General features: G+C 38.6%; 3 long non-coding RNA genes across 3 annotated transcripts; 1 reads left to right on the top strand and 2 right to left on the bottom strand.

Annotated features, from left to right (window-relative positions):
- Nucleotides 1-93,899: 93,899 nt before the first annotated feature.
- Nucleotides 93,900-98,394, bottom strand: LOC147755199 (uncharacterized). Its single transcript, XR_015328912.1, has 2 exons — nucleotides 98,254-98,394; nucleotides 93,900-95,688 (listed from the first exon to the last, which is right to left on the bottom strand). It is a non-coding gene; the product is annotated as an uncharacterized LOC147755199 (long non-coding RNA).
- Nucleotides 98,356-125,275, top strand: LOC147755198 (uncharacterized). The gene is made up of 3 exons (XR_015328913.1): nucleotides 98,356-98,582; nucleotides 121,699-121,818; nucleotides 123,023-125,275. It is a non-coding gene; the product is annotated as an uncharacterized LOC147755198 (long non-coding RNA).
- A 6,141-nt stretch (nucleotides 125,276-131,416) lies between these two features.
- Nucleotides 131,417-139,261, bottom strand: LOC147755197 (uncharacterized). The gene is made up of 4 exons (XR_015328805.1): nucleotides 139,208-139,261; nucleotides 133,106-133,614; nucleotides 132,696-132,789; nucleotides 131,417-131,579 (listed from the first exon to the last, which is right to left on the bottom strand). It is a non-coding gene; the product is annotated as an uncharacterized LOC147755197 (long non-coding RNA).
- Nucleotides 139,262-144,179: the final 4,918 nt, after the last annotated feature.

The raw sequence follows: 144,179 nt of genomic DNA, 5'->3' as shown, positions 1-144,179 counted from the left end.
GATAAAAGTCTGTTTGCAATGCATCTGTATTCTCATACTGGCTTAATTAAAACGATATTTAAAAAAAAATTGTCTTACATTTTAAATTGTTATAATATTATAATAAAAAAATAAGAATTATATTAAAAAACATTATATACAAATGACGTTCAAAATGCTAGCCTTCACTAACATTTTCTTGGACCATCTCTAATACCATATATAGTTAAAGCACTTCTATTTTGAGAATGTCTGATACGCATAACTGGACTTTTCTACTAGTCTGAACCTCGATAATCAGTTTTTGCCAGCTTTGTTACTTCCTCAAACACTAAGAGATCGGCTAATTTGCGTCCATTTATGCACAACGTTTAATGGGGCATTTAGAATGTACCCTAGGTGGCATCAAAGTCCTTTGTATTCGCCCTGATATTTTTCATGCCATTTAAAAATATGGAAACTCGCAAACTGGGGTTAAACATAAACGGTTTTGAAATTTTTAACTACAAAAAACTTCATGACAGCGGCAATGGTTCGAAAGTAAAATTGTGGTTTATTCCCATAGTAGCCGGGTGTTTTCAATGGGTGGTAGTAATAACTGTTCTAGTTACTTTATTTATTAATTAATTGTTATATTATAACTTAACTGTTAATTAATAATAATAAAAAATGTCTTGATCATTGGGTTAACAAAAGCGAATTAGAGTTTCTCAAAACTTCACGTATCTTTGAATGGGTGGATCCATAATCTACTGCGCAATTTACAGATTATTTAATTCAACTTCTGGGGCGATTGAAAAAGCAGCTACTTGTTCAAGAAAGATTTCAGTATTACTGTTCGATAACTTAACAACGTAAACTTCATTTGAATGAACAAGGAACCAGAGTTGTTAGGGAAAAGTAGAGTTGTGCCGCACTTTCGATTGAAAGGGAATGACGAACTAAGGGACTTATTTTGCTGTAGAAACAGAGCAATTGATTGCTGGTTTAAAATGTCTTTTGTGACTTCCTAACCCTTATTGTCGAGCCGTCTCGCCTACCGGTTCATAGCGAATACATGGTATAGTAGCTAGTTTGCCGTACGTTATTATTACGAATTTATCTTCATACTATCGAAGACAATATGAGGTCAATAAGCAGAATAAATTCCTTCCACACACGGCGGCTCAGTTTTCGATTCATATATAATTTTTTTGAAATTATCCGATTATCAGATCGCCTCTTGTCTTAGGGCTGCTTTTCTTCACAAATGACAAATGCGCGCAGCATCGAAGGAAGCAGGAAAGTAGTGTTGGCTACACGGCTGATCATATCGCCTCAGCGCTTATCTCTCACAACCACCCTTTCTTTAAGTTGCTCGACTTAAAATTGTTTCGATTGCAACGGATGGGATATGCGCCATTTGGAAAGATTTTGTATTGGAGAACCTCGAACAATTAAATCGCACCAAAGCCTCTTTCTTTAAAAGAACACTGGTATCACACATAGTGATTTAAAATCGCTTTGCATACCACTAAGTTGACTCGTTGCCGAACACTCGTGTCATTGTTGTGAACTTCCAGCAACGGAGACTTTCAGGATGAACTTTATGAACTCCAAGCAAAAACTCTCGAAGATTGATAGGGACTTCTTTGCTTCGGATGCGATGAAAAACAATGGAAAGGGACGAGGTGGCTGAACAAACACATCGTCACTTATTTTGTCATGCAGGGGTTCCACTAAAAACTTTGTAGGAAACCAGATTTTCACAGGCCTGACCATATGCGAGAGAAGTTGCGATCAATACCATGACGCCCATTGTTCCTTAGTACCATTCCTAAGATATATGGTGTCAGTTGTATAAACACAACAAGACTCGTATAGCCAATATAACGCAAACTTTTTTTTAAATGGTTCTGTATATCCTCTCTAATATTAGGATATTGTGATGTTAATATGCATTTATGAGACTTTTGACCGGTGCCAACAAAAATTAAGAAGTAAAATTTAATTGATTGTCGGTGAGAGATAATTCTTCTGCAAGCCACTAAGGAGAATCATCTCAATTTACCACGTAGAGGTGTTGATACAACGACGTATTAAATTCGTAGTTTTTATAGAGTAAGGGCACAGAAGGGTAGGTCTATGTTGAAAGTAGAAGTCAAGCTTATCGATTATTCACAAAAACTTCGTCTGACAACTGCAGCAAGCCTGAGTAACAGAAATTTCTCACTCACCAATCAATAGTTGGCATAATCTACAAAACGTTATCGATATATGTGTAGTAGGACGCCAATCGTGTTTCGATCGAGAGTATAGGGAGCATAAAGCACGGATTTTTCAACTTGTTCAGGATACAAATCATGTAAAAAACAGCATTTTTATATGCGACGAGTGTAATGTAATATAAAAGGGGTTGCACACGAAATCAAGTAACGGGTAAACAAATTCAAGTAAACGAACAAGTATGAGCACGATAACTACGTAGTTTTGTTTCCTTTTTCTATAAAGTTGCGATTAATACTTTGTTTATCAGTGTTGTGAATCGGGACGCTGCCTAACAAATCGAAATTATTGCCGAATGATAGTATTATTAACGCGTCTGGTAACTGTGACAGGAGTGCGCTGAAAGTCATCGTAAGTAAACGCGTAAAGAAATAGTATTCGGCCTATATAGTACTTGTGACTGCTTAAAGATCGTAGAAAAGCAAAATAGGCTTCGTTCTTCAGCCGCCGCAAATGCATATGGATTCTATTTCACTCATCTGTTTTAACGGGAGATTTTCTAGATTTAACTTTGTGTGCTGCACACAACACCTGCTGTCATCAGCACTGCGAGAAAGGTGCTGCTTAGGACGTATGGAAGAGTCTTTCGATCCCATTCATTGCAAATAATAAAAGCGTAAGACGAAGGCGTACAGAAAGGAATGGATAAAGCTGTACCCACCGGAAAGAAGGTACCGCTCTAATTTCCGGAGTGTGGGATTGCTTTGCCCCTTCAAGCATTTCCTGTTTCCGTGTTTCGTTCATGCGTTTCCAACCCACCTTATGCTGAACGCGACAGTTTAGTCGGTATGACGCTTTGTAAAGCTCGATGCTGGGTTCAATTCGCGCCAGTGGTCAGACTGCTTTTTCCATACGAAAATTCCTTTAATTTTTTTTTTTAACTAATTCGGTACGAGAATGGCAGCTATCGACACGTGCAAGAGCACCGATTCTCACGCGTGAAAATGTTGGCGTGGCCGTGAAAGGACCCGTAAATATAGTAACAAGACGCGGGTAGTGGCGGCGACTGTAAACATTGCAACAAATAATATGCCTTGCACATCCCTTTACCCATATTTTACTGATGCAACAAACCGGATAGCCAACAATCGATAGAAAACCACAAGGCATATAATACTCACATCAAGACTATTACTCAGCAATGTAAGCCTTCTCTTCAGTGGTTTTGGTGAGAGACTGAAGTAAGCTCAGGCCTGCTCTGGGCCTCTCCAGGATGAGCCCGTAGTAAGACCTTACGATTCCGATTCTGGGTGATTCGATGGACAACGAATAGGGGTTGAGAATAAACCGCATATTAAAAAAATCGTTAATCTAGCTCATAAAATCCATGGTGCTTATGAATGGATTTAGAACTTTTGCTCATGTGACATTGTTTTGAATTGTTTTGATGAAATATTTTAGATACAAATAATATTCTATTTTTAACGACAATTAACGTATTTTTTTTTAAAAACCGACATTATATTTTGCTTGTTTATTGTTGTTATGAAGGCGATATTTTAAGAGCTCTTACTGGTTTCAAGTATTTATGTGGCCACTGCATATCGCCCAATGGTATTGATTTATAAAAAATTCTTGAAGCAAGGATGTTTCCATTCTTGATTTGCTTTGTTATACTGACTTCGTGATCTAACTAGGTGGCCCTGATGTTAACGTAAGATTTGGAAACATTGTAAACCATGGTCATTTCAGTTGTATTCCTGCCCTTATGATAGAACATTAGCGACATCCCCTGTAAGCAAGACTATGATCTCAATGTAGACCTGTGTGTTCTTCATCAAGTAGTAAGATGTATCAGGAGAGAAGCGAGGCTAGTGGAAAATATCGTCGTTAGTGTATTTATAATTAAGAACATTGTTCTGCCGCTGTGGTCTGCTCCGTTTGGTGGTCGCGCGGTGATCGCCTATTCTTTACGTCTAACAGTGACGTAAAGTGATAGTGTCTTTCCGTTAGCAAATCTTGGAATAGTACAGCACCCCCTAGTGAACTATAAAGATTAGCGCAAAGCGTAAGGCAAGATAAATATATCGAGTTGATAAGTTATAAAAGGCTGAATGCCGGTATGCATATATCACGTTATTTTTTGTCGTACTATTATTGAAAAAATTAACACATGGTAGCAGATAGCCCTCTCACGAACAGTACATCAAGAACACTATGGCATGATAACGTAAAACCCCGTTGTGAGGTCACAACGATAAAAACACACCTGCTAGGAAACTGTAAAAGTCACAAAGGTTTCGAGATATTGTTGTCTGCAAATGCATACCTTATATGCAAACGTCAAGAAGTGAAGTAAAGAGCATACATAGAGTGCTTGAACAGGTCAAATAACTAGACACACCCATAGGTAAGCTGAAAGACATCTTTGAAGTCCTGGGTGGATTATCGTAGCCAGTAGAAATCAGTTTTAAAGACGGAGGAAGGCCGGGGCAGTAATTGCCTCACACCTCGTCGGTAGCATTTACGGAAGCTATAGTTAATAATGTCAAATATTTAAACGGCTATTTAAAGTCATTCAGAAAGTAGATCGTCCGGTTTCGAATCTTGTAGCTGTCTAATAACTCACACATAAACTATCAATTACTTTAGGCTTGCATTCACTTGACAAGGTCATTCCAAAACTTAGGCGCTTAATTCTTTCACTCAATTACATTTCGAACTATCTCAGTAAAGTGAAAATGTTCTCATTAACTGACGCCAAAGACAAATTCTATTAAATGGCAGTAGGTTCGAACAGTCGCAAAAATACAACCTTCTGGACATTCACAAGGCGATATCAATATCGTAGTAAAGAGTAGTATTAGTTCGAAGAAACATCAAGAATACCACGTTCAGGCTTATGATGGGCTCCAAAAAAACAGTGCTGATCGCCGACGATACGATCAGTACGGAGAAGGAGACATTATGGAGAAGGTCACTAAAAACCATTATCGACCTCTACAAGCCTTATCCTAAAGGGCACGCCAAATAGGGCCTCAATTCAATGAATCCAAATAGAGGTTTGTTGAACCATAGCGTCCGACCTAATGGATCCGGAGAGTCGTGACTACAGAACATTTTTGACTTCACAAATAGATATCAGTGCAGGGTGCCACAGCGAATAGTGTAAGCGTTCAGGTATCGGGACTTTCAATGCAAAGGCAATTTTTTATGTATGATCACTTACAGGTAACCACGGTGAGATCGATTATAGCGCCCATCATGATAAGCAAAAGTAAGATAACGATTAAATTGCAAGTTGGTTAAGAGATACCGTAATATTAACGAATACAAAAACGTCGTCCAAAATGTGTATTAACTGCCAGAGCCCGTCAGAGTCGACCGCATGAAAAAAGGTAAATCAATCTAACAACCACCATAAACTTATCGTCGACCAGTCAACAATCCGGAAAAGTTATCTAAAAGGGTTTAATGAGCGCCAAATCTCGTTGCCGTACCTGAACATAAAATGAAAATCGTTTTGGACCTATGTTCATTGAATAAGTCTACATAGTTCGGTTCAGCAAAATGTATTTGCTTTTGTGTGGATCACAGGCACGATTACATAGTAAAAACAAGTTTCCGTGTAAAGAGGAGCAATTCTGGAGAGTTCAAACGTCATATCTTTTCTGAGCTATAAAATATGCTAAGTTTTTTCGCGAATCACTGAGGAATATTAAGAAGGTTGGTATTTGCCGCACTTTTTCTAACATTTGATACTTTAATTGATTCATGAAAATTTAGAATGGCACGTGATTTATGGTGGAAGCCATACACCTTATATCCTGTCATAATATGACGGTTTAAGTAGTTCATTTCTATCTGTGCATGGTTTAGCATGGGTCCAGACTCATAAAACCTACATCTAATTCCACGAATTTGCCCTTGCATATCGTGAGTCACTTGTTAAAGGACAGAGTCGGCGGTACATCGACTGTCACTTTAAGCCCTCGATGAGAAAGCACATTTCAGGAGGTGGTAAACGACTCAATTTTAAGTCATGGTCCAAAAATAAACCTCGGGCGGACAGCTTTGAATCTATTTAGTTGCTCCAGACTTACAAAAAGCAAATCCTTGTACGTGATGTTTATGCCGTAGGCAGCAACCGGCTAGCTAGAGGGTAGTAGAGATTGATACAAGATAGAGAATCCTAATGGCCGACGTTGCTACCAATGCTTGTCTGCACCTCTTTATGGAACGTGAGAATTTTCTCATCGAATTAAACAGACAGCACGAGGTATAAAACACTTTTTACGTAACTAAGAAGCAACACTGCCACAGATAGTAGGATTTAGAAAGCACGGCTTCACCGCCACTGTTTTCATCAAATGCACAGTGACACTGAGCTTTGCCGAGGTCACTACTAGGCAGACTAGCCAACGCCTACCACACCTGGAAACAGCTGTTTCCGTAGATAAGCAGGTCATCGGCGTACAAAATTAGTTTGATAAATCTTTGAAGCGTCGAGTTACCGCTGGTAAATTTTTTAGCAGCACCGAAAACAGTAAGAACTTTTTATAAGTTATCCTTAGGGCTAAACATGTGATCTAAGGAAAGAAAAGATGCTTTGTCACCTTTGATTTTTAGTTGGTTTTCAGGAAAACTGAGAGCTTTCAAGCGAACCGCTTTTCCGCCAGAACAGCTCAGAGCGACGTCCATTTGAGACGGATATAAGGTTACCTTGAATTCATGAGAGAATGTGGGCAGTGCTAACTTGGCTAATGCATTGACGTCCATCAGCAGAACCTTACACACCGTCGTAGTCGGTCGATGGCATCAAGAGTCGTGTTGTTCACCAGACACAGCATTAGCAACTTCTACGAACTTTGAAACGCTTTTTTGGAGATATTCATTGAACAACTTTGGTTAGCAACGGCTAGCGTAAGGACATTCTTAAGGTGCTCGTGATTTATCCGAGCCGAACCTTGCAGGCGCCTGAGATCACGGGAGGACCTCTTGGTATCGAATCATTTGACCGAAGCATAAAGGCGAAGCAATCTACTAGGGTCTGTCAGCTGAACGAGTGCAAGGTTGAGGCCCGCTCGGAAAACTATCTGTATAGATGATGTTCACCTTTTTAGGTTTTTGTACAGGGTTTGACTAATATATTTAGATACCGACTGGAGACTATCAAGGCAAGAAATGTGAGCCCAATGTGACGTTCAAACTCAGCAGTTAGATTTTTTTCCAACTGTTATCCACTGTGTCTTAATTCCCGTCTTGAAGTTCATTCCGGTCTGGTACGGCTTCTCCATTTCGCACCAGTAAAAAGTTGGTATAATTCACCAGTTAGAAATATCGTCAGGAAGTATGTGGCTCGCTCACTTGGAATTTGATAGCATGAATCACTCACTTGATATCATGAATCGTACCTCCAACCTTACCGCCAGGATGGCTGCTAGGTATCTCTGCCCATTTCTCTAGTTAATCTTTCGTTGATTTCTTTCTACTGTATTCTGGAAGTTCCACGGAAGGAAAGTTTTCATTGTGGGTCGCCCTGTGAGAAGCACAGTCTAGATTTTTTGATTTTGGTTTGAGCCATCAATCCTGCTGCTGTCATCAAGAGTCTTTTCTTTTTCTTCCGGGTTCATGTATGTTCAGCGTAATGCTTTGGCTGCTGCATCCCTTCATGTAGTATGTCCCTGACAGACACTTTGACCGTTTCCTGGTCGAGTTGTATCCCGAGATACTGAGCCTTCTTCACCACTGTTGTCTTTTTCCTCATAAGTTAAAGCAATATCTGTTAGCTGTTCTTCTTTTCAGATCTGTCTAATGAGTTCTAGTTTTGATGGCACTAACTTTAGGCCACTTCCGCTTATCCAGTGCGACAGTTCCGATAACGTTTAGTTTGCTCTTCTCACTAGTTCTTCAGAGCACCTTGCGCGTACCAGTACCATTACATCGTCTATGTAAGCGATAAATTTCGTGTCTAGCGGTGTATCCTTAAGCCTCGAGGCACCATCAAAAGTGAGGTTACTTGCGGCTGCAACCGTCATAGAAAATATTGAGCTTAGATTAATTGCTACGCGGTTTATAGATAGTTTATATTTGGGGATCTCCGTAGGCACGGTAAACTAATGAACGTGACTTGATACCCAGTATAATAGCGAAGAATACATACCTGGGAAAAACTTCAGCTTTCTGTACCTTCTCGGTCCCCCGCAAAACCTTATTGATCGCAGCGAGGATCGAAAGATTCTGTATGAGTTATTCAACAACGTCCCGTTTTATTCTGTTAAAAGCTAAAATCTATCCCCGATCATTAGTTTTACGCTCTTTGCCAGAGACCTGAGCAAGCTGTGGAGCAATAGGACTCGTTTTCTTTTGGGATACGGACTACCCCTGCTTATTTTCATGCTTGGGTTTTGTGCCTTGTCTTAGTATACATGCTTTGGCGACCACGTCTAAAAACTCTTTGAAGGAAGTCTTTGTTATAGTCATGAAAGCCTCGCCTGCTTGCGATGCCTTTTTTCTTGGGGTGACCTTTGACACGTATACACGGTGTTTATATCGAGTCTTGTAATCCCCTAGGCCCTTCTGGAGTTTCCGTAATTGTATTCGACCGTTGAACTTACTTGAGTGCCGCATGCTCGATAACTACGTGTTAGTTACTTTGACTTCAATGGTTGAGTGATTCCTCATACTCTTCCTCTTCTAGTTGTCTAGTCGACGTGCATAGTGTCACAGATGATAAGATCAACAAAAGATTATGCTGGTAACCTTTAAAAGGTCAAGATAACCTTGTCGTCGCCTCCAAGTCGTGCGCTGCTATCCACTTCCTCAGGGTGTGGCCTCATTCATCCGTTCTCCATGACTCTTATGCTTTAATCCACTTTATTGGGTTCGTTTGTCTATATATTCTATACAGTTGTCCGAATTTCATACAGTTTCAGTCAAGCCCTTGGTAGATTCATTGAGCAAGATTGGATCCATCTAGAACTTCTCATCATCATTTAGAGTATCCAGAGCGATTTATTCAGTTGCTGTGTTTTAGCGTCAGCTTTCATTGGTTTAGTCTGTTTTAACTCCAGCTATTATATTATATTATAATTAGATTATAACCTAAATTTTTTGAGTTTTACGTCCGGTAGTGTTTTATATATAGTTCAATCCTACATCTGAGATACGACGTCCATTCTATTAATTCCTTGTCTTTATTTGACGGCCTCGGGCCTGCCGAGGGGCAGGCAAGCTTGGCCATTGCTATCTTCTTGTAGCTCCCTTGACGGACGGATTTCAAACGTATTTGCCCTCGTTGGAGAATAACGTATCGGGAGACACAACAGCCTTTATATTGTAGTGTCTTCTACCGGATTTTTATGATTATACGCTTTTTACCGTACATGTCCAGAAGAACTGCAAGTTGCTCTTATACTTCTAATGCGTTGATAAAGCTTTTACACACTCTGTCTTGCCTCTCCCTTAAGACAAGCCATACGTTCTGATCTTTTAGCATCTGGTGAAAACTGAAATTGTTAAATATATCCGAATACGTACCCTTTCCAAAGGTTCACTTCAATGTAATGGCATTATTGCTGCTGCTTCATGTTATTTTATTTTGTGTTTACGGTAGTTGTAGTGTGCATAATTTTTTTCGCGACAATTTCTTCACGCATCCCTGACCTTGATTGCTAGTAACACAACATTAAATAGGGTTCTCCGTCTAAATGGCATATCTTAAGAGTGTCTCAAATCGGTGGGGTTCCATGCACAATAGTGGTGTTTTAGAGCAGCTCAAGAGGTGCCTTTAAAATACATTTTGATCTTTCCCTAATTTCTGTGTTGTAGTTTTTTCAAATTACTATACCCGGTCTGATATTGCATCTCATCCATCGTGCTCCCTTGTTTGGCTATATTCAGAGAGTGCCTGGTACCTCGATCAAGAGTTACGACTATTTCGTGTAAGTATATGCCTTCAATAGCAAATGTAGAGAGAGAAGCTGCTTCCGTTTGTCGGGGTTATCACAGTATGTTATGTTAGTCTATGTCTCCTCCATTTTGATATCGTTGGAAATCGCCTGTATCCCGCTTTGCTTGTTTGCTAACGAGCAATGTCGGGGTCTTTCACATTCCTTATGAGAAATCGCCTGTTTGCCTGGTGTTTATATATTCGTGTGGTTTTCCTAATTCGGGACACATATTTCTTCACTTATGTATGCGTTCTTGCAAACGTATTTCCTAGTGTTTTAACCTTCGTCATTTGCGAAACTGCCAGGTTTCATGGCCATCTTAACAAGCTTGGTCAATGCGTTCAATAGGCCGTTACCTTTCGAACGTGCTTTAAGATGGTAAATTTTGTAGTCTGGTTCTGGAGTTGTTCCATGAGGTACACCAGTTACCGGCTCGAACCTATGGGTTAAAGTATAATCGCCGTTTTCTTCTTTATCCCAGAGGGATAGTGAGCGAAGCACGTCAGACATGTCGGTTTATAATTATTTAAGAACGTATGTAGCGCCTCACGCATGACGGGACCTCTCTATCCAAGGCTTGTTGTCATCACAGCACTCAAGTTATTTCCCGCAATCTATCTATGGAACCCAATTCACCTGCAGTCTCTATCTTCTACCCGTTCAAGCCCTCAGCATATTAGGCATATAAAAAGATCGTATTTGCACGGCCAACGCTCTCTGGTGACCGCAGTTGCACTAAGGCAGGTAACTAGTCATGAGTATGAAAATGGCTTACCGTCTGCCAGATGGGGATAGGCGGGTAATCCTCCTTCAAAAAGCGCTAAAGGCATCTCCTGGCGGTCAGATTTGGGACTACTGTCGTTTTTCCACAAGCACGCGGTCAAAACAGTTGTACATTAGCCCCTCTCCTATCGCCTGAACTGCCAGAAACATCAAAATTCGCTACGAAAAGCCCCAAAACTGCTTATCAAATCCTCCCGAGAAAAGGCACGTGCGTTCTTCTTGGTAATCTAAGTATTTTATGAATCCGATTTGCTTCTTGCTGCTCGAGAAAACTCCGTCTTTTGAAGGCATATATCTTGTGACATTCTATATTGAGGTTAGTCGCAAGAGTCCTTACTTGGTACTTAATCTTGCAAGGAAATTGCACTTTTTTGGGCTTCCTTGGCAGTGTAACACATATCACTAAACAAAGGGCGGTTGGGCTTCCCAAATTGAAAAATAATGTGAAACCTGTTGCATCAAATCGATAACTTGTTATGTCGATGTTAACTCGAGATCGACGGGATCAGACGTACGCGCTAATTTAATTAGTCGCTTAGTCAGCATTTCAGATGCTTCTTCTTCTTTTCAAAAGCGTGCAGGAAATATAACTTTAGGTCGATAGCGGTGGGGACACGAGCGCTAAAGTAAGCTTCCCCTTTGAGGGAATGAGTCTCTCCAAAAAGAACTTTGTCTACGCATACACTCATTGCGAAAACATCGATATCCGAGCTATCGGCATAATCTACGCAGGTCAGTTAGGAGTGTCGGTTGAAATAGCGCACCCCTGTATGATCTATCATTCTGATTAGGCTTTGAAGGCCAGAGGTAAAAAAGGGCAAAGCTTTTCCTATCTACACTTCATTGCTACAAGGCAAGTGATGTCGAGCTCCCTTGTGACGCTTCGGCTTTTTCTTTGTAGCGACAGACCTCAACTACCTTTCATTGTGTAATAGTGAGGGATTCCCCTTCTTAAGCCATGCTTGTTGGCTGCTTTACAATCAGCAAAAAGTAGTATTACAGAAAATACAAACAGTTCTCGTTTAGGTCGAAAGAATTTGTCCAATGTCTTGAGATAGTGAGACGATCTCCTATCGAACTCCATGCACTCATGGTATCGTGCTTGTAGAAAAGCCGGCGACACGATACTGTCTGCGTATCTATTTACAGTCGACCAATTAACAATACGAGTTTTCTCCTGCAGTAGCCTTCTGAACGCAAGTTGCAGTATTTCTGAACACTATATTACATCACTAATCACTAGTCTATAATATCTGTGCGGCATCACGCATTAGTTATCAATTAGAGAATTCAGTTGTAGAAATCAGGACTTCGCCGACTCGTCCAGGGCGAACGAAATGAGAGTACTCGTTTCAATTTAAACTTCGGAGCATTATCTTTCTGGAACAAGTACACATCTTGAATTTTAATGAATCGCTGTTTGATGATCAAATGATAAAATAGATAGTCGCGATACCATCATATGAAGAACGGCTTAAAATCGTTTGTATATTGGCAACCGCAACTGAGTAGATAATAAATGAGAGATTAATTTTGTCAAGCGGCATAATGGAAGCGAGCACTTTTTTGCTAAAAGCCATAGTGAGCCAACGTGATCATTGAAGGAACATTTCAGTCGCTAGTCATATACATAAACAAGCGACCATCGACTACTGCGGCGAGTGTCCAAGCTTTTGTTTGAAATTCATCAACAATAAACGAGATTTTGGCCAACCAGTTCGCCAGGAGGCGCAAGAACAATAAAAAGATTATTCGATTTTGTGCTATTCACGCGATACTGGGTTAAACTGGGTCAAGGAGTGTCTTTATGTTGCTGGCAGTGTTTTAAAACTAAATGGCGTTCCCGTAAAATAGAGATGTACAGCCAGAATGCGAAGTAATAAACCGCTATAGAGCAAAGTATGAATAAGGTGTAATGACCATATTGAAGGCATTAGATTGTAGTAATGCCAGTGAATGAGGTCACTTAGATCTTTGATGTTCCACTCTTTAAGTGAACATATGGAAACCCAGCTAAATTTAGTCCTGTTATTTTTAATGGTACTACTAGCGTGATTCGTTCTGGAGGCAATAGGGCTTGGACCTCGTCGGGAGTGATAAACCACATAACGATAAAAGATCGACTTAATCCGCGGCCGAGCCCGCGTAACCTAAAGGCGGCACCAAAGTACTGAAACGACAAAGTTCATACCGAACTATGCGTTGGTACTATAATGATGCAAAATGATAAGTATGACGCATACTAAACAAACTAGGTAAGTAAAGAAAGTTATTAATTAAAAAATGATGAATCTGGCTAGGCGTGACTCCAACGTGAGTACTAATGGGTTAGTCTCGTCCAAAGCTAGGATATACACCCTTTGTCAATCAAATTCTTGTCTTTAACAAGCCAGAATTATCGATAAAGGATGTGAAGGCAGCAAGTGTTGATTTCGTTGGGGAATCTTGAATGTTGCTACTGCTACTAAGCCGTTGGAAAGTTAGTTGTGCTGGTTCTATCCAATAACAATTAACATTCAATAAAATAATGCTGAAGCTAGCAGTCAGATGACACAGATGATGGTTCGGTCTTTTTCTCCCTGCAATGTTAACACATTTAGATACATTTCCATACCATAGACAAAGTTCGAAGTACACTCTCCAGATCATGCAGTCGGTAAGGGTCATTAATGATGGGTACACTAGTGACGGCAGCGACAGCGACACGAAGTTAACAAGTCAAGATCGGTTGTTCTTGATTCTCGGCGGAACTTACTTTTTTTGAAAAGCCTTTTTCCTGGGGTTTTCAGAGTCTAGACCGGATCACCGCTCTGTTCGCAGTAAACTTTGATGCGGATGTACCACGCGTTGCGATATCGGCTTTGTTCAATACCTAGGAAAATGGTACCATACTTCGGGCGCCAACAGTTGCTAAATATAAGGAGCATGATCACATAGGAACGCTTTCCAGCGTGAAAGTTGCTCCGGTGAACATTAGTATAATGTGGTGGACGAGTCGGTGTTGTGGAAGATTTTATTGACCTTCATCATAAGGCACCTATTACTTAATTTTGTTCATTCGTCATACAGTTTTATGATCAGAGTTAGTCGGGATTTGGCTATCAGAAATGCACAGTCGCTCACGTCCTGTAGGTAAATCATGCTGGCGAAGACGGTTTCGAATGCATCGCTAGGATATAGGAGATAGTACACCTCAGTCGACTTGTTCGTGACGCTATACTAAGAAAAGGTGCGCAGTTCAAACAAGTGGTTGAATTCTAAAGCCCATAATTCTTCAAGTGTCTGCCCGATAACTATTTCATTCCGTTGTAGCGACTGATATAATGAATTTTCCATTTGCCTCGAAGTGTATACGATAACAACCAGTTATGGGATGAAAAATTGATGCTACAAACCTTAAAGCTATACCGTGATGATACGCGAGAGTGGCGGCTTCCATTGTGAGCAAAGTAAGCAGCGCACGAAGATGATCAGTGAAATCTGGTCACCTTCAGGGATGCATTGTGATGATGTTTGTTGGCACAATTCCACGAAATCTGGACTGATGTTCCGGCCACTAAGAAAGTAAACGTTGAGTGCAATGATGTCCGACGCCGTGGATGAACAGTTAGATAACTCGGCACTTCTCCACCTTCGTAAGTACGTAGTGATGAGGCCTTTACTAACTACGGTGGCATATAATAGTTATATTGTGGTCGCTTGCTCGTGCCTGTTCATCAGCTTGTCAGTCGCGCATAAACATCGTGATCTCTTCATGATACCGCTAGAAGTTGGCTGCAGCACTCCGAAATGTACGTTAGATAGATGGAAAATGCTGCACGGGTGTATTTAAGTTGTTAGCCAATACAGAGATCGACTTTCATTTATGTATAGTAACCATATACGAATGACTGCTATATGCAATCTGTATTGAAGTGCACCACTGCATCAGCTTCCTAGGCTGATAGTGTGTCGGTGGATCCGTAATACCGACAGCTTCCAATGGCCATAAGCGTTTCAGATCGCGTGCGGGTTTCAAAACAGTAACTGGGCAACACACAAAACAAGCTGACGATATGACGATCGGTTTGGAGCTTGTTGAAGTTTTTCTCGCAATGAGCCAGCCTTAATCCGTATCCGTTGCTACTCGTCACTTAGTAATATCGCGTAATGGGTTCTTATTCACGCTACTGTAATAATGGTCTATGTCAATCAGAATGACTCGTGTTTCGAGATAAGGTATTGGCGAGCAGGAGAGTTTTTCAAAATTAGTTCGCCGAAAACGCCTGAAAATTCCATTTCCGGTAAAATGAACATGAGATCACTAAATTCAGCCTTATGTATCGACAGATTTAAACTGGGATTCCCTTGCCACCATGCACAATTTGAGGATAAAATCATCACTGATAAGCTCTGCACCTGAGTACATTCGTTTGTTCAATAGTGATGCTTGCTGCTGACTGAAAGAGCGCACAGTTATGTAAGGGTTATAACTTTGATATCTCTGGTATGCAACACTATATAACCGTGACACTCATTATGATCGGGATGATAATTTAGGGGCTTGAGACAAGGATGTTTGAATCCCAGAACACTATATATCGCTGTTGGTGATATAGAGCCAGAATAGGACGTGCCACCACGAAACGAACAGATTTGAAAAATACGTAAGCCTATGGTGGCGTTCATTGCGTCGCAGTAGGTAATCTTTCGGAGGTTGGTGCTGTCGATGATGCTGGAGATTCGCTAAGCAATTCTTTTTTGTCAACTTTATAAGATTGGTGCTCCTTACAATGAGTGTATCACCAACGATATGCCACCAAACCTGTGATCCGTTTTTCAGGAGCTATATCCGACATTTTATTTTCTTCAGCGTTGCCGTTAACATTGTCGTGTGCTACCCCGAAGCTATTAGCTGGTCGCGACGCTTCAAGTTAGCATGATTGAATAAGATATCTGGAACTATTGAGTACAAAGCTGTTTCATAAGTCTACAGTAGTAAATTATACCCTCTTTAAGCCCTGCATATGTAGTGTCGACTTATGTATGTCCAATAATTGTCCCTTAATTTCACTCGAAGACCTCATCACAAGCGTACACACTACACCTTCAACCGTCGAAATATCTTGAGCGCGGGGTCATAACTAGAATCGTTAATCAGTAGATTTTATATTTGGTCTCAGAGCGTGCCTTGAAGCAGCTTGAGTAAAGCTACCAACTTGTCGCCGCCTGCTACTGTTTTATCTCACTCAAGTAACTTGCCGAATGGTTCTCTCCGTGTTTGTGTTCCGTCAAAAGCTTTCAGCTAAGTATCTGGGCTTAATGGTGGTGAGCAAAATGTGTAGTAAACGTTGTTGGGCGGAGCAACCTACCGGCTGGTGTTGCGCCGGTGAAAGTGGCAATCACAGAACTAGGATTGATGTTTCCGGTGTTGCTGGTGAAAATGGCTGGAACCACGCGATTCGTTATGGTAGTCTTACATTGCGACGGTCTATCTCAACGCTGTGCTTAACACTTGTCATAATTTTTAAGGAAGTATTTTGGATTAATCCAGTATTTTGGCATTTTCTGAGGCATGTGAATAAATCTCACAAATGAGAGTATACACAGTGGGTCGCTGTTATCACAATTCTTTATGGTTTCAAACTACTTTTGTCGCAGATTTTGAAAACGTGTTTAGCCTGCTAGTTTTTTATTCCAACTATCTACCACTACCCCGAGGACTGTATGGGACTATGCTCTTCGAACTTCTTGCCATAACGTTATCAATAATGAGCCACAATTCGAAAGTTTTTAAACACTTTGCTTGATACAGAGTTTTTCTTGAAGAAATTTTGCTTTGAGGCAAGTCTTGGTTGAGTGCAGTTATACCAACTCACTGTCTGTTCACGCTCAGATTAGGTTTGCTTAATTAGTATGACATTCGAAATGTTTGTTCCGCACTGTAAATAACGTATCCTGACCGTTTACATTACTGATACGTATGGACGAAACTTGTAAGAGTTGTACCCAAGCCCACGGACTATCGTTAATTAAATTTGCCTTATATTTATTCTGAGATCAAGGCATTTTTCGCTCTTGACTTCGTAGGTATGATTAGTTTGCCATATACACGAACATCTGCATTTGATTACTGTTTTATAAACCAAGTTCCTACAATTATTATATTGCACAGTTTAAATCCAGGATGAACTATTTATGAACGGTTTACTTTATCCCCATTTTTTAAGTTTTTTTTTATTATATATATGTATATATATATATATTAAAAAATATTATTCTGTTCAATGGCTGTGAAGATCGGCTACCGTTTATTATGATAAAGCCTTAACATACCTTCGATTCAAATTAAGGAAGGACCAGAACGAAAGGCTAGAATTAATATAATCCGCCAATTCCCAATATAGACACTAGAAAAACGAAAACATGGATATTCAATAAGAACGAGATTACTAACTAACATGAAATCCTAAACACTCAAAAACCATTTCTAAGTAAGCAACAAAGAGAATTCTATATACTCTGAGAAGAATGTCCCATGGTTGGACAAAGACCGTTCATTGGACTTGTCACGATATATGCAGTATGATGAACCCTTTAAAGAAACCTTAAGAGTAAGTTCAAATAGTTTGTGTGCACTTCTAGCAGTAATCAAGCGAAGTAGTGACGTCGATAGTAAACAAGCCTGTATCAAAGAGTTGTACTTTTAAAAGCACTGTTTAACACAGTTAATATACGACCAAGCGAGGCCGACGCCTAATACTTCAAGCCTTTGTTTGCCATCAATTACAATATATTTCTATAACATTGTAATAAATTATGCTAGCAAAGAAATTACACTACTGAAAAAATTGAAAAACGGTTCCACAAAGTATCGATCTAATCTGCTCGCTGACATTATTCCAAAGTTCTAATTACAATAAATAAAAAATGCGTATTAGTTTATCCTAGTATAATTGCCAGGAATATTAAACGATTTTCTATAATTCTTAAGGAATGTCATTAATTTAGTGAAGTAATGAAAGTCACCGACATTACGTATTTTCTTAAACATTTATCTACAGTATTCAGATATCTGGACTGCCTTTATCCTACAACTAAAAAAGCTTTATCTATCATCATATGATAAACTCGAATTATCGCAAACTTTGCAAAGGCGGAAGAATGATGTCAACAAATCCGTTCATGGCCCTTCACAGCCATCTTATGGTAGCGAAAATTGCAGGCATTACATTCTCTTCTCCTCCCCTTCCCTCGTTATGCTTCTAGAAATCACTTTTTTAAATTACGATGAACTTTCACTTTGAGAACGTAAATTAAATAAATTGCGGCAACTTACAAGACACAAATAAGAATAAGAGCCCGTATTGGATTATGGTCAAATACACGTTACTCCCCGGCGCATGCAAAATTCTCAGAATATCAAAATCTTTTTTAACGAAACCAAGCATGTCATCATTCAATAGCGTTTTGCAGTAAAGTCTTTGCAAATAAACATAAGGACAGCGTATTCATAAATGTATATAGATGTAGCTACGTTAATTCACACATGTAGTGCCTCAAACCGTAAGGGCTGGGATTTTGAATGATATCTGGCGACGTTCGATGATCGTCAACAGCAAAAAATAATCTAATTTTATTAAAAAAGCCTCATAGAACGTATTGCAAAACAAAGCAAATGGTCATTTTTAGAGCTCCTAAAATAAAGATTTTAGTAAAACGACAAGGAAGATTTTTAAGTAAAACAGGAGTTCTCCGACTATGTGTCGCTTGCTTCGCTGACGCGGTAGATAATAACGATGGCTTGTGCGACATCAGGAAGCGCTACATTATTTGGTGAAGGAAGTTTTTCATGCATTACTGAATTACGCCACGCCGCCATAATGTTCTCACGCGCCTAAGACAACGCATCTGTCTTCTTTGTTATGATTTGCAACACGCAATCAAACTTTCGCTGAACTTCCTGAAAACCAACTGCCTGAGAACCATCCAGACATAACAGAGAGAGTTTTCCAGCTGAAGAAATTGTTTACTTGCCAGGATTTATGTCCGTTATTGCGTACGAAGAAATGCCACAAAAGAAAACTCCGGAGTGTTTACATTCTTTTTTGACTTGATGAGCGCATGAAACTCAGGCCGCATACGTAAGACTTTGGCTCAGACTGAAATACCCGATCCGGAAACAGACCTTCGTATTTAGAGATGGATGTTTTAACATAAAATACGGGTCATTCACGTAGCGAAATCGCCGTGCATGCAAAACAGTTCTGCAGGAAGCAAGACTTACATGAACCACACATTTTTAGACCGTGAATCCCTATGCAACTCACAAATGGCGTTCATCACAGATGAGCGTCTTTGTCAGTTAAAAAACGCAAAAACCACTATCAGCCTATTAAATACCGAGATGTGGATCTACACGAAAAGCAACAGGTGCTCTTCCACGATAGACCTGGTACGCAATGAGCTACTTTCCTCGCCTGATCAACAAAATCAACATCCTTTAAGATTTTTTGCCAGCACGACGAGGTTGTCAAATTATCGTCTTATGTAGACTTGGATAACTGAGGCGTAAGTTAAAAGGTCGCCGAGTTAAATTGTCGCACCTTGTCTACGTTTCTGATAAGTAAATGTTCTCGGCTGTCTCTATATAAAAAGCTTAGAGATCTACTATTTGCACCTTATACCCTATAATATTCACAAGCTGACATTGTTCGACACACTGACGGGACATGACAACATTATCCCCGCTATTTTCATAACATACCTTCGTACAAAAAAAAAGGATCCCCTTGTATTGCGGTTTTGTTGGCTACATAAAGGCGACAACGAACCGTAGCCAACCTTCAACCTGTATAACCTGAATATCTGGAAGAATGTGATTTCACCGAAAGATTCGAAATAATTATCAGCGATAACCGACTCTTAAGTGAATAACCCATATTAATTTACAAGAATGCTTGCGATTGTTTATGCACGGGTAGTATAGAGAAGGTTATCCCGACAAACTTAATCTTCGCGTTTGCGTATAGTTGTACAAAATATACGCAAACGCGAAGATGGCTCCTGCCGTTGCGTTATCTGGGGTGGGGAGAACAATAATTCTTCGCACTCGCATTGCCTATTTCTAATGCAAAATCCCGATTCATGTTTACTAATAGAAAAATGCTACATGGAAAAAAATTCGAAAATAGCTAACGTTTATTGGTACGAGTGTTTAGTTGGGAAGTCTTCGGGATAGTCAATCGTTTGCTCCGTAATATATATGTTTGATTGATATCCCTTTTGGCAGAATTTTAATTCTATGATCAAATGACTTCCATTAACTACAACCCGCTGCGCGGTGAGGTGAGAACAGGAAAAATACAAACGCACCTAGAAAGGCTGTTGGGGACAGGTATGCTAAAAGTGCCAACGACACAATTTCGTGACCCGAGAACATTGTAAACTGCATTGACCTTATTTTCTTTCAAACTCGTATAAATACGTTGGTCAACAGGTGTATATTAATATTCTTAAATACAATGGTTAGTGACGTTAGCGCGGCATGTATTGCGAGTTCCCTAGGCATTTACCAAACATTTTTTTCAATCATAGCACGGACGATACCAATAGAACCCATTTTACAACCGACTTCCTCAACAGTCTCGAGCCGTTGAGTTTGAAGAAGAGTTCGGTTATCGTACACAACCTGCCCCCTTCTTAAAGATTATTATTATCTCTGGTTATTCTCGATTTAGCCTCTGACCTCAATGCCTTGAAAATTGCAACCGGTATATTCCAAGACCAAGTCGTGCTTAGGATATTAAGGAATGCGGACATCCTCCTAAACTGAGGGCAATTTTTTGTACAATTATGCTTCACTATAACGATTCAGGAAGTTTGAAGTGAAACGCTTGGCAGCGTTTTAATCTATTTTGAGGAACTCGTCTTTAAGCACGATCAACTGTATATTGCCTCGAATGGCGTCCTAACCTCCGGCTATGCCAAAGTGTTGCTAACTGATAACCGCGAGACTGAAAATGTTGCCAAATATAGTGATGTGTCCCACGCACCTCTAGAGCTCACACTAATCGACCCATTGGCAAACAAGCCCAGTTTTGCTTAACATCGCATCCATGTGACATGGAAAAGATTTGATCGTTTTTCATTTGTCAGCACCGATTTCGTTTCTATACTGATCAAGGTACGCAGTGTCCTCAGCTAGGCTCAGATACATCCGACCTATTGCATACATAAACACACCAAAGTCCCGTTTAAGGTAGATCACAGTCATATAGGGTGCTATAAACCAACTATAAATTTGTGCTCAACCTTGAGTTTTCGTCCATCTAAATAAAAGACATACATTAATTCATTCATTCAACGACAACACCAGCGCAGCGTGAAATTCGGGCCATTCTAGTCCATAGTACTAAAAGCCTGTATTAGTAGGAACCAAAATGGCCCCTTAAAGTAATTGCATTGGGTCACTAAACTTCTATTTTGGAGAAAGCTTTGCGGAAGATGTAATAGAAGTAGAATACGGAATATGTAACAGAAATACGCACTTTAGCTTTTAAAGGGCCAAGCTTGCGTAGTGTTAGAGCGTTATGTCTGGTTGGTCTTAAATCGATGGCAGTAATTTAATTTCTATTTTCCACATTTGAAGACAACCCCGTACGACCGTCTACAATCACGACAATGGTTTGTGTTGCGTGGGCTCAGTTTGTAGTGTGAGAATCAGTATAAGTATGGTCAACGTGTGGTGCATAAAAGACTTCGTTTAAACTATATTGTGAGAAAAACTAGATTATAGCCCAATAGCTATGCAGCATTATAAATATAATTAGTCGTTTATCGCTACCCAGATAGAACAAATTCTGTCTCGTAGTAAACAGGTACCAAATTACGCCTATAGCTGTAAACTATGCGGTTGTAAATTGGAAGTGCTAGTTAGTTTCACGTTTTTTTTTTTTGTAAAACAGATGCAGCTTTCTATGACCGAGAGCAACGGAGTGACTGCGCAGGCTATATGGCTACCTATCTATGCCCAAAAGGAAATGGAATAGCTGAGTCTTTTTCAGAGCAGAATGGGCATTTTCGTCAGCCGTTGACACAACAACTGTTCCCGTTTATTTTCTGAGTATTGTCGTCATTTATGGCTTTGATTCGCATATATATATATATATATATATATATATACATCTTCGCAACGTAAAGCTACCAGTTTATCGAAATTAACTGCAAGCAGCTAAAACTAGCGACAATGATGATTTATATTTAAACATATATTTGGTCGGAGATCAGAAAAAATGAAAAAAGCATGAACAAGAGTAGTACTAAACAAAGATAAATCAATATTAAGCGCTAAAATTTTAAAAATAGTGAACTAAACGACACATCAGAAGATACCACCACGGTGATGTTCAATTTTTCCTACACACTTCCTCTCGTTACGGTAACATCTTCGCGCTAAAAAAAAAGTATCCCCAGAACAGGCTAGTATTAGTTGGTCAAAGTAGAAGAAGTGAGCTGCGAACAGCTGGCGTTGAGTGCGCCCCAATTACCCCGTTCCCCTTCTACTCACTCTGCTTCGAGCTCTCGTCACATCTTCCCCACAGCGGTCGTTTACTGTCACCGTGCCCACCATAACACTGATCGTCCAACACTTGCTCTGTGGAGGGTTTCAGTGCTAGAATCACCCATCCATTACAGGCCACTGTTACTGTGTAAACGGCAGCTAACAGGGCTCTTTTTGCATGCGAAAGTCCTTGAACTGCGCCCACACTATGAAGCGTGTGTGCATCCATTGTCTGACTGGCTGTGCGTAACCAAGTATGTGGCATGGAACTTGCATATAATTGATGCAGGTTAATCAGAAACGATGGAAGGGCTGTTTAAAGAAAACGGGTTAAGAAAACGAGAATGTCGTAGGAAATTCCTCCAGACTGCCAGAACGAATGATACTGTCGAGGAAAGACGATGAAAATGAGTAAATTGAATGGGTGAGAGTCGAAAGAGGAGGAAGACGTCATGAGGTCGAAATTGACATGAATTGCTCTTAATCTGAAGTGACAATAGCGATAACAACAGGCGTTGTAGGCGACCTACAAAGTATCAATAGAAAATAAACAAGCTACACTCACTTTATCTAAAGCGTTGTTCCTTTGAAAATTCTCGAAGCAAAATTCTGAGTACGACAGTAAGAACGCTTTTGGAACCGTATCAGTGATTACCATTTCAGGTTGAAGGTTCATCAAGAAAGAAGTCATTGACTGTCACAGAACTAGTATATGTCGATCAAATAGTAGTTTAAATCTGTGACTAAATGCACGCCTACGGCTATAGTAGTACGAAGCAAGTGGCTGTCAAGGCCTCGTTTCTGCCATCCAATATTAAGCCATTTTGGTAGCAGCGGTAGAATGACTAGCGGGGAAAGCCACAGAAGACTGCCTCGAACAACTGGATGCGCGGGGGTGTTTCACAAAGTGCAAGCTATGAGTTGAGAAGTACGAGAAGCTCGCGAAAAAACTAAATGATTACCGGACCAGTTTATGAGGCCAGCGGAGGCATTTACAGAGGGTGGCACGGACTTGACTCGATTGCGAGATCCGTGGAGAGGGGGTGTGGGAAAGGGGAAGCTCTAAGGTGAAGCTGTAGCAAAGTTGATGACCTATCTACTTATATCTGTTTGGTTCAACATTATATTTGGGAGGAGCCTTAATGGGAGTTAATGTAAATAGCCAGAGCATACTGCTGTTCTTACATTCTGTAAGCACCATCAGGTTCGACGACGGGGGTGCGACTCTGAACCGCCAGCCCAGAACTTAGGTGACCTTAAACCTCTACAATAAGACCGATATCGTGGCGTGAACTGGTGAGCCATCGGTGGGAAATACTATGAGAAGGTTGGAAAGTGTACGGAGCTCTTTACTGACTGGCATTTTCGAAATGTATAGGAAACTGTTAGACATCTAATCGTAGAGTAAGTTGAGCTACTGTACGTGTTCTTTTTGAGGTAACATGAATTTACGCGCTTCTACCTCCCCTTCGACATTTACAAACAGTTTGGAAACCAATGTTGTATGATTCGTTGGTAATTAAACCATAAAAAAACTTTGGTCTACTCGGTAGAAAACACGAGGGTACCGTGTACACTCATGTGGAAATTCCATACTCGTTGTCACGGAATTTTACAGGCAACTAATTTCGTGCAAATTCCATTTGTCATAATTAAAGCTGAGTAAATCGGTGCTTACCATGATACTAGTTTATGGGTGGGTATCAGTAATTTATAGTGTCCATTCTGATATCAGCCTGGGACCTTACTTTGAAGATATCTAGGAAACTGGAAAATGATCACTAACAAAATAAGTACAGGAAACCCTGCCGCAATGGGTGTGTCAAGGCGCAAATCAGTCACTGCTGTAGAAGGTTCAACAGTATTTGAATATCCCAGTTATGTTTCCACGGAAACCTTGTTACGTAGATGACACCATTATTGCAAATCCGTCACCGTGAAGCAGTCTCAACTCTATTTGAAACGCCCTTGTTTATCCGCCCACGGAATCCTTGTTTAAAATCACTTCTCTCGTTAGCGTAAATGAAACTATTGTCCCAATTAGGCATATTCCCCGAGCGCTTGATTGGGTTTCACTAATGAATACGCCTTCTTTACGCAGTGCCGGTTCCAATCTTCAAGAACCCACTTCATACTAGATTAACAAAACAAATAATATAGTCTTCCTGTCGCTGATATGGTTGCACTTATGAATAGTCGTTTACGTACTGCCGGTTCGAACTGTTTTAGACGGTGAGACAGGTGCTGATCTTAAACAGCTGGCAGGCTATTATTATTGCTGCAACCATTAGGGAACGCTCGAGGCAAAAATAGTGCTATCGAGCACCAATGGGTGGTAGCTTTGTCATAGTATTAAGCTATGTAATCTCTTATTTCAATAGAATTTGAAACACAGAGCCTCTAAACTTTAAGTATAAACCAACTCTTATTGTAACCAAGCTATTGCAATTGTGATTTTAAGGTTCAAAACGCTCGACAGGACCTGGTACAACAAGCGTGACGTGTCACTCTGCGACTATTACCTCTTGCCCTAACCGTTATCCAGTTGGATATAAGCCTGAGAAGAGTTATTAAGTTTAAGATATATGGAAAGCATCAGCCTATAGTCAACAGTATTTCGTGATTTATTTGCTGATTCTGCATTTGCTACCATTCTAGCGTTGCTTCATTAAAGTTGACGTACACCATGGCAGAAATCAGTAGTAGCGCACCATAAGTGGTAAAAATTCGACATTTCGTGCTAACTATTTGGTGTGACACAGGTGATTTGTGCATGGTCATGGATGGTGAAACAGCAAAGAGCTCCGCGAACAACGCCACTGTCAAAACAAGCAGTCTGCACAAGGCGTGAGAAGTTGAACCACCGGACCTATGGTGATTCCAAGAAATAATACACCGTCAGTGGGTGCAAATCAGGTGAAAAACACTAGGTTAGTAAACTAAAAATTTACTGAAAACCCCGGATAATTCGCGCACGAAACTTCTCCCAAGCTACTTATTTTCCGGAAATGTTTTGATGTGTTTATTACAGAAATGAACAAGTGGGAAAAGTATCCCAACACCTACGATATAGGACTTAAATTGTGTTATTCTGATCGTAGTCGATAAAAACATATGGATGATTTAGATATACTAGCGTCATGGCATTATTACATTGGATCACAGAACTGTAGAAGTGATATTAGACTGCCCTTGCCATAGACGCGTTGCATATTTGTGAAAAGTGTTTGCCAATGCTGAAAAAAACACTAGTAATACAAAATGTACAGTACGGGACCACAAATTCTTTGAATGAAATACTGCGTTTGAGTAACAGCACCATGACGATATTGTGGCTTCATGCGATTTTAGGCAGAAACTTCCTTTTTTTTTTAATTTAATTATTATTTTCTTATTATTTGGATTATATGTATATATATATATATATATATATATATATATATAATCCAAATAATAAGAAAATAATTAATTTCAAATCCACTCGTCTTTAAGAACTAGGTTACCCTGAACCGTTCTGACCGTTACTCACTGTATCTTCCGTATTTCGTACGTAAGTTTTTACCAATGAAATGTACTCGATGACGATTTAACCAACTTACAGTCCAAGACGATACACGAAAAACGCAAGAGCAGGTAAAGATTGTTTTTTTTTTGGTATTATTGTTGGTTTTATTTTATTGGTATTAATCCCACTGTAATTCATCAGAAAATGTAGACACACAAAATCGTGCACACAAAAACATATGGGGTACATGTAGATAGTATTTCTTATCAATTTAATGTAAACGGTTTTTTTCCTCGTGTTTCCTCCTAATGTGTCCTCGTGGTTGAACAACAGGGCGTCCAAGAACAGGCGCACTATGTTAAGCACTCGACGTTGCGCTGAAGGGTCTTATTATTTGCGCAAGAGGTTAGCCTGCCACCACTCCCTGCACTTTGCTATTCACCTTCGTAAGGGTGTTACACGAAGTTCACTTTTTCTATAAATAATTAGAACCAACGACTCTAGATACTTTCAAAGATATATTTTACCAAGCGCAAGTTTTATACGGTCAGTTCGATTTTAATTTCGTAGAAACCGATCGCGGTTAAGCTAGACTTTCTGAAGCTCGTAGAAGTTTAGCTGTTAGTGCATTCATTCTAGCATGAGTACCTAAACTCCTTACAAGGAAGATAGCAACTTAGTGATTCGCTTGAGACATGAAGTGCGAATCTTGGTTATTTGGGGGTACTTTCCACCATTTTAATAATTTTTAATGTGGTGCTTACTTAACTTAATTCAGGTGCTAACCCTATAGATTGCCATTTTAGGTCGTTCACATGCTCTGCAGTTTAAACGATGACTATTGAGAGACGTATCAGTATCCGTCAACGTTACCTTTTACAAACGCTCACTAATCAGGAATTTTGTGTAGGAATGCCCTTGCGGAAGCGGTCTCTAAAGCCGTCATGGGCACGAGTTAATTGTTTGGTTGTCAATGAACCAATGAGAGGCGTCACTCATCGCTGGTCAGCTATGCCCCATTTTACAAATTCTCCAGCGGCAAACAAAATTTGTAAGGATGGGCCGTATACCAGGTGACCGAATGGATTACGGTGCCGTGTTGTTTACGATATGACATGATGCACAAATCTTTTGAGAGCTCTAGCTAGGCTGTCATAACGAACAGATACCAACGGTGTGAATTATCAGGACGTGTTTTAAAGGACTTAGCAGGAATGAACCCTCTTTCTATAACTACTTCCTATAAAAACAGACCATTCCGCAAATTCTACAAACTTCTTGCAATGCAGAGAAAAAATTGCGCAGAAAACTCGCGAATGCACATAATTAGTGTAAATCACTTGCTAGTATGGCCCGAAACCGACGAGCAATACAAGTGAATTGACAGCAGTGGGGCAGGCTGCGAAATGCGAAAACTTCAAGGCAACAATGAAGGTTAAAGACAAAGGAAGACAGTGGAAGCGACACAATAAGTTCCCTCCCCAACGAAAATAGCAGGAGTAAAAGGTCCTCAAGCAAGTGAGCAATAATCGGAGCCCTTTAGCTAACCTTTAACAGGCACAAAACGTTTCACAATTTGCTCGAGGAGCTGGCTCGGGAAAGAAAGTTACATACTAATTGTTAGCGCGCCTAACAGTGGTCTACGGAATAATCGACAAACGACATGAATCTCGATGGCACGAGAGTTGCTGCAGTAGATGATCACGCAAAGCTCGAAAACGTTAAACATAGGCAGCTTGCTTTCAGGGCCACGCGGCTACATATCTCATAATATGCAAAATAGATGAGATGGCCCTGCTTGATAACTGGAAAATTTAGAGCAAGAAGTTATAATAACTTAGTTGATCTAATCCTGTGAAGTGATCTATTTCTATCGTTTTGCAGGGTGAACTGTCATCTTCCTGGACATAAATATCAATCATTTTTGACATGTACACAATACACAGTTTTTTTAAAATAAATCTTTACAATAACGAGTAATGAATACTGAATCAATATTATGCAATTCGATAATTGTTGGAACACGGTTTATAAAAAAATAATTAAATGCAGACGTTCAGTGATATGACAAATTGATCCATCTGAGACGTCGAGCAAAACAGAACAAAAAATTGTATTTATTTTTGTTGATAACGGTTAATATATTACATGATCATGCTGGTGTAGTCCCGGTTCAGCCCAAATGTTTTCTGGTTTAAGCCAAGGTACAACTTTTTTGGTGCTTCATCCTTCGTCCATGCCTGTCAGTAGGTTTTATCTTGCCTCGAGATTTAATAGGTTTTGACTTCTCTCGTCATGAGCATGGTGACAATAAAATCACAAGTCACGTGAGGCGTTTAAATTTGCTCAGCAACCTCTGTAGCCTTTTCTGATCGATCATCATCGAGGAGAAGACTTTTGAGTGGTAAGCTTTTCTAAATATTGCAAGAAGGTCGCTATAAGGCGTTTTCAATGGGTTGACCAACGTTGATTCATGATCATATGAAATAATCATCTTAAATAGATTTTCTCCAAAATAAATTAACTGTGATAGAGCACATACGAAAATAGCTTCTTCAAGGTTCTTCTTATATTGTTCGATTTCATCTACCTTAGAGATAGCTTAATCACTTGATTTAAATGTACAGTTCATAAAAATCCGTAATTCATTTCATCATATTTTACTGTCGAGGTGGAAACCCAAAGCTTTTAGAAATCAGCATCACATGGGTAAGCTTACTGTAATGTCATCTCATGATGCTGGTGCTTTTTGCCCTGTCTGCAACCTGCATATCGGAAGAACATGTGAGGTATGACCTCTCATAGCGTATTTTTGGCGTAGGGCTCGGGCCTCTTGCAGCACTAATTGTTATAGGGCGAATTATGATACGGGTATTAAATCGTGTTTTTAAATACTAATCTGTGAAGTTCCGAATCTAAATACGAATCCGGAATTTTACAGATTTTACAGAATTTTACAGGCAAAACGTGTAATGTTATTATTTTGTGAAAAGGTTTTTAATTGAAATACTCCTTCGATTAACTCTCATCGATGTTCCGGTTATTTGCCTTCAGACAGGTAATTTAAAATTTCTGGCCATTGAGCGTTGCGTTAACGTTAAAAACAATGACGTATTTCCTTTTGGTCGAATATACAATACAACATCCTTTCAAAGATTTGTTGCGCATCTTGGCTCTTTGAATGAAGACAAGAAGAGGGAAGGTTTACCAATCTGCGAATTCATGCTCGTTGGTATCCAGTCATACAATAAGTGTCATTAAGTTCCCGATTTGTTAGATGGAAAAGAAAGATCAGACTCAGTCTTTAAAGTTGTATCGACCACGTATTGTTGTATTATTGTTGACTCAGTGTATGAATAAATTGACCTGAACAACTGATATATTTAATATCGCAATGTCGTTAATTTTTATTTTGCGTTAGGCGTAATATACGATGCCAATCGTCTTAAGAAAACAGTTGCACGTACTGAAAATTGGCATAGGATCAACGCGATTCAGAGGTAATTTTTAAATTATTCGTCTGCTGATTTTGTTTTTCTATTCAGGGGGGAGGGGGGGGGGTGTAGTGATTTCATACACGACCCCGTCGCAGCTTGAACAACCATTCCTACTTCCTTTGCTGCTTGATCGTTATACGTTCTTTCATACTCAACTGGCGGTTGTCTATCGGAATCATTAATAATGCGAGCCTCTTGTATATTTTTAATCGTTTGTCTAGTTATTGTTAGCTACTAAATATAACGACGGTTCCGTTAGAATGTCCTTTCGAAGTCTTCAACGATGGAGGAAATTCTGGACGATATAGAATTTGTATGCATGAATCCACAAAACAGCATTAAATGCTGTTTGTGGATTCATGCAGTAAATTAGAAGACGTCTGGATTGCTGGTCGTGTATTAGCATCACATAATGGGACTCAGCTCATTCTAGATTTGTCTCGCCTGTTGAATGTTACCTTTCGATACACTTCTACGTGCAATTACGGGTTTTAGGGTTAACTGACTGACTATGTCTCCAAGGTACACATGAATAGGGTCGACCGTTAGATGACCTTCTGAGAAACGCACGTAAATTGAGATGACGTGTGATTGAGTTTTAATGCGGACACTGTGATTGACTATATTTTCGATCAGCTAACCTATATATTCTGCTTCTAGGGATTCATCAAAAAAATATATGTGGGTTGATGTGTTGGTTCTCTTCACAGAACATCAAGAAGGTTTAACAGTTTTTCTTTTTTACACAGAGTAGTTTCACATATTTAACTAAATAAAGCTATAATAATGATGATTTGATATGTTTTAACCGGTGTACTCCTGGATGTTGCCAGAGCTCAAGATTTTTTATCCTTCTTTATTTTCTTTCGATAATCCATATTATATGCAATTCTTGACCTTTCGGCATTTCTTTTTTAAAGATGAACACAAATATCAACCCCATATTTACCGCTATGACTTTTCTATTAACGTTTAATAAGAGAATCATTCAAAAAATCATTTAAAAGCAGTTCAAAACGCTTTTCAGCTTACTTTTGCATCAGTAAACCGATACAAACCAGTGAGTCACTTAAAGATACCCACTATGTATAAGGACAAGTATAATATTATAGTCAGGCCCATCAGGAATGATAGATTGACAGCAAAATATTGCCTTTAGATAAACAGTTATGTAAATATTTGGCCGCCAACTGTCAGAGGAATTTATTCCTATTCAAATAAAGCTAATATCAGCTGCTACAACTTTTCTATAGACTTGTATAACAAATTTTCGATAAGAATAAATCGAAAAGAGACTATTTCAAAGACGGACCCTATAATTAGACGTACGCTACCAGCGAATAAAACATGTGACTCACGCTACACTAAGCAAAGTATAAACTATAGTTTGATTGTTGCCCTACATCTTTCAGTTATCCCGTTGCAACTTATTTGAGGTTCTGCAACACCAGTTCTGTTATCTGATTGCTAATATCCTATTACAATAACCCTATTTTCCTGACTCAGTCAATTTATTAGCGACATTCATTCCATTGTAGTTTTCCTGCCTCAAATTTCTTGTTTACCCATTGGAGTGCTTTAACAGTTTTGTTGTTACGCTGCGCTTGTCAGCTTGTCCTAATATTTGACTCCCATTGCACTTAGCTCTTAATACAAGCTGTTGTTTTAGCCAAGTTTACAGGTTATAGGTCGCGAACTTTTTTTTTTTCGCGCAGTTCTCTATTACTTCATTCCAAAGGTGATCGATTAGTCTGCTGGAATAATTCCGCTTTCCTGTTTGAATGCCGTAAAAACTTTTTTACTTCATTGAAATTATTCCGTCAATGCAAAAGAAACAACTCAGCTCGACTTCAAAATTGCCAATACAAAACTTTGACGTGTAGAATTAACCTGCAGCCATGCACGCGGCGCTGGCCTGAGACAAACCAAACCAAGCCCCGAACCCTTCTACAGTTATTTCCGCTCTTCAATCGACTCAGTGTTATAGATTAAATATTGAATTCGTTATTCTTCCTTATTTCAATGAATCACCATACAAAAAAAATGTTCACTCTACTTGAAAATTATAAATCATGTATGTCGAATGGTTCAAATTTCATCAACCACCGCATAGGTTTAGTTTATAATTCATTAACATGGCATCAAAGCTCCCTTGAGAGGGAAGAAACTTTCTCTGACAAAAAACCACATATTTGAAAAAATGAACTGAGATGCTCTAATGATAAATCATTATGGCAAAAATCACGATTCTAATAAATTAAAAAAATTGCCACTTTGTTAAGTTTGTAAAAACAATTTTCCAAGCTTTCGCAATAAGCCCGATCCTTTAAAAATTCTCATTACAACCATTTCACCATTAAATCGCTAAAAAATAGAAGAACAAACATTTTCCGGGAGAAGGTATTCATTCATTTGGCGCTATCTTAGCCGCACCTCTTTCTCAGATGAGTGCCGCACAACACATCAAGAATCAGCGCAGTCTTTTGAAAATAGGTCGAACAAACAAAACCATAAAGCTTAAAAAAGTATATACATATGTATATGGAGATTTTACATGATTAATGCATAAAAAACCCTGTACAAGCTCTCACTTAAATGTTATGAAGTTAACTTATCCTGCTCTAAACTGTTTAATAAACCCGAAACTCCAATTAGGCAAAGAAATATATAAAGGCTACCCACACTTTAGGACTTGACAAAAAATAGCTTGAATAAACAGGCCTCATTGTGCTCTATCTGAGCTAGCTTAGTACAATATAATTGTTTTGATTGAGATTGATGGGGCATAGAAAGACAGGCAGCTAGCCATCTAAGACCACAATACTGTAAAATTAATATAGTTTCGCGAAATATCGCCACGATTAAGGTAAACTGTAAAATAAGATACGTGTTTTTTTATTGTAGTATATATAGTACCAAGCGAAAGGCAGCAAACATTGTTATCGCAGGGAAACATGGTTATTTTAATGCTAAAGGGATACACTAATTAGACCATAAACCAGATACTAAAACCGGTGCTTTTTTTGCCTGTTTAATTTTAAACTTCAGTAAAATACGCGAGGAGACGTATAAGCACTATATGTATATTATGCACTGTGGATTTAATACGGGTAAACTGAAATTTAAGCGAACTGTGTACTGCGGACATTCAAATTTTGACACAAGTTTTGTACATTGTAGATTGTAACATATATAGATGCATCAATTTTTTGGTTGAGGTCTCAGTCGTTTCACATTCATTCTATAACCTATTGTGACTTGTTACACAGCACTGCAAAATTAATGGAGAATAACAAATGAAGCCCAACGGAATGCGACAAAGCCGCACGGAATGGAAAATGCCGCGGGGTCTCCTGAATTGGAGAATGTCGGGAATTGTGGAGCGAATCGATCATCCTAGCCACAATTTGATGTATAAAAGGCACCACAATGTGCCAAGCAATCCACAATAAACAAAAACAGGGTGACGGATATACGTGGACTACGCTGCTTTACAAGGTAAAGTTAGCTTACTGTGATATGGCACAAAACGTAATCGCGTGCTAGTTGGGTAAAGCAATGCTAATTACCCTAATGCTAAATGCTCTGCCAAATTTGGTAATTAAATACTTCGATTTTCGTTTTTTTAGTTGAGGACGCTGTGACGGTGAAAAACGGAAAATACACTGGTTGGCAAGGTTAAGGTGTACAATTAGGTTTTGTGTAAGTTTTAAAGTTTCTGACATCTGTGCACTATTTTCCTTCTGTAAGGCAGAAATTCCCAAGTGTTTCTTCAAACTTAATATTTTTCGACTGGTTAGGCTTCTTTGGTATTTTTTCCTATATTAAACTAGAATGGCTTCGAAATATATTCATGGCCAAATTTTTATCGTATCTGCCTTCGATAGCATTTCGCATGTTTTACTCAAAAGCAGAATCAATTTATGCTATAGCGGCTTCCATATAGAACAAAAGCATTCGATAACAGTCAAGCGTATGCAAAGTACAAACAAAAGTCAAAACGATAATGACTTTGCGATTTTGTTTTGGGAAAAAAAAAACGAAATGTTCGATAGCAGAACCGTCATAGCTTTTGTTCTTTCTATTCTGGTGATAGTTCCAAAGCAGTTATCAACATTTGATTGAGGCGATCAGCAATCTTGTAAATCTTTGTGAATACACAGTCATTTCAGGAATTTAGCTTCTGAATCTATGATTAATAAAAAAGTGAATATTTTGTACTTCAGGTTTACTGCTGCGCGGCCTCCGAAAATACTCCAGACCTCTTGCATTCCTTAATCGCGCTTCAAGCTGAGCCTCTAAATCTCGTTATTTTCAGTATCAATTTTCGCTTATTTGACAGCTTCATATGTTTGCAATATTTGAATTCGGATGTCATAGTCAGTCCTAAGTTACGAACAGTCAGTGTTTTTTGCTGAAATAGTACGCCAGGACCACTGAATCGTAGCTGACAAATTCCTGGTGTACAAGCGGCGGGTTCTTTTATTTTTATACGACATTTTTTTATACAGGCGTTCTCATAAGTGAACTTCCATAATAACTATAGGAAAACATATTAGTAGATATTTGAATCCTGTCTCTGCCTTGTTATGCTGCTTGCGGAGTGCAACGGATAAAAAGAAAATTGAATGACCGGAATTTTAACAAAGTCAGTACTGGGCGGCTTCCGAGAACGATATTGGTTGAAACTGCTGTGATTACGATAAGTTATATTTCCCGGACACCTTCATAAGAGTAATTAAATTGTTATTGGACGACCATTGAGTTGTTAGCTTGGCATATCTTTACTTACCAATAATATACAGTTTTTGGTATTTTGTTGTACCGGAGCCAGCAGGATTTTTTAGCTACTGTCTATCGTCTAATGATTTATATCGGCTATTCTTTTTATGTGTAAATTCTGTTTCCGGGCACCGGGCCTAACTTTTAGCCCTTTGTCACGATTGTGTGGAGCTTTAACCAGTGTTTTTAACTGAATACCCACTAAACAGGCACCTTTCTTTATATGCGATTCTGTGTCTCTATTTGTTTTAATGTTATCTCGACATTAAGGGGATTTTCTTTCTCACCCAAGGGGCTCTCGAAGGCTTTGCTTTCTCTGCGTTACTTCCTCACCCATGTTCTTCTTTTAAATTTTTAGCTTTTCTTACATACTTAGAGATGATGTCCCTTTCATCTTACAACATCTATTTTTTTTATTGGCGTCGTAATAGACGCCGTAGCTAACTTTCATTTTTTAACTTTTTCCTCTTTAAAAAGTATGCAGTTTTTCAGTACGTAAGTCGCATCGTCGTACTTTTTATCTGTATCATTTGTAACGCACAAGTCGGCATTTTATACGGATATTCTCGGAAACATTCATGAACAGTAAAGACCAGTGTCAAGTGGCAAATTATCCCTAACAAATCTCTCCCGTATCACTCTTTGATTATTTATATATGTCTCCTAGTATAGACGTCGACTTCTGTTATCTAGCCTTCTCCATATTTAGCTCCCAGTACGGAGTCACTAGTCGAGCCTTACTCCCAAATACAAATCCACCTTCTTTGGCTGAAATGTACTACCCGATTAATTTTGGAACTTTGGTCTTTCTTCTTACCAATCAACGCTTTTCTTTTATTTTTATGCCAGCTCAAATTGATGTCTGCTCATCTAATCTGTTAGACTTCCAAAAGGTATTTTTGCTTTGTTCTCAAGTTCCGTCTTAGCCTTGAAAGTGATTGCCTATACTAGGTTCACTGCGTATGCTATAGTGTTTACGTTTGTTAGCATAATTAGTCCGAGCCGTCTGTCGTAAGCGGGGTTTCCCAAGATTGGTCCCAAGATGCAGCTTTGCGGCGCTCTTACTGTTATGTACTCGTTGGTAGAATTTTTCATTTACTTAGATAGGTAGCAATAATACGTTGAAGATATACTTTTTGTCCCCACAGTTAACAGAATCACCTTATAGTGCATCGAGATGGAAGTATTTTTATGCCTAAAGGAATAGCAAAACAAAGACTACTGACCTTCGAAGCCAGTCGGCTGACCCTTTTTAAGTCTCACTTGGTGTTTTGGAAGCGCTTTTTTATTCGCTACTTCACTAGTCAGCCTTTTCATCATAAGGGCTTCAAATGCCTTATTCATTGTACTAAGAAGGCAATATGGCCTGTATGAACTAGCTTGATCAATGAACTTATCAGTGTTTGGGCTAACCTTTTTCCACTTCTTTGGATAAGGAGTTTGACGGCCACTTACTGGAAGATTTGTGAGTTGTTGGTTAGCAGGTGCTGCACAGCATTCGGTAGTATCCCATACAGCCCCGCCGCTTGTCCCAGTCGTCACAATGCTTGTTCTTTGGGTGAACTCAACATTCTTGCACCTAAAGTTTTTTTTTCGCACCTAAATTCATTTTCTATGTTCTGGCTTTTAATGCTTTGGAGACAATTTTTGACTGTTCTGCGATTTCTGTGTGCTTGAGGATTTGGTCTGCGCTCTACCTACTTTCATTTAAACAAATCTGTCATATTTTTTTGCATCGATCGTCTTTTACTCTTTTAAGTAAAACATTGTTCTTTTACTATGCACCGCTTCGATTTGAACTCCTTGAGATTCAACATTTTGCTACATTGTGTGCCCGCAATGAATCAGTGGTAACGTGTTTGATTACTAACCAGTCCCCATGATAGCTTAGTAGATCATGTATTTGCTTACTAAAATTAAGGTTACGTAGTGGTCTAAATTCGTATCCGACCGTAGACATACTTCGTTTCCAAGTAAACGGGTTTAACTTTGAGATGGTCCAAGTTTGAATTTGAATGTAAACCTACATTGATACCCCAGTGCAAACTCCAACAATAGAAAAGACAGTTGAATAGATAGAGTGATCTTTCTTCCTGCTCCGTCAATTTAGATTGCTGGTATGTAGCCTACTATTTTATACCACATCCTTAAAGCGATGCTAAAACACATTGAAAAATCAACAACTGAACGTCAACCATCGAAAACATTTTTCCGGCTGTTTTAGTCAAACCCATGACTTCCTGGCCCTTTTGTAGGCTTCCCCGGCTGCCGCAGGTTTATTGTCTGCCAGTACTTAAGTTTTTGCTAACTCATAATGAAATATATTGGAATCGGCCTGAAAGCGGCCGCCAGGATGTTCAACATGTTCCCGCCTAATTTTTCTCATCTAACGTGCAGCAACCCTTGTTTACCTCGTTTTTGAGCGCCTCCTTGTTTGACATAGTATTGTTGCCATTAGGCCTATTTTGGCTTTATGCTTAAAATATTTAAGCTTCGTTTTGATTCACTGGCTCTTCTACTTTAACTTTATACATTAGGTTGTTGTGATTGCAAAGACAGCTTTCCCATGAGATGCCATCGTTTAAATCTTTCTATCACTGGGTCCGTACGTACCATTAGATCTATGTAGGCCTACTGTCCCTTTCTGTAGAAGAAGAGTTAAAAAATGATGTAACGGATAAATATTAGGGACGAAGCAAAATTAAACTGAAGAGAACAACAACAAATCCCTAAGCGAAATGGAACGTTAGGAAGAAAGGACACACAAGATGTACAGAAAAAGAACGGCACGGATAATAACCGATTTGTTCAAATGGATAGGTTTTATGTAAGACTCCCCATGTGGCAATGAAGTGGTCTAGACGAAAAGCCGGATAGTTTATTTAAATTACAGAGATGTAAAGAAACAGCTCTTCTGAGTTTTTGAAACCTATCAATGATAAGCGAGGTAGCGACTAATAATCAGTTTCTATATAATATGCAACTTTTTCCCTTTGGCGTGTTGAGTGAAAGAGATGAACTGAAGCTTGGGTTAAATTACAATATATTCGTAAATTATTTCTAATTATTCGCCAAATTTATAATTTGCGTGATAACAATTGACCTGGGATTCGGCTACGCGGAAACTTTTTCCAAAGTAATTTCAATATATTTTCATTATTAGAAATTAAATATCTAAGAAGGAATTAAGAGGCCAGAAAGCCAAGGGTCTATTTGCTTGCTTAACATGAGTACAATTGCCTATGTATAAAGTATAAGGTCGGGATGTTTTACTTCTTATAAGTATATCAGATTTACGAAAAATCGTGGTGCTGAATCGCCATTGATAATGACGATGTCTTTTTGATCCACTGATATTCCTGTGCAGCTGCTTCTGTGCCAAAGTGTCGTTCGTCAAAAGGGTAGCTATTTTTCCAATACTTCAAAAAACCTTTAGAAGTTTTTTCTTAATGCTTCTATAATTTAAATGAACCATCAGTTTTTTCGCCAAAATCACTTGGTTGCCACCTTTACAGAGAGCTTTACAAAAATAACCATCATTTGCATGTCTAGTTAACGGCCTCTGGCTAACAACTGCAAGTAATTTATACAGGATCGTCGAGAAATTAACAAGTTAGTTTTTAAACTACTAATAGGTTTCTTGGGACAGCGATTAACTAAACCAACCAAGTATTCAGGTATACTCCCTTACCAAAGAGAACGAGGCAAATTAAGATAGAAAGGACCACTCCTTTCCGAAAGAGATTTTTCGTTAATGGAGGTCTTTCATAACGCAGGCAGCCATCAATTAGCCGTTATGAATTTTGAAGGGTTATCCGAAATTATACGTTATATATATTTATCGTAATCAAGCGACAAATCGTGATAAGTATGATACTTCTGATAAACTCTTGGCGACCCTGAAATGAAGGGCTCAGTCAGTCTTGAAGATTGCTACCCAGATAACTGCTAATAGTTCTTTTTGAAGTCATCAGTGCATACTACAGACGGCCTTACGGTAATCCAGTTCCGTCTTGTAAACTAGCAAAAGTGTTTCAGCCATGTCAACAAACTTCCTGTTATTTCACCAGCATTTATTGCATTGGAAAATGGTGAACTTTACTAATTAACATATATCGACAACCTAAGATTTATTCTTCAGACCGCTGATCGCTGCTTAAATTTCATACGCATGGTCCCTCCGCATCCAACCATAACTAATATCCCCTGAGTAAGTCACTTGCTAGCAAGCCAGGGCAGCAAATCTCGAATGTTTCGACCGCGACTCGAAGGCGGTCTTCCACTTTAACCAAGCCGTCTTAAATTAATGGCTCAAAAGCGTCCATTGCCATATCCATAAAGGTCTACTACCTAAAAAACTCTTAGATGTTCCCTACAAACAGTGAGTCTAAGTTGACTGAAGGAAGCTTCTGACATGTTACTAGTTTGCCTGGAAAATCTGATCCGATATATTATTGTTTTATTAAACACTTTTATCATACGCGAACACTCTAACCAACTTAACAAGTTACGAAAAGTAGCCTGGGTTAACGAATCGATCGCTTTTTGTCGCTAGCTGTACTCATCTATTCAGAACCTGACAAACAGAGGTTCGAAGGTAGAGTATTCGCCTAGCAGAATGAGAGAACTCGTCGCGCCTATTCTGAGCTATGATTTGACCAATTTAGACATCTAATTTCCTCTGGATGGCAGATCTGCTGGATTGACAATTCTTGCCTTGAAGAATGCCTCCATAAAGACGATATATGCTTCAGGATTTCTTGAAGATAAATTTACATAAACGTACTATATTTTTCGGGGCAATCGATATGAATCCAATGCAGTATTTTCTGCGCATCGAAGCACAAGAACTGTTCAGCATTTTACAACCAGTGTTATTCCTTCATCCTCAGTATCAGCTTGATTGCTAAGAAGGAGTTTCTAAGAAGGAGTCATAAGTTTCTTCCGGTGGATCGTGAGATTATCGAGTTGTTTCAATGGCGTAAATCCTACCGTTGACGCCGCGAGATGAACTATGGGTCCAGCATGAATAAGATGAACTCTGAAGTACACCACTGTTTACATCGGCAAATATGTGTAATCTCTTCTTAAACGTAACGCCGATGCCTCTCTGTTTTGAGTTTCACATTCAATATCGCCGTCAGACGATTGGAATTCTAATTTAAGTCAGCGTAGCACCTTGAATTAATAAATAATCTTCAACTCACCAACCACTGTAGCCACTGCTTTTGCAGATCTGTTGGGACACTAATGTCCAACATTAGCTTTTTTAGATGTGCTTCTGGGAGAATTCATTTCTAATTTACTACTCTGAAGATCATCAAAGTTTACGTAACTTGTAGCTCCTTATTGACAAATTCGAGCGTCGCCTCTGGATTGTCATGTCCTTTTTCTCACGTTAAGACATGGAATCGGTACTTTCAAAAACCTCGCGTTAGCCACTACGTCTTAAATCTGCGTTGGTTAACATACAATTCGTACATAGATTCTGGATAAAATTTTCACAAATCTTTGGATGAGATGACGCTCGGCATACTCTGAAGTGACCGTAATAATATTAGATTGACTATCTTTAATCCTGGAAAAAAAAGCAGTCGTTCTGTTCATTCGAAGCAGTGAAGTACTAAATTCCCAAGCATCCGGATGAATTTAAATATTACATAATTACATATGGCTTTAAAATATTTGTCCATATTATTTTGTAGCGTCTAAAATTGGTTAGAACCTGTAATAGACAATGATTTAGAGTATTATGAATGCACTTAACGACAAATTTTTAGGTATAGCCGTACCATTAAACAATGGCCACATGATACGATTTTTTTAGGCTGAATTACTGGAAAATGAGGCATTAGATAATAAGGTTGCAGCCCATGTGGGATAATTCCCTCAGATCTTTCGTCGAAAAGATGTTAAATTACTTTAAATTCTTGTTCTTAGATAGCCTTTCAGTTAATGAACACGATTGATTTTGAACTAATACATCGTTGTTACTCTATTTTTTTCATTGTTTAAATTCATATGAACCTGATAATTGCTATTAACAAGACGATCCATACTTTTACAAGTTCTCTTCCAGTATGATGCGGGTAGTTTAACTTTAAAGACTAATTACCCAATCTAATCACCCCTAAATTCCAAAATCGTTCAAGATTTGATACTGCTAAGTTATGAAAACAACTGCTAAAGTACTGAAACCGAAGCAAGTATCAATTTTTAAGGTATTTCCTTTTATCTTAGTAAGTCTTCTGCGAATAACTCTTGCTGGGTCAAATGAACTTAATAATTGTCCCAGATTAGCTACACAATTAACTTTTTTTAGCTGGTGTTGTTTCCTCTTTGCTGACGTAGTCGCCTTAGTGGCTTCGGTATAAAATCATTGATTATTTTATCACCAACATAACAGCCAGCTCAACTGAATTATAATCTCTGGAACACAAACGCACATTTACAACAGGTAGTTTTTGGGCATGATAAGCCTAAAAAGCATTGATACGCACATATTCATTTTTCTTACGCGTAATGAAACCTCTTTGAAAGCCTTCATCTAATAGAAAGATGGTCTTTTGTAAATGCTACTTGACATAGCCGTACTCTTTTGGTAGTAAATCTGCCCCGCTGACGGTCAGAATCAATGTAATTGCTTCTAATTGATGTGTAAGGCCGTTAAATTTGTTAAACTGATATTTTAATTTCTTCGTAGACTTGTCACCTTAGTAGCGATTTAAGGGACACTTCCTACACACCTTAACTTTTGCTATTTATTTAAATCACCAGTAAGTTTGCAATTCACAGTCAAAATTTTTATATGTGTAGTTAACTGAATCGTGATGACCTTTACAGAACATACATTTTATCTTGCTCTTCATATTTTTTTGCTTATTAGTTGGATGATAAATTTCCGTAATTCTCTTTTGAGCCATTTTGCGCATATGAGGTCTTTTTTTTTTTACTAAAGATCTCTTTTTCTGGCTGTTAACTCGTTTTCCTCAAATCCTCGCAGCTTCTGAAATTAAGTCAAGCAACTTGAAAAGATTCTGGTCCACTAACACATTTAGGCGAGTTTATCATTTAGCTTCTGCCCTTGTTCGGCAAAAAAAATGCACTACTAAAGTACTCCGAATTGCTTTCAATAGACATAATTCAAGCATAGAATGATTTATCCAGATTTAATATTTTGAATATAATACGATTACAACAAGTGTTATATGATAACCATTGATTCTATACGACACCCCACGCAATTGTTTTCCTTCGTGAAGTTCTGCTATTCTAAACGATTTAATTATTCTTTAAATTTTTTCGAATATAAAAGATCGCACACACCCGTATTTTTTGATGACGCATAACAGCGTGTTATAAATGGTTGCTTCTGTCATCAGTATTTCGATGAGCACTCCTGTAGCTCGGCCTTGCAATAAGCCTCGCAGAACTTTATGTTTATATAGATTGTTCATTGAGGTTTACTCATGAAAGAACTTCTTAAACTGATCTAAAGCGAAACGACATTATTTTAGCGTCCGATAGATTGACGCCCGTGTTATCCTCTTGAGCATAAGCGGCCCGACGCTCTGGCATCTTGCATTCATGAGTACCAGCAACGCTTTAGGAAGTCTGTTCTAATGTACTGACTTCTACATTTTCAAGTTCTAGCAGCCTCCTTAACACTTACATAGGTGAATCGCTATCTTTTTCAAGCTTAAATTTGATTTACTCAAACATTTTTTTGGTTTTGATAAATCCTCACTTATCTGTTCAGCTGTTACACTATTATCCCACCTCTGTCTACGCCCTTCATAACAGGTTGCTAATTATATTCTTAAACGCTCGCATTAATATTAAAATTTAGTTAGCATTGTAGCTTGCTCGGGGGATATTACTTTAGCTTCATCGATCGAAGGACCAATGCTACTGATGAATCGAATGACCTCAGCGTCAAAAACTGTCCTCGTTTTCCTAAGATCTGCCATATTGACCACGCAAAATATCAAATACACGTTGACTGTGTATTAATGTGAGTGTGGCTCTATGCCTGATGTTGGTTGTCAAAATCTCAATAAGGCCTAACTAGAATTAAGTTGCCGAAAATGGCTAAAGAAAACCCTTAAGCAAAACTGCGTATTAATTGAAAAAAAAACACAGAATGTAGAAAAAAGCGAGTTAAAACTCCACAGCCTAAAAATTTATTTATATAAATTAATTAACTCGATATTAAATAAATAAACAGAAAGTACTAACCTGTGCGAGAGGCAGAGCTTTGAGATTCTATTCACTGTAAAACACTGAAGTTCAACGCTCAGTCAGACCTCTAGTCTGGACGAGTAACGACCCCCCTCTGGACGAGTAAGCAACTACATTGGAATTATTCAGGAATTATTAGTCATTGAACACGAGCGAAAATAAGCATGTTAGCGACTAGTAACCATAGAGAACCTCTTTTTGTCCGATCACGCCAAGTAACTCCCAGTAACTGACGCTGCACTTCACCAGAATGGCGAATTGCTCGGCAGAGCACCAGATTCTTTTCTTTGGCGTGCCAAAACACAAACCGAAGATCAGCTATTTTGTAATATATAAAAGAGAGCATATGCCCGTCAATAATTAACCATAGAACTCTTCTACTTGATGACCCAAGGAATAACGCTCCCTTGGATCAGATCATCAGGATTTCTGGATGTATAGCAGCTATACATTCGTGTAGTCGCCACCGCAACCTAAACTAAAGCGTTATTCTCCTCAAATTTTCTAACCTCTTTGCAGTTGCAACAAACAGCCAAATCGTTGTTGTTATCGGTCAACGATCTGGTCCTTGTTTGGCCCAAAAAGCAGGTCTCTATCGACCTTTTTTTAGGCCGTATTTTTCTCTAACTATTAAATACACATTATTGCTCGTCAAGGTTAAACATCAAGCGTTTCAACCATTATTTTCAGTAGTTGCAATTGGTTTTTATTTTCATACAATTCTTTGGCTTCAACATGCTGCCAATGTATTGAACAGATCATTGTGCTGGCGATGTGGTCCTCAGCTTTGCATGTGAAGCACTCGTTTTTTTCTATACAGTTTCATGCCTCAGATATCAGATTTTTGTCAATCCTACTATACACTATTAATGAGCGTCTACAGCATCGTTTGCTAGCTTTGCCCAGATAGTTGCAATGTCCAGTGGTCCAACGCTGTGTCTTAGTCACTTTACTCCACAAGTGGTCCAAGCGATTCTAGTCGTCTTTTGTATTGAGATTTTGTCGCTAGAGCTTAGGCATTTGATTCATTTTCCAATTTTGTCCCTCTGTCCTCCAGGAATATCGCTTGCACGACAGGCATTTCACTACCTGTGGTGGTGCTTTTCGAGTCCTTGGCTTGTGTTAAGGTCTTGGTTTGGGCACCCGGGTCAGCTTCAGCACCGCTTTTTTTGAGTCAGTTATTTTCTGAGACGGTGACTCGTATAGTATTATTTCTTTCTTGCCGCTTTTGCCACTTCCTGTGCATATTACATCTTTACAGTGTTCTCCAAAAAAACCTTTCACCACCTTTGAGTCTTTGCTATGCTTTAGGTCTACAGGCAATGGATACCTGAGGCCGTTTTTTGAACCGTCGTACCCGTTTTCGAAGTCGGTATCAATGATGCCAATTCAAGCTTCCATGTTTGGGGATTTAGTAATAACTTTAGTAATAACCTTAGTAATGGTGGCAAGCCAGAAGACACTCTGATTGACGTTGTACTAAATACCGTTCATTTAGGTATCCTTCCTAGCCACGATAGCCACGACTTTATATCTTCAGTAGGAAGTAATTTCTAAACAAAATTAGCTTTACAAATCTCTGATCATTGACATAAATAAACCAAGTCGATACCCATAGCATCAACCTTCGAAGCTAAAAAATGAATTACATCGTGTGACGAAACTGATAACTGGACTTTTATCTTATAAGATACGATAAATTACTATATGTATCTTAATCGAAAACGGTTGCTAATTTTATTTGTTTCATTTTTATATAAAAGTATCAAATGCCATATTAAACCCTATGCATTCATAAGACCAATATCATTGATAAGCAATAATTTTTACACATATAATTGTTTAAGCCCGGCAGCTTCTTTTCGCAAAGCTCTACGGGCTTGTCGTCTTTATCATTTCATCGGTGGCCAAGACTATTTTAAATGCGTCTTTCCGAAAGATTTTCCTCGGTGCTACCTTTGTGCTATGTTTATTTATACATCACATGGCCATTTCTCCTTCACCAATGATGCAATGCTGTCGTTAAAAATTGCTTTCTCTTTTCGTCTTATCAGATCCTACATTTGCTTCTGTAGAGTTTCTGCCGCATTGAACCTTGCGATCTTTCTCTATTGCTGTTCTAATCTATATTTTGTTTTCATCTTTTCCTATCAGAATAGCCGTCGTCCTCTTGATTTCGTTTGCCTTCTGCTTTGTGGGTGTTTGGGAGCTCGTGGCGGGTTGTGATTTTTCAGAATCAGCTTGTAAAGATTTTTTCAAGTTATAAGGAGCTTACCGTTCTTTTTTTGCGCTATATTTCACTCTATTTTTGCAATCCCCTTTGCTTTTTTCAGGTGTCACTAGTTAACAGCCGGAGTTTCTCTTGACATTTGTAGTCGATTTTTCTCCTCTTCCTTGTCCCTTTCCCAGTATGCACTTTCTGGTCTATTCCTGGCGAAAACGACGTCTCCGTGTTCAAGAACTATCCTCTAATGCGGAATTCACTCGAAGGTGTTTGTCGTTGCGACTCCAGAGACACCAGCTGTTTACCGCCCGTACAAGAAAAAGTTCCAAATCACATTACTGGTAAATACTGTCGTAGCATAGACAAGGCAGAGAGCCAGTAGTATACATATCGAAAGTTAAGAGGATGCACGGATGTCCTGAGTACATTATGCTTTGTTTATTGTACATTGGTTGGATAAGTGATCACATGCATAGATTAGGCAACAAAAGTTTTTTTTGTATTGTAGGGCAATAATGGTCAGAAATGTAGGAAATGGTGTCAATTGTAGGAAATATAGGAGTGCAGTGGGTTTTCTGCTGTGCTGAAGCAATATGTTTGTTCGTATCATCTTTACCGGAAGGACACAGCTAAAGCTAAATTAGCATGTATGTATATTAGATACCAAAAGTGTAACCACACCTGCGATGAACGTCCTGAGCGTCTTCCACTGACATCCGTCGGACACGACTATATGGGATGGCTTTAAAGAACAAGTATACCACTGTTTCCCTTTGCGATCCTTTTGCCCTTACAAAAGGTGAGATTTTCAAACAATTTGTGTGCGTTAAAGCGCTGCTAAATGAGCAGAAGGTCAAACCTAAATTAAACGTGTTTCTACACCACATCCAAAAAAACCGCGAAATCGGCTACGCTCTCTAACTTTATCGCAATAGCAAGAATCAATTTTTTCATCGAGTTAATTCAGCCATCATGCATCGAAAAAGTCTGACAGTTGGTTTAGGAGGGGCACCCATCAGGTGAAGAATAATGATTGCTAGTTCGAAAGAAGTCGAATCAACGTACAGCACCCGCAGGCAGGAGTTACGTTGTCAAAAAAAGGCGAACTAGCGTGGCAGATTTCAACTTTATTGATACCATGAAGCTCAAAGATGATGCCGCGGCATTTCTCGGGGATCCGCCAATGCTCTTACACGCCATCAAAAATATGAACTTCAATTGGTCGGTTTCGGCGTATCAAGTAGACAGTCAATTGGCACCGTTAATAAATGTATTCCGTGAAAAATCGAAAATCAGTAGAACCCCCAGTGATAGCTCAATGAGTAACGTATTAGCCTGCTAATCTTAGAGACATATTGTGCGTTCGAACTCGGGCATGGGCACGTTTCATTTGGTGCTGAGAACCAGCGGTGTGATGGAATTCCTAACGAAGATACCGGACGTAAAACTCGAAACGTAGAGGTCTAGCCCCAACAATTGCATACTATATCGGCTCAGCCCGAGTATTTCCGATCTGATAAACAATGCAAACGCGGACAAAATCATGCGCTGATTGATAACATGCTATTTCCCGGACAGGGGTATATGAAATGAAGCATATGCGAACGTACGCTGCTGCGACTTGTGCAAATATGAAGGCGTAAACCAAGGAAGCATATTTCTGCTCCATCGATAACTTATTTGCATATCGGCTGCTAAGAAAATGTAAGCATCAAATCTATCAGGTACCGCACGCAGCTGTTATCGCTACTAGTAATATTATGCAACAGGCTATTCGGAAGGATGACATGAGTAGTGTGGGCCTCTTGAAGCGGACTCATATATGGGGATCCTAATTGCGTCAAAACTCGGAAGTTTTACGGTTCGTTAACAAGTTCTAGGGGCAGTGTAATCCCAGTTACGGCACGCGACGATTAGGCCGATGTCTAGACAGTGCAACGTGAATTTAGACAGCTAAAAGGTGCATGCAAGAAGAAAATGAGGACATCACGTCGGGTGCGCTCAGTAGGATTGTAACGAGGCAATTGTTATAATATAAATAAATACACGTTTTCAACTATATCAGCCCAGAGTTTATGCTGGCCAACGACAAGGTTAAATTAATTCGCTTCCATATACAGAGTATCCCAAAAAGTTGTATACTTTGAAGCCTAATTGCACCACTTTTTTGGACCATGTAAATATTAATATCAACTTCTTGAAAAATATGTTTTACTGCGCATTCTAGAGAATTTTGGTGAAGGCAGCGAATTTTATTCGCAACAAAACGAAGAACTTGAATATCGTTATTGTAACATCAGAGCCTAACTTGACCAGGATCTTTCAAAACAGACGGGCAGATGTTCCGTAGGGCATCTTTGTATTAAGATGCCCTATAGAACATCTGTCCGTTTCCCAAATCTGACGCCAATAAGCTTTTCCTTGTGGAAATATAGTAAAGATAAGCCTGCGCAAAAAAATGGACGACACTGGAAAATTTAAAAGCCTTAATTGAGTTTGCGAATTAATGGTTGACCATTGTCAGCGGTAACCAGGACGGTAATAATTTTGAATATCCGTGATTTTTATATATCTCGATTATTTTGAAAATCAAGTATTAATTACATGTAAATGAAAAGTGAAGTTAGAATCATTCAAACTGTGTAAATCTTCTTAAGACATCCTGTGTATATTCGCTTTTATTCACTTCCTTCGTCCCTGTAAATTGAATATTGGACTACAAACTTCTTTCAATTATTATTTTTCGATATTCGCAAATAATTTTTTAACTCTGTTCGTGAATAACACAATATTGGTACTTGTTGACTTGCTGGAATATCACTGAATCAGGCCAGGCCTAAAAAAACGGCGAATAGCAACACTGGATTGATTAATCTCGGCAATTCAAAGGGCACAAAAAGACTCAGAGGTTTAAAACGGCTAACGGTTAGAACTTATCTGAATCGTTTAATCGGTTCTAAACGCTCAGCAGTTAATTTCCGCGTCCGACACTCCCGAACCTCCAGAATAACATTTTGTGCCATTTTTCTGCATTTTTACTTCCCATTGTGGGCCTTGTGCCTTGAATAATGGAAATTTTCGTCGTACCCTTCTAATGTTAAAAATAAACATCTGTCTCCTATAACACATATTTCACTTAAATGTGTTTCAACGCATGGCGAATACCGCTACAGTTTATTTAATTTGGCAACCTAGACCCGTTATTTGTTCACAATGGGAAAGTAACTACGTACTCTTTTTAATGCGAGCTTTCTGCTAGTCAGCTCGATTTGTATGTAAATTTTCGCCGAAGTCGATTCACACAATATTAGTTAAATAAACGGGCTCTATGATGTTATTTTAATTTTGAGATTATACGAATCTATACATAGCCTGCTTTTGTTCTTACGAACAATAGAGCTTCCACTAATGCGTCCTTAGGTTTTGCCATCTCTAAGTGCGCTAGTACTAAACGTCGCGTTCTACTATGTTAAGTTTGCTTTGCATAAAAGCCTATATTAATTACACTCTTGGGTCCAAAAACAACAAAAGTACGCCCACTCCTGAATTAGACGAATCCTAAATGAATTAATCCTAACTCTATAAGGTGTGCTTAAGCTGTAATAACAGAGAGCTAGCGGCAGAATAATGTAATAAAAAAAACCGTGTCCAGACTGAATATATATTTTTAAAACTCTTAGTTTTTCTAATTGAGAAGAGAAAAAATATCATCATATTTAGTCAGCGATTAGGAAGTGAAGTTAACTGCGGTAAAAAGTATAGTGTTTTCGTAAAATGGATAATATACAAGCCTTAAAATAAATTATCTGAGCACTGCGTTTTGCAGATTCTGAAGCTCCTTTTGATATCTTTTTTCTGTGCAGAGAAACGGTATCAGGTCAGAGAACGAATTTGTCAAACTATCAATTCTTGATTTAAATCCTAAGAAATAAACATTCGAAAGGGTTGTTTGAAGACAGTGAATTCCGTTATTTCTCAGATGAGCACATTTAACGTTCTGTTGGAAAAATTCAACATAATAGCAAGAAACTTCGCTTATGTTTGAGCTTTTTGAGGCTTTTTTGCTGTTGTCATATAGAAACATTCACCCAACTAAGCTGAATCGCCCATTTATATGAACAATGACAGTCAGGGGCAGATACACGTCCTCAAAGCAAAAACCCATTTTTACTCTCTTCTACGCTGGCCATTTGACACATGGATATCAAATCATCTATATAAAAGGAACTGACTATTTCACCAATGAATGTGTGATGTTATCTCACATTCATCGCGTTCATTTCACACTGGTTTTTAAATAGTCTTTAATATCTGCTAAGTATAGCTCTGGCGAATCTACAAGGCCAAAATCTAGCTTCATCACTTAGAGTTACTTAACATAAATACTGAGGTTTTGCTTATGCTAAGGGAACAATCAAAACACAAAGATGTTTCCTGTCACACTCAAAAATCCTAACCTGTAAAAAGACTTTATCTATATAGGTCATGACTTCTAGCTTTCCTTTTCTTACTTACCAGTGAAGGAAATTCCGTATAACAGGCAACGAAGACGATGGAAATTTTTGACGGCTATCGCAGCATCGATTGACTTCTAAGTAAATAATCACAGACTGCCTAAGCACTGAATTAGTCAAACACGCAAACCGCTTAGGGCGGTCTTGAAGTTCACTTACACTCAACTTCACCGCGTGGATGGCAGAATGATGAACAGTTACAAAGGATAACAATTACATGCGGACTTATACACCCACATGGCCTAAACGGTACTTTTCTTCCAAATAAATAATAGTAGCCTACAACAGCAATCGTTTACACGAAGCAGAGGGTCATCGAGTTTTACCAAAAAGTAAGCATTTACGAAGTCGGAGCTACTGGAGTTTCGATGACGACGAACAAACTGAGTCGACATATAAAAGAAAGAGCGAATAGCTATGATTAGGTTATTACCTTGTAATACAATTTTTCGAAGGTAGTAAATAGTAATTTGAAATTTGAGTACCTCCAAATATTCGAACGTGAAGCGGCGAGGGAAGACTTAAAAGTTATATATATAGTGGTCCTTGGGTATTGGGTTGCATGAAGATGAATATAACTTGAGGCTCACATATAAACTTTGAGGACGTTCGTGCTCGATATATCTAACATTCACTTACAGAAGAGCAAGAAAAAGGACACATTCATTAATGCTAAAAGATGCTAACTAAATTAAAAAATATTAGAGCCTCGTAATCGTAGTATAACACGACCTAATAGTAGCTTTCGCTGGTGAACCGATAGAAGGTTATCTACATTATTGAGCTTGTAGTTTTTTATATTCTAAAAAATCTGTTCCGTAGCTTACAGCCGAAGATGTCTGTTCCGTCCTTGAATCTTCGGTAGGCTCTTCTAGAATCATTCAACTGCGCATTTATTTTTGCTGAAAGTTTTGCGCCTTTATCCATGCCTTTTACACGACTGATATCAGCTACTCAGTCAAAAACGTATTATACCTATGTAAATTTTAGGCTCAGGACAATCAATTGCAAATGCAAACTGAATTAACATTTCTAATATATATGGCAGATGATCCAGGCATGTTAGTGAAAATACTGAAAAGCAGTGGATAATATACGAGGAAGTTGCGTGTCAAGCGATGCAGGCCGAGTGTTTCACTTAGAAAGCTTTCCGTGAGGTTGTATTGTTCTGGATTTTGTATTAGGATTTACTGCTAATTTTGCAACGTTTACATTAAATATTTAGTATGTAATGTGCACTAAGAGACGTGTAGGACTCTTAGATGTCCCTGGCGCTACTCAGAGTTTCCTGTATCGGTGAGATGTCTGCGGTGATACAGCAGCCCATGAATCAGCTGCAAGTTTAATAACTGAGTTATTAAGTATAACACCGCTTGGAGACGCAATCCATTCTTGTCTGTGTGTGCCGTATTTGGTCTCAGGACACTGATCCAAATGCTCTCTTCAGATCGACGATAGCTAGGTTCCAGATGAAAATCCGCACGAAGTTCTGTGTACTTGTCCAAAGTCGGTCATGAGGATTCTGTAAGCCATTTCGGTAAAGCACTCTCTATGAAACTCATCTTGTTCCTAAAAACAATTTTATCTTCCTCACAGTGAAAGTCCAGCCTCTTGTTGAGAAGACGTGACAGTAAATTGTAATAGACGCTCTATTCAGCGATTTCGCTCAGTAACGGCAGTGAGTTAGGTTCGCCTTTGTCCTCCGCGAAATAAGTGAGCGCTCGCTTAGAAGCTTATTTATTGGTCGGGATGGCAGCATTTTAATTTTTAGGTATTTTTTGAATAAAGCTGTCTAATACTGGACTTGTACAACGGCTCTTTAGGTGTTCATTGCTTATACCGTCCGGCCGACCGCCTTCTTGACCAGTAACCCTTTGTAGACCACAACATATTGTATTGAGGTTTTGCTCAATGAGGCAGCGCCCCATAATATCCAATAAATCAATCAAATTTTTACTCATTTTTGCTAGCACTTCTTATGCACAGGCTCACAGGAGTAGATTAATCATAAGATAATTTAAATACTTTGTTTGATTATATAATTCCGGATGAGTTTTACAGTTAAGGCAAATTACTCAAATTTTTATAAATTTGAGTGATTTGCCAAACGTCGAAAAGGTGCATGATATCTATTCCAATTTTCCTTATAAACCTACACTTATTATCAGGTTCGTGGAAACCTTGTGCCTTACAGAGTTTATAAAGGAACCTACACACGGCAAAGCAAGTCGCGTCACGTCAGTTCTGCCGGTTCGCCCGTTTTCGCCCACTGCTTCTTATTGCACCCGAAATGAAATCCTCCATAATGATCATTTGAAAACGCGTTCCATGGTATTGTCAACTCAAATACCATAACAATCGACAGCGCCGGCTTAGGTATCGCGTCGTATTAAGCAAACATTTCAGCGAAATTACTGCTTAAAGACGTTGAGCTCATTGCTTCAAGCCATTGAAATGTAAACGCTGACGTTCGGCTTCATAGGTGAAACAGATTTTCCATGCATCAAGATATACTTTGTGCCACTGGTCGTACGTTCTTTTACATATAGTCTTGAGCGCAATGGCCAGTGGGCATCCCAACAAATGAACCACTGGCAACAACCTAGATATATTTCATCGTAGTCACCTCAATAACGTTCCGGTGTAGGTTTCTGTGTCAGTAACATGTGATGGGCTAGCAAAAAAGAGGATTTTTTTTCAGTGGTGGTAGTATTGAAACAGGTTGGCGCAATTGTCTAGTCATTATGATGTTGACCCTTTTACAGACGACACCGCGATGACCGCCGGATTCTACGCGAATTTGACTTGTTGTTAGAACCTTTAGAAGGTTTTCTTGAATGCTAGTGCTTAAATCCATAGCTCAGACTTTACGGCGTAGAGGTTGACGCTGCTGTGCGATTTTTTCACTATCTCGCAGGAATGGAAGAATAGGAACAACGACAGCTTGGGTCATTTTATTGACTGGAATGCTGTTTATCCTTTATAGTTCTAGTTGAAGAGAGTAACGGATAAAGCGTGTATTTCGGATATGGACTTTTAGTTAATTAGCTTCATGTAATGGTTATGTTTTCTAAACATATGTATCCATCTTCCTCTAACATCACACCTTCATGATGCATCCTCCCCCTTGCAAAAACACGGAAATTGGGGTGCTAGTGCTCTTGAATCGCCTTTGTCGTTGCTTCCTAACACTAGCACTTTGCGCAAAAAAGGGTACACAGTTCATTTCCTCGTTTTCGAGTGTGCAAGTTTCAATACACCTCATACAGCATCCCAAGAAAATGTTCTAATTATGTTTGGAGATGCTGACGCACTGATTAGGCCATGAAGATGAAGAAAAAATGAAAAATCCTTGACGCAAAATCCGCGGAGTATGGAAAATGCAACAAAAAAATCTTATTTGAAGTCCAAAGGTAAAGCTTTGACTATGTCTGCCATGCATCCTTGCGTTGTCATAACCTGACCTCGTTTGTCGGGCACTTTTTTTAAAACTGATTGACACAATAAAAATGTATCAAGTAAAGGTGTCGGTCGACTGTCTGGTTTGCAAGAAGCAATACCCAGTAAATCAGGCCCTCGCCGTTCCACCAAACCAAAGCATAATCTTCTTTAGATTAAGATTTGGGTCTATGGATAAGACCTTGAGTCTCTTTTGAAGCCATCCATTTCAATCTCTGATCTGTGTTGGCATTGGTTTAGATCATCGACGACAATTTTGTGGGAAGATGGGTAATTGTAGCTGCGTGATATTCGATACCAAATAAGATGCTGAAATGCGAGCCGTAATTTCTTGTAGGATTTAGAGAGCAATAAAATACCCAAGTATCATGTTTCTGTACCAAGTACCATAAAACTTGTAGTACTTAACGATGATCGTGTGGTCGTAGCCCGTCTTAGTTATTGGTCGGCTCTCTTCCTCCGAAATCACCTTTGAGTAATCACCATCAAACTCAGACAATAGGCAAGAGTGCAGGTCTTCTAGGTCCTGAATACCGTTTTCAAAACTGGCTAGCCACTCTAAAGCAGTCCTTTTTAGCAATAGCATTACTACCGTGAACAAAACAAATGTTTCGGGCTGTTTTGATCTTGGAGAATGCATAGTACAGAGGGTGTCGAAAATGCACTTTTATTTGAAGCATTCATGTTTAGGTCCTTTTGAGTTGAAATTATACTTACAACAGAACAGCGCAACAGAACGCTGATAAAAGAGAAAAACCGTCTTTGAATGTATACCAGGAATAAACCACAAGTATGCACAAGTAAAAATGAGAAGTTTTTTTAAACTTTCTATCCAGTTTAATAAATGAATAATTGTGTAAACTTCTTTCTCCTTTACTCAAGTAAAGGCTGTTACTGCTCCAATCAACTTTACCATAAGCTTGGAGACCCAAATAGAGTCAATTATTAGGGAACATCTTCATTATCAGGCAATATCCAGGACTGGCCAATTAATTCCGTAACTACTACGACACAGAAATTAACAGATAACAAATAATTTAGATTCGTATCCATTATTTTTTGCCAGGGCTTGTTAGCACACGCTATTATTTTAAGATCGATGTGATCCAAAACCCCGGAGTTACCGGTACTGAGGCATTATCACAATATATGTGAGCCCTTGCTGATAACAGGTCACCATTTGGCGAAGCCATCATTATTACTTTGGAACTTATGAATTGGCAATGAGTCTTTTCTGATTGAAAATTTGCTAATAAGCGGTGTCATACGTTTTGGCTATTATCACTTACTTAATCAACTGCATTTCTACTTTGACTAGTTTGGGCAATTTTTTTTTTTACTCATGTTACTAACTGAGTCGAAACAAGTGACGGATTGAATTCGTACTAGCTTCAGTGAAATTATCTTCAATTAATATCTGAATGTCGAAGATAGAGTTTAGTATCTTCGTCGTTGGCGATAGTGTCGATAAAGCTGTTGGAGGTGGTGGATCAGCTGTGGGCCTTGGACATTGTACGCTCCGTAAAGTTCGCTTAAATAGTTTACTTGTACATAGCTGTTTGCTCAAGAAGGGTATAGGATCGTCGTGTGTGATGTGTAAAAGGTGCAGGAACAGTGTAAATCAACTTTTAGTCGGATTTAATACAGTTCAGGTGACCAATTCAATCTCAGACCACTTTGTTACACAAAAATTTACTTTCGAAGATACCGCAGATTGGAGTAGTGCTTACTGAATTCAGATGTCAGTAGATAAAGCAGCACCTACATAGTCAACTGACTTTGCGGTCCAGAGCATTTCGACCTTAAAGACCAGCCCATCCCGGCCCCGGCGTTTGCTGGCCTAATAGGTGTCAAAGTTCCGGAATACAAGTTCTGATCGTCGTTCTGATTTAGTCGTCTTCGTAAACAATAAACCTTGCAATACAATAAAAATGGACAGCCCGGATGCGGTACATATGCGTAGTGTCAAGAGGCATTAGGAGAACTCCATCTAAGGTTTGGCGCTTGCAAGGTGCAATACCGGGCAAAGTGCAAGGTCGGCAATGAAATCAAACAGTCAGATCTACCTGAGGTGCCGTGCTATGTGCACGACTATGTGCTCCACTATTAACGGACAAGACTGAGCTATTAATAATGGTTACTTACTTTGTGTGAGAAGCCTTAAACGAAAATATGCTAAATAAAGTTGGATAATGTTACGATCGACACTTTGACGCCCATTAAGCCTGTCACATCATTAACAAATACAACAAAAAAAAAACAATATACGAAAAAAAGATGTGAACCGTGGTGTAAAAACACAGTGTATAGAGCAGTTTATAAGAAACTTCAGCAACTGAGAGGTAAGATCTACGCATAATTGCTGAAGAAAAGTTGCTGTCATTGCATTCCATTCCTATAATTCTACATATAGACTATAACGAACGTATGTCGTTCGGAAGAGAACGGTTACTATCGAACATAACAACATTCGCAGACCACTCACTGTGAGCAGTCTTAATGTTCGAATATCATAAAGAATATATAGATGCCAATGATATGTTGACCATTCGGAGACAAAATCTGAATGTCGATTTGGTTAAAATGGTATACGTATATCGTTTTCTAGCAAGTAAAGGCACTAACTTCTATGTGAATGCTTAGATATCTATGCAACAAGTATTCTACAAAGAGTACCCATTTTTTAGACGCCAAAAATCGCAATCCTTCTTATCTTCTTTGTTGGTTTGCTTCATAGGTGTAGAAAGAGTAGTCAAATCCAGCAAGACCAATTCCTGTTAGATTTCTTATGGAAGACTGCTTTGATGCTATGGCTGAAAATAAGTTATTCTGAGAACTTGTTTACATAAAGATATGAAAGTGTTATATAAAATGAAAAACTCTGCTTATGACTAGAATGGTTGGATGCAATGCGAATCAGAAGCCACAGAGCGAATAGAATGTTTTTTCTGGAAACAACACTCTCATTTTGGATTAAAAGAGACCAAGAGACGTTATACAAGGTTTCTATAAACCATGAGTATGAAAACATCCGAGGAAGAATAGAGGCAGCAGTGACAATCGCATTATCAGAATCTGAGGCAATATCGAGAAGAAAACAAGAAAGGAAGAACACCTACCACCACCTCTAAGTTCGTATCTCAGCAATTTTGCCTAGCTGCGCTACGAGAGCTGAACAGCGAAAGAAGCACAAGGAAATGTTGGTTACAAAATTACAAGGCAGTCGGTTTAAACATCGCGCGATGAAATTGAAAAAAGCAGCTCTTCGTTTATAAATTTGCTACCCAGGATTGTTTTTGAGTCAACTCAATTATTAATTCCAACAGAATTTATGTGGGATTTTCTGTCCTGCCACAAAAACCACTGCAACAGGCCATATACGTAGCGCAGTCGCCTTTTTTTATGACGTGCCAGGGTGTTATGAGGCCACCGCTAACAGACAGTATTATTATCGAGGAAGAGCAGGTTCCTGTCATCACATATGCAACTCGCAGGGGCGGAGAAGCCGAATAAATTAATCAGCAAGCTTGGACCCTGTTACCATTTTTTAGATGGAAGCAAGATAATAGTCGTGGGTAATTTTAAAACTAGAATAGATAGACTGAAAGAGATATCAAGGATTGGATTCCGTGAGCCTGTACTTTTACAAATTTTGAAACGCTGACATTTAGACGACCGATTTACTCGTCTGCGATAGATTTGTTTGCTTGAGGTCAAGTTCGATCGAGACGTTTTAATAATTTCTTTTGCGCAAACAGATTGCTGACCTGGCACTAATGCGTTGCAGACGATATAAGACTACATATACGAAAAAAAGTCATAGTCCACGTATTTTTATAGAATTTTTATAGAAACAAATCGACCTTAGTAAACTCAAAAATGCCAGTGATACCATTTTGTCATGCGGCTCAAACCTTGACGTCAATCTATTCAACTTCTTTCTAAGTACAGTTCTTAGGCATCGCATCGTCTTAAGGAGGCCACTGCCTGACGGACCGTGATAGAACTATGAATGTTTTTAAAGGTTATCTCAATACTTGTAAATGAACTGCATGAACTTTAAAATGGCCATTCGTTGATGAAATTAAGAAACTTTACAAAAAACTGTCTCAAACAGGCCAAAATCAACTTTGACGCAAAAGGGAAAAGCGCGCTGCATACGTGTTCGACATTTTCGGCCAGCAAGACTAAGCTGCTCAGCAGATTCGAAGGCTTTACAGGCCCATTTCTAAACCTCCGTCGGTGTCGTGAACACTTTACTATACGCCGGTCGGGTTTACCTAAGACCTCAAAAAAGAAGGTTGTTGTTCATTGTTCCCAAAGTCGAATCAAACAGGTCCAAACTACCTAGACATAAAATGTGTAGCCCCGACGAGATTTACAACAGACACATAATAGAAGCATACTCGCTTACACACCCAATTTTGTCCAATGCATGTCTGAGACAAGGAAAAACTTGTGAGACGTCGAAGGAGTACTTAATAGTAGTCATCTTGAAACAAAAAGAGATGTAATAAACCCAAAATGTGGAAGGACATTATAAAAAAAAAACTCCTATCTGGGTTGCTAGTACCGCGACTCTTTGTCTAGAATATCATAAGACGTTATTAAAGAAGTAGCATAGATCCGCTCAGGCAGATTAACACTAACGACATGTTAGGTGTTGTTGTAGGACAAAGCTGTTTTTTGTTCGATACTCGTTGATTTCACAGCCGCAGTCGACTTTAAATTGAGGGTTACCGCCTCGGCGAATAAATTATACGGTTGGCATTATTGGAACTCAACAAAGACACAGCAAAAGAACACAATAATGATCGACTACGGTGTAACGGAGAAATAGCGTTCAGTAGCCCGTGAGATCTATATATGGAGATAATCGTGGTCCTCTTCTATACTCACTCTTAATCTGCGATCTCATGTCACACATTGAACAGCCGGCACTAGCAACATTGATCCCACGTAAATAAAGAAGACTAAATGCAGGCAATGAAGTTACGAGGCCGCTTATTGGAAACGATGCCTTCTAACTAAACGATGAACCTCTCAAATTCGCTAGCTTCTTCACTTACCTTGGACCATGTTAACGGAGAACGGATTATCATTTAAAGAGCGTCTTATAGAAAAACTCGTCGAACGATAATTACAGCTGTTAAAATCGAAAAGTCCAAAAAACTGTTAGTGACAATGGCGACGGGACTTTTCGAACTCAAAGTTACTGTCATTTAAACGAAATTTAGCATTCGAAACCTTATAACATTACCCAAAATTTGCTTAAACAAGCATTAAGACTACTCGCGATGACGGGCAGTCGACTAGTATATAGAAAAACACCACTATTTGAATTACAAAACACCGAGGCGAAGTTCATTCATCTAGAACTACATAGACATAAAAAGATCAGGAGGATAGCAAACCAAACAAATCTACGTATGATAACAAGATACGCTGTACATGGGATCTACCATTTAGTTTGCGATAGTTACTTTGACGATAATTGTCAAAGGTATCATGCAGGTGTCTGTAGCAAGTAAGATTCCTTTATTATTCAATAGCCCCATCTTCAACCAGCAACACGTACTAAGTCGCTGCATATTATGATGTGTTTGAATCCTACCAGCAAATGTAGATAAATTATTTTGGTTGCTACCACTCCGGCTTAATTTTACTCAGACGGTTGGGTGATAAGTTGGTGAAAGACTCGTTTGTTTATATTCCGTTCTGGCGGCAACAGTTACTTAGCACTTCTGGTATGACGAGAGCAATCAGATCAAACTGAGTTAAGTATTAGACCACGCTGATCCTGTCGAGGTTACACGCAGTATGGTTTATATACTTTTCCACTTACACAAAATCTTTTCACATGTAAATATTTACTTGCTTTTATAATATATATATATATATATACAGTATATAGCATGATTACAAAAAAGCGCATCCAATGACTATACATAGTTAATCAAGAAAATTGCTACGATGCATTTTGATTTGGGCATGTGGACTCGTGAAACCAAAGCCGGGGGGAATACGTATTCGTTCTTTTCGTATCCTACGGGAACGATTTAAGAAGAATCTATCTGACGAAACGACGATAGGAAACGCTTACGTAAGGAAAATTTTCACCACTGATTGCAATTTATTATGTACGGTTTCCACAATAAGCTGTGTAGTCTAAGACAGTACTTTTAGATTATATAAGAGTTTGTTCATCACAGCGTTTCATTTGTTGATATTTAAGCATTACCCTGCTTTGAAAATCATCTTTCCTCTTCAGTCACTGTCTTGCGCTGCGAAGATTTTGCGTTTGAATTGGACCCTATAAGTGGTCATGTTGTATTGTAGTGTTGGAATATCTATGTAAGTATTCCAGTGTGTTATTAAAGGTGCACTGGTTGTCAGGCCAAAAGTATCTCCTGTTTAGATAAACGTTATAATGGCGATAAAGCCGCAACATAATTGATTCTTAACCCTTTTCAAAAAATGTGCATGCTGTCTTAGATTAGGTCACCTAAGAGACAAACAAGCCGTATTAAAACAACAAGCCTCACTAGACAAAATGGTAACATATTACGATCTGTGTTTAAAAATTATAAGACCACAGCGAATGTTGTCGTCAGCAACATCTCTGCCTCCTCCTACTAACCCGAAAAAGAGATCAACATTTTATAATACCAACGTTTCAAAGTTATATTCAACAATGAGGCGACATGTTTCGACTCAGCACGGTCAGTAGCTTTCACATTCGACGCCATGGCCTTTCAAGTATTGACTGGTTAACATGACCCTTAAAAATTTACATTCTGCTATAAAGTTTCTTAACAACGCTTCGGAACGCATAGGAAAGCATGTATCGGGGTCCAATGTCAACCTTAAAGGCTTTACCGCATCTTAGAAAACCTGTCGTGTGTAGATGATTCCACAATTCGAACAGCCCAGTGAAAAGCCCAAAAAAGCGCTTTTTGAAGCCCGCTTTCTTGAATCAACACGAAGTACCCGTGCAGGACGAATAAAAACGTGCTGATTTAACTAAAGCAGGCACTGTAAATGGAGCTGGTGGTGGAAACGATTTTATACAAACTTGAAGATAAATAACAAAGACGTAACATTACGTATTAAAGTAGGATAGGGCTTGACCATTACAAGTAAACATGTCTTGGCTCCCCAAACCTAAGCTACACTTATCTTAATTTACCTGAAAGAAGGACGAAGTAAAACATGTCCAAGATGCTTGAGCTGTAAGTTTTTAATTAAAAACAGTGCCGCAAAGAGACAAACTTTAAATAGTTAAGGAAATTGTAAGCCTTTTAGGGGTAATCTTGATATCAAAAGCGTTAATATTTGACCTTTAGTGAATCAAATTAATAAAGGTTCTACAAATACAAGGGAAGTCGCTAAAGTTGTTATGAAAAAAGAAAGGCATAATCTCCAAATGATTTTTTAACATTCTTCGAGCACTTCGGGCCGATTTAAAGCGAAACGTCAAAAAATTCAAAAGCGCCTATATATTTAGAAACGCAGTACAAGTTGCATTGGGTATGCTAAATAAGTTATTCTTGAAATTAGATCGACTATTTCAATCAAGGAGTTCTAAGTTCGCATAGATTAGGCAAGCCTTCGTTTGCAGTTTTCGTTAAGACTATTGGAAATAAAAACAGACAGATGCGGAAAATATGCGCTGATTTTTCAACCGGACTAAACGATGTCCTGTGTGACTGTTGCTATCCGCTACCATTTATAGAAGAGATTTTCACGCAGTTCCAGTAAGAAAAATATTTCACTTTTATTGAAGTGTTTATCAGTCTTTTAAAAGCATATTTACTCAGATAAGCACCTGGTTACTATGAATAATCTGAAAAAATTATTTCGTATAATAATTTACTCTGCAGCATAAAATGCGCTCCGGCGATTTTTGAACAGACTATGGCCATCATGTTAACAGGTGTAGAAAAAATAGTCGCATACTTGGATTATTTTATAGTTTAATATTTGACCGTGTAAGATGATCAAAGAATAATGATAGTTTGATCAAGGTCTTTTATCGTGCTGTATATTTCAGATTCAGAATAAAATGTCGTAAATGTTTATTTTCGATAAACGAATTTTATACCTAGCTTTTGTTATCGATCAAGTAGGACAAAGACCTGATCGTGATAAAATATCTGTAATTATTGAAATGCAGCGTCCAAAAAATGTCAACCAAATTAAATCGTTTCCCGCCATAATTTCCCAAAACTCAATCAGCGTGCAAGTAATTTCATGAAAAAAAGACACGATAGATCTACGACCTACCCGCTACAACATAACTTTACCGATTAGTAGCTACAAATGCAAGTAACTATCGTCTTAGCGCCGTCATCTTACATCGTTTCTTAGACGGATTTAAGTGAGTTGTTGTTCAGGCAAGCAAACTACCTCAGCAAATATTCGGAGATTAAAAGAGAAGCGTTAGGAATTATCTTTGCGGTCGCATCGCTATCTATTCGACCGAAAATCTTTACTTCCTACAGACCTTGACACCACTTTTATCAGCTTTTGGCCTCTGGTATACCTCGTCTGATGGTGGGTTTATACTGGTAGTCGTTTACAAAGAAGGGCCTCTACTCTGCTAGCATACAACTTCAAAATGAAGTATCACAATAAAAATGGGTTTTAATCAAGCTACAACATCGAAACAAACAACACGCTTCAACATCGAAAAGATAGCGACAGCTGATGAAAGTGGTGAAACTAATCGATCATATGTCAGTTCTTCCCGTAGTATTGGAAAAACGCGTGACTCAACTAAAGATCATAAGTTAATACCAAAAATTGTACACTATAAAGACTAATCGCTGACCAGACAAGATATTTAAAATTGACATTTTCTAGCGATACTGGAGTAAGCGCTGAGAACTTAGTGTAGTTAAGGGATGTTTTTTTCTTTGATAGGACTGTCATGCCAAGTACTCGCTTCGACAGTCTTTGAGCAGTTCATACAGGACACCCAGGTGTTGAGATGTAAATAAGCTCGCTTCTATTTGTACTGTCCCATAGGAAGTCCTTAGTGTCTTATTGAAAAATAGTGTTTGTCATGCGTTAAAGAACGTTTTATTAGACGTTAAAAAGTATCTTTTATTTATTTATTTAAGAAGGATATTGTAGCCGACGTTTACTGCTATGATCTTCCAATAAGTGTCAATTGAACAATCATGCCACTAAAATCACCTTAAGAGATCGTAATATAATAGCCATATATATAATATACCATTAATATTAACAGCACTAAATCGCTATCCTTTACTAAGAATTTTATGTCAATGTCAAGTAACTAGATAATTGATCAATCATCTTGGTAGTTAAAGTTCTTATATTGAAGAACAAATGCGCGTACATGTCTTAAACGGTATGTGCTGAAATATCTATATAAACACACAAGCGTATACTAGTTGTAATAACACGAAGTATCTTCTGTTTATATAAATATAGACAGCAGTAGTTGTATAACGTTTAAAGACACAGCAAGTTAGAAACAGTATTTTTCATACTTGTTATTCGTTTTTATCAAGAGCAAGTATTATTGTTTATATATTGTCTATATTAAGACACAAATCGGTGCGGCGTACACGCCAAGACCCTACAGCTGAGATGCTACCCAAAAGTGATCTGTTGGGTTCAAAAAGAGGGTTTTCGATCTGTACAATACACTTCCCATGATTTTTCGATTTCATAAGTATCGCCTTGAGATAGTTTTGTAGATGAGTATTTTCTAAAAAAAAAGCTTATTTTTTTCAGCTATAGAATTCTCAACAAACGCAGAACAAATATCTTAGGTTATATCATCATTTTTTGACAGTGAAAAATGTGAAATAAAGCAAGTACCAAAAATAATGTCTTATAATTTACATATTCCCCTTTGGGGCGTCCAAGTAAAAGATACCTGGAGATCATGGGGACAAAAAAAACAATGCGAAAAGCCTGAAAAGGGAAGAAAGACAAGAAGCTGTATATTAACTTCTAATTATTAACGGATGAAGAATTAGAAAAAGGTTGAACGTAAATACAACTATTACTTTTTACACAATCTAATTACTGAATAGACGCGCTATCACGTGAAAGGCATAGAAGTCTTCGCTGACAATATCAGGTAATGTACGAGATTCTCTACATTGTATACTCACATCGCATTCTTAATATGGAAAACTAGTTTTATCAACTGTGTTACTTTCACCTTTCTCAAATTTACAAGGCATATCTATTTTCTTCAGGGCCTTGTCAGCGCATGACAGCGGTAACGACTGTATCCTACCATTATTGCATGGAAGACTGAAATTATTCTATTCAAATTCAGTATCATGATGTCTGTAAGAAGCTGTTAAGTGAAGTTTAGCGCGTTTATGCAAATCTACAGAGTAGTGCAGTGTAGATATCCTGATGATGGTGATGGTCCCTACTCTGGCTATGGAGTTCATGGAGATCGCAGACCCACTATCTGAACAAGATCAACCAAACTGCCAAAATCTCTCGCTAATGGACCTTTTTAAGTTTAACGAAGTAATTCATCTACATTTTTATTACGCTTCCCTGTTCGGAGAAAGTAAGTGTTGTCGATTTGCCTGTTCATAATAGACTAGATGGCTTTCTGCAACCGGCTATCAACTTTCATCAAAAAAGGATTTAGAGGCAGTTTTACCTCTTTGGAGTGACAGAATTCCTAATTTTTGTCCCTCAAATCTGTGGCCAATTCTGCGGAAATCGTTTAAACATTTTGCTCGGGAAGGCCACCTAAAAACGAAAATGTACGACCCAGGATTTCCTGCGATGACCAGGTTGTTCTTCACTATAAAACTAAAATCGATGTAAATATCCTCGATCTTCTCTTCGCGAGGTTATTAGTATCTTCCTTTCAGCCGACTACTAAAAGCTAACAAACAGAACATACCTACATAGGCAGGGCAAGTTTTCTGTATTTTTGTCGCCACTAAAAATTTTGTTAATGTGCAATATAGAAAGGACTGCCTGATGCCACCAAAACCTCACTGTAGAATTTAAAGACAAATATGCTATATATGTTCATATAGAATTCGGAGTGGCATTAACCATCTGCACCCTAAAAGTATAATGGAAAATGAAACCCACCATACATATGTAATCCTCTAACTGTCGGCCAAAAACTAAACAGTTTTTTTTTCAACTTTTTTTCATCGAGTTAACTTTATGTCATCACGATAATATACCAATATTAAAAAATGTAAGAAGTGTAAGTCTGTTGGCCAATCATACGTTTTTGAGGCAGCGTAGTCTAGGCAATGAATGCTCATCTCTATTTGCACAGCTATAGTAATTTGTAGAAACAAATCCTTCCCAGCAATTTTTGAAGTAATATCGAAAACAGATTCCGAATATTCGTCTAGAATGGAGGATTTTTTTAAGTAATCGTACATAATTTAAGATATATACTTCACTTCAATGTTGCTGTAAAGAAGTGTGGTTTACAGATGTAGTTATATAATCAGTGTTGTATTGTTTGTCCTAGGAATGTATCAAGTGCAAGAAAACCCGGTCCTGTGAACTTCATTGGAGCACCGGAAGCTTGATTAGTAGGCACGGAGTTATTCCCAACTAAGATGAACATCCAAATGATGTTGTTCACTTGTCTTAGTTTTTAAGAAGCTGCGGAATAATCGACATAAACAGGTCCACTTAGCATTGAGGTGGATTACGACGAGTTTTGAATTTGCGATCGGTTGACATGACCATAAATACATACAAGAAAATAAGCAGAGAAAACGAATGATAGAACGTAAGCCGAAACTTCAAATTATTGTTGAATGCTACTATAACCTTTGGGTACCCGACTTTAGATGCCATTACAAATAAGGCTGGCCAGTATGAGCCGATACTTCGGTGAGGAAACAGCGCTGTTTAGGTATACTTGCGCGAACAGCTGGCCGGTATCACACACAAAGGTTGATATTAATGATCGGAAATCAATGCACTCCTCATTATTTTCATGCTACAAGATGCCTGTGTAAACTTAATGGTCTGTCATCTACTTCAGCTTCTCAGGCAACAGAGTGTGTCGTAACAGTGTTACAATCGAAGCTGATTCGAATTAGGACTTGGTGTAACACGTTTTTGCTGCGGCGTCAAATTATGGCTTTAATGCAGACACTTATCTCACACTGCATTCACAGCAGCTTGACAAAATAGCAGTTTGTTGAACATACATATTGCAAACTGTAAGCACAAATAGACCCCACAACAACAAAACAGAGATCAGTAACCGGCCAAATATAAATACGTACAAGCGGTAGACCGTGTGGCCATCAAGCCGTGTACTTTTGTTATAAGCTATATCAAAATTTTTTACAAAATTAATTTCGTCGATAAAAAATATTATTCCGTAATGCAATCTAGATTGCATAAATTAAAAAGAATATCAAATATTTAGTAATGCTAGGTCGTTGTTGTAACCACCTCAATCTCATGACACAATTCACAGCTTCCGACGTGTGCTCTACATCGGCCCTTGATCCTTTGCGCATTTCCTTGTTCCCGCCTGCTGCGCAGTTTTTCCTATCCATTGCTCGTATCCATAGCTCTTGCTTATGACTATCTATAAAAATTTTCCCGTCGGATATTGTTTTAGGATCATAATGCAAATATTTTTCTATTCTTTAGAAATTTGTGTAATCAATTACATTCCACAATTTTGGATAAGCCACGGTGTTCTTCTGAGGACATGTATTTAAAAAAATCATATAGAATGATATCAAACGTACGAGCAGTCTTCGAATTACGATGATATTTATCACCATATATGTATTGGAGTTCGACAAAAGGATATACAAGACAAAACAAAAAATGACAATGCTGAAACTTGACATGTTTTGCATCATACATATCGTAGGACTGACGCAGTCTCAGCAGGTATAGTTTCAAGGGTGGTTCTTCAAATGTTGGTAACAGGATACAGATCGAAAATTTCCCAGATCTAGAAATTGTTATTCCGCAATGTTTCGCTAAAATTGGCAATAAAGGAATTCGCGTTAAAAGATCGCCGAAGCGAAAAGACTTCTCGCAATCCAAAATCGAAACAAAGATTTTTTCAATCGTCACTTTAAAAGCAGATGTTGGCGCATATCAGCTTTATTTTTCAAGGGCTCGAGTAATCTGTGGTAGGTATGTTAACCAATCGATTGTGTATAGCGGCCCTGTCGAGACGATTTCGAGTAGTATACTTCAGTTGTTTTTCCTGTCAGGCGTTTTCACTGTCCTCTAAGAGCGATTTTTGGGCTACCACGATTGCATGCCACGGCACACAGTTTTTTCTGGTTATAGAATTTTGTCCGTTGATAAAAGTTTTCCGTGAAATGTAAAGATTTCCAGTCACAATTCAATAACCTACATACCGATTCACACTAGCCAGCTTCTTCAACACACATACCTACAACGATATGTTCTTTCGCTGTCTAATGTCATCTCAGTACCGGCCAGTCGCTGTACTCAATTCTTTTTTACGGATTTTTATGCACTTTGACGCCGCCTGGTCTACCACAAGCGAGGTAAATAATATCGAACACGACGTCGCGGCGATTTACCTACTCAACTATCATGGCTGTTTTAGAGTCTTTTTTTTAGCACCCGATGCGTGGATCAGTATCGGTGCTCAAACTCGACCATTTTTAAAACGACCAGGCTGCCTGATTGACATGCCTGGAGCTTTCCGAGTCTATAACTGACTGAACACAATTAAGAGTTTTACCTCTAGGTATATTCTTTGTTGAGTTTTATCTCTAGTAGGTAATCTTTTGTTTCCGCGACGGTGCAATAGCACCGTTTTCTTATCAACCGAAGAGATACATAGGTAGTCTTGGTTAAAATCTGATTGTCAACACGCTTTGATCCTTTAGCGAAAATCCAAGCAACAGCAAAGGCGATAAACATACCAGTCTCTTCCTTTGATTGGCCCCTCGATACCGCTCATATTGAATTCGTACGTTGGTAAGTGCTTGCAGCAATGCTAAACAGCGGCACCGTACCGGTCTCGGAAAAACAACTGATAGTTAGCTAGGGAAAAAGCTTTTCGGAGGTTGAAGGGTTCCGTCGATCCAAATTCGTCTCGACGTCACAGTGACAGAATGATGAGCTCTTTAGAGCAAGATGTACGGCTCTACTCATTTCTTTCCGGAGCTCCTAAAAAGCAATAGTTTTTCAATAGTTTACAGCCTAGGGCTACGAGCGAAGCTGGGTATATTTGTCCTAGATTTGTATGTTTTGTAAAAAGGATAGACAATCGCGTATCGGAAGAGGCCAAGAATATATCGAACTTGTACGTGAAATGTAGACATATGGGGACATATAGAAAAAATTTCGCGATATTGTAGATCTTTCTCTACCGCAGTCTATTGATGCAGAGGTGGAATAGTGAAAGTTGGAAAATTCGTAGAACGTGTTTGTTATATCATGTTAGGCGCAGGAGCCCAATAAAATTAAAGGTCGAAAGCGTTATTGCTTTCGTCAAATTCCTGCATGGGGAGACGCGTGGACATCCTTTTTGCACTCTAATGAAAGCATATAAAGCTGAAGAAACACCAAAATAAAGAGCGAACTCTTCTGGATCTTAAATCTCCAGTAGTGAGGAAATTTATTTAAGTAATACACGGTTCATATGAATAAGGCTAGCAGGATATGCGATTTTACGATAATATAAATACTTGTTATAGATATAAATGTGTTACAAGTACAAATGTATTACAAGAAATTTTAATATTTAAAAAAAGGTAAATGATAATCAAATGTGTATTTACGTAAATACATACTTGTATGCACTAGTATTTTCCTTTGAAATTATCGGCTAGGGCCGCTCAGTTTGGAAGCTATCCGTACTGTAGGTAAGAGCCTTCTGGTGATAGTAGCAGTAGCAGATTATCTCAGCGCACCACAATACAAAATATGTATTTTTATAATATATTCATTTAGTAGAATTTTTCATGGTATATTCAAGCAAGTTACTTTGTCAACGCAACGATGCCACAGTTAAACTACTCGTTACAAGTACAATTCTACCGCCCTTAAAAATATAAAAATATGGACACATGCACAAATCCCCATAAAAAACGTTGCTTCCCTATGCTAAGTTTTTCTCAATAAGAATTTCGTACAAAGCTTCATCATTCCCGCCATATTTTCTTCGTTCTTTCATTTTTAGTCTCGCTTATGCGAAAGCAATCATTTAGATTTACATATGTATGTACATATGTAAATATCCTCAACCCGCTTCTAACGATGTCCCGATCCAGCCCGCCATCGCTATCCAAATGTAGCTCTGCATGATACATGTTCTTACATTTGCTTTTCGTCCGCCCAACCACGGCCTCATCACGCTTCCATCGATAAGGAATAATTTAACAGCCGCACGTTTTTTCGTCTGTCTTTCTATATTTCCATGTAAATTATCTATTGAAGCGGGTAATCATCGTAATATCGTAGTGATCTATGCTTATTTGCGCATACTCATAGCCTGGTATGTTTGGCACTGTCGAGCAGTGGCCGTTATATAAGCAGCTGTGTACATATCCACCAATTTCCAACGAGCAACACAGCTTCTGCCGTCTATCATCTAGAGAGTCTCCACTTAGACGTTTTCCGCTACCGACATGTTTGCCTGTCTATCTAATTCTACGCTTATTTCTTGTGGATCCACGTGATCTGACAGTTCTTCTGCTTACCGATATAACTATCTAACACTGTTGCCTATATAGGCAATAAACAGCAGATTTAACTTTGCAGCACACACGTAACAGGAGCACTTTAATACGGCTTCATGAAGTCGCTAGAATAATATACTATATATGTACATGACAGGGTATAATATGACAGTGCACATTACCAACGTTTAACCACGCGACATGTACATTTGTTCACCTCTGTAGCCGAACATTTGCTACTTTCCAATTTGAGAATAAGGGTTTTAAGGACCAAATACAATCGTGCACTCACTTGTGCACAAGTGCAACTTGTTGTCGCATATATCATACACTGTGCTGCACTGCGTGATTCTTATTTACACGAAACTCGAGGTCCTAGTTATTCTGGAGGAGAAATGCACCAAAATAAGTCATGCCTTCAAACTACTGTATCAAACATTTGAAACCTCAGAAGAACTGTACGGTGTCGCTTTGCGACTATTACTTGGAGTCTACGCCTTTTATTCTAACTATGTGTTGTGTTGGATATGACCACCAAGGAAAAACAGTCTATGTAAGCTTAAAAACAAGGCTAACGTAGAGCCAACGTATAATTGACGGTCTTTCGCACCCTATTTTCTGATCCTGCAGTGAAAGCCAGCACCTGCGACCGTTCTGGCATTACCTGTCCAGAGCTGACATGATAAATTCTCGCGTAATATCGTAGAAATCAGTTGTAGTGTACTGTAAATAATACAAGCCAGACATTTCGTGCCGATGATCTGATTTGAGGCGAAGGTCACGGAAGTGGATCATCGAAAAATAGTACAAGACAAAAAAACACTAATCAGAGCGCGCAAGGTGGTTCTATGGCAATAGAAGCACGCAAACAAATTTCTTTAAAGGCGCACTACTATCGAGATAAGTTTAGATTCATCAAATTCATTTAAAAAAGTGGCAGACCGACGACGGCTACTTGCGAATGAAGTTAGGTATTAGTCAGTTAAGAATGTATTAGAAACCCCGATGTAACGTCTCTCAAGAGCAAGATATTTCTCGCGGCGTGAGGAATAAATATTGTGCTAATTGTAGTCAAAATTATCACTTAGACGAGCACAGCTATTGCGCTTTGGACATGGGAATCTGCATTAAAGAGAGACCGGACTGAGATCAATGGATCGTCAAATCCCGAATTTATATGCTGGTGCTTCTAGCAACTTCAGCAATAAAAACTAACTGGAGAACAAATTAGTTCAGAGCGAAATAAAACACGTTTTAGCTTCGAAAATTAATGCCTAGTGCTCAAGTTTCCCTTCTTAGAAGGTTATAGCTCTGCAAAAGTTCATCGAAAATTAGAGAAGCCATGCGCAAGGAGGCCCTACGTAAGTGGCACAAATGTTTCAAGGATGGAAATCGGAGTATTGAAGACACAGTTTAGAGTATAAGGGTTTTGCCGAGCGAAACTGTAAAATATAGACAAAATGTAATTTATTACAGAACTATAACCCAAATGCCGAAAAGGAATAATGAGTCGCCTATAAATTGGCTCCAGACCAATTGAAAATACGTGTGGTGTATCCCATGTACGAACTGCGGAGCTTTAATTAACAAAAAAATAAAACAAGGAAACCAGGAGCATACGGTGGTGATAGACAATCCCTACGATTGGCCGAATAGGGACCACGGAATGGCGTTGCCTTGGAAAAAAGGTCAAGTTCAGCCGCAGTGTTGAGCGAATTCAATCGGAAGGTAATGGTAGTACTTGCAACGGATATCAGGGACGTCTGTTACTACGAGATACTTACGGAACATGAAACAAATACAGCTCTCCATTTTAAGTTCCTTAATGGACTCATGGACCGTTGGCACAGCAATCGAACGCACACAGTCTTCTTCGTGACCACACCGTGTGCTTTCAATTGCAATGCCTGAATTACTTCGTAAATTTAGCAAGTGAGTACCCAATGTTGGTCTCAACCCGTTTATTTTCCCGATTGAAGTTTGTGTGACCATAAGCCTTTCCATGCCCTATAGCAGCAATTCGTAGGCAAGCATATCTTACTATTGATTTACTTCAAAAACCACAGACGAAGAGATTATGTCTGAGGAAGTGAGTAGTATGTAGCTATTCAGAAGTTTGCAGAGCGTTGGAGCAAGAGCGCAAAAGAATCGTCATTCTACCCCAACTAATTTAAAATTATTCAATTTCAAATTCGCCTGTAACAGCCACTATTTGTTCTATTTTGTTCCACTCATCACCGATTTTTTCACAATATTTGAATATGGTAATTGATCGCATCGCCATCCGTCTATGTATAAAGTTAGGTTTTATAAGTATTGCAAAACATCAAGTGTTCCATGATAACGATCTAAACTGGTAAACGAAGATTGTTTTTGGAACTTAATTGGGAAGTAGATGCTTCGTGTTTTAATACACGTCTTTAAATTGAAAAACTTTCATAAAAACATTTGAAAGAAAGCACAATTAAATAATTAAAATTGAATAAATAAAAATTGAATAATACAAGTTCGAAATACTCTGGTTGAAAATATATGAAGACTTTTTTTTAATTTTAAATATCCCCTACATATATTTTTGTAGAAAAAAAATGCGCTCATATATTTGATAAAGATAACTTTTACTGCATAAAGTCTGTTTTGAGAGGTACCTAACAGTACCAGTACAGTATTCCTATCTGCAGCTTTTTTCAGGGTCGTAAAATTTAGTTGTATCGACCGTGTTTTCTTCGAAATTCATTCGCGCAATTTTTTGTTGCATACCAGAATTTTACTGCATAAAGGGTGGAAACATGTGCAACTGATCCTAACGTCAAATATATACTACAAAAAATGTACTATTAGTTGGTGTTTAGTATTGATTCGGCAAACAAGGAATTCCTATTTCCTGAGAGGTCGATACTAATTTGTGTGTCTGGGCAGGTTTTGTTTCAAAAAAAGCAAAAACATAGCCGTGCCACTGGCTGATTCCTTTATTTTTACTCAATAATGGCATAATAATGCATGCCGCAAAACGGGACCCTCAAGCATTGTAATTAATATCCCCGTTTAACTCCCCATTTTCTAGTTACCACATCTGCCTGCGTGCTTGGATCATTGAGCCTCCTTGCAATCTTGCTTGTGAGTGTTTTCCGATGAGTAGTCACTGTAGAATACCATATTTAAAGCAACTGCAGGCTGAAAAGTCGCTCGATCCTGCCATCGTCATTTAAAGTCGATGGTTCGTATGCGAATTGGTCTATCAGTACTTCGAACATTGTTTAGGGTAAACAAGATCTGCCACAGTACATAAAATATTTTGACAAATCCTCCAGAAATTCTATCAAGTACAAAGCAGTAAGACAAGTAGGCCCTGGGAGATGAAAGAAGTGATTTAGTGTTTAAATAAGGCAGCAAAGTACAACTCACAGTGAGTCATATTTTAAAACAAAGTTATCAAACGGTGGCAGTATGCACAGATTTATTAAATCTCGAACTTTTTTTCATAGAATGCTGCTACGGAACTATGAGCTTTGAGTACCACCATAGATGAAAGATCGCTGGCTAAATGCTAATGATATGAACTACTTCATAATTGACTTGCTGTTGAGCGAAGCCAGTAAGATTTTGGTACAGATAGACGCAGTATCTGATTCAAGACAAGAACCTGGATGATCTTACGCTAGGTGACTACCGATCGTATGGGCCTTCAGTACTTACCAGTTTTGAAGATAACGGCAATTATACGAAGTAGCTAATCATAAATGAGCAAACTTCTCAAAAAAATAATATTGAAAACCGAAAGTTGGAAAAGCTACTAGTCAGAATCGCTTATCCGCGTTAGATGAATTAGAACTTCGGGTGTTCAATTCTCGTGGAGTTGGGCAAATACAGCCCATCAAAAGGGTCTGCTCAATATCATCTGACCGTGAACATTGAATACGTTATGAATAAGAATACACTCGCTGACGCATCATTGCACAGAGTATCAATGTCCTATGTGTGTTTGATGCTTCAAAGATACTCTAGGATTTTCAGGACATGGAGGAATAATTCGCGATATGGTATGATCATGAAAAGATTACACCGAATATAGATTTTGACCTGATACGTCCCTAAGCACTCACCATTTATTTAGCTGAAAAATAAATTGGAGCTGAGATACCAATATGAATGATGGCAGATCCTTTGGTATTTGTATCAACTTATTTAAACAGAAAAATAATAATGCATTTTCCTACAAAATGCAGTATACACAAAAATACCTTTGGTACTAATAAGGTTCGATGTAAGACTAAATCTACATTCGCATTTTAACTTTTTTGTACACCGGCCATCGGTATTTTATAAACAGAAGAATTTAAGTTATAGATGTCGAGTAAAATGTCGTCTGTAAATGGACGTAGGAGACTCAAAAACGTGAACGCATTTTTCCACTACGATTAAACCATTAGGTGACCACATGTTGTAATAATTAGGTGTAACGCAGTATTTACAAAAGCCGATATTTCGCACAAATACGCCAAAATCAAATTAATAATATTACTGATGCAAGTAAGAAACCGATAATACAGTCAGAAGGCTGTACGACAACGTGTTCAGAAGGATGGCTTTTTCAGGAAACAATCACAAATGCCCTTTAAGGTAGACTTATCAAAAGATTACTACCTATGCACCTAATGCTAAATATAATATTCAATAAGTATATGAGCAGGTCAATAATATAGGTAGGTGTTTTTGTTGGTAGACCTAGAGTTAGCAGCTAACTGACTCGAGAGAGTCATACTCCAAACTACCGTATTTACTATTTCGCTTGGATTGTTGCAGCCTATATGAACTAATTTATCTATCATTTACACTAAGTAGACATAGAGCCTGTAGTTGCCTGTCAAAAAGCAAAGAGGTTTTCACGAACTGCTCAGGCTGCGGCGAGGTGACAGTGCTGATGCGTGAAGTGGTAACATAGAAACTGACCACTGCGAGAAATCACTGCGATCTTGCGGAATTCAAAGCGCAGTAAAGAGTAAAACCTATTGCACCTTTAAGGTGCAGTGGGTGCGCGCGAGAAAAAACCTTGGAGGTGAAAGCTACCTCTGATGATCACTGGTGCGATGCGCAGACTCAGCTCCATAAGCTTAGCCAGCTGGAACTCAGGTATTAATTGGAGAGCTACGAATGGAATATATCGGCCATTTGTATCAAACGCACTCGGTGAAGACGGCACATCGCACAGAAGTCTGTGCAGGTGACGTTGAAGTGACTAAGGCACAGGCGCTCGTTGTCCTGGGTAACGGCTTCATAAAACAGAGTAGCTCGGCACGGCCACCTATTGTCGTCAAGGTTATCACGAAACAACATTAGCCGATTGAAATAATCGATGCTGCTAGACGCCAACGCCTGTGAGACAATATATTATTGCTAAGCGACCCGAGGGGTTGCCGAACAGCTGTCTGAGAGCACGGGAACAGCTTAGGTTTTCTCAAGGAGAGACATCTAAGGAAACAAAGTTAAATTTCCTAAATACTAGAAAGACCTGTTCAAAACAAACCAAATCTGTTCCAGATAAGCGCAATAATGAATATTTTAACAAAGTCCTGGGACTGGCTTATAAAACAAGTCGCCAGCCCTAACATTTGCTATCCTTGTCTACCTTTAATAGAGGTTCCCGAGATTTTAAATATCCAAGTGTTTCGATATAGCACAAAAAAGCAAGAATGTGACACATATCTGGCATATTTTCAGCATGGAAAAACGACAGAGATAACACGCAGTAGTTTAAATTATCTTTATTTGGGCCTAAACTTTCTAGGGTACAAAGTGCAGCAGGATCTAACGTTAAAGGATTCTTTTTCTCCACAACAGTTTGTCCCTGAATGCTTAAATTATGTGATTGAATGAGTCGCCCTCGTTCATCTCGTACGAACTCATATTAAGTGCATAAGATAAGGACTTATATGAACTTACCGCGAGCTTAGTTTGAAATCTTGCTAAAACTTGGCTGATAAACAAGCTCTCCACAAAATGAGTTGTATCATCTACTCACACCAGATCAAAAGCTATATGCGGCAAAAATATCAATTTTGGGTTTACATATTTTCAAATCAATATATAAAGCAAAGATAACAACCTTAAAGAGTTACTGGAAAGAGTTCGCTGAACTAATTTAGGTTGATGTCGAAAAATTCATACAAGTTTTTTAGCTTCGGCTATCATAAAAGCGGCTGGTATTTTAGTCACTTTCAAATTATAGTTAATACTGCGCTATTATAGTAGACGCGTAGGTGCAAAACCAAAGTTAGTTGTCGTGATTCCGCACTTCACTGATATTGAGGCTGAGCATGCTAAGTGCTTCAGAAGGTGTTATCGTTTTAAGATCTGGATAGGCATTCCCACCTGTTGGGCTTCTTTTAGTATCTAAAATCGTGTAGTTCGGGACACTTCTTCCAGGCATGCCTATATTGGAGATTTCCCTTATTACTGAAAGATGGTAGGCACAGAGGCTTTCACTAGCAAAACTGTTTTGGGTTGACGAAACCTTTGATAGTCTGAGATCAGGGTTCTAGGATGCCGTACCACAAAGTTGAAAAAACCTTTGGTGGCCATATGCTTCTGCCGCCTTCCAGAAGCCTGGAAAGCTTAGCTGGACTTAGCCCAGCAATGTGTTGTTCTGCTTCTTTGCCCCCTCAAGTAGCAAACTCTTTCATCTGAAAGAATGCCGCAAGGCAGCACAGTTAGGCCTTTTAGTACGGCACTCTTCATAAACCACGTGTGAATAACAGCAAAGATAGACATAAACACAAACCCGAGCCGATGTGAGACGATACATCGCACTAACAATACCATATGGCGCAGTTTACAACGCATTTATACGTGCAGTTATAAAACGCCAGTAGGTAACCTGTTTTTACAACCCAGTCAGTGAAGTCATGATTATACTAATGCTAATTTGATTATACGATTTATAAAACTTTCTCCATAAACGAACGTTTATATAACAAGTAATGTGCATTTTCTGCAACTTTCTTGAATTTAACAACGAATATGTGTGTAATGTACAAAAACAGATACGTATAGTAAAATTAACATACTATGCGTCTTTTAGTGACTACTTGATAAGCTATGGGCCTAAAAAGTTTAGTGCTAAAACCTTCATTTTCTAAATAGTAGATGGATTTTGATATATCAGGATGCCTCACTTTCTTTAGTCTGGTGAACCTCAATAAATCTGCTTCCAAAATCACTTTTATATATTCGACTCCGTAAGTTAAGGCAGTCGTGGAAAATGTATATGAGCTTTGCAAAGCCTTTACGGTGCCTATAGGATATTAACCTCTTCTTTCACTAAAGCTGAACCACTGAGTGATGATTGATGCACATATTTAAACTGGCAAAGAAATTGGTTTGAAGTATAGATCAAATGATATGCTCTTCTACTCAGCATTACCTATGCTCTATAATCAGGAGTTCGAAATTCCCAGAAGTGTCCTTCAAAAAATGAAAAATCAAGGATTAATTACTTAACTGTGTTCGAGCTAGAAATAAAGAATTTCCTAAAAGCGATGTCTTCGACAAAACAACCTGCAGAAGAGCCCAAATACATTTTATTATCACCTTTGCTAGGCCGATCGATAGTTACTGATAGTTATTTATAATTGCTCTAAGATTTCCTTTAACGTTTTTCCTAATTTGTTATTTCGTTGGCTGGAAAAACTTGCAAAAACCTTTTTTCTTCGTACTTCACGTAAATCACACATAAGATTTCTGATAAATACTTTTCTCTATGAGTGAAGCTACTCTTTGTATGTCCCGCCCTCACTTTGTGCTTGTACAGAGTATTCTAGGACCCCCTCCAAATGTGTTTATAACTGAAAACAGTGGGACATAGCTGATTCTGATTTTAATTTCATGTTAAGCTCTTTTAGGGTGTATGTTAAGTGTAATAATTCTTGTTATTTATCACATGAAGGTTTCGTTTGTCATAAAACACCTTTGTGACTGTGTAAGTCTTCGTACGTAAACAGTAACGCACCGCATTGTACGAACAAGTATAATCTTCGTACGCTCAAATGTTAACTTTAAGTTAAGTAGGACAATTTCTATGTTGGCCTGAATGTCGAATATTGAAAAATGTGCTATTTTTTTTTTACATATCTATTTGATGAACACATAAATCTTCATTTGGCGCAGTGGTACTGAACGAAAATGCGACTGAGTTTTTGAAGAAGTACACGGATGTCGGTCAGTCCCATAATGAAGTAATTATGTTATGTTTTGAACCGATATTATTCCAATTTTTACATTTGCCGCTCAAAAACGTCCTCCAAGAGATCTTCGCCACCAGATAGAGAAACTTCTTTATCATTTAATTGCAACACTGTACAGTAGTTATTTTCCAAAGTACGCCTCCTTTACAGATAAGCTAAATAAAGGTTAATTATTCTTATCTTTAAAATCATAGTTCGACAGCTTTGGATAAATACTAACTAGAATACGCCTTTCCACCGAGGAGTTACCAGTGATAACGCCAATAACTTTAAAAATATTAGCTTGGCTGATCTACGTACTTTCTTGCTCTTGATCAAGCTGGCTTACTCGAACTGCTTTACACGAATTTTTTGTAAACATTGTTAAAGCTGTTATGGCAAAACTGTAAGAGTTCATGTCTTAAGTATTTGAAGCTACTTATTCACAGAAATCGACACGTAACACGATCGTGCTAGGTTTAAAAACTGCCTTAAAAGGGTCCTAGTTGAAAACACAAAATAGATAATATACTCCTGTACAATATTACACTGACTCACCTGTAAATTTCATGACTTAGTTTAGCCCAAAAGTGTATGTTCCTATTTAAAATTGACAAAAAAATTTAATGATACATTTTGAACCATTTTAGAAAATATTTTAACATAAAAAAATATCCTGAAAAATGAATTCTCATTGTCTAAAAAGCATACCATAGTAGAAAAGTGTAGATCTCGAAACATACGCTTTTCTGGAAGTTTTTAATTAGCACCTCTACGAAAACGGAGTTCCGCTGTTTGCTGCGAAGCCTTTTAATTTAGGTCACCACTGAAATCTGTTAGGTTTACGCCACAACGTAGGGGCAGCGTCTCAAACCCACTGAAATTTTTTATCGCGGTACTAATTAGAACATTTCTAAGTGGTAGCCTTTTGTGCCGCCTAGTTAAAAAAGCCTCAGTGTGCAATAGATTAATTAGACATGTGTCTAAGCAAAGTAACGTTCTACATCACCGCGTCGATATTTCTCATGTTTTTATCCCAGAAGCATCTTGAACACCATGTGATCTCAGCATTTCGGTTTCACTAAAGGTTCGTTGGCATTAGACACGTTAATAGACTATTTTCATCGCGCCAATGAAACTTTTGTTTAAAGGGATTGTTTATCCTTTGTAAATAATAAAAAGCACGTTAATACAATGATTACATTATCTAACTTTAACAGATAACAAAGTTTGATGATTAGTTCGCCAGTGTTTCCTACAAGCTGTTTCCCGGCATCTTTTGATTTTATTGAAAAATGGCCAAATATTTTGAAGTTATATGCTAACTTTAGTATATGCCATTAGTTATAATCGAACATTTGTTTAAATACAGAGCAGGCACACTAAACATGTACAATCAATGCAAAAAAGGTCTAACTGCCACACCTCGCTCGCAGAGTAGTTTTTTGCTGATGAAACTTTAAAGATTTGCTATTTGTCTTATAAAACCGCCCACGACCATTAGAACAATAGAAACGTTCTGTTTTCCTATATAAATCTGGTTTGCATCAACCAAATTTATAGTTCATGACCTATTTTCAAGCGATGTCCATGGTCGCAAAACGTTTTTTAGTACTACTATATACTGAAAGACTGACTTCTGTGTTACAGATAGTTCAAATTAAACTATACGTATTTTTATCGAACTTATCTATATAGAATTAAAATACATAATTAGAATTTACTGATTCATAAGATCATATTTCTGAAATGTTGTAACGGATTATTAAATTTGAGCTGTTAAGGAATGCTTCGTAAAGATGGTGGTATATTGAAAAAGATAATGAAGCGAGAGTAGTTGAACTGGAGCATGGGGTTTGCAAGATAGGTCAAGTTTTACAGTCTCACTCGGGCCCGGAGAACTTCAGCGGCGTTTAGGTTCGGCGATTACTTATACATACGATATTCCTATTTAAAAACTATTTCTGAATAGTCCCATGTTGATAAAACGCGCTTTTTCATCTTTTTCCTTAAAATACAAGGCGATCATCGTGACCTTTCTGTTTACTACACAGCTATGGTCTCGAGCGGATCTGTCAGCCTTAAATGCGCCCCGAGGGCTAGGCTGCTCCAGGACTTCTCGAACAAATATCCGGAACTGATGCTCGCATAGCTAATGGTCTGCTCATTGTTTTTATCGACAAAATTGAGGCTATGTTCGTAAATCAACTAATACTAGTTAATTTTGCGTAAGCTTTCTACTGTATATTTTTGTGCATTGATTAATGTCGCAATTCGGTGACCGATAAACTAAATTATGCATGTCTGTTAAAATCGTTATTGGTTATTAAAAATTAGTTATCTAAAAACAGAAAAACTTTCCCTAGCTTAAATTCTGCATACATACTTGAACTAACCCTGATCGTTCATTGTATCGTGGAATCTTGTGCGCATCGGGCCTTTTATCCCTACTAAGTGAGAAATGTTCGAATTCGTAGAAAGCGGTTGTTTCTAACAAAAGCACCGATTACAAACTGTTCTACAAACATGACTGGCCAAACGGACGTAAACCGATCATCGGATTGGCAGACGTCCCAGCTGAACAAATGATTTCACCCAGGGAAAAAAATAATCGGCAAGGTTGCATGCACTTTGAAACATGCTGCAGAGGAATGGATAAATGTTCTACGCTACACTGCTTGCTTGTCGTCTTACGTCTCCTTCATCATCCCGTACCCATAGTTCTCTACCCATTTCTGCTCTCTGTTTCTCTCTCCTTCCCCCTTTTGGGTTCTACAGGTCACCGAATCGATATTCTTAAGCGTGCATCCTTCGTCTCTATATCACTGGACTCGCTGACTTCTTTCGTCGTCTTTGGACGACGAAAGAAGTCAGCGCGTGACAAGTGGTGCTCAGAACACGGGCTTCTAAAGCGGATGTATGTGAGTTCTGTGTTCTCTGCTTTGTTGGTCTCTGTGGCGCTTTACGGAAGAACCAAAGATATGGGACTATCAATCAAGCATGTTAGACGGTAACAGAGTAAGGCCTAATGCTCCGGACGCAGAATCACTTTAGGTGAATCAAACATGCAACCCTGAAGGACTAAACTCGTCAGAAGCGGTACTCGTTAAACAAAGAATTCTCAAAATTTTGTCACTGTCCCTTGTCGGTCGCCTTCTCTAGTTATTTTTTTCATTCCTAATCTGGGTTAATTAAGGAAATTACGTAGGAAGCCTCTAAAGAGGCACTAACAACGTGCAAAGCTACCAAAAAAAAAGGTGAACGTAGAAGTTTAAAACGATAAATATTGCTTGAGTCAAGTGACGGCATCGCCTGTGATGCACGTTTACTATGTGTATGGTGCAATCAGCTTTCAGTAAGGTTAAAAAATCCAGCATTGAATTAAAAGTTATGCACCTCTGCTTATATAGGTAGTGAATTGTTGTGCTATGATCGCTTAATCTTTCACTTGTACAGATATACTACGAAGGATGTTGCATTGGCCGTAACTGTTGAGCTTCGTTAAGTGAGTAGTTAGCGTTCACATAGGCTAAATGTATAATAGTTTGAGAAAGTAATATTCATTAGTATTGTTATTATAATTATTATATATTAAGAACTTTTACGGCAACCAAGAAACATTCTGAGTTTTGATTAAGCTTGATTTTTTAAACGTATATACTAGAAGAAGTAACGGGAGTAGTCCTGCTCTATGAAAAAAAAGCACCAGGCATTTTAGTAAGGCTATAACCGATCTATAAGGACCTTATTCTGCTATTTGTGAGTCTTGTGGAGCGGCCTTTTTCAGTTAATAGACTACTGCGGGGTAACCTGTTGGTAATTCAAGCTTGCTTGTCACACTACAGAGATTTCTCAGTGTGTGATACGTAAGTGATGCAAGCTTGGGAGGGTCGATAAACTGTTGTCCACGTGCTACAATTTGAAGATGCAGGTAGTCTTGCTTTCAATTCTATTATATATAATGGCAAAACAATTAATGAAAACCCGTCAGAGAGATGTATATGGTATTTAACGCTACTATATACTTAGAGAGATCAGTCAAACCCTCCAACCGAAGTGGCCCTAAAATAAAGCAACAAGAGATATTCTTGGCGATGTATTTGACCTAATTTCGCACCATTGAAAAATCAAACTTTGGAGCGAGAAAATGGCAGAAGTAGTCCTTATTTGATCTACCAGGTATCTTTTTGAACTTATTTAACTTGTTGAATCTTCAGTTTATAAAGAAATTCATTTTTGCTTCAGTCGGACAAAAGATAAAGCTGTGAAGTAGGGGCCTCGGAGAGACCATGATTTTTCGAGACGAATGCTGAACAACACATTCCTCTGTATCATAATCAAATGTAAGGTCGTAATAAAAATCATCCTTTTTGGATCCGCGTTAGAAATAAAAGCACACGGTTTTTTCAGCGGTCGTTAGTTTGGATCTAGCTAAGCACAAGTTGGAACCTTAGATTGAATTGCCGACACGGATGGAAACACAAAAGTAAGGTAATTTAAACGTTAAATTGTTACATTAAATTGCTTGGCCAAGCTGGAGCGCAAAGAAGTAATATAAGCTTTAGTACCTTTTTTACGAAATTTACAAGTAGTTTAAGGCGGGAAATAAGCGTAAAAGCGAATACTTATTAAGCGAAAACGAAGAATGCAAGCTCTATTTCGATATAACGACACGTTGAGATGGCACAGTTGTTGCGTCCTGGAACAAGAAATAATATAATTTTTGCTAAACACAACTTCTCTCATCTGTTCTCTTAATTTCTTGTCTCAGAATCACAAAATTTAATATATTAATTGCTGTTATTAGAAGTTCTGACTTTACCATGATTGCTGTCGACCGTCAGCATTATTTCGGCAACGTCACGCGCAAGTCCCAATGAGGCGTTTTGCCTAAGTAAAGGGATCGAAAGAATTTCGGCCGTAACTCTGAACAGCTTGCCTCCGAGGTTTTTAAGCTTGAGAGTAGCTTTCGCCTAAATTCAAGCATGAATTTTTAATGAACACTTAAGCGTAAGTGTACGAACATATTATATATCTCAATTTGAGGTGTCCGTTTGTGCATTTCCATTGACCTTCTATATTACTGATTCTTTTTTTAACGGTGTTCTAGAGTACGTGTCCGACACAGTTACATGCAACATGTCTATCTGAGCGTAACCTACTGCTTCTTTGTAAACTACAGGACTCAAGCATGATTAGGAAGCCTGTCTGTTTGAAGCTTTGGCTCAAGAAGAGCTCGTTAAGCGCGTCACGTCGGCTTTAAACCGAACTAAGAGGCTTGGCGTAGCACAGCTGACGCTGTCTGAACTCGTCTACGGTAACACGACACAGACAGCCTTTCATTGAAAACAAACGTAATTTAAGCCTGAGACTAGAAACTGCCCGGAAATTGTCATCAGACAGCCGAGCGCTTATCAGATTGGAAGGTAGAGCACTCGCCTTCGTTTTGACACACCAAGAACAAATGGCTTCACCCACTAGAGTTCGACAGAGAAATCTTGGTGGCGATTTTGTTCCGTACCTTTTGTTTCATGAGCAGTTCATTAGATAGATGAATCATCTGGTTCTTTTTGTATAACTGAGTTCACTACTTTATGTTGAAAGCATTATTTGAGTGATGTTAGAGTACTAATGCACTTAGAGAACCGCGTGAAAGTGATCATCAGACAGTCAAGTACCTACGAGGTCCTGCACCAACACGCTTTTGAAAACTTGTAAAGTCAGCATTCCCAAAATTGGCTAAAAAGAAAGCAAACACAAAACAGGATATGACCTTCTATGCACAAGTGTGTTTTTAGTTTTATACTTCTGAATTCTTTCAAAACTCTTGACGATTGGCAACATACTCCAGAAAATTTTCAATTTAAACGCTCTAAGATTTGGCTACCAGCTACCAGACACCAGCACACGTAGAAAAATTTCGGCTTTCTGTGCGGAAGAGCCTGCAACAAGTTTAATGCATGGCGCTGTCGTAGAAATTGTAAAGGCTGGATTCGAGAAACAACGTAGCTGCGCCTAGCTTATTTATTTTACCGGACATTTTTTACATATATCTGCGTTACCTTTACTTAATAATCGTAAGATTAGTAATATTCGCTGCTCGCATATTTATATTCGGCCACACTACCGAGATATGCTCGCTAACATACGGTCATGTATTTCGCATCTACAGTCAGTGTTTTTTAGAGGAGTAGAGAAATTCAAATATGTATGACCAAACAACACAGAACAGGATATTTTTGTTTGTTGTGGGACTAAACAGTGGACTGAACTTCTTTCTATAGAGATCACTGTTCATTAATTCTTAAATCCTCTCTCAGGCTTCATTCTCTGGTAACCTATATCTACCGTCAACAGTACCACATACTGCCAGGAAATGTGGCAGGTACATAACCAGAACAGTTGCCAGCAGTTACCCGTTAGGTCCTCCAATAAATACATCAGATAAGCCTTGTCCCGTGCCAAGTTAGCGTACCTTTAGTATAAACTTGAATGATCCATTGTAGCGTTGTTACGCAAATCTAGATAAATTTCTGGCTGATCCGGGTTGTTTTTTATTATTCATAATGGCTAAGGGCTTGACATTCATTTCACAGGGTTCCCTATGGATAACTTTGTTGTACCAATTGTACACCAATTGTACCTGGAACCAAATTATTATCTCTGTCATTTTGATCAAACAATGTATTAGTCTGACTTTTCCTTTAAGATGTTATTCGCTAGCAGTAGAGCTTACGCAGCCGCTAATCTGCTCCTCTCTTGAAAGAAAACTGAAATAGCTCTTGCCCCGGGGATGCTCTTTACGTTTTTATTTCTCTAGAATTCTCCTTCCTGCCTGCCGCTGTTATAGCTTTACTCAGAGTTAGACAAACCAGAACTGTGTGGAAACATTGTTTTCGTTACCTCCGTCGCAACGGACGTAGCCATCATATGTTACCTCTCCGCATTTTCTATCTGTCCCATAATAACCTGCACAAGAAAATAGGTCCATTGGTTGATGCTAGATATGAGATCATGTTCGTAGAATTCTTGATCACTATCTAAATCCTATTTCAGTTCACTTGCTATATCTTTATCGTAACCCTCCTTTCCAGCTCCTTGCGCCGATCGATTCTCACAATTTTCTCCTTGTTTCTACTTACACGTCGCAAGAAAGGGTATATGTCAGAACAAGAACCCCCTGTTCTCTGATCTTTTTAGAACTAATCAAACGAGCGCACCACATAGCGCTATCGGTTTCGTGGCTGAGGGGACAAGCCGCTAGCGGGGTGCCTTTTTAGCGCCGTGTACGTTTAGGAAGACTTCAGCAATGGCATGTGCTGCTCTTGGTACCCCCGGTGTAGCTTTACATGCATAACCCATTCCAAAAACTCTCTGTTTAGGTAAATGCCCAAATACCTTGCCAATACATTGATCTTCCTCTCATTAAAAAAGAAGTCTATTGGTTTTATTTTTTTTTGCACGTTGAAGGGATTTCCTCGCTTTTGGCAGATGTAATTGCGAGGCTGGCCTTTGCCGTCCACTTTGAGTTGGCTTGCAGAGTATTGTTTGCTAACAGCTCTATATCAGTGGGCGACCTCGGTTTTTACTGTTACTGCTGTCTCCCGCATATGCTAAAAGTTTCATTCCTCATGGAGGTCCTTCATGTAGGAGTGTCTAATAGAAGTGAATCTGGTATAGAATTCTGACACACGCCTGCCATATATTTAGGAGGTTTGTTCTCTATTGTCCTAGGGTTTTTAAGCACCTCCTCGTAGCCCTTATCGGGTGGTATAAGCCATAGTGGAATAGGGGTTGCTCACATCTATACCAAAATCTATACAAAACTAAGTTCTTGTGTACGAAAACGGTTTATTATCGACAGGTCATTAGATGCCAGTTAGTGGGACAAAAACAAGTGTGTGTGATTGGACCTTAAAAAGTCACATACCTCAGAAACAGTGCTTGAGTAACCAACTAAAGTCATTTCCCCAAAACAGTTTTACCAAGAGAAATGTGTATTTTAAGAACTCTGTAAATTTATCTATTGTACAGTCTGAAGTGATGTAGCGCGAGAAAATCCTATCAACTTTCACTGCCTTAATGCAGGCATAATTATATGATTCAGCTCCTTGATTAGTTCTACGTAGAAAGTTGTATGTTTTTTATGAAAGTACTGCTTTCTGGGTTTACAACTTAGGTCGAGCTTTCTATTAATTAATCCATGTCAGGCGGACTGTTGAAAGTGAGCATCGTGCCACAGTTGTGTGTTACCGTAACGTACAAAAGATGACTGTGATTGCATTTAACCCGTATCATTTTAGGATTTATCTAAGTTTAAAGTGGGATTGCTATATTCATCGGGAATTCAATTAAAAACATGTGTGATCGATCGGTAAAAGCTTGTAACTTTCCTTCTGACGCATTCATGTTGATTCACTTTTCTTAGTTTTAACATAACTTCATTCGTCACCTAAAAATACTTCTTTACAATTTTTGCCTGAAACATTTGTTGAAAGCCGAGAAAATCCTTAATCAAAGCAGTGGGGGAGAGATCTCTTACAGTCTCTTAGCATGCGGTTGAGCGAGCCACGTTAAATGTCGCCCTTCAACGTTGTTGCTTTTACATTCTTTGTCAGGACGCCCTTACTCCTGACAGTTGTAACATGCAGATAAGAAAATCCATCCTTCGCTCTACAACAAGTGTTTCCTAGTGCGATACATTTTGGTTCTACAAGTTTCCCGCCGTAATTCAAGAAAGGGCAACAAAGCATTGCCAACACCGGTTTTGCTTATCCGAAAATCATTTGCACATACCTGTGAACTCTCTCAGGGCTTTAAATTAGTGCGAAGGGCTGATCTACTTTTGGCAGCGTTCAACAGAGGATTCATATCCCGCTAAAAACTGACGTGGCAAGGGCTGTAGTCTTTTTTTATGTCGACATCGGCTTCAATCTTGTTCCGTATAATATCAGCAATAACTTAGATTTCTTCCACCCCAAAAAGTAAATATTCTTTTTTGATTTGAAAAACTATCAGCTATGAACTCGGACTTTAGCCTGGCTTAACAAAAACGAAAGGGTTTCTTCTACAGAGGTTGGTTTTAGTAGGATTCTTTAGGTCTTCGAAGCAGTCACGAACGAGGAGCTAAATGCTCATAGCAGTTTTAACTCTTTATTCTCTACAAGTTCAATATTGAGATGGAAGCATACTTCAATAGATTCCCTAATAGAAAGACCTTTTCATTTTTTCCGCGACGTCTAAGTGACAGGCAGCTCCCGGCATTTGTAAAAAGAACCCATGCATCGGTCAGACGATTCTTTTACTTACAACCTAAATTCAGCTTGGGATGGTCAAAAAGGGCCAAAAAGCAATGTCAGCACCGTTTCTAGATAATTTAGGAAGATTCGAAGTAAGATCGCTATCGCCGCGACACCGTACAATAAATCAGCATTATGAGAGCAGCCACGAGCACTGTATTACACGCTTCCTTCTAGGCTCTGCTTATTCTTTTGATCGAATGGTTATGCTTTTCTTTCACACGGAGATTTACGTAGAAGGGCTGTTCTTGGCACAAGTCAAAACGAATCGAACTGCTATACATGCTCCTACACGCATCTTCTCCGTTATTTAGGATAATGGCATTTAGAAACACAACAATACCGCTTCCATGCGGATGAACTGCCACAAACATTGCCGTACGCTCCAGTGAAATCATGGGATTTCTTTCTTTAATCAGTGGACAGTTAATTATTGTTCTAGCAATTTTTACAGCAATCAAATGATGCCTTAGCCACGCTAACATAAGTTATTTAAAATAAGTATTTGATATTTGGTAGTAGAATTATAATTATTATTGTTACTGCAGGACAGGTGACGCACACTAGTAGACGCATTGACAAGCTCCACATTGTAAGACTCGAGGCGGGCTAGCTTTTTGGGGAATTTTCTTGCATCCTTTTCACTAACTAAATGGTATCTTTTTTAACTTGCAATTCTGCGTATTTGAAGGAATCATTGAGGCTACTTATCGAAAGCAACATTTTAGCAACAAAATGATAACAAGTTGAACAGAATTTACTGTATATTTATTTACGCTTATCGTTATTCTTTTATCATTTTATTATCATATCATTTTAAAAAAACATCCTTCTTTTATGTGCACCAACGTACTACTTTCGCAAATTCGTATGAATTTATGAAAACAGCTTTTCTAGTGCCGAATGATTCATCTGGATAAATGTTAGTGTTTAAAATGGTGTTTTGATAGTTCTCTTAAACGTTCGACGACGAAATATCGTTATTATCTGATCGGAATATCATCGATATTCCGGATCGGAAGGCGTGTCGTTTGTTGAGCAGCGTAGCTTAAGTCCCTTATTGCCTTTATCTTACCCATGCATATCTAAGTAATTGGAGCGAAACCGGTTCTGACCGCCGCATAAAACCGTACGCACTCCAACAAACAAAATTACGGTTTTTTGGTTGAAATGATAGAGCCTGCGTTATTTTTTCAAATTTGTGTGCCTTTTTGCACAGTACTGAGCCATGTTAACTGTCCAACATTGTGACCGCTCGTCTCACAGGTTGAACAGTGAGTGTTTCTCAAGTTCCTGCAATCTCCACCAGACGGTGCTGCTCGTGTTGGGCCTAAAGAAAACATTTCTTACCCGGTGTGTACCCCTCCTTGTATCTCCAATAAGTCTCCTTTACCACGAGCTGAGAGCTGAGTCCCTATATGTAGATTCTAGCGTGTTGTCTTCTAGAAGGAATAGCTGCCACTAAAAAGCTTAAGTAGTGAAAAAAAAATAGAACTTTAGAGCAAAATAAAAAGTATGGAGGCAGATGGACTTTTGACTCGTTATCATACTTTATATATTTGTATTCAGAAAATATTCCGCAAAGGTTTATCGAAAGGCCTGGATAAAGGTAAGATGAGTATCACCGGATCCGCAGAGAAAAGTCCCACTTCGCATGGAGTCGGCGGCATTAAACACAAGGTAAACATGGACGATTCCAAGAACGTCCGAAGTAGGTACGTGCAAAAATATTCCTATATGATCTTATTGGAAAAATAGGAAAAGCTAGACAACCACTACTCGCAAAACAGAAAAACTTGCTCTGCTGGCTGGGGAATTAAACTACTTCGCCATTAGCTAAGACCCGAAGGGCAAATCGTTCTGCCATAACGGGCATGTATCTATAAGAAAACTAGTTATGTCTGTTAGAGATGCCGTAATAAACTGAAAAATGTTTAAAAGGGGAAACTTAATTCCACAAAATAGAATAACTTTAGTTATAAAAAGTCAGCTTGTCAAGAAAAAGCATCCAAGAATATAGGTATTTAAACGTCGCCGGATTAAATTAAAAAAAAAAGATATAGACAGACAAATTGTATAATATAACACGCCAGGAAAATCCACAGACCTCTTGAACAAAAACTAACCAGACAAACCGCTCAAGGTTACGCCTGACATAAGGAAGAGGATTCTTAAAAAGAACTTACCTAGAATCTTGATTACAGGAAAGGACGATCTGGCAAATGAGGTCATTTGGCTAACATGGCATATCCGTTTCATGGGCTCAACGGAAATGTCGCCAGGATTGTGAGGAAAATGATGACAAAATCTATTTGAGAAGCAAGAAATAATAATCAAAAAGTATTTGAGGTAGCTAACAGATCTGAAAAACGAAAATTCGTCAGAAATCAGCTTCATCCAAAAGGTCAAAAGGATAACTAGGTGTCAGAGAAACCAATTCCTTGCATTATCATTAGTAGAGAAAACAGTGGTATGTTAAGAAATATAATAAAAATTGGAACAAGGAAACTGGGAATTCCTGCGGCGATAACAACGAGAAAAGGTAGATTATACGAAGAAACAAGAACATCAATCATCTTAAAAAAGGAATGTCTGAGACTACTTTTATTGAGGCTCTCAAAAAATTACCGCAGGATATAGACCCATGACAACAAAGTGTCATAACTATAATCCATAAGACAATGGAAAATAGGGAAGCAAAGGTCTTGCCGCAAGCAAAGTGGAATGAATCAAGGATAACAGAGTAGATACGTGTACTATTGATTTCACCGGCCTAGCTACGAAGACAAAGTCTGGGACCAGCTTTCATGGCTCGATCGTGTGGAGATTAGAAGGATCCACTCGTGTTGCATTAAGCCGAAAAGAACAATACAAAAAAAGAGCCAGTAAACGACCTAATGGATTCAGCTAAAAATAATAAAGGTACCGATCCACTTTACAGACAGAAAGGAAAAAACTTTCCTGCAACGAATTTTCGACCATTGTCTCACCATAGTAAATGAAAGACCTACACCTGCCTTTTATGGAAAGGCTAAAGTCTCACACGTGGACTTTACTATATGCAAGATATTTTGTTATTTAAATACAAGGATGGTTCTTGAAGATGATGAAAATCTTAGTAACCGTTACTGCGTTGGATATGGACTAAGTACTTCAGCCACAAAAAAATACAAGGCCATCATGCCCTAGGTCTCAAGGCGCTTAGATCATAGCATGAGCAGTTAAATCTATACTTGGCAAAAAATAGTGGCAAATACGAGCAATAGCAGAATATAGCGAAAGTGATTTAAAAAGGGAAAAAATAAAAAAAAGAAACAAAAAAAAGATGCTGGAAAACTTTTTATCAGAATTCCAAGAAGATCACTGGGAGCACCCATGTAAACTTCTAAGAGGGAAAGTAAGACTCAGAAGAAAAGAGGTACTAAGAAAAGACAAGGTGAAAATCGTTCGACAGCTGTGTATGGCATGTTCTAATTTGTACACAGTGCTCTTGGAGTAAGAAAAATAGGAAGGCATTCCTGAGGTAACGATAATCAGAGCTTAATTGCAAGAGAACCAATAAAATCTGGAAAAATACCTCAGACGGGCGGAATACGAGTAAATAGGAATTTCCTGGAAATAGGAAGAAGTTACGGACAAATCTCTTATGAGACGGCTGATTCTTCAAAATACGGAAATAGGCAGAAACCGTCCTCATTCCAAAAGGAAAGCTTCTGCCGTCCTACCAACCGCCTGCTAGAGATTTTAACCGATGAAACAGGACAATGCCTAATATTCGACGAAAAGGAGATTGCTGATACCTGTAGCAGAATTCAAAATGTTCTTTGGTGAACCAGCATGGACTATTCCAGAAACGACAGCATAAGAAGTTAAAACGCTATTGCAAAAAACAGCGTGTCTGGGCGCTGCGGGTGGATATGGTCTACAAAACAATAAATACCTAAGCTACCTTAATTGTGACTAGCGCTGCTTCATAGGAACTAAACTCAAAACACTCTAGCGGTTTGCATGGATTTTACCACATTCAGAAATACGATCACTGCTTTAAAGGTCAGAAAGGCGCTCGACGGGAGCTTTTGAGGGTTTGTTCTGTACATATGTGAATCAGAGGGACGATGTAATATGGAAAAAATACTGAGAGAAAATATTAACTGTAAAGAAAAGGGCAACGAACGTGTGGCTTGCGAGATTATTGAGGAATAAGTACGTTGAAGACAATGCTGCAGAACAGGGTTCCGAGGAAATGGGGAGAAAAAGCAACTCTCGCGAGGAACCAAGCTTATCTAAAGAAATACGGAACCTGACCAGAAACATCCTGGTTAATTGATCCCGTTGCCCCCATGACTTCTCCTACTAACCTGTCATGCTATTAAATGATGATTTGGAGTGGGTTGAAGAAAAGTATTTGAAAGGAATTGAGAACTAGTAATTGGCAATCATTAGAAATAAGTTTAAGTGCCACTTTTGAGTCTTGCACTTGGTTCAGACAAAATAAGTTTTGCCCTAGTAATGATCATACGGAAAAGCATTCCAAAAAGGCTGTAGAAAATAAAGACCTCGTGTATTCCCTGCAAAATACTTTAGTCTGCGACTAAGTTATTATGCATTCTGCAATTTGTTATTGTATGGATCCTGGGTGTAATAAGGTCATTATTTAATTCGCCTCAAAGCCCGGTTAATCCGTGAATCATAGTTATTTGATTATGTAATAATTCGTAGGTTATTCTTTGACAGCGGCCCATTGACAGTTGACTAAATCGCACATAATCAACTGCCAATACTGTTTGCTCTTCTGTCAACTCCAGGGCCCGGGACCCCCAGAAAAAGACTTGTGCTGGAAAATCTGAATGGGTATTAAAATTTGGGTCGCCGCACCACTATCAGCAATTTATCAGTTCGCATGATCAGCTTGTATAGACACAATTTGGGATATTTTCCTACTGTTTATATATCATGGAACACTAGGCGTCTCTTTTGCATCTTAATTAGCTTGAGGCATTTTGGCTTTATGTGGCTTTTTTTATATCATTTACAAAATTTTTCGGACATACTTTGTTGGATTCCTTGTATTTGTTCTTTTTAGGTACTGTGGTTTGTAAAATTGATCGTTCTGGGTCGTATTGCTACAACACAAACCTCCATGTCGTGTCTTTTTGTAGGATACATTTTCCATTACATGTCTGAATCATGAGCCTCCACACCTCTGGTTCAGCGGTTTTATCGGTATTATCGATAGAATGGACACACTAATGTTTTTGAGTGGGTCCATGTGAATAGCATGGTTTTAGAGGCTTTATTGCTTATGACATAATCAACCTGCAGTTTTGGGTTTAAGCACTATGTTTAAGTGAACTCAACACCATTTCCTACGCATACAATTCTAACTATAAGCCTACCTAATGAGTTAATTACGCCTTGTGCTTAAGTTACCTTTGGTAAATTTTCTGCGAGACGAATTCTTTATATCGCAAAACTTTCACCTCCAGCCATTTCAATGGCAAAAGGCAAAAAAAAGGAATTTGCTACTAAGTCCTCGTTTGTATAGTTTGAAAATCGCGAGCAGATTCTTAATGCACCATGATAAAAATAAGTAGGATGAATAAGTGAAGGATTAGATCAGGTTAATCGGTCTAGAGCTCTTAGGCGCTTATAACGCATTAAATTAATACCTTGGACCTCATCATTAAGTGTACTATAGATAAGCGCTGAAAATTAGCGAGTGGTGTAAGAAGGTAGGCTCGACTAGGCAGCTCTCTATGGGGTAGGTAGTAATAGGGTAAAGTTGGTACGAGATCTACTCCCGTAGCGACAAGTGAGCGCTCATTATATTCTGTATCTCAGAACAACCGGTGCCTCCGCCAGAACGACTTTCTGTAGGATATTGAAATGAGTGTGTACAGATACCTTTATCCGTATTCTGAGCCTATTCTTTCTGCTCTGAAAACTTGTGTTTTTCAAACGAGTTCAGATGCCAGTCAAATAATCTTCATGTGTACTGTGCTAGTTTTATTGGTACCAATTTGATCTGTGAAATCGGTATGTTCCAATTCTACATAATTTGGCAAGGCCTTATACTTCCGTGGATCTTCAGAGGCATGTATAAACTGAAATGCTTGTCTAATCTGCTGTGTCGTGCGTGTACTTAAAACAATATGGCCATTTCATCTCTATACAATCTGAAATGACGATTCTTTTGACATCTCATTTGCGGACCGGGTTTGGCAGTGTTTCTCAACAGTATATCATATGTTGCTTCCTATTCTCAATTGTTTATTTTTTTTTTATTAAAAGCCCTGCGATCCTTATACCGAGAGCGTATTGGACAACTCATCCACGATTCCCCTCACACCCCGCCAACACATACATAGAAATACATATGTATCCATATACATGTGTGTGTGTACAAATACCTTAGACGGTTATAGTTTCACTTTTTAGTTACATACAATAAATGTTTCTTGCAAAAAAATATGCAAAAAATATATAACTTTTCCTCTTACCGCAGATGTTTAGAATTGTAACAGTTCTTGTCGGTGCACTAGCAAAAGTGATAAGTCAAACTCAAATAAAGGTTTTCATTTGATGTTGTGACACATTTTCGCTAAATTACGGTTTTTGAAGCTAGCAATATCCTTGGGTTTCTTGCCTGGATCTGATAAGGCAGGCCAACAGGAGAAGGGTAAGGTATTTGTCTGCTGATCTTGTCTGGGAAACGTTGTTGTCTAGGTTCGAACCCTAGCATAGACAGACTTCGTTTCATGGTGAGAGCCAGCCGTCTGATAGAATGCCTAACGGCAACGTAAAACTTGACACATAGAGGTCCACAAGAACAGGTCTTTTATGGGACCTCTTTATGCAACCCAAAAAAAATATGCTTTACAATGGCGGTGCGTAGGTGCGGCGTTCTGTCATCTGTAAGAAGTCAGAAGTGTCTACTTAAAGGTAAACGCTGCAAAAGCGCGTTTTTATCTCTTATTATTAAGATCATGGATTTACCAACAAAGGATCGAACGATTTCAGTTTACATATAATTATAAAATAAAAGCGTAATATGAAACAAAAGTTTCTAGCGATTCAGCACCTCAAAAATTTAAGAAGGTCTACAAAAAAGAATAATTAATTATTGATAAACAAGGAAGACAGTTTAGTTGACTTGTTGAATATCATTTCATTTTTTCATTTCAGTCGCCATTTTTATTAAAATCATCTCAAACGTGTATTAAATTCAAAGCACTGGCACAAGTGATTATATTATCAAAAAAATGTAAACAATATACACATTCTTTCGGGACACCAGGTACATATATATAAATTGATCAAATACTTTAATTTAAATGTATGAATAAATACATACAGGGCTATTTAAGCGCCGAGTGAGTGAAGTGCTCATTCCCGTCAGTCAATGACAAAGCTAACCCTGTCATATATATACGTAAAATTGTCGAAAAAGAAACTGTTATCGCAGCTGGATGGCTTTAAAGTCAGGTATCTGAGGTAATTTGAGTCACGTCAGATTGGCGTTGGTGTCATTTGAAAACTGAGCTTTGTAAATGTGCTAAGATTCTTTATTCAGACTTACAATATAACGCCTTGAAAAGTAAAATTTCTGCAAAAATTCGTGATGTTTTACAATTCTATTACGACTAAGGCACAAAGGCTATTCAGGCCTAAAAAATGTATGCTTTTTATAGGATAAGTGGCCCAAATACTTTTCTTTCGCTTCCTCGTTGTGGCTAACCAATAATGAAAAAGTTGATAAAATCGCTCTTTGTTTGGCAACCACGCGAACTGACGTGAGCGAGTTCACTCGATCCTTTGTCTATCCGCGAAACTCGAATAAACGCAGTGAAATCGAGTCATCGTCGGAACTGTTGATAATGGGTAATGAAAAGTAAATGACATACGATAGTAATGTGCGAAAAAAATGCTCCAGAATCTGTAGCAAGGCTTGGCTTGACGCTAAAGGGGTGATGCTATGTGTTTGGTAGAATTAGAAAGGAGTCGAGCGTTGAGATACTACCACCTGACAAAACGATTGATTCGGTTCTTTACTTTCAACAATGAACATGAATACGCCGGGCTATTGAACAAATCGACCTGGACTAGTGAGCAATAGAAACTTCGCCTTCTTTCACGACAATGCCAGACCACATATATTTTTACCTGCTCGGCATATATAAAGAGAACTTGAATGGGAAATTTTAGCGTATCCGCCACATAGCTCGGATCTTGCATCATCAAATTATCATCTTTTTCGGTGTTTTCAGGGTCCCCTGATATAAACTTAACTTCAACATAAGGATGCAAGGACACTTATTACAATTTTTTCACTTAAAACTACAGAAGTTTTACAGTGAAGATATTACGATGTTACTAGGAAAATGGCAGAAATGTATTAATCAAAATGGCACATACTTAGTTTAATAATATTACTTTAAAATATAAAAAAATATTTGCCCCAATTTTTGGATTAAATACTGTCAAAACTATATATATATATATATATATATGTGTTCTGGATCTTGTCCAGCTAAGGCTGCTTGAAAAAAAGTAGTTTTTGGCTTACCGTAAGGCTGCTCCCATCCAGTTAGCTCAAAAAGTCTGTCCCTATGAGGATCTAAACAAGATATACTTAGTATCCAACTCAAAAAGGCGATGAAGTACAGCTTCATAAAAATGGGTAAGATACAAAGAATCTTTTAACACAGATCTTGCATTTCCAGTGTAAATTATAAAATCTGGAGAGTGACAAAAATAGCAAAAAAGTTTTTAGGGCCTCCCGGAACAGATTTTACTATAGCCAGCTAATTATATTACATGAGCTCGAAAAATGATGTAATTGCGGTCTCTATTACAGAGAGTCAACGGTAATTAATATGTTATAACATGTAACGTTTTTCAACTTTGAGGAAGATCTGTTAGATCAAAAAGTGGATTACTGCAACAGTACTGCTTGCGGAGTCAGAGCACAGACCCTTCATAACGTGTGTCTTTACATCATGGTATTAGTAAGCATTTAAAGGCAGTTTAAATAAGGGAGTAAGCAAAATCACGAATTGCCGAGACCAGCTTAAGATTAGCATCTTAGGCAAGATCTATCTTCTGAGATCAACATTCCACGTTTGGTTTAGGGGAGAGCTGGCAAAATCATATATGCTTCTGACTACGTTTTGCATTTTGTTATTTATCATAGTTGTTTCACAGACGTGAGATGATTTATGAGTGCGGAACACTAAGTTGTTCTGTCTTCTGGTAAATAGAAACACAAAAAAGCTTGAAAGTAAATTTCTGCGTGTTTCCCTTTTTTTTAAAAGAATCTGATGACCCGCGAGAACTTCTTATCTAGCTCGTAATATAACAGACCTTGACACAGAGCTGCTTTGGCGGTGGTCTATCGTCCTCATTTCCCTTCTTGTTCTTCCTGTTGCCGTTTAGTTTTAATTCGTGGTCTACTGAAGTAACAATAGGTGCGAGCACGTACATCTATTGGCTTCATTCGTAGGTCGGTCACATGAGCGGATGTATGTGTTATCTCTAGTGTTCCCGCTGGAAACCGTCGAAAAGACAATCGTCTTTTAGCCTTAACCGATTTATAAAACGATTATTTCTTTTCTAAATCGTCTTCTTTTCACCTGCGTTTTTCTTCCGAGTTCTTCTCCTGTCCTTGGGTCAAAAGGGATCTGTAGGAAATCCACCTCGTAAAAAAGCCTTCCCGTCATTTTTCTGTTGCTTTCGTTGCTGTTGTCAACCTTCAAGTACTTCAAGTTGCGCTGTTGATATATATCGCTGGTTAGAAGATTACTGTAACATAATTTACCCGAATAACAACAAAATTTCGTTTTATTTGTGAAGTCTCAGTATAACGCTGATATGCTGGTTCTTTAAATCGGATCCTGCATACTGGATGCACATTTTTAAATTACTTTTTCACGCTGATGTTACTCGTTATAGAATAGACGTAAGCTAAACATTAAACCTAAAGAAGCGTAATAATATTTAGTTTTTTTTTTTAACATTACATACAACTTAATCCAGTCCACCTAAAACTAAGCTTTATTATTGATACTCAACTTCATGTCATCACGCAGACCCCTCCGTTTAGGTTTTTACATTTTGCTGGCTTTCAATTTTAACAAAAAACTCTAGTGTGAATTGAAAACAAAGTGAATTCGTTTTAGCCTAAGAATTCTTTAGATTATGTATACAGTAGAATATGGGAGGGCTATACGGGCTGATATTTGCTTAAGTCGATCGTTGAGATCAACTGTTGTTGCGGGAGAGATACACACCAATGGACCATCTGATGGTCAAAAATCGGTTTACAGCAATCGACCATTTTTGCAGGAAAACACCAGTCACAGTCGCCCATGTTGCTCCAGCTGCTTATTCTGTGTGGAGAAATTAATCATTCAGCAGAGTCGCAATATTCTTTTCTACCGAGAAGGCGCTGTGACTTAAGCTATAGGATATCGCGCTCCACAACCATATAATTTGTTCAAACTGTAATTTGCCCACCATACGTTCTCATGATGTTATTCTAGGTAGTAAGAAGGATCTAAATATAAAGAGGAGAGGATGTGGTTATAGGGGCTAACTTTATGGTATTATTTAAAACGACCGATGGCACGAATAAGAAAAACGAAGATTCTTATGTCAAGTAGCTTAAGTAGGCTCATCATTATGAATTTAATTTTCAGAAGATATCAACTGATGACTCCAATATGTCTGTATATATGTACTCGCAAGGTAGTGTGCTAGAAATGAAAATATGGGAGCTATTAATGATTTCGTATAAAGAGATCGGTCATTAAACAAAACTAAAAATAAGCTGCCTGTTCCGGTTTAGGATAAAGAGGCCGGTGCTTTATAATCATTTACTGCCTATTCAAGCAGGTTGCACATTATAGTTCATATACCATAAGTACAGGCAAAATTCTACTGTACAGTGTAAAGCCCACTTTTGAATGGTTTCTATACTAGTATATCCACGAGTTGTATTTTACTCGTCGAAGAAGGAACAGTAGCTGTTTGCACTGTCTATCTATAGATATAGATTAGATATATATATTATAAGGTTGGAATTAAACCCACATAAGCATCGTGGTTATGCATGATTCAGGTATAAATAATTATCCATGGTAAATTCTAATCTACGATCACGATTTTCCGAAACATGGTGTATATATCAATGATCTCGTTTTGTTTAAACAACACGTTATGCCAATAAAGCTGTCAGCACTTCTTTAAAAAATAACAGCATGTGGCACATCGTTAACAACAACGACGTGTCACATTTTTTGAACTTTTTCAAACTTAGTTAAAAAGCGCGAATTACACTAAATAAAGAATTTGTATGTATTTCGAACTTTAGTAGCATCAAAAGTAAAGATTAACGTTTCAAAAAACGGAGTGATGTTATGGCCTTGTCCCATATAGCCTCATCTTTTCCTATATCCAAATATTGTTCAAAAAGCCGAACTGTAGCAGTATGCAGACTGAAATCTGTGTAACGACCTTGATTATAATTCTAATACATTATCCGCAAGCGTGATTTTCGGAACATATTTGTTGGTGACATTTTCGAATCGCAACTGTGCTATAGTTTCATTTAAATGCAACCTTGGGAATATAACACAGAGATAACGAATTAATTTAGCATATGGCATAGGATACATGTACAATAGTATATATAGAATATATACAATAGTATATGTGCGAACTAGATTTAGTTGTACCCTAAGGTGTGCTGAAATACATTAACCCATAAAACCTCGCTCCGTTCTGACTCACGTAACCTCGATTAAGCTATATATAATTTAATACATTTTTTCTCTATTTGCGTTTCGTCTGTTTTGAGAAATGTAGCTCTGACACTTAGGACAGTCTAGTACGAAAGAGCACCTTTATTAAATGATCTACATAGTAGATGTTGCATCGAAGCTCACTTAACCTTGTATTTTTTGAGACGCCAATGATATTTACAATACGATAAAATATTTTCAAGTGCATACCCCACATAGGTTCAAAGAAAATATATTGTTAACCCTTTCTGAACTTATCACTTTGATAAAAAAAAATAGGCTGTAGCAGCAAATTTCTCTTCGTATCAAAAAATTTTAAGATTTTATTGGGGTTAGAAATTTTAATGGAGCAAGCGCATTCATGCGGGTCCACAATAGCAGGTAGTTTAAGTCCGAACAGCTTCACAATACTCTGGCTCATTATTTTTTCGCCTATACAATTTTGGCAGATGCATAATTTGTTCTAAGGCTGAAAGTGGTTACGTATAGACCGTTAAAGAAAGTGATTTTATGAACTTTCATTGTGATTTCGGAGAACTATAGATAAAAACAGCGAATCCACTACCTGTCTGTTGACGGAATTGATACTTTTCACATCGTCCGGACTGATGGCTAGGGTGCAAATGACTGTGTATAATTCGATGTTCTTCGGCCAGCAGACATCGTGTGGCAACAGCGATGCAACAGCGATCGGGACGCCACGAGGGCAGCTGCGGACAAGGTCAGTCTAATCACCAGAACGTCAACTGACAATGCGGCTCTGCGTAAACACCGCCAGGGGGCGCTGCAACAGCTAAGTGAAGGAAGATAGGTCTCTCTGCAACCTCTTCTCCGTTTCCGTCATTTTGACGTTCTGCTAAATCTTTACGCCAATTTTCCGCGTAGCTCATAGCTGTAAGTAGGAGTTTCACGAGCATGTTTACATATAGCTCATTCTTTCACCATGTATGAAACATATTTTTTAAGAGTCGGGATTCGACCGAAAATTGAAAAACGGTTTAAAGTGTTGCTATAACTATCCAGCTTGAATGTGTAACATACATCCACCTGTGCCTTCGGGGGCTTAGTAAGCATGCTAGGAAACTCTTCTTCTAGTAGTTGGAAAGAAGAGACGGCCTTTATTATAAGCTTGAGAGATAACGGTAAAGACCAAGAGTCTCAGATTTTAGCGGTAGATTCAGGGCACCGAACTCCTTTGACTGAGCGCCTGTTTGTGGGCTTAAATATTGAAAAAGTTTGCTAAGACACAAGATAAAAATCCGTTTAAAAAAATGCGAGGGGCCTCAAGATCCGCTGTGCTCCCAAGACACCCTGTCTCAGGAGCAACACCAAATGTCAAAAAGGAAGAGCAAGGCGCAGCATTTCTTGTAGAGGAAGCTAAAGCAATCATAGATGAGGGACCCAAGAACGATGCAATCATTTTGGAGCTGGACAACGATTCACCTTTCACAAATGGTGGCACTAAAGAGGATATTTACTCGATTACCGAACAAAGGAAGATGGCTCATCCAAGGGATAGCGTCTGCCCCGTAACTAGTAAAAATGACGGCGATAACAAAAAAGTAAAGTAGATACCGTAACAGATTTTACCACTGATCCACCGGCTAATTCTGATGAGGCTTTCAAGCAAGTTAAGGACTCAGTTAAATCCCTTAACTTTTGAAAGCAACATAGGGCTACGCAAAGCTCTGTAAAAATGTCCACAAAAAAGCATAGGAATGGTAACTTTTCGAAGAAAATAAAGAAAAAAGTATCGTGAGGTTACGCTAAATAATCTATAAAAAAAAAAAAAGCAAATTAGAAAGTAAGCACCGCGACGATATGCTTACAGTCCAGGCCGAGGCACTCATGTAATAGTCTGAATTAATAAATAAGCGCAACGAAAAAATAAATAAGCGCAAAAGCAGCTACAGCTGCTCCAAGAGCAGTAAGTTAAGACAAACCCCGGAGCAACAGAACAGAGTATACTTTGCGTGAAATGCAACAAGCACCTAGAGCAATTAAAGCGCCTAAAGCTGCCATTGAAATTGAAAACGAGGGTCGGAGAGTGCAGATACTCGATGACCTGGTTCACTTGCTCTACAAAGAATGACCTAAGGTAGTATATAAAGAATTCAGCTTTAGGCGAAGAAGCAATTTGGGTGCACGTGTAATAATTGTTACCCAAGGTTTGGTTAAGGATGATTTTCTGATGGAAAAACTGATAACAAAATTTTCCATTATCCTACCATCGAAGAACTCCTAGGTTCGGAGGCAGCGATAGAATGAAGGTAGCGAATATCGAAAACTTAGCGGAAAACATTCCTGGAAATCCACGGATGTTCACTAGGACGCTATACCGTGGGGGAGGGAGGGGGGACGTAGGTTTCTTATAAACCCAAGATCATTGAAAAAAGTCGGTCATTCGTAGATAGGGACCCTCTATGTCTTCAAACCTCCGAGGAACGAAAAGGACCCTCCATTAAACGACCCATCGAGGTTTGCTGCAAAAAAATGCAAATGCAAAGTGGAGTTGATCACAGGGTAAGGCCTGAGGACTTTTCGTGAACCCTGCATATCTCACCTATACGATAAGGAGAGCGATATAGATAGAACCGGCCAGATTTGGTTAAGGTCAAGGAGATTTTCACCTTCAAAGACATCTTCAGCAATATCAGAGCCTACGTAACGCCGAAGGAAGCAATGGTAAGAACTGGTACTGTCAGAAATGCCAGGGGAACATATCTTGTCGTAAGAACAACTAAAACTATGATGGGTAGAGACTAAACCCCTATAGACATTATACAGCACGGTGTAGATGCGGTGGTTGACGTGCGAGAGGTCTCGAAAGCTTTTTCTTCCAAGATATTATGAAACCTGTATCGCTTCTTAGCTGCCAACCAGATCGAAAAATAAGTAAAATTTGAACTGCCTGTATCTGAGAGCATTAAAGCACGCCCACCGGCCCCCCGCTATGGAAAAATGGGGGTGGCAATGCCCGGCTATACTTTTTGGTTTGTCGCAATTAAGCTGTTCCTCACTGAAGTAAATGACTTTAGGGAATCGGAGTTATAAGATCGACAGGTGTGTTTCATTTGTCAAAGGGAAGGGCCACTTTGCCAACAAATGCAAAAATGAGAAGCTCGAAAATGGCAACCTTAAAAGTCTGGCCCAAGTGGTGCACTTTCAGAGTATGTTTGAAGAATGTCCGGCACTATTATGAGTGTAGGACATTGTCTAAACAAGCAAGGAAAACGATCCGCAACTCTACAGCGAAAACAGATGACACTGGAGAAAACAGCTTAAGCCAAGGCAAAAGTAGAAAAAGAAGAGAAAGCGGCCTGCAATAGAAGCATCTGCGACAGGGCAAAAAGATACGCAATGGACGCAGAAAGTTGGACTAGCTTAAAGAGCAGGCCATTCTTTGGAGGCTCGAATCACGAAAGTATTAACCAGCGCTTTGGTTCCAGTTAGAGTAGTAGAGGGCAACTACAGTCGCCCTGCCCATGTTATAGTGGACGAGATATTAAACAGAAGGGGAATTTCGCTTACCCTGATAAGCGAATCGAACATAGTAAGTGCCAGATCGGACTGGATTGCAAACACGTGCAGAAGTGACTGTTTTAAAACAGAGGTATCCCTTCTAAGAAATGAGCATGGAATGGGCCACGGATTTCCGTGGGCAGAATTGGAATAGGGGTAGAGTATAATCGTGCTGCTTTAAGCCGAACTGCAGGCTAGAGGAGTACAGATCCCATACAGATAGCCTAACGGCTTGAATCCGCAGCGCGCCGTGGCCAAGCACCGCTTCCTTGCAGAAGGCTTTAATGCGGCATTGGAGGTACGGAAACCTGTCAGAACGAACAAAAAAAAAAAGAAGTAATAGTAAACTGGATTGTTTCGAATAATCTGTATCTTATGAAAAGAGCAGGCGATAGAGAAAACCTAAGCGATCGTCACTGTATTAAATTTCTGATTGCCACGGACACACTTTGCCCATTGGCCCTGTCCAGAACAGAGAAGCGCAGGAAGACATTTTAAGCACATTAATTGGGGAAAATGGCATCTCTAAGAGCACTAAGAATCTTCAGCACGTTTGCCTGCAGCAGGCAGGCAGGCTTATCAGCCTGCCGGATCGATCAACCGCCTTAAAGGAAAGAAACTAGTACAACCTAAGTGCTGGTGGAGTACCAGGGGAGTATTCAATATAGCTAGAAATAGCGAACCTGCTTACCCTAAATTGACGACAATAAACGGAGCTTAGACATGCCACAAGCGAGGAAGAACCGCTTTTGGGAGAGCTTTGTTGAAGAGCTCAAAGAAGACCACTGGAAAAAATCTTATTAAATGGTCAAGGCAAATACTTAAGCTAAACACGTCGTAAGGAGAGAAAGTTGACACACTGAAAAGACTATTTCCGCAACACGAAAACTTCTGTATTCGAAAAAACGGCACTCGAGCCCAGACAAACAAATGGTCACGGCCAAAATATTCGAAGTAGCAGAGCAGATGAAACAAGAAAAACGTTGAAGCAATACGGTGCTCTGCCTTTGGTGGACCAAGATTTTCGTCAAAAAACTAAGCTGGAGGTAATAGCCATAATAGCCATAAGAATCAAGCGCAAAAGTTTGCCCTCAGTCGCCTAGGAAAGGCAGAAGAGGCGCTTACTTTAAAAACGGGATTTTTGACCATTGGTTCTGATAAGTTCTTTAGCCAAAGATTTTGAAGTAACCATCGAAAACAGGGTTCGATTGTTCGCTGAGGAGCATGGACTAATGCCTGGTAGACAGTTCGGCGTCCGCGAGAGCCTCTTGGTCCTAGCGGAAATACATAGAGTGGTAGCCAAAACGGAACTTATGTGTGGCTCGACCCCCTGGAATCTAAAATTCTTATGGCAGTAACACTAGGCATCAAAGACGCTTTCAACAGTCTTTCGTGTGGGATAATACTTGAAATGTTGACTAGGAAGGCCGCCCTGTCAGGTGTGCGTGGTATTTAATTACCTGAAGGACAGAATGATGACGAGCGAAAGGGTTAGACTCTCAATGATGGCGGGAGTGCCTCAAGGCTCTATATTAAGCCCATGCTTATAGAACATTGCAGACAATGATGTCCTAGGGCTGCGAGATCTTCCGAATGGAGAAAATGTCCTGGCATATGCAGACGATCTAGGCGTTACCATATAGGCAAAAACGGCTGCGGATATGGAAGTACACGCCAATAAGGCAGTTAGCGCACTCTCGGAATGGATAATAAAAACTGGCCTAAGCTTGTCTCGTAGAATAGTAGAGGCATTCTGCTCAGAGAAAGAAGATGTATGTGAGAAATCAGTTTCTACCTAATGGACAAGCAGATCAAGTAGATAAAAAAAAATGCCTGATATTTCGGCATAGGCCTGGACTAATTGAAAAGAAGGGCTTTAGTGGGCTGTCTTATGCTATGATGACTATAGCAAGACCTACACCAGTGGTCATACCTAGTATATATGGGCCAAGGGTCGAGTAACAGAAATTTCTTATATCGATAGCGCTCTTCAGTCCTCAGTTTCGTTTAGATTGCCTACAGGCTTCAAGACAAATTAAGAACTACTCCGCATCTGACGAGGCGGAAACCTAGCGGTAACCACGGCCAATTAATCCGTAGGCACCTACTACCTTTCCTATCAGTCCGTAGTATTATTCAGCGGTGTTTCGAGCTGACAAAGAGTGAAATTCATGAGAGGATGTCTGTATTTATCTTGACGAAACCAAGTTCAGCTGACGGAGTCGAGTCCGACACTACATTAGACGTTCATGCACTATTCGGTGCCAGCTGTGTGCGTAACTACGTTAATGCCGATATTTAAAGAAAAGTTTGGGTGCCTTTTAAGCAGTACTGCACAGCGTCATCTAGGCCTATCGTAGAAATGGCAGGTAATCTTTAATGGATAAATAGTATATATGAGCGGTTTTTACAAATAAAAAGTTTGCTTTTGTTTATTCGGTAATCACTTTTATTTTTTATACAAATTGTATCAGTTCTGTTAAAAAATTTACATATGTACAGACGTGAAGAGTTAATATGAAGCACGCACTTATAAGTTCTTAAAACCATAGATACTATATATAGCCTTAAAACAATAACGGGTTGACTCAATAGCCTTATGCGTCTACATACGTTGGTATGGAATGTATCGCATCTAGCATTATAAAATTTACAGATGCAGTTATTGTCTGATTCTTAATACTTCTGCCATCCACACTAAATGGTAAAACCCGACAACACAAAATTTTGTTATAACATGGTGATTGATTCTACTGGAGTGCTTTCCCTCCCAGTAAGTGATCGCATCTGTTAAGAAAAAACTGGTCGATTTTTGCCATCTTCTTTCCTTGACTCGCATTAGGCTTACTACATATTGTAGTATGTAGGAGGCAGAACACTTTACGAATTTTTTTGACGCATCTTGGAGTTCCAGCCAATTGATATACTAGACAATTACGACCTAATACGCGATAAAAACTAGCGCTAATTTTGGAGAAGTTGACTCGGTTCTGTTTAGTGTTATTAGATTTCATAGGCTCAGCTTTTAGCAGGAGCTGGAGTTTCATAAACGGTTACTGGTGTGATCTTCGACAGTTAAGCTAAACTTTAAACAGTGTAATGGCTGTGGCCAGTGTAGTTTCGGACTCAACGACTTCTGGCATCTTTCTTCTATATGATTTACGAAAGTTTTTCTTGTCTTGGATACTATCAGGCCTAAGAAGGTGCACTTTATAATAATTTTTAATTGAGTCCCAAGCAAAATGAATCACTTTTTACCGACTTCGGTATCATTATTTTTCAAAGTTACGAGTGCCTATGCGCCTGGAATCTGCTCATACAATATTTCACGTGGTCTTAAGTATGTGATGATGACTCTCACGGCCAAATTTCTTTGCTCAATGCATCATAGGGGATTGTTAATAAGCACCTAGAAAAGCAAAGAACAAAGGTTGTCCCGTTAGGCGAAACCTGTCATCTGTTCTGCACTGTTCCTCGCCGAACACAGCTATTATTTGGCTTGTTAAATATTTTGTCGGGCCTACAAGCTTTCTGATCGAGTCGTTTGAGACGTTGCGAACCTCTTTTGCAAAGCTCTAATCCACTTGAGATGCTTTGACTTCAGAATGTTTCAAAAGTAAGGCTGGAGAACTTCTAACTCGTCCGAATATTTTGCTTTCTTTAATCTCGGGTGTTGAAACTAAAGGTGAGGAATTTGTGTGATTTCTCCTAGCAGTCTAAAATCATAATTCATCTTGAAATTCGACTTAGGGCGCTTGCGGCAATCATTGTAAAACCTTTTGGTTTGGCAACCATTGGTTTGTGGCAATGCTGTACCTTTTTTCACTCTCTGGCTTGAAGCCAAATCCATTTTGCGTGTGTACATGGAGGATTCCACTACAATCTGTCCGTCGGAAAATATAATAATAGTACAACTTTACTTTTAGAACTTCCGCTTAAAGGAAGACGATGGGGTTTTTTTTCTGAAGTTTGCTGGGATCTAACTTTCGGCTATCGATACTAGGTTCTTGAAGAAAGATGCATCCGAGCATTTGACTAGCTTCTATGCCGACAGGAACGTGTAGCATCAGTAGCAAACTTTTACGAAATGAGTTTTCTTGCTGTAGATATTCGTTGCAAATACGTCTGTTACTAAACTCGTAGCTTGTATATAGTGTTGAAAATTTTGGGTCCAGGACAATCCCAAAGTTGATTTCTTTCAGACTTTCTTGGAACGTGACTGTTCTAGTATTGAAGCTGCCTGCCACTTTTGTAGGCATATCAGCACTCACAAGAGCGCAGTATCGCACCCTCTCCATCTCGTTCGTATCCCATAGGGAGCACATACATAGCTACTCCTCTGTTAAGAATAGCATAACTGTCTTCAGAACTAGACTTTCACTGCGTGGACCTAAGCGTTGAACAGGTTGCGTAGAACTGTGGAAGCGTAATCGATGATTTAGCCTATATCTCTGTTAATATTGAAACGTCAATTACTCCAATGATAGCATCAGCTAATAACCGTACCAAAGAGATATCCTCGCAGTCTTATTGCACTATTTTTACTTTTAATCTTGCGAATCTGCATCGAGTCTATGGTTTGGCTTGTAGCTACTGTCGACTCTCCGAAGAGCAGCTGTGATTAGGTCTGCCTGAGCTGTCTCACAGTTTAGTAACACGCGACTTGGTCCGTATCGGTTCTTTCTGCCTTTGTTCCTGAATTTCTAGGCCCGAAGGTGCTAGAGTACCTCTAGTAAGCCGTTTGCAAATTACGATGTATAGGTTGGCAGCAGCTCTTGATATATCTTTGATGCAGAACCTTCTTCCCCTGAATGGATCTTTGCATGGTCACGCCATTTCTGAGTTCTGAATGAACTGTGTTTAGTTGATTTCGTTGCCAACAAGTAGACACGAAACAAATGACACCTAAAAAGGCAAGTGCCTGCGCCTCGCTACTTAAACGCGTATAGGCGTCTTAGCACTCTTTAATATTACTGTTGTTCTAGTTTACTTTAACTCGGCCAGCCTCATCTTTTATATGAAACCAATGAATCGTTTGTAAACGGGTTATCGTACGCCAGAAAATTTAATACACAAAATACCCATAAACAAGGCAAGCGTAATAGCAGGGGGTTACCCCGCGAAAGCAGGGAACCTTACTTAACATTGGTGTGACATCAGCGAATTACACCAGAGCTTTATTTGTTTGATGGGCAATATGAAAAATAAAGAAATCCTCTTCATCTATAGACAGTAAACCAAGACCCGCTCTAGAAAGCCTCCTAAAGACAAAAGCAATTGAGTTAAATAAAACACCAGTCCCAAATTTCCGGCAAAATACCTATGCACGAGGCTTGGAATTAATACATACATATATTTAGATTGTCTTTAATAAAAAAAAGGTCTTTCTGTTTATTATTTCCATTATTGTGATTATTCTTTCGGGTCGACCTTTCGATTCATATCAGGTTGCTGCGTTAGTCGTTTGTTGAGTGTCACGATTCTGTTGAAATATATATTTTGTTATTATTGTGGAGTATTATACTTTATTTATCTATCAACTACCAAAGATCTTCTGTCGCTGGCTTTGTCCTACTCAAATCGACTCCCCAGCATGGATTGATAGGACTGATTTTTTTCGGTCACATAGTTTCACCTTGGGAAAATAAACGCAGAAGATGGGGCCGATTAGACAAGTATTTTTGACCCTAAAGGTAATACTTGATTTCACTTCTTTCTCGTTTTTTATGGTTAAAAATAACCAGCGCCATGATGACCATAAACATTATCAGCGCTGATACATCATCAAATGTATCCACTCGGCATATTTTTTCGCTCCTAGAAGATTAGTGGTTTCCTCACTTCTAACGTTACATTTGTTTGCTGCAATCACTGGATACGGTACCCGTCGAACGTTGACAGATGTATTGAGAGTAAAGCTCTGTGTCCATGTACTTGAATTATGTGACATGAAAAATCGTGCTGCGTTTAAGTGACGTGAACATGTTTCCTTTACCCTTAATTCATCCGCGCCGCTTTAACTGATCCTAACGGATTACTGTCGTGGACAACTGCGAGCGAGTCGTAATTTTCTACACGCCTGCGCCGCAATGCCGAGGCGACCTTGGTCCAAAGCTTCTGTCCTTAAAGGCCGGGCTGAGAAGAAAGTCCAGGCAGTCATTAGCATTAGAGTCTTGCCCACTAGCCTCTTCGAGCCGTGCCCAAGCTACATCCCACCACGACCGCTTGATGGTCTGCGTCCGGACCACCCACATCAATATGCACTCATCCTCAACTACAGCAGGAGCCGGACACGGATTCTTTACCGACTGAGAGCGCTTTTTATTCCAGGAGACACGCAGCCTTGACGCGTCCAACAATAATCACCAACTGCGATCCGACCGTTATGATACAATTACAGATTTGGTGCACACGAAATGAACAGTTCACTTACCGCTGATGGAACTAATTCTCCGCCCAGCTGTAAACCGATCAAAAGTCCTACGACGCCCTCCCAGTCTTTAATTAACACCAACTGCACGTTATGAATCATTTCGAATCCTACGCCATCGTTGAAATGCTACAAGTTGTGATCATAGTCATTTGCTCCACCAAAGCAAAAAGAGAGCATATGTTGAAGGTGTTTATAACGCACAAAGAGCGGACAGAGTAGGAGTCATCCTTTAGGACTGCCGCGGACCTTTCATAACACCTTAGCACCTCGTTCTCCGCTACCAAGATATTCCCGACAACCAACCTGTGCCCTATCCACGTGCGGCAGATATTCCAAGTCATTTTGGAATCACACCGACAATCTTCAGTACATTTTACTACTAACTTCAGTACTAACACTTTCAGTAACAGGGAACCCACAATAGGAAATTTTCCACACTCTATTAGTATACGTATAACTGTCCGTACCAGGCAGGCCACCTGTAGCAACAGCACCTTGCCAACGCGGCGGTGGAAAGCGAGTTGCAAAACCGACATTTTATTTAATGCAATCAACAGTTTCACCGAGCAACTACACATGGAAGCCACACTAACGTCATCGACGATGATGAATACCCATTACCCAGGTCATTTACTCCACTACATCCGTGGACTTACACCGTTCCATGTATTAAAAGCAACTAGCGCAGGTTATCTTGCCATATTTAACGGCGCCTACTTACACACAGGGCTTCTTTTCGACGACGAACATTGGGGATCAAACAATGTTGGATTTTCACACCACAGAGATTTGACAAGAAATTTAAAATCTATATGTAGTCTCCTTAATGACGGGCGAACTAATTGACCCGCATTGTTCGTAGACCATGCATAAGAATGCAATAGCAAAAGGTTTTCTATATAATGCACGTGCCAACATAACGTTCTCAATCGTCGACGCGCAGCATGGTGAAGTGCTGATGTACCCTCAGAGTCAGCCGACGTGTTGTAGTAATATCTTGCGCGACTTTAACTTTCCGTGCCCAGACAGCATCCAGAGATCAATATGAATGTCGAGATTACTGAGCAATTTCAATATAAGCTTGCTAAATAACACAAACGACGCTCAGAGGACTTTAGGCGCATAGGCAAAACCTTCCTCACTAATTTACTTTTCACAAAAAAAAACGTGCTGACGAAGAACTGGCACTTGCAGTGGCTTCTTTAGGCCTCACCGCGAGCTTGATGCCTGACAATCGCATTGCTTTCTTGCGTTCCAAGACCCTTATCCAAGTCTTTGAAAGCACGCTATGCAGCATTGACAAGAATTTGAATATAGCTGATCCATTTCGCTTAACAACACTTAACAACTTGCAATGCATCAACGAGATCTACAGACGTTTTTCGCTCGAAACGCGAAAAACCTTCTCTCAACAACACGTACATTAGTACCCAGGAATAAAATGGTTCGAAATATTCATAACTCTTGCATCGATATGTTTTTGGGGAAGCGACAAAGTAGAAGGTAGTCAATCGGATGGATAACGCTGACTCAATTTTCTCGACAGCCTTGAGATCTCTGGACCTCGACCACATATTTTCCTAGACAATAAAGGCATGCCGAATGTTTTTATGAGCAAATTTAACTTAAACGGCACCAGCATGGTCGTGCACGATTTGCACATCTTATTGCTGCCAGAATCAGCGTAGACCGATTTACGTATGAGATCGTGTGTTCCTACGAGTTACTTTCACTTTATTCAAAACGCAGCTTTGCTTCGCAGCGACCATCCACAAAGCACAAAGTCAAACTATAGTTGAAGCTCTCATATCTTTCGCAGAACTCGTTATCAGCGACGGCCAATTCTACGATGCTCTCAGTCGTATTTGTAGGTCTCCCTTTCTATAAAATAGTTAAATAATAGAGTCTGCGTACGACCAGCATTACCGGAGCACAATGTCTATTTTATGTGCGCCGAATGTGAGGGTCAGGACCGCTAGTTGGATTCATTTCCGTTGAGACCAATACATGCCAATTCTCAATTTCTTTCTCAAGGTTCACACCGAATCAGCCTAGAGGTTCACTGAACAGTAGTACAGATTGATACGAGGGTTTGGCTAGCAACACCTGGTCAGATTCACTTATCTTCCCAGACAAGCAAGCTTTCCGCACGGGAGCATGACTTCTTACCCGTGTGCGTCCTTTGCATGGTCTGCCATGTTGACCAGCCGTAACGAGCCGTTTTTTTTCAAGATCTTCTTCACAAGAGTCTCACTTATTCCTCAATATTGTCGCAATCGGATAATGAATAATACCAACCTTCTGATGGCATTTCCTAGTGACAGTTCTACGAGACAATCTTATGTGTTCTTCTCTAGTGCTTTGTGACGCGTGAAAATCTCCGTGAATTAGTAACTGAACTCTGCACAGGACACGCAATCCAAGATTCTATGTCCGAGACGATGTCCCTTACTGCCGTTTTGCTGGCATTTCTAAATAGCTTCTTGACCGTGATTTCCATGGGTTTCGGTTATGTCCAAGTAGGTGCTCCGAAGAGCACAATCGACACTGTTAGTCGCGTTAAAAGCTTCTACTTTCTTTTTCATGTGCTGTGGATACTTAGTAGTTTTTGGCGATTTCCATGAAAGCCTTGGTCGTCTTAGTCACGGCTTACTTGATGTGGTGCACTCTTTTCCTTGCATGATCTTATTGGATGCCCTGGTGTCTCGCCGTTGGTCCAGATTCTTTCCTGGACTAAAATGAATCTAAGGGGCTGGGATTGTTTCCTACTGATAAGTAGTATTCCAACTGATTTCACAAAAGCTAAAGGTAGCCCGTGTTCTCCCATTTATATCAAGATCTATTTTAGAGTCCGATCTGTTGTTCTCTGAAGTTTCTCTGCCGTCTAGGCTAAAACCGTAGCAGCGACGTCATATGCACATGCAATAATTTGCATTTCCAAAGGAAGATTGCTTAGCCTTAGCACCAAATCATATGCTGGGATGCACTAAAAAGACCCTTATGGAATTTCTGCTGCCATAGAGAATATAGGTTGTCTATTGATTACCAATTTGTCCTACGAATAGTCTGGGACCAGAGGAGCTAAATTCGAGGGAAATTTTCCTTCCTTCAAATCAGCGCGCACTGTCCGCTATGACAGGCCATTAAAAGCATCTTTAGCACCTAGAAGGAACATGAGAAGTCTTTTGCTTTAGTCGAACTGTCCTGCATCTTCTTAACTTACCTAAAAGCCCTATCAGAAGCTGTCAGTACCGATCTATGTTTCCAGAAAACTCTCAGCCGCCACATATCTTTTTTGGTTAAGTTTTTGAGCTTTGCTTTATAATGGCCTCTATATATTTCGCCTGAGTGCTTAACAGGCATATAGGTCTGTAGGAGTTCTCACCTTCAGTGGTGAGCCGACCTCACCTTTTTTTCACTGCGGTGGAAAACGGTTTGAGCTAAGAATCTGCGTAGCAACTACAGTGACGATATTAAAGGAGTCTTTAGTGGAGACTTCTTGTAACTGCGGCCACAATCCCGTCAGAACTTGGCATTTTACCCGTTTTGATATGTTCTCCTGCCTTTAATACCTCTTTCCTAGTAACGGGTGAGGTTTCTTCCTTCGAATCCGCGCCTGTAAGCTCAACTTCAAAAGGGTGGTGAAATGGAAACAAAGATTTTAGCGTTCTCGTTTTCTTTTTGACAGAATATACTTTTTCATCATGTCCACTTTCCCTTTTACGAGCTTGGAGGAGCGAACCCATGGATCATCTTGTGTTTCGTGCTGAAAGTTTTTCCAGCAGTTTTTTTTTGCCGTGTGTGATGTCTATCATAAATGCCGCTTTTCTTCGTCTAAAATATTTGATAGCCTCTTGGAGGCCGGCTAGGTTGTTGTCGGCTCTAACTCATATAAATTTTGTCGGAACTCGGTTATCTGCTGCTCCACTCTGAGGAATTTCTTCATTCCGCCAGTAATCTGGTTTCTATTTTTTATTTATCTTACGAGACCTTTTTACTCCGCAGATTCGTACTAGGGGTCACTGTAGGCATTCCCTGCTCTGCGGGCCTCCATATTCTTATACCCAGCGTTATATGGCCTCTTCTGTCCTTCCTTATTCAATGTACATTAACAACGTACTGCTACTGAGACTCCTGCTTATTTAGTTGGAGTATGCAGAGAATTCTACTGTAACAACAGATTAATCTTACGTAGGAGCTTACATAGGTTACTAGGGTGATGATTTTAGCAAATGAGCTTATTCCAGCACACTATAATAGACAAACTGCGCCACGAATTTTTTCTCCTAACAGCTGAATCGTTTCTTTGAGTCCCTTAAGTTTGAGGAAACCTGCGCGGAAAATAAAGCCGGTTGTCTAATTACTTTCCTCCTAAAGCAAAGAGTTTGCTTTTTTTCTTCGTACAGCATGATGCTAATTCGATTGATCGTAAACAAACAGCAGACGATGAGAGCATGTCTTGAGCTGCTTTCGAGTGGTTTTGAAGCGAATTTTCAGTAAGGTCAACGGGAAAGTTGGGACGGCAAATGTAAAGTCAGCGTTCGTAAAAAAAGCTTCCATGACTTCTTAAAGAATAATGCTAAAATGTCAAAAAAATATGTTGAATATATAACGAGTATAACAACAATTTATAACAAAAAATAATTAAAAGAAAATTGAAAAAACTGTTTTGGTGAAATCGCAGAAACAAAATGAGCATGCCAACCAAGGTATAAATGAAATGTTTATTATATCTTCATTTAGTTTAATATGTGCGACTATTTACTATTAAAAAAAGATAAAAAAAAACTCTGAAGCTTTAGTGACGTTTCCGAAACAGCGCCAACTGCTACTCACTATTCAGTGTCTAGATATTTAAAAAGAAAATTTAATTTTTGAAGGAAAATTTAAAGTTTTCGAGTTTTGGTAACGTTCTTATTAAACTAGCCGACTTCATAAAATGCAACATGTATTGACAATCGGCGCTAAGCCATCGTGATTTACGTGCGCCACCCATAAGTAAGCTCACGGTCAATTCATGGAAACAGAGTCAAAGTGTGATTATGTTTTAGGTATGTATTAAAAGCCAGCATATGATGAGCGAGGCAAATTTAAAGTTGGCCAAGTCCCTCGGCTTATTATGATTATTAATATTAGATCAGGCTACAAGAATAAGTATGAGATCGTAACGAATTAGATAGAGCAGGGCAACTTCGACGTTGGCTTAATTTATAGTTTGCGTTGTACTAAGTGTAGTATCAAGGAATCAGATGAGTTAAATTAGTTAAAAGCAAAATAGGCGCAGAGCGAAGCTCGCGGGTCCCGCTGGTATGTTGTGATGATGCTTTGTAAATGCAACCAAAATCTGTATATAAGTGAATGCGTGATACCACTTGAATCGCATTCAGCCAGTAGAAGCTTTGTCATTTCCAGCATTTGGTAAACGGGACAACGAATCGAATTCTGAGTAGCAAGACAAGCCATGTAGATGATCATGCTTGGCGTCGACTGCGAACAAAAAGAATACGACTGCCGGCTCATGGCAGACGTCTGATGAGGAGAAAAGGCGAGACGGTACATTTCTGGGTCGACTACCGCAGGCTGCACTTCACCATGAAGCGGAACGTGTACCCGCTGCCCCACATCGATGACACTGTCGATGCTCTGGCCGGCACTCGCCACCGTACGCTAAACCTTAATGGCGGGTATTGGCAAATCAGCATGCACCCAGACAATTAAAAGACAGCATCCTGCACTAAGGGGGCCCTACGAGCTCAAGCACATGCCAGTCGATCCCACAGACGTACACCGCGACATTCCAGGGGTTGACGGACAAGGTTATTGGGGCTCTTAAGTATCGGTTGGCTTTTGCCTATCTCAGCGATGTTATAGTCTGTTTATTTAACTTCGAAATTCATGTAGGTCTATCGCAAGCGTTAGCGGTCATCGATTCTGCTGACTTGCGTATGAAAGCAAAGAAATGCACTTTTACAACTCAGGAAATGGTGTATCTAGGCCAAATTGCGGCTGCTAAGATTTTTCCTATCTCTAGAAGGTTCAAGCAAAAGCTCTGTCCACCCCGGCATTGATTAAGGAGTTAAAAAAAAAATTCTTGGGCCTAGTATCCTATTACCAGTGGTATATACTCCCACACGATTCACGAGTGCGTTGTACGTCCTCATTAGTACGAAAGATTTTGTTTGGACCCATTAGTTGTTGCAGTACAGAATTACAAAAAAAAACTATTTCTGTGGGCAGGATCTGAAAACAAGTTATAAGCGGACGGCAGTGGATCCGAGCTATGAGCCACTTTTCCGAGAGTGCTTTGTGGTAGTTTGCGCCTTTAAAAAATTCGTATTTGTGTAGGCGATAAGGTGAGGCTTCAAGGTTGTGACCGAAAACATTGCCTTATAATAGCTGAAAGGCAAGACAAACCTTCTCCTAAAATTCGCTCTGACCTTACTGGACTGTCCAAGGTAATCGCTGAAGAAAGAGATTCATCGCAGTATAAAAGCTTAAGTATGGCCTAGCCTATCGGATCATTTCATTGCTTCAAGTGGAAGAAGCCATAACCCTGTGCCACTCAGGGATCAACGTAATGAAGCATTTGTATTGGACCTAAACTTACGACGCGAGCTTCAAACGTACTGGTTTAGTGTGAGGTCTGCCGGTGGTCGAAATAAGATTTTAGACGAACAATAATGCTTTACAGGTTTTAATGTTGATCGACTATTGCATCCGTTTTGTTCAACTCGCGGAAACGGGCGGCGTCGAATGCCGTGATGCAGACACTGGAAACTGTGCAATACTTTTTCGAGAGCTTTGACATTGTCGTGACGGAAAATGCGACGTGGTTCGACGGATCGTTAACTACCTTAAGCGGAACCACATCGATCAAGACGGCTATCACCGACAGCTGTGCACTCACGATGCAAAAAGCTGACTGAGCACATGTTTCAGATGATCACGAAAATGTTTATCCGAAAAGCTGCTGCGCCGGATGCCATTCTCACTTGCTGCATCCACAAATAAAAATCTAGAAAGGACGGGTATCGTATCAAGTGTTCGTAAGTGCAACTTCTTAGATCTTGCGTAATTAATTTAATTGATAGGCTTATCTAGTTGATATAAAGAAGTTTTTATTCATTTCGTTGATCTAATAGACCATTTTTAATGGAAGTGTCAGTTTGTCAGCCATCATCGCGTAACCCGTATGATCTACTGGGTCTACTTATTATGCGTCTTATGTATGCGAGACCTTACTAATTTTGTTTCATGTGATGTAACGCGATTAACTTTCATATAAATTAAATTTTTTTTTAATTATTTTTTATTATTGTTTTCTTATTTTTTTTACTATTAAAGCATATTTATTTTTGTAATTATCAGCAAATTTTGAAGAGTATCATTTTGACGCTATCTACAGTCATTGCTTGACGTAGCTGCGCCTAAATTGCAGCGGGTAATGTTCTCCTTCAACGTTTTGGTGGTCGTAGGGTTTGTTAATATTAAACTTTTATTCGAAAAAAATCTTATAAAAAGAAGTTTCCAGGCATCAAATTTTACAACCAAAACGGCCGATTCGTATCGGTTAAACGGGAGATTAGAATATGTATTGCGCATTAATGCTATTTTTTCACGTGATGTATCGTAAACGATACCTGCTGGAACCACATGTTTTCAAGATCCATACCACCATCTAAGGCATAAAAACTAAATTATACTGTTCATTATTAACTATTTATGCGTTTACTGCAGCGTATTTGAAGAAAAATGACTCAATTATACCTCTAGCCCGAAATTCGCACCAAACAGTGATACGTTTGAGACGCACTTTCAACATGTATCACTTCTTGTTTACGAAATCATAATCGCGAGGCCTTGTCGCTGAAAATGATTTTGCTGGAAAATTTATTATTCATTTGGTATTGTTGAATTGTGAGTATATATTGCATATGTTCATACCGAACATTCTTAAGCACGACACTGGAGCGCAATCATTCGCATAGGAAAACGCTGGTAGGACACTCATAGGAAACACCCTTGGCCTCATAACACTGGGTGAGTGCAAACTCAAATTGTCTGGAAAGCAAGGTTTCTTGGAGCATTCCTCGACAAAAAATTGATGGGAATGCAGAAAAAGGCTTCAGCCACAGCTACAAGAACCACCTTTCATAACATACGTAGCCCAACAAAACAGGGTTTTTGTAAGCTAATTGCTTCGACAGCAGAACCAATTGTTTTCTTTGTAGCGCCAATAGAGCGCCGCCTGAGATAACAAAAAAACATACCGGGACGTGTCCGAAGAACACAGCGCATAGGTCGCTCAGCACCATACAGGTCTAATGCGCAGTAAGTAATACTGCTGTACTCTTCTTGACAGGAATTTTACTTTAAAATCTAAACGGGACGATGGTACAAGATTATCTAAACTAAATACAGTGAATAAAAATATCAAAGTTATGGAGAGATCTCGAACAATCTGATATTGCTAGTAAAAGTAGTTTGCGATTCCAAGAAAAACTTTTAGCGTAAGAGTCCTAAGTGCTTCTGTCAGTATAGCATTATAGCTTACTACAACCACATCCAGATAATCACAGGCTTCCAGACTGACCTTCACTCCATTGGGAAGACATCTTCAGACCAGTATATTTGTTTTGACCTCAAACTGAAAGACGATATATATTAATTCTCCTTGATTCTTCTTGCTCTTGAACCAGCGCGGATGAGTGTCTGGAATCGATGGTACTGTAAATAGGCAGCTAAGAAGGATTCTAGGATTAAAAAGCCTACCAGTCTTTCTCAAAGGAAGCCTGGCCTACTTCATGAGGTTTACTTTGGATATGGGACGTCTGCTAATCGAACGCAACATACGCATTTACTGCCACCAGGACCCTCGTCACAACGAAATCCGAAACCTAAGTGGTATAGGCAGTAACTTGAGGCAAATTGGACCGTGTTCCTTCAATTGTAGGCCAAATAACAGCTATCGAGAATGTAGTATATGACGAAGCCTCACGATCAGGTTCAGAAAATGACGCAGAGAATAGCAGTAAATGGCTTGAATGGAATGAACTAGGCTTGTTTAGATATGAAGAACCTGACGTAAACATTCCGCACCAATTGATTAAGTATGCGCGTCCATTCAGTTTAAAGTACCGCTAACTGAAGACTGGCTGTTTCGGGGTGAAGCTTAAGAGCAGGTTGTGTCAGTTGGTAACCATCTTGGCAGGCCAAGTTTAGCCATCGATCGGGAGTTCGGCACAGCCCTGAAGACAAAAGTATCATAGTCCTCGGTAGTGTGCATAAAGCACTAAATTTATCGCCTTGTAAAAAGGACTTGAGCAGAGAAGGTTGCAAAGAATAATGATCACAATTACTTAAAAGACACCCGCTTGTATAGCTACCGTTTCCAAACAAGCAGCTACCTGAAAATCAATATTAAAGGAGTGGTCGAGTCGGTCGATCATATATTTCTTCTTCCTGTTAATCAGTTCAATATTGATGTTTGATTATTTTCATGCCTGTGGAACTTAGGGAGCCACTCAAGCGACACTGTGTTTCATATGAATTTCGTATTTTCAACTCAACCACAAATAGCGTACTCTACTGTGCTCCTTCTCTGCGCATCCCCTGCATATATTGGATATCTGCTTCCATCGTGTTCAGACTAACATTGAAATCCTTTAGACAGGTCACACTTCTCCGTGTAGCCCCGGACCAGACATATTAGTTTTATATGTGACGTCACTACGACGCCGCGATGAAGTTAATAAAAGAAACAAACTTCATATGCTACCAGCTAAAGTGCAAGAGTGCTCCGGACTCGTCGAGTATTGATTGCTTAGTCTGCACGAAGTTCCTAAACGTTTTTCGTGGGTCCCGACAAAGTTGGAGAACTTCTCGGACAACCTGAGCTCCTTTGGCTAAAGACGTACTGTAAGCTTATCCTTGAATCCCTGCCACATAACAGCCTCTGGCATCACTCTGAGATACATCCTACCAGCGCGATCTCAGAGGGTGCCTCGTTAGTCTTCTTACCGGATAATGCTCTGGCTCTGATTATCATGCAAGCCAAAGCTCGACTCCCTCAGCCTATTTTCTTGATTCGTTGCAGCAAAGCACAGCATTTTTTTATTCGTCTGTGCAGTGATGGAGGGCTCAGTGGAGGATGTTGTCGGTTCCGCAGCTGTGCCACCAGATTATAAGACGTCGAGTATACTACAGTGTAGGAGTTAGCCATGCAAAACTGGCTCTATCGAACTCAACGATTGGTCTTAAGCTTCCACAAGCTATTTATTTTAGAAATAGATAGTTATAGTTCGTTTCTGTATATACTGTCATTCATCTGTGTCTTCTTCGATAAAGGATTGTCTGGACTTGACATCTTAGGCTTTATTATGAATGAGAATGATTACTCTACTTACGTGAATAACTTATGCCTTAACAACTTCACGTAGATATTCAATATTTGAAGGTCAAACATCAGCTTTTGTAACAACGATAACTGAATGTTTTTATTTAGAAACTAATACTGTTTGAAAGTATGTTGCTTTTGTTGGAGAGTCCGTATAACTTAAGATTGCAATTCTTGAACGTCTTGTAGGTGAAAAACGAAACGATTGGCGACTGTGGCGATGGGTCAAATTGTGTTTTTCGATGTCGTCGGTACGATACCAATTCTGGTCTCAGAGAAAAGCTCTGAGTAGTGACGTTAAACTAACCGTTAAGTGTTCGTAGCTGTAATATAAGGCGGAAGTCGTTAGCATATAATTACACAGATATTAATAATGCTTACATTACCTTGTCAAATTGAATTTGATGATGAATTGCTCTAAAATCATTTTTAAGCACACGCGATAGAGTTATAATAATTTAAACAGAAACTATCTTCCGCGAATGGTTAATTTCGTCTCGTTAAGGCTAAACAGTTCTCAACTGCTGATTGCTACGGCTTCCGGCTAAAAAAGTACCTGTTTTCAATCACAGACAGTAACGTTGTCAGCTTTCGGATCATTTTCAGACCTCCATGTAGAGGCAGCAACTTTTATAGCAGTGACGCGAGGCACTTGCCTAAATAACCATATTCCATTTTTACTAAAACTAGGTGCGGAGAAATGAACACAGTAATATCATCTGTAACTATGAGGAAGTAGCGAAGATGTTGTAAGTAACCGTTTGGCTTTCGACCCCGTTAATAAGCATCGTGAGGGATCATAATGCAATATCTATTTAGTTATATGGTGTTTTTGATTTTATCACTGTTGTTCGTTAAAACGAATATACGCTTTGCTTATGCCATGGCAAATCCAAAATAGCCATGCAGGCTGCGTTGGGTCTAAGCGCTTCTGCAAGAATTTATTTATATATAAAATGTTCGTTACTTATAATAGCGATTTTCTTATGTAGAGGAATGTGTTAATGGCTATAAAGTATAGCCATCGACTTGTGCAACACATATCGAATGATGTCAACTGTCAACAGTTATACGTGGCATATATAACTGCTGCTTGTTATCATTTTTCGATCAGTGTGGCGCTCGAACAACTTCGAAGCGTGCTCGTGAGGCAATTTCGCTGTTACCGAGTCACGTTGAAATTTGTTTTTGGTGGACCCTTAGTGAACTCCACTCTCAAGTCAATCAAGCGAAGCGCTATGTTTATGACGGTAGAAAACCTTAAAGGGATTTCCTATCGACGGAAAAAACAAGCTGGCTAGAATCTACAAGAGTATATGAAACCCACAGATGTCACCTGCCCCTTCCACTGCGTGTTCCGCTGACGTACGATGTGTTATAAACAGAAACAGTACTATGTAAAAAATAAAAGGGCTAATGTTATGATGTCAATATTAATCGGCACGAGTGTAAAATGCCTAGATATTATGTAAACCTTTGTACTTATAATTTTTCGATTCCAACGTACAATGCTTCTACCCTGCATCGCTTTAACACTATCACTGTTTTATTTCCATCTTTCCAGCCAATCGATTACAGAAGCAACGCTGAAGATTTCTAATACGAAATATTAAACTTTTTCAAGCTATTTACAACAAAATTATAAAAAATGAAGACGGTATCCATTGCATTCTAAAAAATGCTGCACACACGTTATCCCAAAAATTGCTGTAGCTAGAGAAATCAAATTTTTTTAAGTATCAAAACGGGATAATTTCTGTACTTTTTGACAAATCAAGTGTACCTTGGCCAGGGAGTACTTCAAAAAAGAGTAACTTTTGTTGTTTTTTTTTTGTTGTTTTTATCAGCTTGTTAGCTCATGTTCAAAGACATAGTATATAATACTATTACAATTATTACAGTACCATTTAAGCATGAATATTTCAACAGCTTCCTGAAAATACAAAGGGAAAAAGTAATGGTTCCCTTTTCTAGTTTTTCTTTCAAATTTGGGGAAACCAAATTAAACAAGCCTCACAAGTGTTCAGCAATATTAGTCACTCTTTTAGCAGTAGCACAAACGTGAAACATTCAAGAATTGTCTGCACACTGATAAGTCGAAAGCAATAGAAACACCAAATAAAAATAGGTCTCAAGCAACTCTTGACATCGATGTTTTTTTTGTATTAAATAGTTGTGCGCACCTGTCGATTGTTTCTGCTTAACTGCCACGTCAAATGTCAGTCTAAAGCTGAAGACAGTGCAATTCGGGTGGAGTTGGTATAATAGCGCGTGTGCAATAGGGCAACAAAGGCCTTACTGAACGATTCATTAATATGGTTCGTCCCGTATCGTCGCCTACGAAAAAAAATTGACTCCGCCCGACATGAACTATGTGGCACGAAACGGAAATGGGCACGGCTATAGTTTATCTAGTGTAGTAGAAACGGGCTGATTTGCTTAAACGTTAGCTACGTAAAAACGCTAAAAGCTTATTCGCTTTTCGTAGCTACTACTACTGTCATCCTATGGCAGCACGTTATATGTATATACATCCAAATCTTTTAGACTTTCCACTTTGAGAGTGACAAGTGGATACAGTGGTGGACTTTAAAATTGAATAATGTTTGAACTAACCGCTATTAGCAGACGGATTTGCCAAATATCATAGTCTCCTAGAACTTGTATCCAGAAATCGGTTGTCTCCTAGAAGAAATGAGTTTAGAAAGAAAGGCACATTTCGTCTCAAAAATCAACATTCACTTGGTTCCTCGAAGGCCACAGCGTTACCGAAATTTGTTGAAGATTAGTGAAGACATTAAGCCTGCAAACCTTAAGCGAAAGAACGATACGTGAACGCTGTGAACGATTCAGGGACGGTGATTGGAATACCGAAATGATGTTCCGATACTTCCAGCGAATAAATATCAAAATTCGAAACACAAGAACGTAATGCCACAATCGAGCCAGCTTTTCAGGTGAAAGCTTTGTGGCCGAAACTGGCATTTAGCACACAATGTTTTAAAAAATTATAACCCAAACACTGAAAATGCGGAGCTTGAGTAAAAAAGGGTCCCGCCTTGAAATGACCAGAAGTGAGTTAAAAATACGTATGGCATATCTACGTGTAATTTGCAAAACCTTAATCAACAAAAAACCGCTTGGAGCATACTATAGTCATAGATAAGGTTTTTAGGATGGACTTGATAATTATAGCCTTATTTCAATACCTATGTTAATGCTTTTACAACAGAAATACTTAAAGCATGTCTTTAATTTTAATACCTAAGCTTATTTTCACCCAGTTTAGTTGCTACAAGCCAGTTAGCATGAATGATGGAATATTGAATTTCGAATTTGGTCTGATATAAGAGCGCAAGAATATTATACATGTCCATATACAGAATCGGGAGGTCACATACGCTATCAAGAATTTGTGGCCTGAAAGCCGTATGTTAGGGCGATGACCATTAGCATAATAGGCAGAACGTAGATGGTATCGATACTAGCGGAAGGGTAGACGTTGAATTGACTATGTGTAAACAAAACAACTTGAAACGGTGATTTAGATCTAACTTTTTTAATTTTCTCAGTGTATGGGATAAAATTACTTTGTCTTAGGATACTGACTCTTTAAATAAAAGAATAGTTTATTTGATTAAACTTGGTTACTGTTCTAGGAATTGCTGTAACATCAACTTTGGACGGCTTTTGTCAGGATAAAACCCAAATAACTTCTTTGTAAAAAGTGTATCCGCTAATTGCGTCGCCGACAGTGATACGAAGAATCTAACTCCATGGTAAGCTTGCTTAATACTGCATATATGATATTGTATAATAAAAGAAAAACTTGTACATCAAATAGCCCTTTAGAATGTAACAGCATTCAAGCTAATAAACTTCCATATAGTCCAACGATATACGCTGAAACTAAAACGGAATAAATAATGCTTCTTTTTCGTTTCGCTAGGGTATAGTGCAAATAATCGCCCTGGCACCATTGTAATTTCAGTGTAACTATTGGCTATGTATTTAAGTTCAGTCGATTATTTAAATTTTTGAGTTTGCAGTTCCAGAAATACCAGAGATTATCAAACAGGTTTAACTCAAAGTAATCTGTGTTATACCAAGTTTAAACTATTTGCCGTAATGCATACGTTGCATTTACAATTTCGTTACTTGCCGTTTGTAGCAGCATCAGGCAACAGCCAAGCCTTCTTAAACTAAAGTTACACTACTAATACGAATAGTACTAAAAGTAGGTACTAGTAGAACAACCATCAGCATCATCGATTAATAGCATAAATATTAAAAAAATAAACCGGTTTCCGATCGTCGAACTCCTTTTTTACGTCAAATGCTTATATAACAGAGGAGTCTGTCTTTGCACGCCAATCTGAAGTTCTCACACCATTTCAATAGATACTGTAGCATTCCCCAGGATATGAATCCTTTTTATGTAAAAATTAACTCTCCAGAACACTACAATGTAAACATTAATCAGTGTCTGGTAGTAAAAATTTACGACGACCATATCTATTAAATATTCGATAGTATTCTTGTGGAGGAATTGACAAACGTAACCGAACGTTATTTGCGAGCCGGTGTTTTGAAAAGCAAGTATTAACTCAGAAGAGCTTGGATCCTACTGTTGTGTCATTCTGATATGTTTTTTAAGTTAAACTCTGCTCTCTAGCTGTATCACGCGCGATAAGATATATAAGAGTTTTCGCATTTCGCAAGTCTCATCTGCATCTTTCAAAACAATGGTATGCTGCAGCACAGTGGCTCGGTTCATACGGAAAGCCTGATTGTTCACGTAGGGAAAAACTCAGATCCGTTGGATTAGGCAATGTTCTATAGTAGTACGTTTCATATTGGCGGCGTGCAAACATAGATTGCGCCATCAACGGCACGCGACCAGTGTACAATGCTGTGTTGTACCGTAGTGCCAGCATGATCCGAGCCAAGCTGTTCCAACTGTTGCTGTCACTTTTGTTTCAGTCTTCGTCCTTATGCCATTAAGAGTGCTTATACAATCTACATGAAATAAGCAGGATAAGGATATTCGTTGAGTAGAGAGGTACGTGTCTGCCACGTCTACAGTGATCACGTCACTGCTTACATTCAACTCCGTTCTATTCATTCTCATTAGGAGAGCATGATTGGGTTCACCTAAAATCATTGCCAGAACACTACTAGGCTAACATCAGGCAGATTCATTTTGTGTACGACGCCGATGATTCGTATCATTGTCAAATCGTATTTTTCAGTTCTAGCAGAACAGCCAGGAAACCTACAGATTTAGACCCAAAAAAAGACTTTTTGTGATGCATGCATAATATATCCTTCTAGGGTAGACTAAGATACCTGAACTGTGGATTATAAATCATCCTTATGACTCTTACTAATACGAACTAAATTAGAAATAGAATTAAAAACCTAAACTAAATAGATGCAAACTAAATTGTCATTGTAAATATAATTAGTTGTCTTACCAATTTCGAAATTTAATTTATTTTAAACTATACTCAATATAAATTTTTTTTTTCTTCAAATATACGATTCTCGATATTCTAGGTTGCTGCTGCCAAGACGTCTGGCTTGGGTCTTAGGCCATTTTGAAGCATGTCATTTGAAGCATGCTTAGTGGTACATAATCGATTAACAAAATAGCAGAATTTTATGGAAAGTCTCAGATTTCTTAAATAATGAGCCTTTCTCCTATGATTTGTTATATATTTGATGTCTTTTTTGACCATTTTTTGATTCCGTAGTGAGTTCAGTCATCGCTAAATCAGAATGTATTTTTCTCTTTATTGCTCCACCGCTTTTTTTTAAAACGAGATATGACGAAAAAATCAGTTGGTCCAAATCCATTCACGGTCTTACTCGTTAGGTGTGTTACCATAATGTATGCCTCGAACGTACAGATATTTTGATCAAATTAACTGATACCGTAAGCCACGTGTCTATTAAACAAATCAAGAGGAGCTTTTTCAAGAGATTGTGTACTTTCTCATTTTTCATAAGTGTAGAGAAACATTGTGTGATCACCGACAGAATGTAATTCTTCGCAACAGCGTTGGAAAAGGCGATATCCTTCAAAACGGTTTACAATGTAGAATTTAATGTCTCAGAAATCTATGTAGCAGGGAAACGGCCGTTCCGGACAGTGTTCGTGACCAGCTCGTCAAATAAGAAAAAATAGATATAGAAAAAAAATAAAGAAAAAAAAACAAAAAAAAAAAAAAAAAGAATCAAAAAATGTTCTAACGGCGTGTTGGACGACTCCATCTAACAAATACCTACGTATGGGTACAATGAAAAAATACAGTTTTTTTTTCATTGATCCTTGAGGGGAAGGTCCAATCATGCCATGGCGGAGAATATGAAAGAAAAAAATACTTTTCACGCAGATGCTTAGCTCAGGTTTGACTTAGGAAGATAGCTTTATTCCACCTTTATTTTCCATCTTGTTGGAGGACCTCTCTAAGAGCCAGGAGGGTTATTTATAGACATTCTGCGCGCGGACGACTTAGTGATATAATCCTAGGAGGCTAATAGGTTCCAGGTAGAGCAAGTTTTACAAACGACGGTTACAGAATTGGAATTGATAGTACACCTGACAGGGACGAACGCAATGAACTTCATAAGGGGAGTCGGTATCGCAGCCACTAATCTCCTCGAAAGTTTAATTGCGGCTGCTTAAGCTATTGAATCCTTTTGGTCGAAAACCTGTGCCACCCCTTCTAACTCCCGGCAGCAAAGACTTTTACAACTAGCCTTAGGAAATGAAATCAAACATTAGCATTTTTGGGACCAACATTTTCAACTCGGATGCGATAAGGAAAATCTATTAGAATAAAAGAAGCCGATGTGAGTCATTTTGCCGTGTGCGAGTTTCACAGTGCACTCTGTCTAATGGCCAGGGTAGATCTTTCAAATGTGGGGAACAATGCATTTTTTTTTAAAATAAAAGCTTATTAACTCAAGTAGATTCGTACGATTTTTGTTTCGAGTTTTTTTTGTCTGTTATCGCCAATAAGTATTCCCTCAGATGACTGGCTCCCAGCAGGAAGCCATTGGTCTATGCATGGACCTCAAGTTAGACCACAACGTGTCCCTAAGACTAGCAGGTAAATATATTAGCCACTAAGCTACCACGGGAGGGGGGAGACAATCAATAAAAAGCGAACTGTTCAAATATTTTTATGTTTACTCTGATTTCGTAATATCATATTATTAACTTGTATATATGGAATGTTTGAATAAAAATGAATAAAGCAAATTTGCTTTTGTTTTTATCTTAAATGAAATTTCCAGATTTAAAGATGTCTTAGTTCGATTAAATTCCAGAATAGTCTGCTTGAACGCGGACCAGGCGGTAGATCATATATCAACAGGAAAGCTAGCTCTCTGAATTGCGTATATTTTAAGCATGTAATCATTTAAAGTGTACTAGAACTTTGTTTAAGATGCTAAGCCGCCGTTTGCACATTAATGTTATTTTCACGTGTATAAGGTTCACGTTGAACAATGATACTATAGTTATTGATTGATAATTATATAACTATGATCAATGAAAGCTATGGCCACTATCGCTCCCACCAAGCACGATTGTAATTTTCCACTTGCTGCTTACAAGTATCATCGCTTTAATTTAGTAGAATGTCCTAGAAGTGCTTCGAATCTGCTGTCTCATCACAAACATTTTGCGTGCACAGTTTCGAAATTTTATTGGCGAGGGAAAGGTAAATCACGCAACAAGGTTAGTACTCAAACGAACATTTATTTTTATACTGTAATTTAATAACATTTTTATACTGTAATAAGTAACAGGCAATAGAGGTATAGCTAGGTAGGCTGTGGTCTATCTGCTATGGGGCTATTTTTATTACTGATTGAACTGGTCCACCTTTTACTGGTACTCACATATAAATAATACAAACCAAGGTTTGCTGTTGTGTTTATAGCTTGTATTTTTTATTTATTGAAGGATAATTGTACTTGAATTTCGTAGTTAGATTTGAAACTTTATATTGTTAAAAGCGCTGAGCCGTGAGATAGAAGCCGTAGATTGAACATACCACAGCTAAGCCGTTTAAACAAATACTCAATAAGCCAGCAGTGAGAACTTAAAAAGCTACCCATCTGATATTCCGTCAATTCAGTGGACATTAAGAGTGATAGACAGGCACTGCGCTTTTTGTGGCTGATTTGCGAAATATTACTAGAGTCACGGTATTTGCACCACTAGCGTATCCTAGTGCCACTTTGTTCACGTCATTTTCTTTAAGAGCCGCATAAACCCTCGTAATTCAAAATTGCAGCTTTGATGGAATTCCGTGAAACACTATTAGAATATATAAGTTAAGTTCGCCAACTGGAAACTGAATTTACTATCTTTGGTGATAATGTTATCTATCATTATTATTTAGGTCCTCTGGAAAAATAGTTACGCATTTGTTTGTGCCTTTGAACTAGTAGGCAAAATTTAACCGTTGGGCTGCGCTACTACCAAGTCTTTAACTCTCGACTGATGACACCATCTTTCGACGTGACCTGGATTACCAGTAGAATTGACTCTGCCTGACGGTCTCTAGCTCATCAACGTCGAACGTTTATCGAGCACTGTGTGCATCTGATATAAGGAAATAAAAACTGTATAAAGTTACTTTCGTGCCTTTTGTTGCAATGCCTGCAAATAGTTAAAAATATCATACCAATGTTTTATCTCTTCTAAAATCGCCGCAATTCTGTTGTCACCACCATGGCCTGCTGTTTTTGCGTCTAACTCAAAGTGTATTAATGCAAATATAAGACGACAAGAATATAGCAGGCATTTACGAAGGAAGGGATCAAAACGATTCAGACGGCTGTGAATGAAGGCACCTTTATGACGGACCATTTGTTTATTCTCGTGTTTCCCAGCAATCGTTACCGGCCGTAATTAGTGTGAAATCGAAACGAACATAGCGAAGTACGGAATATTGGAGCAAAAGGTGTGGGACGCTAAAGAAAGTAATTTTTACCTAAACTCAGATTTTTTGAAATATTATGATGTGCGGTCGATTAGCAACCAAAAAATTGTGTGAGCAAGCAAATGCCAGGCGGAAAGACTACTACTATAAGAAAAGTGGAACGTTTTTTTTTTCTTAGTAATAAAGGATGTCGAGGCGTTTCATTCAAAATTTCTGGACACACAATTTCAAAACTTTATTGGATCGAAATATGAGAGCTTGAGTGCTCCTCTGTCTCAATACTACTATTTTAATTTCGCGCACCAATGGAGACTATGTGCGTCTATGCATGTGTAATCCTGATAGATGATCAGAGACGCCTCACGAATAACATGTGAAGCAAAGTAGCAATAGCAAGTTATCAAAGAGTCGCGCTTGTGGTGGCGAAAAAAAATTATGTGTCGCGCCTGTAATAAATGATGTAACATTTCTATAGCGACATTGTATATCTGTACCTATAGCCGCACCAGTCTTTTAATTTAAGTCTGTCAAAAATAAACTACGAATAAATTCAAGGTGTGGGAGAACACTTTCTCCATAATGGATCATTTTAAAGCGATGGAATATATAATCTTTTCTATAGTTTCATATACTACATATTTTCTACCGGGGACCATTTAATAAACCAACAATTTAGTTGGTTCAAGCAACATATTAAGGTACCACAGATACTTCAGGTACTCAAAGAGATCCTAGAACGGGCGGAGCAAAAAGGGCTTAAATCGCTTTGAACTAGGGATTTTGTCTTTGATGAAGTCTTTGATGTTGGAAATTCTTTTAATAATATGAACTTGGGTGTCGTAAAAGATGTTCTGGGAAGAAAAAGTATTTCACTGTATCTCTGCCGGATAATTTCATTGAAGCTGAGAGATCGGCGAGTGGGGCCCGGTAAGCTATCGGTATTCCATAAGCCTCGATTCCTGGACACTTTTTCTAGTATCTGGTCTATGACAGGATACTAGAGCTGGAGGAACTCCAGAAACAGGTTGAAATGGCAGCTTGTGCGAGTGATCTTTGGCTGATGATTATGACTAGAACAGACAGCACCCTGCAGTATGCGGCTAATTAAAACTTGGAAAGAATAGCACAGGGCGAAACCATCTACAGTTGGCGTCTAAAAAAACTGAGGTTTTGTACCTAATAGGTCGAAAGAAAACAAAGGTACCTAGTAGTAGCACGCCACCCATTGGAAATCAGGAAAAACATGAAAATGAACCTGGACATGGGAAGAGATCATCAGGCTGGAGTACGTAGTCCGGGGGCTTAAAGGAACATCGGCAAAGGGAAAGCAAATATGGAGATAGTAGAAAAAAGGATAGAAACACGATAGTAGTATCACAATAGTTCCAACCCATCGGAATGTGTTAAGAGAGGTAAGTTATCAGGTTTACTCCAAAATCTGAGGTTTCGCCAAGTTGAGCTTGTTTTCATTCGCAATCACGCCTATATAGTCTAACCCGCATTTAGAAAACAGTTCAATACATTCTAGCTGTATTTATTGTGTGAAAAACGTTCCTTTATTTTCTTGGAAAAAATCTTAGGTGAAAACATACTTATTTAAAAAACAGTTTAAGTAATTTTTTTGAGAAGAACTAGCTAAAATATGTTTTAAGACTGTTACAAAGTAAAGCTATAATAGGTATATTATGAGAAGTAATTTTCTAGCTGCAAAAAGGTTCCGGGTTTTTAAACTATTACTATTATTCTCAGGACTATATACATGATGACAACTTTTTATGGTCAGGCGGTGTTATAACCGCATATAACCGATATGATACATCATATCGTTATAAGTACGCACTTCTTACGTAAGTGAAACTACCATAATCAGGCTTTATTTCAAAATGATTGGAACAGTTGTCTATTATTGCAATGAACTGTCGCATATTTTCTATTCCCTTTTTACATTTAATGTGAAAAAAAAACTTGTTAGGCTTGCTTCTCAGATTTTTTATACATTAGCGAAAGATTCCGACTGACAATAATGTAGAACACATGTGACATCTTTTGTAGTACGTTTTGTTCTATATCCTATTTCTCATCCGTCCCGACATTTTTTTTGTTACTTTACCGCACTCCGAACTACTATTATTTGGGGTATTCTGTCTGGTCCGATATTTGTTTAAAGTTAATGCTGTGACTTGTCTGAGTCTTCACTCGAACGTGACAGCCCTAAGTGCAGCATATATAGCATGGTTGTTGCTGACAAAGTAAACTCTGATTCTCTAAAGGATATCGTTCAGATTTTTGATAACAGCAGCCCGGAGAATTAAGTCGATGTCAAGCATATTTGTGCTATCGACGGACTCGTATGGCAAGTTTCACAATGAAACTCTATCTCAAATTCTTTTTTTCTTCGCTTTCAAAAATATGAAATTGGAAGCATAGCTCGTTCTACGCTCAGTTGAATCGACAAAATCACATTAACAGGCCCTGTGACCCGCCGCTTTTAGCACCCCGCTCTGCTTAACTGAACATTCTATATCCACAAGCAGCGCCACTGTTTAGAGCTGCAAGGGGCCAAATGAATAATAAGGAGCTTGTCGCTAATTTCGAACTTTTCGTCAAAGTGTATGCAGAACGCACCCGATTATCTATCTCTTCTAGCGGAACGAAGCAGAGAAATTAATAACACAATATGTGTTCGCCTAATTCTAATAACTCAAAAATCTTAGTATGGCGTATATGAATGCCATTGGTATTATATATAAGCAACTTTCTGGTAATAAGTAATGGAAACGCCGTCGCAAGGCTTTTTTAGGGATAACATGTTTGCAATTAATTATTCGTGGAAAGAGCAAAATAGATAGGAGGCTCCGGAAAAAGGATGGAGGATACACACTAGGACGTTAGGAATTCCTCTGAGCTCAGTAACCATGTTAGCCTATGTACTAAAATCTGTGTCATGCAAGCCAGGTGAGTCGATAATATCCGGTCTAATCTTTTACACTATTTTATTAGATAATCGGATCTTTCTTTGACACTGTTTAAATTTTTTGTTCCCTTAACAAACAAGGACATTCCTGTCACTCTTCTAGGAAAAATGAGCTACGTTTCCGTATTTTACGGATCAAGAAATGCATGTAAATAAGGTGTGTTCCGTACCGATGTTAAACATGTTCTTTAATTTTTCCATTCCTACCAGTTCTCACTCATCGTGTGTTATCTAATAGTATGAAACGAAAACGGCATCTAGAAATATTTGATCAATGAATAGTAAAGATGGCAAGGAACAGCACTGCGCTCTACCTATGCCAAAATTGTCCCAAGAAGTTTGAAATCCTTGATCTGCTATTCCTTAACTGTTCTGTACTCACTTCAGCAAATGCAAACGATGACGGCAAAGTCGAGTGCTTTATTACAAGACAATTCAAACGCTGCTGTAGGATTCCTCAAGGAGTAAGACCGTTTGACTCATCACTGAACGCAAAATGTTGAAAAGTAGTATATAGACAATGCAGAAAAAATTAAAGTCCTTCAAGTTAATAATACTTTCTAAAATAGGAGTAACTCCAAAGTTCGATTCGCAGCAACACAACAAGAAATCGTTAAATGGGTAGATTCTTTAATCGATTTTTCAACCGATCGCAATTTATTGGCAGAGTATTAAACATATATTATGCGCATGCAGGAAGGAAGAATTTGTCAGGTAAGACAGAAAAACAACGCTAAGCACACAAAGATCGAAATCGCTATTAGACGGAATAGAAGCAAATACTAAGATGTAGAACGAGCCGATGCTATATGGCCGCTTCAAAACTAGTACATACGTCATTAATAAATACAGCCGAGAAAAATTATCCGATGTCAAATATACATTTGATATCACTAAAGTCTAAACAACTCTCCTCTTGGTATTCTGGTGATCCATTCTATATGATACGCGAGACAATTTGTTCGACGAAAACATATGAGACAGCTAAATCACACTGTGAAAGACTTTTGGCTTTTATAGAAGTATATCCTCATTATCAATCACTTATAGTGGCCGGATTGACCTGTGTCATAGAGACAAAGCTGTAGAACATGTAAATGTAAAATAAGTGTTTTTAAGCACCGGTAAAAGTTAAAATAAAAGGCGTACCTATAGTATTTAACTACAATAAAATCATTACTACAGCTTGTGTGACCGAGACCCTCGAAGATTTAAATTCAGCAGACCTAATCTTCACCTATATATTTAAAATATGGCAGAAATGTTTTAATATTAATAACGAAACAAGTTCCATGCGCGCTGGTGAAGTTACCGATAGCAAATTTAGCTGATTGTCATTAACGTATTAACTTTATTACATACTTATGGCAGTACAACAGCCTTAAGAAAAATATGAAGCAGCTAGTCAGTGAATTTGGTAGTATATGTGATAGTACAAACCTGTTATGGACTGGAAGTAATGGAGCTGCTTCTGGATACAGTAAACAGTGTATTGTAAATAACAATGAAAACGACACCAAACGAAACCTCTTTTTTAATTTCAGAAGTGCTAGTAGCTGTTCTCGGTTCGCAACGATTCCCACCCGAGTATAAGACAGCAGCGCTGCAAGCAAGAGAGCTAGTCTAAGTAACATAAACTAGCAAAGATTGTTCGCCGAATGTCTCGTTATTGGCAATGCTTTTTTTTTTGAGACCTTAACATCCTGCTATAAAAAAATACTAATCGACCTTATAACGATATGTTGACATATCGCGCAGCTTACCAAAGGCTTGAGTAACTGTAAACAGAATAAAGAGAACTAGAAATTACAAACACTTCTGGCAAAATAGCACGTAAGGATACAATTACATCCGAGACTGAGTTCATCTTATTAGATAATTCCAACATGGCCTAGAAGCACGTATCGACAGAAAGAAAAATTAAAGATTAGTTCACTAGTATTAAAAAACGGAACGAATTAGTATAACGCAATAGAGGCTCACTAGAAAGCCAAGATTTATCAAAAAATTCTTGTATCACATTTTCCCCTTAAACCCTGAAATGTTACAGCCCTATACCCGTAGTTATTGTTTGAAATAGTCTCGTAGTTCTTCATAGATTTTTTTAGTTAAGAACATGCAAAAACATCTTGGGAAACTCGCATCTCACCACATGAACTATCTGGTATTATTTTTAAAATTTTTACATGGAATTTTTCTATTTTATCTGCGCCTTAGAAAATCTTCTACTAATTTTGCGAAAAATACCTATCTTGAATATCACCGCTTTCGTGCCCAAGGCACGTATTGCTCCTATATTTTAGCCTGCGTAAACTTCGAATTATTATGATCTTGATCTTCACTTCAGCAAATTACTCCTCGCTTTTCACAGAACATTTGTACGTAAAAAAATTCGGTATCGACGAGCTATTGCTACTAAACCATAAGTGATCTTTTTTGTATTAGGCCGACTTTTCGTTATTCATTTCTTCATATTTCTCGACACCGAAGACGAGGATTCTTTAATGAGGCTCCAGAAACAAATAGTCACGGCTTTGCCAAACTACAAACTCCGTTTGTAACGAAAAACTTTTTGTTTGTAACGACCCATATAGAATGCAATACAGCAAGTCTATGGATGTATACGCTGGGCAACCACAATGACGGATAGAATCAACACCGTAACTGACGCCTCGTTTCACTATTTTACACCCTCATAGATCCTAGCCCTCTACGTTACCTGAATGCCAACCTCGAACGTGGTGTGGTCCTTTGGATGTATTTTCGCCGATGAGAAACGTCTGCGCAATGTTCGTGTCCTTACTTACGTGAACCTGACGGACAACGTACGTAAAAAAAAAAACGATTTTTTTCTATCACAGCTTAAGCTTTTTAAATATCTGCCACTAATAGCATACTTAAACGCTGATATTGAAGACGTTTGAAAGAAGCTGTCTCTGGTGAAAGCTGTGATTCTTCTTATTAGAATTTAATAGAAATTGTGTATCCATAGAAAGTAAGTAAAAAAAAGAGTCGTACAGCAATACATATATTGATTTAAGTCAGACTCCATATTTTTTATTCTGCCACGTATTCAAGGGTAGGATTCTAAAAATCGTAGTCTCTGATAATGGTACGACAATGACATACCACTGGATAAAAAACGATCGACAAAGCTACGGATCAAGCCGCGAAAAAAGCAAACCCGTTAGCAATTGTTCCACGAGAACTTTAACGAACTCAAGGAAGAGCAAGATTTCCTCCACTATAGGTGACGAAATGTGGGTGTATCCATTTGACGGTGAGAGAAGTAGAATAGCCTCAATATTGCTAGAAAAGTGAGCTCAAAATGCAAAATTTATGTTAAAAGCTAGACTTCTTCCCAAATTCTTATACTATCAGGTAGACGTAAGTTATTCATACCGAGTAGCTCGACTGCTAGATATAGAAATTGCATAATCCTATTGGACAAAATAAGTTTGCACTTAAATGTAAGGTAGATGAAGATCTTTTACCATGCCAATGCGCCGATTTACATATTTCATTTTTGCCAAAAAAAACTTATCGCCTGAGTTGCCTCACCCCCACGATTTGCCACAATTCGCCCTTTATGACGTCTTCTGCGTCTCAAGGTTCAAAAAAGCTTACCTGAAACAGAGCTTTGAAAAGGAAAAACGAAAACTGAGCTAAGTTCTTTCCATTGAATTTAAAAAATATCTTAATGACCAGGAAAATAGCGGCACACGTGCACTAAGTCAGGATGATTATTCGGAAAGCGGTCACAGAATTTCGCTGATTGAGGCATGTGTAGTTAATAAAGAATACAACTCTAGACATTTTTTTTGATTTAGTAGAGCACAATACATTATTTAAATTATTATATGCGAAAATACATATCTGATATAAAATAGTTTCTCCTAATTGTCTATGTAACATGACATGGAAAAATGATATAATATTATTCTGCTAATAAACGATGATTTCAGAATTAAAGAAGTTAAAATTGTGAAAATAAGCAGGACGGCCGCTAGTTGCATAAAAAACAAACTTCGTGGGACATGTGCGCAGTCGCCTTAACGGTTAGAAGTCGAAATCCAGGTATACTATATTTACATCGTAATTACAAACGTTAAGTTTAGCAGCAAAAATAACGTTTATAAGCACTGGGAACTTTTTGTGTGGTCAAAAAGCGATTTGTTCTATCTGAATATAATAAACTTGCCCTATAACGATTTGGCATACTCGTACTATTGCCCTTACTGCAAAATTATCCGTAAGATGTTTTACATAACGTGTACATCGGAATCAACGACATTATGATGTTAAGAATGCTACTTGAATACTTTGATCATCACTTTGTCGAGTCTATGCTTCTTAGTGCCAGGTCCTTGAGGACAAAAAGGACCATATTATAATCAATGCACTGATTCGTTTAGGACAACTGTAACAAAGCGGCTGTACCAGGAAAGGTTATAGAATAACTAGCGGAATAATTTCAGCGTATAGGATGCGACAAACTTTTAGGATGTCAAGTCAGTGCCACGAGAGCGAGATCAAGGCACCGCTTAAGAGAGAGAGAAGCAAATTAATGTAAGGTAGATGCGCAAGCATAGGGTAATCCGATGGCAGTTTCATGAGTGAGCAACTGTTAACACTGATTTTGAATCAAGTCATGATTCGTGTCAGTTTGCCTTTATTGGTTTTCAGAAGCGAGCTTAAGCTTTCCCGTGTCCATCCAGGTTCCCATTTGTTTTACTGAAGCAGATACGGTCGAAAATGTCAATTAGATAACCTCTTTTTAGGCAAATTTTTACGCCTGTATGTACAGTTATTAAGTCTCTCGACTGGATTTCGTGTTCATAGCATCTTTTTTTGCGTAGACCCGTGCTCTTTAGTCGATTTGGCAGTCTAAATGTTTTATGCAGAGTATTTACATGATTATAACTTCTGTCTCTATGTTTACATATCTAACATTTTAATTATAAAAAAGGTTTTTCCTCTACACCAGATGTTCAAAATTATTTGGTGTTGCAGCGCATTGCTCTTCAATTAGGGTTTTTAACCCTTTCAGCGCCATCGGTTTTCTGACGTAGACGATTTATAAAACTATTTATAAAGATAAATATGCACGCAAGAAAAAGAGCATTGACCTCGGGTCTGGAAAACAGGCCGAGTATTCTAAACGATCCTTTCGTTTAAACCATCTATCCGCAAAAATCTCAAGATACGCTATTTCATCACGATATAAGTGATCAGGTGTTCTGTCCTGTTGGAAATAAATTCGCCGTCTTTCTTTCCAACAGGCGATTCAAGCTATTTGCGCCAATTACTGCACTGTCAAAAAAATGGTCCAATTAAACACCAAACCACACTAAAACTCCTGGAAAATTTGCACAATATTTCTGTATAACATGTGAATTTATGGGAATGTAGTTATATTCATTAATTTAATTTAAATGCAACTCAATGGCAACAAGCAATCTTCTTCGAAGGCTATATGTCCTGTAGACATTTTTTAAGTATCATTTGCAAAATGTTTTCAATCTGGGTCCTCTTCATCACTGGTGCTGGGATGTGACTTTTCGGTTTACATCATCTGAAATTGCGATGCATACTTGATTTACCGATGGTGCCAAGCTTACGACTTGGTTGTTTTACAGATTTCTCATTGTAACTTTTTACTACTGTTTCCTGGCTGGCTCCGGAACGTTGCGTATTTAGTTCCTATCTTCTCAGACTTGCCTTTTAACCAATTAATTGTAACTTAAATAAGTAAATCTATCCTAGATATTTTTCAATATGGTCTTTGTACTTTGCAAATGTAGATTTTCCAATAGCATTTTAAAACTGTCTGAACTAAAAACCTAATTTTGACCCAGTCATTATTTCCAATTAATTACGCCTTGACAAGTATGAACAAGCAAAAAACTACGGTCCATATACTATTCAAAATATGTATAAAATAGCATAGCTATTTGTGTTACATGTTATGACGACACATGTTTCTGCGGTACGGATTTGCTGGAGCAGGAAAAGGCTATAGGTAGCGTTATGTTTTCAGCGCAGATTTCTACAACCTGTTTAGACTAATATTTACCCATTAGATTTGTCTATTTCTTGGCGTTGCAAAGCTTTGGGAAAGTGCGTATATTTGCGTTACATATGCGGTAGTTGTAATAAAAATGCTTCGTTTTTATACTGCATATAAATAGATATAGTCGAATTAGTCCCTGAGAAGTCGCTATGGAAAAAAAGGCTTTCCAAAACAAAAGCTACTCCAACGCGACAATAGACCCCACCGCTTAAGGCCAATTTAAGAGAACAGAACTTTGATATGTTCAAATAACCGTAAATATGCTAAGCATTACCTTCTTATTGGCGATTCTGAACTGATAATATGATAATCCCGCCGTTTGTTCTCCATACTCACATTAATTTCCTAAAGAAAAGAGCTAACATGCAACGTAGATGCAGTTCTTTGACTTTGATTTTACGTATCAACCGAACCACGCGACAGAATAAAACCGAGATCTACGAATGTGGCACAGGTATTTTATTTGCTATCATTTGAAATTAGTTATATAAAAATAAAGACGAAAGTTATGAGCATATTTAGCGGGTCTTTACGAACTACGACATGTGAGTTCATGTTAAAATATGTCACATCTTTATATTTAGTGTTTTCGAAGGCAATGACAAGTGCATTCTTGTTTCGCGTTTTTTTTGCAGTTTGATAAACATACCGAGAAGTGCATTTCGTTTAGTTGGCAAACACACAAACGACGTGTTAAGATAAACCGTAACGGCAACTACAATCTGCGTTCGAGGGGCAGAGTCATAGTAGATACTGGGTGTACGTGTGCTCGCTGTCGTACACCCCCCTAAGCCACTAATCAAAAAGTAACTAGCAAATTCACGCACGCTCTCAGTTGCTACAATATGTACATGGCGGGGAAGAAATACATAGGCTAAAATTTATTAAACGCTACTGTTGAGAAACAATAGATGTAAAAATTTATCGGTGTGTTCATAAAGGACTCTTTTATTTTGAGCCCTAAACAAGAAATAACAAGTCATTAATTTTCGAGGAATAATCGACTAAAGACATCTATATTTTTCATTCACGTAGCTCTATTTGACGCGGCTAGATGGATTGCCGATGGCAAAAAGGCCAATCAGAGCAATTGGAGCTGCTTTTACAATTTTTAGCTAAACATCTATCGAATATTCAACTGTTTCTATAAAGAAAACAGGTATTGATATACAAATTAGTAGTACAATTAGTTGGACTTCTTAATTAAATTTAATTAATTCGTTTGGCCAGTTGAAGCGAACGAGTTTACATCGTCAAAAACCTAGTTACTAATGTTATTTTAAGGGACTAACGGATTTTCTTATAAATATCCTTATGACATCTCTTAAGCAGTTTTTATGACTGGAAATTGGCGCTGGAGCTATTTGCAACAGAGCCCCATCTTCTGAGGATGAACAGCTGCGATGCAGGAATGACATCATATCAATCCAACAATCCCGACTGACTATCAACCTATGTTACTCAAGGAAGAAGGCATGATCTTTAGAGATTAAGATACTGACGTAGTCTTTTGGCATGCATCAAACATTTAAACTATCAGCAGTTGCGGTGTTTCCCACAGCTCTGAGCAGTTGTTTCAACGTATTTTCATCCAAAATTTACTAAATATTTATAAAAACAAAAGGCTATCTGCGGAGGCCGCAGCGACCTCTTACATACTCTTGGGCTGCATTTTACTCTATTAGTTTATTTTTGTCCGTACACACCATTCCTTCTACAAAACGAAGCAGAAAGCACAATCTGAGTTGCTCCTGCGCAAAGAAGGACAATAACAAATACCAAATGGGACGTTCTAAGGAACTGTTTGATGCATAACACTTAGTGTTGATAAACAATTTAATAACCACTTGAGAATATGAAAATATGATATTTTTAGGGGTTTGACGCATTTAAGAATTTAATACGTTAGGAATTTCACACATTTATAGTACATTTATAGGCAGCATTGTGTGCTAACGAAGATTCATCATGAAAGCATATTTTCACTGCGCTGTTAGGTCACTTCATCAAGTGAGCTCAAAGAAACAACTTAAAAAAGTATGATACTTAAATCCTTAGCGAATTGAAACTGATTTGTACCGCGCTTAGAATCTAGCGCCCATCAACAGGGTATGTCCTTATAGGCGATAGTATTTCTTTTAGACGCTACGCTATGAGAGCATCATCATCAGAATTTCCTTCAAAAGCAACCTTACAACTCTTTCACATAAGCAAGTTCTTTTTGACTCATCTACGCCTTAAAATGTATGACGCCTTATGTAATGTAACTCAAGGTTGTCATTTTTAAAGTTCCATAAAACTTTCGGTTTGCTTTGGAACAGGCGAAATTGATACGAAGCGAGGCTACTTATTTTACCTCTTTACTGTTCAGTAGAATTTCGATGAAATGTGAAAGAGAGGCGCGAAGTCCCATATAGCATATAGTTAAATTTCTGTCGAAGAGAAAATAATGTGAATCAAACCGAAATAACCCATAGAGCCTTATCTTTATCCTACTCGTCAAGTAGGCTACACAAATTGATATATTTATGATTAAAGTTAATTGTTAATGGGTTCTGAATCTAACTCTGCTTGTGTAATAGAAGAAGTGCACAAGCCAAATGTTACCTGAAACTGCATATTAAGGTAAATTAAGTAGATGACTGGCGTGGTACCTATATTTAAGCGTGACTAGAAATACCTGATACTGTATATTTTGCTAAGTTGGAATATCGTTGTTGATCATTGAAAGAATCAGATTGGCCATTGATATTTTATCCTCGTTGTTGTTGTTCTCTGAGCAGGCGGATATTGTTGTTGAGGAACTAGATCAGCTGGATGTCTTACATAGTTTTCCTTTACCTCTCACTATGGTATTACGCCACGCGCATTTACCGCCGCGAAAAATGCGAATTGCATAAGAATATCTTGAATGGCTGCTTAGATTCGACCATAGATCATTTCCTCCATGACCTCACATCTTCCTACTATGACAATGGGTGCTATCTGGTCCAACGGAAAGAGTGATCTATGAGTATAGTAACAAAGCTGTCAATGCATTGTAAATGACAGAATAGCCTTCTGAAAACATTGTTCTCACGGCCAGTAGCGAGAAAGGCAAGTTTTGGCTTGGGTAATTCGTCAGCAGTTTGTTGACCTACTCTTTTCACGTGCCTTACCGTTGAATTGTGCTCATAACCAGGAAATCCTAACGCATTGTCCCATTCACAACTAATCTGAAAATAATTTTGGAACGAAGAGTGTCCTTAAACAGAAGTTCACATTGTATCAATATGAATATAGTACACTTATGTACTATAATTATATAAATTTTGTGCAAAATTTTCGAATTAATCCTCTAATAATGATGTAAAATGCAAGATCATTATATTTTTTAAAAAAGGACTCACGCCAAGCATCATATGAGCAATGTCCTAGCTAGATTTTGTTGGTGTCAGTCACAGCATAACCTTTTTAGGGAAAAAACTCCGCTTTGCAGTTGCCCAAGATGTTTTTGAATAGAATTTATCTCCAGTCGCTAATCACGGTCTTAAAAGAAAATAGCTTATCTACTTTATTTTTTTCATTTTATTTGTTTATACTTAATTTACATGAAGTGGAAATAATTAAACTCATAAAGCAGCCAAATTCTGAAGGTTTGACATATTCCTTGCCATGCAGATGAATCCGACCAAGTCCACTGGTACACCAAAAATCCTTGCGTCGTTTTCTCCCATGATGAGGGTTTTCATCTACAAGCGGTTTTACTGTCCTAGACGTCGGGGCAAGTAGTTCGGGTCGTAGGTAGCTGTAGAGCTCAGTCTCCCTATAATGGAGTTTACGCACCACTTTTGAGCGGTACATTTCTTAACTGAAGAGGGTCCATGCATGAAGCATATCTCCTCAATAGACTACGCTAATTATTTTCCCTTTTAGAGGTAAAAAATACACATTACCAAAAAACCCATGTTCCAGTTTTGTACCTTGCAAACACAGATTGACCCCAGAGACGCAACGCTAACGGACAGCCATGATTTTATTTTAAGAGTGCGTAAACTAAACGATGCTTCGAACCTTTTATGCTGGTTGGGCCAAATCGACTAATAAAGACAAGACAAATTTAGAGGTTTAAATGTAGTGCAACATACAAGTCATTTAGTAAAATTCGTCATCGGACCTTTTATTTTTTTAGTTCACTTGAAAGGGTTTTCTTTTAAATTCACAAAAACGTGTACAAAAAGGTGTCTCGTCTTCTTTTCATACACATACAACATCAAGCACGAACATACACATAAACGACGGATTTCACGCCTTTAGTTTTTCTATCATATCTCAGAACTTTAGTTTAGCAGTCATAGGAGTACCACTGAAAATCTTCGAGTATGCGTCGTTTAACGCTAGATCCTCGTTTCTCCTTTTTTACAATCACTAAAGTTCACCTGCTTCTCTAGCCACTCAAAGTTTGGTTGAGCCATTTGGTCAACTTAAGTAAAATAGATTCATAAAGAGAGGTTCTACGATGTTTTTGCCGCAATTCATTCAACAAATTTTTAAGTGCTAAACTGTCACTTACGAAAACTTCTTCTTAGAACAATAGATAAAGCGCAGTGACTTTATGCATAAACCAATAACAATAATATTTTTAGAACGAGTGCCGCAGAGCTGTTCTACATTTTGTTGAACTATATAGTCCTCTTATATCAATTTTCCTAGTATTCTTCATTCGCGATCTATACCGTAAGTTTTATTTATCTATTATTTCATATTGATAAATTCCGTGCGCTATATGGGGTACTTCTGTTCGTAAAGTAGTTGATTCATAATGATCATAAAGTGGTATAATCACCCCACAGCAACACACGTTTCATCAAAAAGTCTTGAATTACTGTTATTAATTCTATTACTAATACTTAATATGTCAATAGGGTTATATCAATAATAGGTCAAGCAGTATGTGCTGCGCTATTTCGGACAAATCTAAAGATTTCTTTTTTCCAAATCATTAATATGGCAATTTTACTAAAGCTACTGATTTTAGATATAGCGTTGATTGGCTCTGTTCGTACGCTAGGAACACTATTTTCTACGCTTCACTCTCGCCTTAAACAGTAAATGTAAAAACTGAAATTCCTCAACAAACTATCCATCTAGGTATCCTAATTCGTGTTCAATACCAAATGGCTCCTTTCTTTCCTACAGATATGCCATCTTTCAACCGCAAGTGAGCAAGCTAACGCTTCTTTTTCCTCGATAGAGAAAGCGAACTTAAGCCCATGAAGCATTTGCTACCGGCTGTTTACCAATTACTTTGCAACAGCAATGCTCCAAGGCTATTTTCGGAAACACTCGCAGTAACAATGGTGGCTAGCTCTAGAGCAGAGATTATTATTAAGTAGGCTTCTATGCTTTTGTTTCATCTCAATAAATGCTCTGTTTATAACTCTTTTTAAATTTCGTTCCATTATTTAGTCATTTCCTTTTGAATCAGCCATATATCCGAGAAAATCTATTTTATTCATTACCGCCACACATTTACAATCTCAACCCTCTTTAAACTCTTGTTTTCCTTTATTCTTTTCTGGTTGTAACGGTAAAAAAAAGATAATCCAGGCCCTGTCTAAGTCCTTTGACGTATATTTTGTAGGTTCCTAAAAGGCTACTGGTACTAACGCAGATCGAGAATATGCTCTTCTGTATCGTAATGAAGGCTGTTGAATATAACTGCTTTACGAATTTTACCTGGAGATAAGCTGACATAGAGACCGATCTAGAAAAACAATTCCGCTGTTTAATAACTGAATTAATGAGTATGTACGGTAATGGAAACGCATCTGGTAACTACGCAATAATTCCTGTCCTTTGTTACAATAGCCACCATTCTGGAAACCATTCCGAATTAATGGTTCGATAACTCCCACTTGGATTATTGAATTAGGAATCATTAATACCCAATTCAGTGCAGCTTAGTTAAACTCCTGTAATCGTTTCCTTAACTGATAAGGACAGCCGGGGTAGTTTTTATTTTAAGGTGGCTTTCATAGTGCAATCCTACTAACATCTTACGTTACTAGCTATCTCTGACCAATTATGAGATAGGACGTAGATCGCTGGGTTCGGTGTACTGCTACGTTTGCTATAGCCGTCGTTAAATCTTTTTAACTACCATGGCCCGTAACTTGCCATTACTCTGCACTAAACGCTATAGGCTCGCCTACATGTCGCTGGGCAAGTGAAATGTCTCTCCCTTAAATAATGAAAGCTCTTTATCTGAACGGCCGGGCATTTTTCATTTTTGTATCCGTAAAGGACCAATCGGTTTCTGCGTTTAAGCAGTCTGGATCGACTTACCACTGTAGTCATGCTTCCTCTAAAGGTGCTGCCTCTCGAAAATTTCCTTTAATTCGCACTTCCGTCTCAATGGCGTATTCAAAAACCAAAGTGTTCCAGTAGTAACTTCTTTCAAATACGTGAAATTAACTTATCCACAATTGTACGGGCCTTCAGAGTAGATTTCTTGATATTGCTTAAACTAACTTTCGAGAGGTTTGTAGAACGTGTTGAATATAACACATTAACCTTAAAAAACGCCTAAAAAAATAACGAATGAAGTTAGAATTTCTTATTTTTATTACTCATTTATAACTTTCAGTATAGCCTTAGATTTGTGTTCATTCCTTTTGATGACTATGGTTGTTGATCCTCTTTCTAATATTCGTCGCAACTGTATTTTGTGATAGGAGTCTGGAATCATTGTGCTGGGCAGAACAAATAAAGTCATCACCTTTTAGGAATCGAGGTACTTTTTTCAGGTTATGTTTAGATATTGTTCGCGCAAGGAGGGATAGAGTCCAGCATGCACGCGTCATCAGTGAGATCATATATAATTAATATACCTTGAGATGGTTCCTAAAAAAAAAGAACATCAAAGGCACGAAATATCCAGTTTTCGACCGCTGAGCACTTTGTTCTTATTTTCAGTGAGGATTTTTAGTAATAATATATGGGTTGGATATCACAAAGCCCTATATAATACGCAAGCTTTCAGCATATGAGGCCACATCATGCCAAGGAAGTATTTCGATCAAAAATCTTGAGAGATTGCTTTAGGACGCCTATCTACTTGACTTGAATGTAGGCCATTAAGATTCTCCAAGCAAGCTGAATCGACTTTTGTGGAAAACATTTGAATAAATGAATATTGACATGCGTATCACGACATGACGGCAAATGACTACGGGATCATTCTAAATATACTTCCATTTTTAATATATCTAGTACACGACTAAGTCCTTTGTTCCTTGAATTCTCTAATCAATTACTATTCTGCTCCATATAATAATTACGATCATTAAAAGTGAACTGAAAGAGTGTGATTCTAAAGCGGCTGCACTTTAGATTTTGTCCGTTAGTCGAACGCTTTTGTAACAAGTCTTTAGTAGTAACAAGTAACAACATTCGTTCGCACCCACTAGACATTTTTGCAAGAACTGCACTTGAAAACTGCTTCATTGGATTTTTCGAAAAATATTCTTTTTTCGACAAGGCAAACGTAAGTCATATTTTTGGAAAATCATTGGTGCAGTACCTCTATACATATATAGAGTTTGAGAAACGGATTAATTGCAAAAGAAATAAAACAAATGCAACAGGTCATTAAGGTCACAGGAAAGTTTCAAACGAAATGCGGGACTACTTGATTAAAAAGGTGGTCTGTAGAGAAAAATCTGTTACTAGCTAAGGGTCAGGTTTAATAAGGCTTGTATGAGAGATTAGAGCCACTTACAAGGCATGAGACGAATCTTATACAAATGAAGCAAAAATTGTACAAGGTTGTGTGGAAAATTGTAGGTTATACTGCATGCTGCTTAGCACTGTCCTCGTTTCTCCTATGATAGATCCTTGAACTATATTTGTACCAAAGTAGTTTTCTCTTTTAAAGTGATATACCGTTGGAAATATTTAAGCAACATGATTCGCTGCTTTCTATTGTAAAGTTTGTCCGCTGACGAGAAACGTTCAATCTCACTTCTATCTTCGAACGAAGTCTTCGAAGTGTATTCGCAGTCGAATGAGACTTTGTCCTCATTCTTGTCTCCCACCTGAGAAGCATTCAGTCAAATGTGCCATAACCGTCAGTTCAATGGTAATTGG

This window comes from Varroa destructor, unplaced genomic scaffold, assembly GCF_002443255.2.
Source record: "Varroa destructor unplaced genomic scaffold, Vdes_3.0 BEIS01000005.1, whole genome shotgun sequence".
NCBI classification, from domain to species: Eukaryota; Metazoa; Arthropoda; class Arachnida; order Mesostigmata; family Varroidae; genus Varroa; species Varroa destructor.
Note: the sequence above shows the minus strand (reverse complement) of the source record. Positions and strands in the feature narration are given on the sequence as shown.